The sequence below is a fragment of the Lytechinus variegatus genome, chromosome 3 (assembly GCF_018143015.1).
Source record: "Lytechinus variegatus isolate NC3 chromosome 3, Lvar_3.0, whole genome shotgun sequence".
In the NCBI taxonomy this organism is placed as follows: Eukaryota; Metazoa; Echinodermata; class Echinoidea; order Temnopleuroida; family Toxopneustidae; genus Lytechinus; species Lytechinus variegatus.
The window spans coordinates 57630752-57774930 of record NC_054742.1 but is presented as its reverse complement, the minus strand read 5'-3'; the positions used below and the strand labels follow the sequence as shown (position 1 = coordinate 57774930).

The 144179-nt window shown below is 36.9% G+C and overlaps 4 protein-coding genes across 6 annotated transcripts; 2 read left to right on the top strand and 2 right to left on the bottom strand.

Annotated features, from left to right (window-relative positions):
• Positions 1–42828: 42828 nt before the first annotated feature.
• On the bottom strand, positions 42829–68375 carry LOC121411465 (dymeclin-like). 3 transcript variants are annotated; one of them, XM_041604218.1, is made up of 16 exons: positions 68239–68375; positions 64134–64534; positions 63076–63169; positions 61635–61664; positions 60622–60867; positions 59006–59131; positions 56610–56743; positions 53769–53954; positions 52939–53123; positions 51900–52025; positions 48882–48995; positions 48120–48214; positions 46683–46800; positions 45897–46079; positions 44801–44923; positions 42829–43765 (listed from the first exon to the last, which is right to left on the bottom strand). In XM_041604218.1, the coding sequence occupies exons 2-16, from the start codon at positions 64324–64326 to the stop codon at positions 43619–43621; spliced, it is 2100 nt and encodes a 699-aa protein (XP_041460152.1). In that variant the 5' UTR covers positions 64327–64534; positions 68239–68375; the 3' UTR covers positions 42829–43618. The 3 variants fall into 3 exon arrangements, with proteins under 3 accessions (XP_041460152.1, XP_041460153.1, XP_041460154.1); XM_041604219.1 differs by having other exon boundaries at positions 68321–68335; XM_041604220.1 differs by lacking the exon at positions 61635–61664 and having other exon boundaries at positions 68239–68374.
• Positions 68376–70837: 2462 nt separating this feature from the next.
• On the top strand, positions 70838–105645 carry LOC121411464. The gene is made up of 7 exons (XM_041604217.1): positions 70838–71667; positions 98524–98627; positions 99288–99549; positions 100705–100772; positions 102284–102431; positions 103084–103148; positions 103591–105645. The coding sequence occupies exons 1-7, from the start codon at positions 71516–71518 to the stop codon at positions 104973–104975; spliced, it is 2184 nt and encodes a 727-aa protein (XP_041460151.1). The 5' UTR covers positions 70838–71515; the 3' UTR covers positions 104976–105645.
• Positions 105646–108045: 2400 nt separating this feature from the next.
• On the top strand, positions 108046–120808 carry LOC121412083 (aqualysin-1-like). The gene is made up of 9 exons (XM_041604991.1): positions 108046–108063; positions 109450–109581; positions 110466–110588; positions 111242–111371; positions 112080–112189; positions 118293–118431; positions 118673–118860; positions 119226–119397; positions 120584–120808. Exons 1-9 carry the CDS (start codon positions 108046–108048, stop codon positions 120694–120696), a joined length of 1125 nt encoding a protein of 374 aa, XP_041460925.1. The 3' UTR covers positions 120697–120808.
• Positions 120809–121330: 522 nt separating this feature from the next.
• Positions 121331–136657, bottom strand: LOC121411463 (zygotic DNA replication licensing factor mcm6-B-like). Its single transcript, XM_041604216.1, has 16 exons — positions 136316–136657; positions 134642–134785; positions 133862–133972; positions 133248–133410; positions 132570–132709; positions 131969–132081; positions 131464–131609; positions 130932–131082; positions 129231–129372; positions 128444–128585; positions 127570–127677; positions 126436–126591; positions 125557–125685; positions 124232–124685; positions 123392–123531; positions 121331–122581 (listed from the first exon to the last, which is right to left on the bottom strand). The coding sequence occupies exons 1-16, from the start codon at positions 136405–136407 to the stop codon at positions 122444–122446; spliced, it is 2469 nt and encodes an 822-aa protein (XP_041460150.1). The 5' UTR covers positions 136408–136657; the 3' UTR covers positions 121331–122443.
• Positions 136658–144179: the final 7522 nt, after the last annotated feature.

Below are 144179 nucleotides of genomic sequence, written 5' to 3'. Positions count from 1 at the left end.
ATCACACGTGATACACGAATAATGAAAAATATGGATATATCAAACATTTTTAAAACATCTGACATTTCTCAGCATTTCCGCAACGTAATCTAGTTTATTGGTCGTTGTTTGTTCGTGTTTTTTTCAGTTGAGAAAAGATTATTGATATCTTTACCTTGATAGATGCACACAATGTATCAACTTCATATAATGGATTATAAAAATAAAAATCTTAAATAAATATCTAAATCATAGATCACTCGAAGACAGGATAAAAATGAAGTCATTGATTGAAAATGAAATACATCAACAAAGTAGGTCTAATGGTTGAAACCTTGACACATCGAGAAAAGTCATAGCCTCACATAAAACACTTCAATGTATTTATGTTGCCTGAAACCCATCTCTCTACACGTCAAAGTATCAACATAATGCATACCACAGTTACACCGGCGAAGTTGACTCCTGGGGCCCGTTGCAGAAAGAGTTGCGTTCAAACGCAAGCCAAAAAATCAATCGCAAGTCCGAAATGCGCGCTGTTGATTGGTTGAAAATCAAGTTGCGCATGATTTTTAGAGATGCGATTGATTGCAACTCTTTCTGCAACGGGCCCCAGACCGATCAAAGCTATTACATCATTTCCAGTGACTTACCACTGGTCAGTTTGCAGTCAGTTTTGTGGGTGTGACTGCAGAGCATAGGAATTTACTGAGAATTACATTTTTTTTTAAGAAAAAAAGTCTTCAAAATAAAGGATAAAAACGGAAATTGTTATGAAAAAAGTAATATTTCTCTTGAATTCAAAAGACATTAATGTCTGTTTGAATTCATAATTTATTTAATCCCATCACTGTACGCTTATTAAAAAAAGAATTGTAAGACATATTTGAATTTCATAACTAACTCCTTAAAGATAAATTCCAGTAGTTGCAGTAAACACTGATTTCATGAGAAAGTCTGTAAAACCAGGCTTAATTGTCAGAATATCATCGAGGATCTAGATCTGGTACAGTTACATAAACTGAACTTTGTGAAATCTTGAAATCTACGCTGAAAAACGTTCACACTGAAGATTACCAACACAGATAGGCACACGTGGGACAGTGTATTATTATTGCTGGAATAAAGACCCGACGGAAGTGACCGAATCCGCGCTTATTTTGCTTATTTCTCAGCAATTACACAATTTCTTCCAGGATCCTTTGGCACATATTTTTTATTCATACAAACAGACACTTGGGTGGTCATTATATCACATTCTGTAAAAAGTCATTTTGAGATCGTTACCAAAACTGGAATTTATCTTTAAGTGCACTTAAAGAGGTGACTCGAAGGCAGTTTTAATGGTTGAAAATGCAATCCGTTTTTCACTTTGCTCTTGAAATTGCTGGTACGGTAAGCAATCTGTTATAAGGAAGATTGCCTGAACAAAACGAAGCAAAGGGAGAGTGGGTGGAAAAACGGGTACATATTTCTCTGATCAATTAATCATGTGGTAGTAAAACTCATGAATAGCCCATCGACTCCATATGAGACACCCGGTCGTAGACAGACGTTTATTACGACCACCATATTAACCCATTTTGGGGCGCTCTTTTACGCATCATTGGGTTTCGGCTGAAGACAGAAAGTTCACTTTCGTGTATAAATGGAGGCACAGGAGTGGCCTTCCTTCGAGTCTTGTTGCGCTAAAAGAAATATAAGTTTTCCCACTGAATGCTACTTTTGCACCTCTGTCAGTTTATCGGACGATTGAACATTATCACTTCTTTCGCATTTATTAAAAAAATACTAATCTCTGACATAATAAAAGACTTGACTTTGTTAATTAACCCTGCAGAAATTTGTATCACGTTGCTATGCATAATATTATATTAAAAATATTATATAAAAAGATATGTTTCATATTGTGCGACATTCCTTTCATGAATTCTGGCGAGTTTTGAGGGGTTTTCCCCCAAGAAAATGCAACACCTACGGTCAAACTCAGCGATAGACTCATATGTCTCAACGCTTACAATCTCGGCGTCAAAATAATGACACAGCGCTTCCGTCATGCCGGCAAGTAGAATTCCTACTTTTATCGTATTTGCAGAAATTTGAATTCAAATGGACGACACCGTCATCAAGAGAGACAAAGTATTTCAGTACTTTCTGAATAAAATATGCTAAATTAAACGGATAATTTGTAATTTAGTATACTCAATTTCAATCCAGCTGATAAAAATACACCGTTGTTTAACCAAAGCATCAGAATTATGCCTTCTAGAATCAAAGCCTCGAAGGGCGTCTATATCCTCCCCCTCGGTTCATGTCTTATCTGCACGGTGGAGCATGGCGTCCTACTATTTGCCATTCAGACGGCGTATTATACTAGAAAAAAATGATGGGTACCAGCCATCAACTGAGATAGTGTCCTCCTCTCAATACATGTCCAATTTAACCGACTTTCTTATCATGAAGTGACCACTCTAAATGATTTGGTGAGGATAGTGTACTGCAATGGGCTATATTGAGACGGCTTAACATGGCGTATAGGTCAAAAGAAAGTCGCGAGCGAAGCGAGCATGCAGAATTATGGCGCTTTATACATGTTGTGATCCCTTTTAACATAATTGTTAACAAATAGAATATTAATTTTCACCTTTCTTGTGGGAACTGTTGGAGTTCCCACAGTGCTTCCAAGCCTACCCCTATATCTATCCCCCAGCCTACCCACTGGATTACTGCTTTGTAATGCTCTTTCCTTTTTAACAAGTGGAACGCCTCTGGCAGTCTCACCTGCGTTACGCGATTTGTTAGCAGCAGTGCTGACTTTCAAAACAGCTATTGAATAATTATTCAGAAAAGAAAACACTAATATTATAATAAAATATGTCCATTGACCCAAAATGACATTTGACCATGATCATGTGACCTAGACGTGTGCAAAACAATCATTCATACTTGATTCATTAACCTTAAATGACCTTTGATCTTGGTCACGTGATCTGAAACTCGCGCATGATATTTAGGGATAGGCCTATACTTGGTTCCTCTTATATGCCCAAGTTTCATGAACTAGATCCATAAAGTTATGACAATTCCACGAATACCCACAAAATGGTCAAAGTTTATTGACCCTAAGTGACCTTTTACCTTGATCATGTGTCCTGTCACTCAGGCAGGATCTTTCCTTAGTGATACACCATTACCCTTATGTTTAAGTTTCATGAACTAGTCCATTTAATTTCTGAGTTATGACGACATTTCAAAAACTTAAGAAAATGGTCGAAACTCGGGCAGGATATTCAGTAATACTTGATTACCCTTAATATATCCAAGTTTCATGAACTAGGTCTATATACTTTTTAAGTTATGATGACATTTCAAAAACTTACCTTGCTTAAGATTCCATTGTTGACGACGCCGCCGCCGTCGACGGCGTCGGAAAGGCGGCGCCTATAGTCTCGCTCTGCTATGCAGGCGAGACAAAAATGGGCAAAATGTGTTCCTGAATTAAGTCTAATTAGGATTGCCTTGAAATTTTGAATTTGAGCTTCATCAGGATCATTTTCAGTATAAGTAATGCTGTCATAAAAAAAATAATCAATTTGATACATCTGTCACTTGTATTTTAATGTAAATCTAAATAATTCACTTCAAGAAATTTTAGCCAAAGTAATTTCATAAAATATAATAACACATTTGAACAAAGTATCGCTGTTATCAGAATATATATATATATTTATATATGTATACATGTATATATTCTTCATTACATAATGGCAAAAGGAGGGAGTCGGGATAAGCATCTTGGACGGACATCTTTTGCTGAAACATCAGTTATGGTTAGATAAAGAATGGCCTGGCGCTTGAAACAACGCGTGACGATAGTCTTGCTGATCATTGCTGGCCACCGAGGCACGAATTTCACGCCTCCCAGCAGACGGGCCGAACCCCCTCTCTTCACATCCTAAAAAATAACTTGCTGGTATCCACCAACATGGCGACTGATGTTGAACTTGACATTCTATTTGGGGAGATCGTCACCAAGATGGCTGTCGGAATCGTCACCATGACACCACTTTCATATCATCACGCCGCCTTTGTGATACTTAACCATTAACCCATAGCTTCTATAAAATAAATGCATGCATATTTTGTTCGTGTTCGTTCTGGCTATATAGCACATCTTGATATATGTCTTTATTTCTTTTTATAATTCCACAATCATCAGGATTCGTCTTAAGAAGCGAGAAACTTCTGTTCTAGATCTCTTTCCAATCAAACTTGCTCTCGAAAACGTGGTATTAATATCAAAAAGATGAAAAAATAATCAATTTGAAACAAAAAGTAAGGTCTATTTTATTATGGGATGTTGATTTAGAGAACAAAAAAAATAACGTAGTCATGAATATTCCATACACATAGCATTACAGTCAGCATTTAATAACGAGGTATATCCAAAAACTAGAGGAGTTCTTATTAAGGGGTTGGTTTTTGTTTCTAAATTTATTTGGATTGGATATAGAATAGAAAATACAAAGTTCGCAAATTAGGATTGAACATGTTGACAGATCGGGGGAGCGTTTCATGAAAGGATTTTATCCGACAAGTCTTGTTTTATCCGACAATTACCATAGCAACATATACCTGTCAGCCAATCAGAATCAGGGAAAGTTGTCAGATCAGACAACTTGTCAGACAAAAATGTTGATGAAACGCTCCCCGGAAAATAAGACCAAAGGTCTCCTGAAGATCTTAAATCTGAATTCTTACTATATCATTATTTTATTTGAAAAAAAAGTCCCGATAAACATGATGAACAACTAAACCTTAAATATATTACATACAAATGGTCCAACGTAACTCAAAGCCTTTAATCGCAATTAATGGGTCTCCCCATTAAATGGGCTTCCGCCACCTGCAATTGCATTTTATTGCCAGGTTATTCTTCTCGTAACCCCTTTTTACTTTATATGATTATCTCTCATGTTCATGTTGTTAATTTAGATTTCATTGGGGAAGAAAAATGCATGTATGCTAATGGAAAAACGTGACTTGCGCACCCTTCCCTGCACCATATTGCTCAAACTATTTTCATGTTCAAACACTTTTTTTTCTCTTTTTAACTATAAACCTTTACGGGCCCAAGAGGATTAAAAGAGAATAGATGCGCCACTTAATTTTCAGATGTGATGCGGGAGATCGCCGCGACGAATGGTCGGTAGAGGCTCGCGAACCAATCGAAAGGAAAGTGATTCTTTATGATCACCAAATCATTTCTAATATCACAGAATGGAAGTAGAACAGTTGAGTGTAATCGATTTCTTAACAAAAAGCTGGCTACAGCACATTTGATTTATGAAGGTGATTTGTATTGGAGGCCCTTGATAGCAATGATGAACCTACGCGGCATAGTCAGTGAGGGAATGAGAAGAATACTGAAAACATCATCGAAGTGTCGGTCCAGATTTTTCATATTGAACTCCTCTCAAAACTTTCCCTTATTTTTTTTGTTCTTGATTTATAAGGCTTATTACCTTTGTTGACATGGGGCAGTTGATATTTACGGAGCTTAATTTTCTTATCACAAGTTATTAGCCACGATGGAAACATAAAGCCTGTTTTAGTCATTAATAATATGAAATATAAAAATATTTCATTTTTCGATTTGAAAGACGTATGGTCCTCTTATATGATCATACGGAGTAAATAAGATCAACTTTTGCAGTAAACCAAGCAAGTTCCAAATGCTTTCTGAACAATAACCGTTTCACGAAAAGTTTATCGAATTGTATTTTCATCAATTACATAAAGGGATATTTCTATTTCTTTCTTGCGCTGAAATGCCTCTCAAGTTTCTCTTATACGAGACGAAGAGAATCAATGCTGAAGCACTAATTTATTTAAAGAAATGAAACAATTTTTAATAAATAGTTCAAATTTATTGGCTTATCTAAAGTAGATGTAGATGTATTATGGACAAACAATAACAACAAAGAAAAGGGAAATGTTTCGCACCCGTTAAGGAAACCTGCAGATTTACTCATTAAATCGACAACAATATTGCATATTTAAAATGGATATTTGTGAAACAGAAAAAAAGACTCCCATTATCACAAGATTAATATTTCTAAGCATTAGAATGCAACAACAAGATTCTGAGATAGTGGATTTTTCGACAGGACATGGGCCCGTATTCTGAAGTCAGGTTTAACTTAGACCATTTAGACGATGGTCTAACTCTGTGCTAAAATTATGGGAAGCCAAAACTCATTCTGCTTATATTGTAAATTTATTATATTTACTATTTTGTTTCCCTTTGCTTTCATAATGAAGAAAATATTTCAGTAATCATTCTGAAACAGTTATAAATGATTTGAGCGTTACAACTTTAAGCCAGGGTTTGATTAAAACCCGAGTTCAGAATACGGGCCATGAAGGTTAAGTGGTACAGTAACCTCCTCATGAACGGGAGGTCTTGGGGGTTCGATCCCCGTCCGAGTCACACCAAAAACAAAAAAATTGTACTTTCTGCCTTCTTGTCAAGCGCACGACGTACTAGAATGGAGGTTATAACATGATACCTTATGCAGGGACCGCTTAAAAATCCGCTCAGGTGACTTCCCTGTTTAAATAATAGTTATATATTTTTTTTAAAATAATTCTATATATCAGCTCATCTACAGTAGATGTAGATGTATTACGGACATCAACAAAAACAACTACAAAAACAATCGGGGAAGGTTCCTTATCCGCCAATAGGGAACCCACCGTTCTTGAGGCAGTGCCCCCCTCCCCCTGAATGTTTGAAGACCTTTTTTTTTGCTTGTAAGACATTTTTAGGAAGGTTGGTTTCGGAAACGATGTTGACCCTTGACCTATTTTTTTTTTGGGGGGGGTGGTGAAAGGAGTAGTTGAAATTTTCCATCAGGGAAATGCTACCGGAAATTACTCCGACCTTTTACCTCTTTTCCCAGTTGTCAGAAAGCGCCTCTCCTGACAATGATATTCCAGATACGACACTGTCACAAGGTTATGCGGGACTACTCACATAGCACCCCACCCCATCTCCCTTATTGTTCAAGCCATCCTTCATCATTAAACTCAACTACAACTACAAAGTATTTCTAATCGTCGCCTAGTGAAAAGGAAGGAATTAATGCTAAATGCACCCATCATTGTACCAGATTCTTAATCTTTATTTCCACCTCAAGTTTGCTTTACAACAATCAATCTGACTTATAAAATACGACTGAAGGATTCCAAGTCCTTTTAGCCATCCATTTTCTGGGTCACCACGGCGGTGTTATATTTCTAAGTGAACCGTATGGCATTCTGACCTCTGATCAATTTCGACGTTGCTTTGGACATCTCGATTCACCTCGGGGCCTCCTTACAATTTTGTCGTCTGGTCAGCGGACGAGTCGTAGTCAGATTTCTCCTCAATTAGACGAAATAGTGAGACAATCTATGAATAAGAGATGAGCAACAAATCATGCCCCTCAGGTTCTGATTATCTTCGAGTTATGGGTGACAAATTAGGAGGAGGCGAGTTTATAGGGCATGTTTGATCGAAGCCTTTAATATTCTGACGGTCATTTTCATGATAAATTGTTGTTGTTTTTGTTGTTGTTTTGCTGTGTTCCGCTTTCTTGACTTGTGTTGGTTGTAAATCTCTGATCATCTAAGCAATATTCATTGCCTATGTCACCATATTGTGTGTCTTATTTCAAAATCTGCCAGAGACCATTTTAAATTGTAGTTCTGATTTTTTTTCAAATGAAAAGTCAAGGATGTGTTCAAACTTCTCATAGCAATAGTAGTTTTCAAATAATAATCGCTGAAAACAAATAACTTGTCTTTACAATCGATATTGTCATTATCGTTTAAATTGACTCCTCATTTGCAATCGTCTTATAATAAATTTATCCTTATCTTAAGTACATAATCATTCAATGTCTTGATTATCCATTTACCATTTTCTGGTCGTAGTATTTTATGTATTTTTAAAAAATCATTTGATACAAACATTACAAAATGTCTCAGTTCATTGAATAAGTAATAATTGCAATGCATGTTTAGAAAATCATAAAAGTCCCTGCATGAAGTCCCAAGTGACAATGCTATGTTTTAACTTCATGAAACGACTTTTGATCGTTAATGCATGCACGTAGAAAGGTGAAAAAAAATGGAAAGTGAGAGACAGAGAAAGGAAAAGTGACACATGCCTATATACAAAAGAAGAAGGAGGAGGAGGAGAAGGAGAAAAGGAAGGAGGAGGAGAAGAAGAAGGAGAAGAAGAAAAAAGGAGGAGATGAAGAAGAAGAAGGAGGAGGAGAAAAGATAAGGGAAAGGGAGGAGATAATGATGATAAAAAGAGCTAAAGAAGAAAAATGGAGAATGAAAGAAGGAAAAAAATAGGGGAAGAGAAGAACAGCAAGAGAGGAAAAAGGCAGGAAAGAAAAGTATGAAGAAGAATAACATCACGAGGAAGAAGAAAAAGAACAAGAAAAGAAGCTTGATGTACCATCATGTCGCCATACCCGCCATTTCAAGTAAATAATGCAATCACATCGGATGTGCTTACTAATCAAAACAGAACTAAGAAAGGGAATAAGATTCATATTTTCTTTTTGAGATGCCGCCATGGATGTTTTACGATTTCTTTAAGATCTTCAACTGGAGTCTTGTCGGCGCGATGGCATCTATTATTCAGCTTGTAATTTTTTTTCTCTCTCTAATGCATGCACATTCGTTTCAAAAGCTGTCTCTTTCTCTCTCAAGTTCAACTTGTTTTCTCTTTATTTAACTTCTCTGTATAGTTTGCCCTTGTAACACTGCCAAAGTTAATTGATCCCTCGGAAGTAATAATCTAGTATTCAACCATTTTCAGGGTAAAGCAAGGTTTTTCAAAAGAAATGTTTTGTCACTTTCGATTTTTGTTGGTTTATTACTTTGATTTGAATGACTTTCTTCCAGTCAAGGAAGTCATGATAGTTGTGACTTCTACATGGTTTTACTGGTGACCTCCTATCCAGGAGTTGCCCTGCTGGTGGGGGTGGGGTGACCCCTCGCTATAGTTATTCAAGTACTTTTTTTAAAAAAGGAGGTGAAAGGGAGAAAAGAAGGAAGAAGAGTAAACATGAAAGGTCGGAGTCATTTAGCTCGATAATACACCAGTTATTTAACTGAGAAAAAAATATGACGCACTCGCCACCCCCACCCTCCGCCCCTTATATGAAAGCTTCATGGGGCCGCCATTGCATGTTTTACAGGTGGAAATAAAGATTTAGAGAATGAGAAGCCATGAAAATGTTGTGCATTATCAAACAATTATCTTCGGTGAGTCATTCAAATAATGAATTCTCAAGGGTCACCCTAAAAAGCATAATTCATAAGACTTTTTTTTTACTCTTGAAAATGTTATTCATGTGTTTGAGGAGGAAATATAAGAAAAGAAATAGAAGAATATTGTAAAAAGAAAATAATCGTGTCATCTATGCAATTCTGATTTTCTATTTCAATGATAAATCAAGCTCAGCTTCATGGCATCATGCCCACCACTAGCTCTCTCATCCCCTCCCCCAATCAAAGTGACCTGGGGCCCATAACACAAAGCTTAGCAATGATCGTAGAACATTTTTCTTCGATTGATTCCAGTGACTACAATGTACAATCAATCGTAAAAATCAAGCGCACGATCAATCGCTAACCTCTGTGTTACGGGAGCCTGGTGCTTCCCTTTTAGTGGCAATTAAAAGATGGACATTTCGAATGACAAACATCGGTATAGGTCAAATAGGATAAACAATACAAATCAAAGGTTAAAAAGTCCGTTAAATACTTTTATGAATGTCTATTAAATTGCAAGTGCTAGAAATGTACAGAAGAAAAGAGTTGGATTGTGTTTCAACTGTTCAAAATAGGTATAATGTATAATGCATTTACACGATGGATTGCGAATGGGGAGGGTGGTGATGGTCTAGCAATCTAATGAATGAATAAAAAAATGATAAAAAGACAAAACTGTATAGACACGGACAAGACAAGGTTAATCTTGCTGTCTGCCAGCCTAAATGAGACTTCATCTTTTTGGAACAACGCTAATATGATATGGATGAAGCATGCATTCTTTTCTCATTTCATCCTACATTTACAACAATTATTCATCATTTTACCATACATAGGAGTGGTGCGGTCTATGAGGGATGAAGTCACGGGCACCATGCAGTGAAAGCGTTGCATGTTGAGTATTATCTTGTTTTTATGAGTTGGTAATGTGATACGGTGCCTGGTGGCGCCGGTCCGATTCCTGGTATTATCCGGTGAGTGGTAGGAGATGTATGCTGATTGGACAAATATTGTAACTGCGACTTTTTCTTATTTTAAACCTTCATTTTCATTTCGATGACCAAGAACCTTCTCCTTTCCCCGATAGTTGCCTCCATGTCAGGCTATAGGTCGAGTCCCCTGTAATTTTATTACGTCAATATTCTCTGCAGACGTTTCGATCAAGGAAGTACTCAGTACTAATTTCCTTTTGTAATACTTATAGTCTGTATTGTAATTATGTTGGTTTTCTTTTCACCCAGATTTCAAATTTGACTTGAGAAGTATGGGATTAATTTCATCGTACGACGGAAAGGAGTGATTTAAGGATTGACATTAAAATCATATACAGAAGGGGGTGAGAGGGAGAGAACATGAGAAGGAAAAGGAGAAGAGGGGGTGAATCTATTTGACTCATCCAATGTTGCAATTAAAGGATGAAATACGTGCCATCGGTGCAGCTGCATTACTGATAAACCAATGGTCGGAATCAACGCTGTTAAGGTCCACTTCCTTTTACTCTCTAACTCTTTCCGCTCTCTCAGGTACATTTCATTCATATGGTGACAAAACTCTCGACAATAATTTACCCACTTACAGAGCAACTAACGGGAATGAAGCGCGGCTTGGAAAGGATACCGGCGATATAATTATGTAGAAAGTGACCCATGGCGCCGCGGTAAGGTAGGGGTAAGGAGAAGTGGCGCCTCGCTCTGGCGTCCCGCCATACTCCACCTACACTGCGCTGTCTGCTGGTATGCATGCAGTCAGGTGGGAGTCGAGCGGAATTTCAACCCCCAGTTTACACTTGAAGGTTAATCTAGTTTGAGAGGAGTAACTATATTATTTTTTAAATATTACAAACCTATACCAGAGCAACATTTTTGTTCATACACTGTATTGTCTCACTGACAGTTTTTCTATTTCGTTCTACCCTCCTCCCTCTTCTCTCCTTTTCTTCTTCTTTACGTTGTTAAACCCCTGCTTCTCCGTCTCCTCCCATTTCTCGTTCTACTTCTTATCCCCCTCCTCCTCCTCTTTCTTCTCCCCTCTTCTTTTTTTTATTCTTCTTCCGGCTACTTTTCTTTCTCCTATCTTCTTATTCTTTCTCTTCTTTTTCCTCTTCCGCGTGCTTCTTCTTCTTTCTTCTTTTCTTTACCTTCAGCTCTTTCTTCGTAAATAAAATTAATATTCTTCGTTTTTCTTTCTTCATTCTGTCGCTTTGCCTTCTTCGTCTTTTCTTCTTCTCATCCTCCTCATCTCTATCATGTCTATTTCGTATTCCTCATTTTTGGGGTCATATTTTTAGATTTTATTTCTTTGTCTTCCATTATATCAATACATTTATTACTCTCACATTCACCGATTGTCATCACAATATGTACCTATCCATTGTAACGTACTCATAGTAACATGTACTGCTGTTTATTTTGATAAAACCATATTCCACTCGCAAAATTGAAATTAATTAAATAAAAAAACAAATAGCTAATTCTACTGATGGCTACTTTTGATAATTCTGGTACATAAATCACTTTTACCAGGGGGCCGTTGACGACGGTACAACGTGAAAAGGATATCTTCGCACTGCTGGAAAACGTTTAACTTTTCAATGTAAACAGGGTATCCATCCGGCCAGTCACCCTATGGTAAGGAGCCGTTCGCTCGTTCAGGGATGGTTCATGAACAATAATTATACTTGTCAAATATTGACCCTGACTTTCTAGTTCAGCTATGCATTGATAGTGCTCTATATTGTTTACATAGTGCTTCCGAAGTATTCATATTCGGTCTGTCCGCTAGGAATGCAAGATTGTCAAAGCTAGGGAGTAAAAAGTGACTGAAATGCAGATCTTGAATGAAAATGGGAGGAGAAAATATGAAAAGAGCGATTTCATTTCCATTTTCATCTTCCTCGTCCACTTGTTTTACCTTTACTTTCGTTACATGTATTATGTTATTAATGAAACTCAACAGGTGAAAAGGGCTGAAGAGTGGCAGCATCTCGCGCACAGTTTCAGACTTCTGACTACAAAGAGTATAATTTTCAAGTTTCATGATGTTTCGTTGTTTTGTTTGTTAAAGTTTACGTTATTTTGTCTTTGTACTGAGAACATGGAGAAAGATAGGGCATCAAATACCGTGCGAAAAGAATAGGGGGAAATAGAAAAAGAAATTGTCGAAAGCAGCCTAGTCGACACAGAATCTATGGTGTGCAAATAATGGTGATGAGTGTCGATGGATGACGTCATAATCGTTTGACAACCGACAGTTCCTCCTCTGACTCGAGCAATAATCGCTCAAAGGAAAAATCATTATTTTGTGAACAGAAATAGTTTTACAGACCAATTAAATTAAACACAGTAAAGACATTTGAAATTTACTTCATTTTCTTATCATATTCTTCGCTCAATTATCGATAAAGCCTAATTGGACATGTTTTTTACGAGTCCTTGTCCTCTTCATATATTTTCTTATATAGGAAATTAACATCAGATGAAAAAGACAATTGTGAGAAATGTTACAATAGTTAAGATACATGAAATAATATTCTATATTGTTTTTTTTGGGGGGTACCCCTCCTGCTAAAAAAAACTACCTAGTTGTTATCAAGTGTGATGTATTTGGATAGCTGCCCACTTTTGCTTTGTATTTGGTTATAATCGTAATTACGGATCGAGACAATGGTGATGATGATGGTGATGACGATGATGATGATGATGATGGTGATGATGATAATGGTGATGATGATGATAATGATGATGGTGATGATTATAATAATAATAAAAACAATGATAATACTAATGAAAATAATAAGAAGAAGAACAAGAAGAAGGAGAGGACGAAGAACAAAATAATAATTTAAAAAATAGTTGGTATAAGAGCAAGTGTAGTGTAGACCAAGCAGTTATAGAATATCTAAGAAGACAAAATTCTTTTAGATCAAGCGAATATAAACATATCCGTGTTGTAGCTTTAAGATCTGCAGTATTCCACAGGTAAGTGACACCTGTACCATCCTGGGAGTTCTCTTATCTACCCAACGGGAGCAAAATTACATTATGAACTTATTTCCATTCCCCCATACGGCTTAGCCCCTTTTCCCCCTATATCTTCTCATTTTTGCACAGCATCCGCGGAACATATCCATTTACGAGTCGAGGAGTAGCTCACGATCTTCTCCCGATTTATATCGAGGTTTTATTTATAGAAAAGGGGAAATTCCTAGATTCTTTTTTGTTTGCTATCGATGGGGGATTGCTGCTCGTCTAGGGGTGAGTCACGATTGTGATGGGTTAGACAAGGCGCAGATGGTAGTGTCGTGAGTCCACCGTGCCCACGGTGGCGCAGACTTGGTGATAAGGGCTGAAGTGATTACGAAGGTGATGTTTTTTGTATTATTAGTGGTGATTTTTACCTTGGGTTAATAATAAATATGAATGCTTGTAAACAAGCACCATGAGGACTGAAAGCTAAAGGTCCTCTTCGGAGGACATGATGATTATGATAAATGCCATACCAAAGGGTGCAAGCCCACCAAGTGGGAATCGAACCCAGATCACCGGAATCCGAAACACTCGCTCTGCTGACTGATTAAACAAGCCCCCCCCCCCCCCTAAATGATGGTGATGATGGCTATATTAAAGACGGAAATCGACAAATTGGTGATTAAGTGCTATATGCATTCACACTATTACATGCATTTGAAATATGTTTTTTAATCATTTTATTTGCTAGTGCAGGCATTGACAAAACGCAACTAATAATACCGATATGGAATTATGATATCATGAACAACGTAAGTCATCATCTTTGACTTGGTAATTGGTTAGAACAGTATCAAGCAAATAATGAAATAAGAAAAACAATCATGTGTGGCTACGTGTAATTTGATTAAAGATTGTTAATGAGTACTGAAACAGACGAGTAGTCAAGAGTGATGGGAGAGGTTACATCCCCCCCAAAAAAGTGAAAGGTCCATAAATACCAGGTCCACATATACTCTTTTACTGTATGTGACACAGACATTGTTCTATCCTTACCTGAGGGCTAATATCCTTTTGAAAATTAATTTTCTTTCCTTTACACATATTCCTGCATGACCATGATAATAATAATAAATGATAATGATCATAATAATGATAGTAATAATAATAATGATGATAATAATAACGATAATAATGAAAATATTATAGTAGTAGTAGTAGTAGAAGTAGTAGTAGTAGCAGCAGCAGCAGTAGTAACAATAGTAGCAGTAGTAGTAATAGTAGTAGTAGTAGTAGTAGTAGTAGTAGTAGTAGTAATAGTAATAGTAGTAGTAGTAGTAGTAGTAGTAGTAGTAGTAGTAGTAGTAGTAGTAGTAGTAGTAGTAGTAGCAGCAGAATTAGTATTAATAGTAGTAGTATTCGTAGTAATAATAATGATAACGCTATATTTTCCCAGGGTAGCCACCATGTTGATCATCTCTCTCTCTCTCTCTCTTTATTTTTGTTTTATGATTGTGCTAAATATACATTTAACGACTCTTCTTATGCAATCCATTTTAACCACCCAAATCAGCATTAAAAGTTTGCAGCAAGACAGTACCATGAGGCATCTACCTAAAGTCAGATGAAAATTCAAACTTTCTGCGCTTCGCGCTGGATGAGAAATAGGTCTCTCCCCCATTCGCATTTATATTCTTCCAAATTCTGGTTGCCCATCATGGCAATAATCATAATGACGTCACACAATCACAAACAAGTCAACGATCCCATGCATCGAACCCCACACACTCACTTCCACAAAAAAAATTGTCTGATCTGTATTTCCACAAAAGTGATTTTAATAGAGAATGCGATTTTCTATTTGTATTATTCCCATTGAAATTTGAAATACGTAGACTTCAGTATAAACGCATTACCCGATATCATGATACTGAAGAATCCCCATAATTTATTTGATTACGACAGTCTTTTGTGTTCTAGCCGTTTCATACCACGGTAACACAAAAAGACCAAAGAAACCGAATCCACACCAATGACAGTTTTGATTAATCTGGGCTCCGTAACACAAAGATTAGCGATCAATCGCTAAATGAACTGGCCAATCAATATCAATGTTATACGCGCAGTTGGTTTAAAATACTGGCCGGGGACCAATCAGTGCGGTTCTTCCATATTTACAATTCATCGCAAACCTTTTTGTTACGGAGCCCAGGACTTGAATTCTTTGGGGGTGGCTGTAGCATTAGAGACCGAAAAATTGCCAGATACAAAAGAGTAGAAAAGTATACTGCATTTTTTTTTAATATTGATTAATACTTAAATATTTTGGTGAGAATGTTTGGATGGAACTCCGAAGGCATGGTAAGTAGTGAATTATTTGAGATTTTTAGTATACAAAAAATCACAACGGTCGCTGTCAGCCATTAGAAATTTTCCCCATATATTTTCGCAGGGTTTGCTGGTTTTCCCCAAAATACTGAAAAGGGCTTTTATTTGTAGCTCGCCCCCATGCCCACGCACACCTTCTCTAGCCCCCCCCCCCCTTTCTATCTCTACTTCTCTGTCTGTCTCTCTGTCTCTCCCCCGGATTCTTACTTAGTTATACCCAATCGAAGGACCACATTTCACGTTCTAGGACATAATAGACCATCCTTAATACATACTCTATCTAAATATAAACTTGGTAGGCAGGGTATTGTGTGGTATGACAAGCTAATGCATGATGATATATTGGAGGTAGGCGTCCAATGCCGCCAAAAGCTCTTGGCGAAAAGAATCTCGAAATGATAAAAAAAAAGCCACACGAAACCGCAAAATTGTCAATTAGTCATCTTTTCCCCTTTAATAAACTTGTCACACAGGCGCCTGTATGGCTTTTCATAAAAGTCTATCTTCAGATTTTAATGTTCCTAACCCTGAAAGGGGATTCATATTGTAATGAATATTGAGAATAAACCTTTATATGAAATATGTTGCTCGAACGACATTCGAGGGGTGAACGAGCCCGGGCTTTTATGGAAAGGATGCATTGCTCTCGCCTAAACAATTTTAATGACGATGGGAAAAAAATCCATTTTGATTATGGTAATTTTTGCATGCATGAAGAGGGGCATAATAAAATTCTAATCTTGTATGCATGTTTTATGGTGGGCATTGGGAGAGTGCAATGAGTGGAATATTAACGAGGCTTTCATAATTCATCCATAATAACAAAGAGGAAACATGATTAAAATGAATATCAGTGAAAAGCGGTGGCGTAATGAGCCAAAATTTTGAAGGCGCTAGATAAGGTGTATGTAGCAAAATAAAATTCTAAAAAAAAAGTTGCGAGCAAGCAAAATTGTGACCCTCTTAATACGAAAAACTTATTTTGTGATTTATGTTTTGACAATATACATGTAATTAAGAAAATAATATATTCCTTCTCCCTTTTGTCTTCTTTTTCTTTTCTCCCACTTCTTTTCTTTTTCTTCTTCTCCAATTTTTTTTCTTCTTCTTCTCCCTTTTCATCTGCTCCTTCATCTCTTTCTCCCTTTTTCTTCTTTTCCCTCCTCTTCTTGCCCTCCCCCTCCTTCCCTTTTCTCCTCCCTTGTCTCTCCTTCCTCCTTCCGATTCGTCTTCATTTCAACCCTTTCCATCATGTCCATAGCAGCATAAAAACGACAACCTTCCTCATTCCTATTTTAGCTTCCATTATTCTCAATCAATGTTTTCTTCTCTTTCCTCATAAACGTTCTTTTGTTTTTATTTCCCTATTTTTATTTACCTTATTCAAAAGTCCAGGGATCGTTTCATAAGGATGTTCGTATAAGTTAAGGGCGACTTTAAGAACGACTGGTGATCCTTTCTTACGCGCTAAATAATCACCAAGGAACATTTATATCATTTGCCATAAGAAATGATCACCAGTCGTTCTTAAAGTCACTTTTAACTTACGAACATCTTTATGAAACTGCCCCCTGGTTCCTGATTTCTATCCTCCTCACGAACCTCATACCGACTGATGGCGCTCTTATCGTGATTATGATGTAGAAATGCCACAGATAATGGTTCGAAATGCAACACTGGTCGGTATGCACGTCGAAACTCCATTTGCACTTCGTCAGCAACTATCTTCCTTATTACAAGCTTGGAAGGGTTCACTACAAAGTAGATTGATGTAAAGAGTTAGTAATTGAAGGTTTCTATCAGTCCTAATGGGGATTTGATAAATCAATACAATTGATGTTGTTAGAAACATACCGTAGTAAAAAAAACTGATCTTATGGGGCTGTTTACTTCATACCAACTCCTTAAAAATATCAAGAATATCTCTCGAGGCAACTTCTATACGAAAAAGTGCAAGGACTCTATATTTTTTTAGAAATTACTTATCAGCTATATCGCCTGCGATGGATTTCTTAATCACATTTATTTAATGCAAAACAATATTGCAAAACTAAAGATAATTGATGTTTCTGCACCCTCCACAAAAAATGATAAATAAATAAACAGACACACGCACACACAAAAAAAGGAATAAAAATTATCTGTAATGTATCATTTCATGATGGATAGAGTAACTGCGTGATAACAAGGGAGAAACTAAATATCTTGTAACAAAAAAAAACTATTTGGCGAATGACGTTACATGTAAGTACTTTTTAAAATGTTGTTTTATTACATTTCCTTTTTTCGAGTGAGAGGCTTATAAATTTCTATTCATGTAAATTTTAGGAAAAATTGTGACTTTTTGTCGAAAATTCATGGATAAATAAGTGTGACATATATTTCATTTAGATTTAGATTTTACTTTCATTTTAAATGCCAATAAACTATCAGGAACATAATTGATTATTTGGCAGACGAGAGCCAGAGAAAGTGAGAGAAAAAGATCTATATTTCATCAGCTCAACCTGTACAAAAACACGATAAAGATCCATGAATAAATATAGATTTTAATCATTTTATTGAGCTTGTTTCCGCTCACCACAATGATTTTTGTTTGGTGTCCAGAAAAATGAGATCCAAAGGGCATCATCCCCAAATGGAGGAATTTTGGGTTCTTACTCTTTCCTTTATCTCTCTCTCTCTCTTTTGGGGGGCAATTTGTAGACCCCCCCCCCCCCCCCTCCTCGGATTCGCGCACGTGGAACTACAAGAGCGAAGGCCGAGAAAAGAAGACGTTCTTTTTTTAATATTTATTAAAATTAATGAGAAATGTTCTTTTTTCTGTCATTCATTTTTCATCATTCCTATCAGGAATCACTACTCATGTCTACACAAACAAACACACAAAAACAAGGCATTCTATCAAAAGAGGTACTAGTATCACAATTATGATTAATCTCAAAATCTGAAACAAACAACAGCAAGCCCACAGACGACTCTACTTTGCAAAGTCTGCGCTCGATTGCTTGTTGGACTGCATTTCGCAAGCTAAAATGCGTCTTTCTTAACGTTTGCTTTTATATAATAAAACAACACTTATGCGACATGCGACAACAAATAGATCATTAAAGTAGTCTAATTCTATATATTGAGTGGTATTCAAACAACAGCGTTGTTTATTTATCAATTCACGGAGTTATTAGCTCTTGATTGATATGTATTAATGTGCCGAGATGGAGCCGCCAATTGGCTCTGTGCGTTCGACGTCTATGGTAGACGTACTTCATTTTGGGAACGTGCTGGCACGCTTTTCTTATCACCGGTTATCGGTTATGTTCGTCTATAGGTCCTTACGTAGATACAAGATGAGAGAAGAAAAAAAATGATTGTCGAGTATGTCATTTCTATTTACTCTAAACGGAAACGCAAAAGACAAACATGAGGAAAAACAAACTTCATAGCTGGTGCCTTCCAGCCTGGCTTCTCAGTCTACGTCTTACCAAAAAACACGCGGTATTGTCATTCATGGTCTAAAACCGAACCCTCTTTTAGACTCCTTTTAGCCTGGCGTGTTGACGTTACGGCACTCAATCTCATTGTCATGTCGAGAAGGGCACGTTCACACTAAAACTTTTAGAGGGTTATGGGACAGATCACACAGACGGCGCCTGAGGAAGGCAATGGCAAAGGGAAAATAACTTTAAACGTTCGGCAGCGAATTCAGGAAAAAAGTACAAATCTGAATTTTCAGACGATTTAAAAAAAAAAGAAGTACGACAATTTAATGTACCCTATGAAAAAACACTCTTTACTTTTACAGCCCAATTATACTTTGAAATATCATGTTCAAGTTGATCCAAATTTTACGGTAAAGAGTAACCAAGTCCCCCCCCCCCCCCTATCCCCCAAAAAATGATAATAATCAAGCGTTTGACGGTAAACTGTAAGATTCAACGAAGAGTCGCGCATCAAATTACTATTTTTTTTGACAGTGTAAGAAATTCCGTAACGGACTTAAATTATTAGATTCATTCCAGCACCATGCCCTTGAAAGCTGGGTAAAGTATGATGCACCATGCAATATTACAATGTCTCTTGCGAATGCTTCGTTTTTAATAATTTTCTTCACTTAAAGACTTGTCATCACAAATCAATTTCTACCATCAAAATGATTTTATTTTATCCAAATGATGCCCATAAGGATTTGAATGGGGTACCCCCCCCCCCCTCTCTCTAACTATAATATCCAGCAATACGACAACATTGCATATCATGTTATGTGTTATACTTTTTAAGTACACGTACTATTAAAAATAGAAGTGGTTTGAGAGTGATATTTCTGAAACTCTTCCAAACAAAACTTAATTAAAAAGGTGTACATACTTATCATGCTTATGTATACATAAGAATGTATACCATGAGCTATCACTTTCATAAATATTCATTTGTGTGAATGTAGCCTAAATTTACTTGCCGTTTTTTTTTTCTTTTCTTTAACGATCCCATTGTCTGCTTTCGATTGTCGTTTGAATGTTTCAATGTATTAGGCCTATCATTAAAACATTACTTGAAAAGTTCAATCCACTTTTTCCACATTTCGTCACAATATTAATAATACCTGCTTTTACTTGCTTGATAGCGCTCAACTCTTACTAATTAGGAGTCTCTAAGCGCTCTAGCTACATAAAATGCAGCATAATTGATATAAATGCTGCTGATGCGACAGCCATTACCAATAATACCATTTATAAAAAATGTCTATCATTCCTTGTGAAAAAAAGGAATTATATACTGCATTTGATAAACGTAGAATCAATTTATTTCGGTTTTATTTCAACAATGTTTACTGAACAAATCTAATTGTAAAAAGCAAGAGAATGCACTGGAAACATTTTTTGTACATTCCCTGAAAAAAAACTTTAATAATATAATAAACAAAGTGTTTATCGAATCATGGAACAAAAGGGTCCTTAATCGAATCGAGCGCCAAAAACTGTAAATATACATGCAGAAATTATTTTCATCTGGCATATGAGCGACTAGTTTAGCCACAGTCGATGCCACATTTGATTGTTTATAAGTTACTTTTAGTTTCTCAATCCCATGTATTAAATCTCAGTGATTACGTAAGAGACGCTGTGAAAGGATGCATATATATTAGGAAATCGGTTGATTTTGAGTTTTGCTATATGTAATAGAATTAATATGGCCTTAATAAATCAAGTCTGATTAATTTACAACGACAAGTTTTAAGAAGTCGTGTAGTTGTATAAATCTCGCCTTTTCTTTTATATATTAAAATACGTATTTTATAGCGTCCCTCTTACAAGGATGACGTCTTTAAATGGAGTCAAAAGTCCCAAACACTGAGCAACGAAATTATTATTTCAAGATGTGAACATCCCCCTTTTGTTGTATCCTTTTAGAAAGATTGGAACATAATTAGTCCAATGTTGCAAGCCTTTTGCTTGATTTCCTATCCATCTCCTTTCCATGCGCTGCCTTTGCGTTGCCGAATATCGCGTGCTCATTTTACTTATCTGCATGCAAGCGATATTAACCAGACGAAAATATAAAAAATAAGATAAAATAAAAAGAGCTAAATGTCTGGTAGACATGTGCAGACTTTGTGTCTCTGGTTCAAGTGGTCTCGTTTGGCTCTGGAGTCTTCTGGGTTTCATAGAATTTCCGCGCTCTTTATCTATCTGGCAGCTTCCCAAAGCGAGCACGAAAAGCATTTAAATCATCTTAATTTCGTTCCTTCAGCCCCCCCCCCCAAAAAAAAAAAACACGCACACACATTACGTGTTCTCACTCTCTTTCTCTCTCTCTTTGTCATATTTACCATGTTAAGGTCATTGTCTGTTAATCTAATGGAAATACCAGTTAGTTAGTTACCTCGGTGGCGCGGTACCAAACCCAGTATTATTTCCGTCTTTTCTTCCAGTTTTCACAAACTTCCAGTGTGCATGAGTATGGGCTTTTGTAGCAGAAGGAGGGGGGGGGGTGTCATGGAGGGGTTCAGTGCAATAACAAATACATACTTCCTCATGGGATAATGATTGTATTCATATATTTAACAACTAATTAAATTTCTAAAGTTTTACTTGATACGCAATGAAAAATCAGTCAACGGTAAGAAAAACGCAGTTATTTCAACTATCCAATTATTAGTAACCATATGAGTGAGATTTTTTTTGTGTGGGGGGTGAAAATCAGAATGATGTGCCAAGATTAGTCATGATTTGAATATAACCGCCCCGCCATCATAGTAATTAAGGCCCCTGCCCTCACTGAGGGAATCGTCTCATATCTGTAGAATTTCAAGACGGATATAGACCAGAGACGAGAGTTAATTAATCAGGTATAGACATAATAGAGGTCACAACATGGATAAATATCCAAACAGGATGAGATGGTCATGATGAGACAGTTAATGACTACTTTCCAGGTGGTGCTCTAATTTCTCGATGAACAAATCCACGCAACACGACTAAACATGAGTTCACAGACCTAATCATGGTTTACAAATGTCTATCTGAATGCTTATCCTGGCAAACTACTTCACAAATCACGCTATGTAAATTAGTTAAGTAAATAACATTTCAAGTATCATCAGATGATTCTGTCAAGGTCTTTGCCCCGAATTTTGAGTGTTTCGATTGGTCCGTTTTATCCAGAAGTAACCCCATCCTTTTACAAATTCAAACTTTGTTTTCAATTACAATAGGAGGACATTTTCAATTTCAACGATTTGTTTTCTCGTCAAATTGATATCTCTCTTCCATAATGATGAATTAGTAAATACAACTTTCACATTTCCCATAACTCAAACTTTTTTTGCATTTCGACTCTAAACATGTCATGAATAAGAAGCTGCATCCGATTCAGGACTATCTCATTAGAGAATAGTTCGATAGAGATTTGATAGAAATAATGCATTTCAATTATTTAATATGTTTCTTTTTTAAGATAAAACCGGGTGACGGTTCAGATTCCTATTGGAATACTTTTGGATAATGGTGAGATACTCAACCATTCATATCAATTTAAACTGCAAAGCATCTCATTATTATGTCGCATATTCCATAGTTGCGGTTGATATTCTGTAATTACATAATAATCAACTTGACACCAACTTAAAAGCCACCTCCAGCCCACCACCACCATATTTCGATAGCTCGTGTACATCGGTACGCTTTCCACATTCGCGGCAACATATCATTTGTCGCGAAATTAGTACTTAATGGGGAGGGGGCGAAACGTGGGCAAAATTGGAATTAAAATCCGGGGGAGGGGATCGGTATCAGGAATCATGGTGGGTATATTTGCTTCTGCCGATGTCATCAAAAGAAAAACTAAGTTTTGGAATGCTTCGCAAATATGGACATAGTTTATACAGGCAGACAAAGGGTCTAGGCAAATGGGGTCGTCACGGCAGAAGGAATAGCAAAATTATTACTGAGTAATAAAAGAAAAAAAACGCGTCAAGTCAAAAATGAAAAAGTGAACTTTAAAAAAGCATGTCCTTAGAAGCTAAGAAAGTCATCCACGGTAGATTAGGTATGAGGATGAAGCGACGCATCTCTATCTCTCTATAGAGATAACATATGGAGCGAGGCTTCGAGCCGGCGCCTAGACTAATGAGGAGTCATGCCCGCCAGACCATTACAACATAACAGTTTCCAAGAGTCTTCCAATCTCCCCTCCTCCACACACCAACTTTCAATTTTATCATCCAGCATGTGAAAGGTTCAGTGACATTGGGGTTTGTCGGGATTTTGCCGTGCGTAAGCCTTCCGCAATTTCGAACAGCATTCATCATGCGTCGTCTCTGCTCCACATGTTCTAACTATTTTAGAGCATCGAGTATGTTATCGCAACAATGTTTTTGCCATCGTCGCAACGAAGTCATTATTGCAATATTAAGGACAGTCTTTTGAGTTCTGAAGAGAGCTAGAAGGGTGTGGATATGAGCAAACAACCTATATGCTATCCTTATCTTTCTCGAGAACTAAAGATGCTCTCGATATGAACTGTATGCGAAATGCTTTTTACAGTATATATATATATGTACATATACAGAATAAGCGCGTAGAAAAGAACTAAGTTCAAAACAGTAACTCAACCTTTAATTAAAAAAAAAAAAAAAAAACTCTTTAACGAAACGAGCAAAACTCTTTGGCAGGAATGTTGCTACATTCATTGACTAACTGAAGATTTGATTTATCCATTGAGTCATTCGTGAATGAAACTACAGCAAACTAAACTAAGCAAACGCAAATGTTACTTTTCAAAAGTCACAAAAATAGCGATACAATGTGATTGTTCCCAATGCATTCACACAGCGAACCATGTTAACATGTGATTCAAACTGTCAAAAATAAAATCTTCAAATTGCGTTCCACACTGTAGACATAATGTGGAGAAGGAAACAATGATATATATATATATATATATATATATGCATCAACAAAACACCAACAACCACGATCATAATGCCAATATACTATCATGGTCTTCTAACAAAATTTCATTTCGAGCTCGGGATGTCACCAGTACTGAAAGTGGAAAAAGTCCTATAAAACTCGTTATACTCGTTATCGTCAATTAGCCACCGTCTAGACTTGATCACAATATCACATTTTCCAATTATCCGATGCCCAATTAACTCAATTCTTGGATTTAAAAGTACAGTGATTACTCCATGGGGAGGGTGCCTTTTTATCTTAAAAAAAAACTCATCATGTCAGAAATTAGGAAATTAATTAAGTGCGATACATCCCAATTAGCAATGTCTTCTATGGAAAAAAGGGAATTCATTAAAATCCAGTGATCATCATCAAAACATAACGAAGATTGAAAACTATTTGAGTAGCTTAACCTTTAGTAAATGAAATGAGTACTCTTTAGACAAATCAAAATTTATCATATTCTAGATACATGCCTCTTCCAAATACACTCACGACTGTTAGTTATTTATTTTAATGTGTAAAGTGATTATTTACATCACAGTCACACTGATCAACGAATCTCACTTCACACCGATCAATACTATAAAGTTATTTCCAGTGACATAACTCGGTCGGTTTCATTGGTGTGACTGCAAACTACATGTAGGTTCAAATGAATAAATACTGTACTTACCTCAGGAAATTCAAACATGTAGATTCTCTAAACAACTTCCTTCTTTTGGGGGCTATGATTTCAATCTTGGCAATGTTGCAGTGATCATGTTGATGTATCAACAAAGTTATTACGGAATCTTGTTGTTTGATATGTCCCTTCAAAGGCTGGTGTTATCTCCTGCGTGAAAATATATAAGATGAAGGTGAATAAACTTTTACTATATTTGATCTGGCCCTTTACTTTTACGCAAAGGTCTAATCCTGAAACAGGGTGATGACTGTATGGTAAAAGATTTTTTTTATCTAGATATATTTTGTAGATCTTTAGAAATAGTCCTAGACCCTACTAGAACTGCTGCTAGTCTAGATCTTCTAAAGCCGAGTGTTCAGTTATTCTGGAACATGTCTAGACCCTCTTGATGCAGCCAATTCTACAATAAATGGAACAGAATGAGAAGGAGAAAATTTATAATATTTGTCCGACATCTAAATTTAAAAAAGTATCAGTATGGAACCAAGAGAGAGAGAGGGGTAGGCAGGAAGAGGGAGAGGTAGGATTATATCTAGGTCTTGATCTATTTTGCTTTTTACATTGTAGCATTGTAGCAATTTAGAATCCCTTAATCTTGAGTTCTTTATCAAGTTACATTTGTATTGTTGTTTTTTCCTTATTATTGTTAACCTCTTTATTTTTTTTAATGTTTTTAATAGTAATTTCTATTTATTTTTATTTTATTCTAATTATTTCAATTTATATATTCTTATTTATTTATTTTATTGCATTTATTTACTTTTATAATCATTATTTTTTTTTTTTTTTTTTGGGGGGGGGCACTTTTTAACTCATGGAATTCTAGTCACCACTGACTGTACTGAATAGCCAAGACATAGACCTGGTAGCAAGATATCTGAGCAAAATTAATACTTTTTAAACCATACCTAGTTTTGTCTACATAAGCCTAATGTTACAGGTATTTGATATCACTAATCTGTACACTTCAGTGGTTGAGACCCTAGTACCAATGTTACTTGTGGCTTGTTAGGCTAATCTTTAACACTAAAAAGTAAGACTGTGTGTGATCTATTTCTAGGGCGGAATGAATGAAATAGTCTACTAATGATGATATCCTAATTTGTTTTGTCGTCTTGGGTTAAGTCGGCATATGTAGACTTGCTGTACTCCGCCAACTTTATTGAAGTGTGTTAGATCCCCAAGTAAGCAGGTCACTTACTAACTAGGTTTTTGAGTGATTTTGGATTTGAAAGAGTCAATTTAGTGGTCATTCAGATCTTTTACTAGTTTACACAGCTAAATCTTCAAAGTAACAGTATGATTCTAGAATACATCTTCATTAGACCTACATGTAGGTCTAGACTTATCTAGATCTACCTGGAATTAAAATATAGATCTACGACTAGGCACCTAACCTAAATGTAGTGGATCAGCAAGTCCCGGCTTTAGCCTGGACAAGGCCCAAACGTTTTTTTTTTCATCTTTTTCCTCTCACCTGACATGAGGAAGAATGAAAAAAATAGCCTCTATAAAATATCAGATGTTGTCCACATCAACCTAACGTTAGTCAAAGTCCAAGGCAAGTTCAAGCCAAGACCTAGACAGGAATAACCATCGTTTCTGGGGATTTATTTGACTAATTTTCTGACATTTCACAATTGGTGAGTGGAGCCAATTAACGCAGATCAGCGGAACAACCAACATACAGATTACAGGAATACAGAGACTGAAGCTTTTGGTCTAGCCAAGACCAAGCAAGATCAGCCCAGGCCCCAGGTCTAGCAACTGAGCAAGGCAGGCCCAAGCCAAGGCCAGGGCACGCCATCCCACGGGCAAGGTCAAAGCAAGGCCAAGGGCAGGCCTCCTAAGGCCAAGCCAATGGGCATGGCTCACGTCTAAAAAAAAATAGGCCAAGCCCGGGGTGGGGAGGGCAAGGCCCACGCGGGGGCCCACGCCAGTGCAGGGACAGGGAAGACCAGGCTTCAGTCCAGAGGCAGAAGTCAGAACTGTTATTTTATTTCACTATATCTACTGCAGATGTAGATCTACCGGTACATTATGATGGGGGTCAATCTTCCATGGCTTGCCCAAACATGGGCATGGCCATGACACCCCGGGATATGGCACCAAATCACAATTCAGCGACGAACTGTTAACTTAATACAATGCAATGGTTGGTACCGTACGGTAGATCTAGGACTACGTAAATTTACCCGTGTGGTGCTGGCCACACGTCAATTAACTGTGTTATTGTTAACTGACAACGTCAGAAGTTAGTTCATTTTTCTGACAAGGTAGTGCCATAAAAAAGTGGTAAATTGGACTTGAGCTCATAAAAATACGAATGACCACATCAAAAAAAATATACGATACTTACAAAAACGATGAAAATGCAGCTTAATAAGACTTTTGGCCGTCTAGCTAGCTAGTAGTAGTAGTACTAGTCTCAGGTCGATCTCTATCGAGGCCGACGCGCCGGCCCGCGGCCGCTGAGCCGCTTGAGCAAATTGATGATTTATTGGCAGTATACTCTGGCGCCAATAAATTTGATGTACTAATTCAGTTTAATATGCTGATGACGTCATTTTAATCACTAATTTTTCTAGCACTTCGTGAATATAGCGAGGTCTCATTTAGTAAGCTTACTGTAATAGGCCTAACGCTTCGAGAATAGGCCTACCGGCCGCCATGCACTCTCTTTCAAATGCACATTTTAACCCCATAATGATCTTTTTAAAAAGATAGCAGTAGGCCTATGTAATAAAATGTGTACTGTAGGCCTATGCTCACTTCTTGTGCACGCATCATTTTGAAAGTAAGCCTAATGAATACAATTTATTAATTTTGGTTTGAATTTCTGAGGGCATATATCACCTTCAAATGAGTTTTAGGAATCGAATAATTTCTGTAAGACGTATAGAGACATTTTGGAAAAAAAGGCTATCATTATATAAATCCAGATAGGCTGTGAAATGGGGCAGTCGAATATTAGATTTAGATTTATTTCAATTTTGTGGATTCAAGTAAAACGCCAAAGGATTTCAATTAAAATCTTTAGTTTAATTCGGATTTTTCCTATTCCACGCCGATTCAGATTGATTTGAAATCCTTGAAATTTACATTCAGCCATAACGATTTCGTATCTTTTTGCACAATAAAGAATGACTTTTGAAAATATATTACGATCAAGCATGACTTTTAATGACTTCATTTTATTTTGTCCCTGAACCATCACAAAATTTTAGCATTATCATACATGTGTGCACCAGTTAGGACCCGGTAGGGGATTGAAGAGGCTGGGATCACTGCCATATATACGATAACAACATAGGCGGATCCAGCTTTTGGTGAAAGGGGGGGGGGCGTACTATAACCGAGCGGCGCACATAATTATTTTTGCACTTCACCGGCGCCATAAACATGATAAAAGAAAATGTTGAAAAAGGGGTAAAGTCTGACCCTGTCAAATGCTCTTTTCAAAATGTAGGATTTCCAGTCATGCCATTTTGCATGACCACACGCAGATAATATTTCAGGGGGGGGGCAAGACTCCAACATATTTAAAAAAAAAAGATAGAGTAAACGGACCGAGCTGCTCAATGGGGCGATTATTTTTTTTACAAGTAATAAAAGTATTTGGTGCACATCACACATTTGCACAATTTTCATAGTTTTCATGAAATGTTTAGGAAAAAATGTGTTTTCACAACAGCTGATCGGGAATTTGCCCCCCCCCCCCTTCCCTCTTGCTGCGTACGACCATTCCTGAAGTCCACTCAGACATATCTCGTTATAACAGAAAATATACATCAATTTAAACATATAATCTTTCTAAAACATATAGAGAGAGAGATTGAAAAACTTATTAAAGAAAGAAACAAGCAAAATAGTAACACAAATTATGAATGTTATTTGCGATTTCAAAATCTCGTGTACTAACCCTTGCGATGAGGCCAATACTTTTGTATATTGATTGAGATACATTTTTTTACTATTATGTATATAATGATACTACATCATGAATCATTTGGGAATACATCACCAATCCAGGTTTATATTATATTATCATTCAATTTTCATGTACGTGATGTATATGCCTATATACAGAATTTGGTATTTATATATATATTGTGATGCTTTTCACTAAATCTAATGCAATTTGTAATGATGAGTAATTTTTATCTAATTACTTTGATGAAATTGGATGTAATGCTTATGACCTGAATTCAGAAAGAGATCCTTCAAGACAGAACTTTGGAAATAGTTCTCCAGTTTTACAGGAATCGTTATCTTTGTTTTTAAAAAAAATTCTTGACCGGCCCCGATTTAGATATAGGTAGCGCTGATTATCCTTAATCGGCGCCGGTTAAGAACTCAGGCAGCGCCGATTTTTCTTTACCGGCGCCTATTTATAACCAGATGGCGCCGATTATTCTTGTCCGGCCCCGATTTAGATTTAGGTGGTGCTGATTATCCTTGATCGGCGCCGGTTAAGACTCTGGCAGTGCCGATTTTTCTTGACTGGCGCTGATTTATAACAAAATGGCGCTGATTATTCTTGTCCGGCGCCGATTTAGATTTAGGTGGCGCTGATTATTCTTGATTGGCGCCATGCAGTTATAATATGCAGGCAGCGCACTGCTCATTATTTTTTACCAGCGAAGGTTGTTGGGGAAAAGGGTAGTTAAAAGAAAAGATAAGGAAGATGATATGATTGTGCTTTGCTGGGGGATAGTCTTTCCTTTACTGTTGCTAATATCATATCAGTGTATATTTTTTTAAGCGGCGCCTTTTCTTTTCTTTCCATTGTTTTTATTTTTTAAGCGGTGCCTTTCTTTCTTTTAGTTTTCTTCTATTTTTTGAGCGACGTCTTCGGCGCCGCTCAAATATTAGGGGGGTGCCCCCCTGTGCCCCCCCCCCTGAATCCGCCACTGAACAACTAAAAAGCAGATAATAATTATTGGGGCCTTCTATCTATAAACTACAAAGTTTTCGATTTACATCATTTTGATCCCCTTTCTCTATTTCTATGTCCCCCCCCCCCCCTCTCTCTCTCTCTCTCTTATTTACATCCAGATACCCACACACACATAAGACCGATCATTTATGTATTATAGCTCTTTCTGGAGTGAACTGGGCAACTTTCAAGACACTCTCACTTTGAAAAAAAATGTCACCCTCTCTCACATACTTTTTATGGACTTTCCACCAGTCTAATTCTTAACAATATCATTCTTCATAGAGTATCAGTAGCAAAACGTATCAAGCATTGGCGCCAGTCGGTATCTGCTGGTACCATCTTATTGGTCGACAAAATATATAAAGACAAACCAAAGAAAATATACCGCTGCATGTATATCTTTAGCAACTCGGAATCAATCTTTATAATTTCCTTTACACAATAAGTAAAATAAGACCTCAAAGATATTGTGTTCCGACGGGAAAATGAATCTGTACTACCATTCAAATACAAAGTGAACAATCCATACACCAACAATTTCTTTGTTTTATTCTTTTAATCCTGTTCGTTTAAATTAGGTGGGTGCGATTTAGACTGATAGATGTGTTCTAGTTTCGGACCATAATATGTCCATACTTCATGTTGGGTATATAGTTTTAAGTGAACCGGCAGACAATTGCTGTTTTCTGAGACTTATCATGTCAATATTGTTGTCGGCACGAGGCGGAAAGCCGCTTTGATGTTGTCGCTTTTAACGCAATTTCAAAAATGGGGTACATGCGTTTTGCTTAGCTGCAATCTGAAATGTCAATTCTGAAATCGAACATCCCGTATATAAAGTCTGGGTATTACATTTCAAAAGGGGAAATTTAAATTGGTAGATTTAGTTTGGAGTTATTCTTCATGTTTCATTCTGTTCTGATTTGTTATATATTCCAAAGAAATAACTTCACAAGATGCCGGCGCGACGCGGCGCCAGAAGAAAATTATCGATGTCCCCTTACGGATGGAGGATTCGAAGTTTTTAACTAAGTTAGATATCCTCAGAACTGCTTCAAGGAGTCAGGAGGTCAATCTTGTCCAAGATGGTCAAAGGCCATTGAAACGAGTAAGATGAGAGCATGTTACCAATGGCATCGGCAAGATCAAGTATAGCCCAAGTATAGGCCTGTATGATTAGTTTAATTTATAATGAAAAAAAGACAAATAATTCAGGTGATTAAAACAGATTAATATGCAGTTTTTCTATGCCAACTCCCGAAGGAATTCGGCAGGACAGTATTCTTCTGCATGACACCATAGGAAACATTCTACATCTGAGTTAATCAATCATGGTGGTTGACCTTATACATGCGCGTATTCTGGGGCCCTCGGGGCCCGCCCCCCCCCCCCCCCCCCGTGAAGGTGAAAAGGGGGGTGCCAAAAATAGGAAGAAAAGAGAGGGAAAGAAAAGGGGGAGAAAAAAGGAGGGGAAAAAAAGAAAGAGTAAAAAGGAAGGGGTGCCGAACTGATGTCCGATAGAGGGGCGGTGAATTGATTTTCGACATGGCGGGGAGGGGGGGCGAATTGATGTTTGACATAGGGGGCGCCGAAATTATGTCGGGCCTCCCGGGTGCAAAATCCTGGATACTCGCCTCTTATAGACGAAATAAATTTCCTCAAGATTATGAGCAAATACTCTAACCACACCACACGATCCTTAAATTATATTCATTAAGCATCACCATATAATATATTTTTCCAAAGTAAATTATGAGGAAATGTGCTCAGGTGACTTGCAATATTAGCATTCCAATGCTTGGCCATATCAGGGGCGGCGTCCAGGTATTTTGATGATAATCGTGATAATAGCTTGATAAATATTGCACTTTTTTGCTTTGCATACAAAGTGCGCTATTATTACCCCGGCTTTAGCTGCGCAACACGCCATGGCTGGGAGTCGAAGCCACATCCCTCACTTATTTAAGACGATAGTCATAGCCACTAGACCATGACGACCCCCATATTTTTTTTTTTGGGGGGGGCAAGAGACGAAGACATTACAGGGTTAATCAGAGGTACTGTACATGCCCTATGTATCATTTTTATGGGTTTCTTTCTTCTTCTCTTCCTTTCTTTTTTTCTTTTATCTCCCTTTTGTCCGATAGACATAGTCAAAATCAATTAATTAATTATTCGCAATATCGAATTCCGAAATATGTTGTTAAACCAAGATTACTGATCTCATTTTTAATGATTCTCCTAGACTGGTTTTGCATCATAAACCAGATTTACATTTCCCTTTCTGTATAAAGTTTTTTAATTCTTGATTCCTATTGAGCAACATAATAGTGCCAACAAGATATGTTTCAATAATTATGGCTAATCCTATATGTGATGAAACCGAAAATAATTTGTCCTTTGTTACTTCAATCTCATAGACAATCATATGCTTCAGTCACACCCACCAAACAAACTCCAGACCGATCAAAGTTATTACAATATTTCCAATGACATCATCGGTCGGATTGGAGTCAGTCTCGTTGGTGTGACTGAAGCGTGTCTGTGCGTGCACACATTTAACGAGGAAGACACCAGGAAGGCGGGCCACAAACAACTCTGAGTAATAACGCCATATTTTACGAGGGATTCCGCCAAAATATGAAGATAATTCGACATCAGACCAAATAGCAGACAGTTCATCTACGGAAGAGACAGCAGAGTCGTTAGGCTAATCCGCCTTTTCCAGTCATCTCTTTCGCATTTTCTTTTCATTATGATTTTGGAGGGGAACAAGAAAGGCAGACGCGTGCTTGTGGTTCTGGTAGAGATTTGTAATGTTCTTTTTAACTCGCACTAGCATGACTAGACCAACAAGAACCTTTTCTTTCTAAAAAAATATACAGCAAAAACTGTGGTGCTAACCATAGACAAATTAATGAGATCCTTCAGGGGGCAGGGGCGCACAGTGCCCCCACTTTTTGAAGCACTAAAAAGTGTCCTTTCTACCCAAGAAAACGCCCTTTACAAACGTGTTCTGTGCCCCTTTTCCCTTTAAATGTTTGAAGTCTTATCGAGTGCCCTTTGCCATTTCACAAGTGCCCTTTCTCAAATCAGATAAACTGCCCATTTTAAAACAACTCTTTTCATGCCAGATGAACGCCCGTTTTTTCTATTTAGCATTCAGTCTCCGTAAAGGCATCTTTCAATTTCAAAATCCATTTTAAATTGTGTTTTGACCCCTTTAGCAGTTTAGCTTCCTTTTTTTTTCATTTTAGAGTTGTCATGCCAGAATAGACCACAAAGCAAATGTCACAAACCGCCTGTTCGCTACGCTCACTCGCAGAATATACAGCTTACATGTATAATAATCGGAAATCAACGAAAGACACAGCAACTTCGGTCAGAAAATAAACATAATCGTGTCTTTTAGGCTTAACCCTTGCCCATGATCTCACATGCTACAAGTCATGAAATTTCAACACTGTCTTATGCGTTCTGTCATTTATAGTGGGGTATAGGTTAATATTTATGTTACATTTTGGGGTTTGCAATAGAGCCCTCTCCAAACATGCATGCCGAAAGAGGAAGTAGTTCTTTTCCCCTGTGCGCCCCCCCCCAAAAAAAAATTATAGTGTTAGTTCAACACCTATCGGAATTAGAACAACGCATTTGGGTGTTACTTCAATATTCTTTGATGTTTTATAATAATTGTTCAATCTCTAGGGTGTAAGCTTAACACCTCAGGGTATGGTCCTCTGAGAGATACAAACGGAGGTGTCAGGTTTACACCCTGCAGTTTTACAGTTTGTGAAAATAAAGAAGGAATGGATAAAATTTGAAAAGATAATTAAACTCTATTCGGCAACTTCGTTACTTAACAAATTGCAAAATGGGATAATATTTCATATGATTACATAAGTCATATTAAAATGATCCAAGTTTGAATATTCTTTGTTTCCATTTTTCACGTTCTCTTTAAAATTGGGAAAATGTTACAACTATCTGACTCTTAAAGCAATGAAACTGATTTTTTTTTGGCACCAATACACAAAACAGTACATATTCATAAAGTTCATAAAAAAAACTTTGGTAATTGAAGTGAACACAATAGCAAAATGCTAATAAAAATCGAGGTTGGCCCCAAGTAAACAATATCATTATATACTATTCAATTAAAGTAAATAATAATAATAGCCAATTTTTATAAAGCGCTTTTCCCAGAATGACCCAAAGCGCGTTACAGCCTATTATTACCCCGGTCATTGGATTCATTTCAATCAAGCACGAAAAGTGCACAATTTCCACTCCCTGGGGAGCATTCCTTGCATTCATCGCAACCACATTATGGCGCTGGCAAAATCAAACATACAAAATCTTTCACATCCTACCGGGTACCCATTTAGCACCTGGATCGAGAGTGGCAAAGTGTGGATTAATGGCTTGCCAAAGGACGCTAGACCGCGATTGGATTCGAACATACGACCCTCTGTTTACAAGGCGAGAGTCAGAACCACTACACCACGACTCTTCCACACAAACAATAACAAATAACAATATTTGTACATCAACATCAGTATCAGTTCTCCTTATTACTGATTCAAATAATTTCAGTTATCTATAACAACTTTTTTATAAATATTCAAAGAAAATACACCCTTATACTTCTATAATTGCTACTGGGGGCGTTTCTCATATAAAAATGACATTGATTATTTTTCCAAACTGGAGTTATATTTGTCAAAATTCACATTTATCATTTTTTTCCTTTTATTTTAATCGTAGCGATGGTCATAGGTGATGAATAATCAATAATTCTTAAATCGTATGTTTTCTCATGAAAGGCAGTATAAATTATTAAACATTAAGCATTCAAAATTCAATAAAAATCATTTTCAATTACACATGGTGTATGAAGATGTCAAGCCAGTGATAATGGGTGAAACCAATAACAAGAAACGAGGAAATCTTTTTAGAGAAACAAAAATATATAAGGTGACTTATTGAGATTAAATTAATTGATGAGAAATTGGAGAGATTGGGTGCATTAAAATAGAGTGAGAGATAGAATAAGAGGGGAGGGGAATTTGAGACGGGAAAGGGAGAAGGATGGGAAAAGAAAGAGAGAATGCGAGAAAGAGAGGGAGACCTAAGAGGAAGAGAGAGGGAGCGGAAGAGGGGGTGGGAGATGGAGAGAGAGAGAGAGGGGTGTGCGGGGGCTGCACTCTAAAAAAAATTTGCATTTATCACTTTTAAGATGTTAAATGGTTCGAACCAATGTTGGATTCAGCTTTAAGCAAGATTGGGCATACTTTGGAAAAGGTTGTTACTCCCCCATACTTTCAAATGTTTTGATAGTGTAAGTTCGCAAGGAGATAAGGCAAGCTGAATCACAATAACATAATATAGCCATGCAATTTATGAAAAAAAAGTGACATCAACCCACAAGTTTGTATAAAGGGTGGACGGATCTCTTAAAGTTTTGACACCACGTTTTCATGATTTCTGAAACAATAAAGAATTTAAGGGGACATCAAACGGAACTCATGCATGCTCTTGAAGTACTTTTTATATCTTCTTTCTGCTTTGTTTATCCCAACTCCAATCCACTACCAGCATCCCACCACAAAAACCTGGATACCATATACCTTTTTTTTTAATGAATTGGAAAGTATAATCTCCATTATAGTCGTCTGGGGCTGACGTCTGCCAGTTATCATGGTTATGTAAAAACAGGGTGAACGCTCTTTTTTGGCGCCCGAGCTTATTTTCGCGAGTGATCGTATCATCATTATTAATTCTCATTTGCAATTGAAATTTCCGCACCATTCTTTATGCATTGTGCGAGGAAGGAAGACCGTAGATGTCATTGATGGGATTCGTTTCTCATTATCCGTAACCGATATCTGGTAGCGTATATCATCCAAGGTTTCCTCTCTGTTTGTCGTTGGCATGACTATAACCGTCCGATTGATTTATCACAAATGATTTTAGCTTATAAATGGTAATGTTCGTTGAATTCTATGACAATGATACACCTTGTGCATGTACTTTCTTAACTATTCAATGATAATTTTGTTTCTTGAGCTGGCAAACGTAAGTGTCGCGGTCGATTTAAAGCTATGCATAATTTTTTTTTCTTTCTTTCGTTTTTGTTTTGTTAAAGTCACGTTTGCAACAAAACACCGGCACATACATAGATTCAATTTAATTCAAGTTGAATTTATTTCATTCTCGATTTAAACAAAGTTCATTATGATTCATAAACCATAAGAAACTATTCATGAAGCAAAGGTAAATTTAAAAGAAATTGGCATCTGCCTCTTAAAAGCCCCGTAATGCGATTCCCACAACATTCCTAGCATGCTTTTCGCATAAAATTATATATTTATATATTATATGATATATTTTATGATTAAATATCATTAAAAAAATATCACGTTATCAGCTTTATGACAGGAATAAGATTACAAACGCCAACAAAATAACAACAAAACAAGAATGATAACGTTCTGCTTTTATAGCGCTTTACCCTGGTCATCTGATCATTGCATGCCAGCACAAAAAGTATAAATATTCTCCAATCCCTGGGGAGCATTTCCCTATAGAGTTCCAACTTTCAAGACTTATTGCTAGCTAGGCATATTAGGTATTAGGACTCTAAATACCGGGATCCCATTGCATGACAGTTATAGTTTTATCTCCTTTGCCATATCCAATGGTAACTTATATGGATTTTTTTTGCTTTTGTTTAGCTGTGGAGAATTGTTTAGTGCCAAAACCATAACTTTGCAACGGGGACCAGACTTTGAATTTTCAAATTATAAATTGGGAGTAAGATTAGCGATGGGATTATTATGTTCAGATATGGAGATTTAAAATGCAATCGCACTTTTATCAATTATAAATAGAAAGACACTGTTTTGTCACTTTTTAGTAAGCTTGCTTTAATACTCTATTATTACAACCAGGATATGAATTTTGTAATCAATCTGATCACTCATCTATGTCTGTTCCGAGATAAATTTAATTTTGTAGGAGCAAACTTTGGGAAAGGAAAAAAAAGGGAGAGAAATCGGCAAAGCTTTTGGCCAATCAATCTCAGAGACGAGTGGTCTTGACTGGACAGTGCCAGTACCACCTTATGATCTGGTATACACAATGCTAATGTATTTGGCGTCATCATCATTAATCCAATGACCTATTGTAGTATATCAATTCGCATCTCGATCTTTGGATATTTTCATCAACGCATGTAGAGGGGAGAGATCTGATGTTGCCGCGTGTGTGCTCTGCATGGCTTCCGCAGTAGCGCCGATGACTCCTCTCGTCCTAATAGCGAGACAAATTTGGGTAATGAGCTTTTTAGATTAAAAGATACAACTTTGATGACTGACATGAATAGATTGAAGGGAGAGTGTATTATGAATTATCAAAGAGAGGATGACAAAGATCTTGCAGATAATAATCGGTGAAACCCTGCAGCGACGGAGGGGGGGGGGACACAGTGAAGGAAGTAGAAAAAAATTAGGGGCGTTGTTATGGAGGGGGTGGGGTTGGCAGACTATCTTTAAAGTACTGTAAATATGCGAAAATAGAAGAAAACGAGAAATAGGAAGGATTTATATTTTTTAAGGTGATGCCTTTATTCCTTCACTATTCTATTACACCCGTTGCTAAATTGAGAAAAAAAAATCATGACGTCAGTTTTAAGACTTTTTGCGCCCCCTCCCTCCCTCGCTTATCAAAATACCCTGGCGCTGCCCCCCCCCCCCCCGAGAGAAATGCATATGCATCATGATGTAAGCGAAATAGCATACAACTTATTTCATTAAAGAAAAACACGCATGGAGAACTGTTTAAAAACACACAGAGAAAGAAAAAGAGTAAAAAAAAAGATGTTACTCTTCAAGACCTGTATGTGAGAGAGAAATACAATGAACAATAGGGAGAGGGGGGGGGGGAGGAGGAGGGGAAGATGGATTGTCACATGGTTTAATTCGTATCAATTACCAAATATATCGTTGCGGTACTAGACGTCTGGAAATATACTAATCAAGTTGAAAGAAAATGTCTATTAATGTAATATCTCATTCATAGACGGAGCCGATGATATTGTAACGAGCAAGAAATGTTTTCATTTGAGATGATAATGAGTGCAATTTTGTAGCAGGCGGACAATGCGATATTATTATTTTTCGTTGTTGCGAACCGCTCTCATCAGTTTTATATATATTGCGAAGTTGATTGTGTGGCAAGACTATACAATATGAGGTTTATTTATTGTTATTAGGATGACATTTCCACTTATTTGTTCATTTCTATTCCTTTCCAAATGTTACTTCTGTGCGAAGGGGGATAAGCAGCGGAGTCGGTGCCATATCCGGGATTGGCGCCTGCACGCATTTAGGCCCAAGATCGAGACGGCCGATGAAACCAACAGAAATAGAAAATAACAATAACGAGCAGTGGTACGCCTGTCCTATACATGCACAAAAAAAATCTAAAGGGAGAGGAAAATGGGTTCGGTAAAATGCTGAACAGTTTATTGGAACATGATAGAATACACGACTTATTATCAGCGTAGAAATTTATGAGAGTAATTCGCAAGGACATGCCATCTCATTTGAGTGGAATTTTGCCGCCAAATCTTTTGAAGGCTTGCCGCCGTTTATATTGGCTCGCACTTCCCTTCCAAATAAAAGATTTATCATTTTTTCTCCTCTTCCAATTCTCTTCTTGCTCTCCATACAATCGTTTATTTGAGGGGTCGAACACGGAAGAAAACAATTTGGGATGATAAAATAATGAAGGAAACTGTAGTGCTATACATTGTAAAACGATCTCAAGGACGGAATGTACAGGCAACGTTCAAAATTATTTCCTCCTTCGTCAATTAGCTCCACTAACTACTGTCCCCTTTTTTCCGTTTTGGACTCCTAGGCATAATAGACCCCCGACACACTGTAATTACGTGTTACATATTTCATTTGGTTTTATATGGCATGCGATATACTACGATTGAATCAATATCCACTAAAAACATAATTATGCGAACAATAACAAATGTGACGAAATACAATTAAAATATACAAACATATTTAGATATATTACAGAAAATACACACAAGGTCAATTCTGAATATTCAATTCTATATCTTATCACTGCCTCTCCTATTCTCCCTCTCTCCTCCTCCCCCTTCTCCTCACTTTTCTCTTCTTTCTCTCTCCCTCTCCCTTTCTTTTTCTATTTCTATCAACCCCTCCCGAACATTTCATCTAGAAACTTTATCATACGTCTGCTACAACTCCACAATCCCTCATCATACTGTAATGATTCAAAAATCTTGTTAAAACCACATCAAAAACAGGAGTTTATAAAATATCATTTTAATTCTATTTCATAGCATTATGAACACATTTTGGATAGAATTTTATACACAACTTGCTTATTTACACAAAAGCATCAAAGAAATTTTACCCAAATAAATCACCTAAAACTTTTATATATGTTTTGTCAGACTCAAATATTCATCTGCAACTGTTGGGTAAATGAATACAGCACATCAGGGGGGCGTTTCATCAGTATTTTCGTCCGACAAGTTGTCAGATCTGACAACTTTCCTGGATTCTGATTGGTTGAGAAGCACTGTTTCTATAGTAACTGTCGGATAAAACAGGACTTTCATGAAACGCTCCCCAGAAGAGTGCTTAAACAATACTTGTCACGTGATAACTATCCTTAACTTTGATTGGCTGAGAAGCGCCGTTGGCCGGCTGTTACTATGTTAAGCAACTATGTCAAATAAAACATCCAACTAGTCCTTTCACAAAACACTCCTTACGATCCACATCTTACAAGAGTTTCAATTGATTCATTCCATCATTGTTTTTACCAATCACCATGCTCCTTTTAATTTAATAATAATAATTGGCATTTATATAGCGCTTTATCAATCTACGACTGTTCAAAGCGCTTCACAATTATTATTACCCGGTCACTGGATTCATAGCATTCCAAGCAGCCTGTTACATGCAAACCTGCTAGACCAACCACAATGACGGTTGTTTCCTACGGGTACCGGTAATTTACAAGTGATAATGTGTTAGCTTCGTTGATGAAGAAAAAAAATTGACTGTCATGGCTTTCCATATACATCACAACTTTTTGTATGAGAGAGGGCCCTGGGGCCTCTTTCATAAAAGACTTGCGACTGTTGTAACTATGCCATAATGGCAACTAACATGGTAACCAGGCTCAGCAGCCAATCAGAATCAAGGTTACCATGGTAGTTGCCATAATGGCAAGGTAACAACTGTTGCAAGTCATTTATAAAACAGGCCCAGTGTTCATGGACACAAAAACAATAAATGTGTTAAGAGTATATATTTATGACCAACATCATTTCACACAATCATATAATATGCTGTAATCTTCTATCACCAATCTTCTAATGAGAATAATAATAGAAATCTGAATAAACTGAAGTTAAACACAGGACTCCGTGACCAGGGGGGTGTTTCACAAAGATTTAAGTATGACTTAGGTCGCACTTAAATGTCGACGCGTACATGATATGCAACGCGCAATCTTATTGATCAATACGCAGTAGTGCGCGTCCTCATGGCATGATCTGACCAATGCTGTCATGCCTTTTATACTGCGTGCAACTAGACATTTAAGTGCGACTCTAAGTCATACTTAAATCTTTGTGAAACACCCCCCTGTATTCTGAACTTGGCTTTCATTTAAACTCTGGTCTATAGTTGTGGATAACTATGGATAGCCAATTGTAGCACAAATCTTTAACGATACAGGTTCAATTCAGCCGGCTCATTTGACAACTCAACTTATTTCTAAACATCTTGGAATTATAACTGAAATCTTATATTTAACCATTTAACTATGACAAAAAAAGGATGATAAACACAAGAAACATGAATGCTAGTAAAAATATTGACAATTTTGGCATCCCATAAGTTTAGAACAGAGTTAGACCATGGCCAAAGTTAAATCAGACTTCTATAGGAGATAATTATCGATTTGTCAAGCGTTGAAAATCATTATCTTGTGATCAGTGCAGCCCTAGTAAAATTTCCCTTCTTTTTTCATAAAATTTAAATGAAATATGACTCCAAATAACAGAAACTACACAGAATTGTGTGAAATCTACCCACTTGTTCACAATGATAGATCCTTAATTTTGGATTTGATATGACAAAAATATAACAAAAAGAGTTTAACCATCTATTTTTCACATATTCCAGATTAACTCTGTTTTTTCTCTCTTTCTCTTTGAATGCTGAATGATAATCATACATAATTATTTGTCACATTTCTCTGCAAATTCTAAGTAGATCCTTTATTGCATCTTCATTTAAACCTACGTAACTACAAACCAGATGTTGAAAATGGTTATATTTAAGTACGTTGCCAGATGGGTGTGAATATGAATGTTTAGTGATATTCATAGACTACATAATTAAGAATATAGACTCAAATTTCTGCAATGAGTAATAAATGCAGTGCATAAAAATCTCAGATAAATTGATGTCCAAGTTACAAAGAACATACATGGACAGTCAATCTATAACAATATGCCCCCAAAAATTTAATACCCCCAACCTTAACCTAAAATTTGTATAAAATCTGTAGCCAGCCATAACAGAGCAATCTCAATTCTTTTTTGACGAGCTTTAGATTGCTTTAATTAACTAATCAAGTTGGAATTCATCTTTCTTTAGAAATCCCAGAGATTTAAAAATTGGAAATGACGTTTCGGATGTGACATTAGAAAATGGTACGAGATAGTTATTACAGATATGAGAATGAATAAGATTTTTATAACAAACATAGAATTTAGGAAAAAACACAATTTTTATCTCCAGAAATATTACTATGAATTCTGCACAAGAATCATTACAGATTATATATAACATGGCATGAATAATAACCATATCAAAAGATTGCTTATTTTCAGCAAAGGTATCAAATTTGCTATTTATAAATTGTAATTTGAATCAGGAAGATCTTTTTTATACAAAATTTGCACGAATGTAGTAGAAAAGCACAAGACTGATACACATAACCAATATGCTTTAAAGTGAACTGCATTCAAATCTTGAACACATTATGGCTATAACGAAAAATTACACAATTGGCTCTGTGCACATTTCAGTCTAAAATAAAATAACTTAACATTTATTGCAAAAAAGAGGATAAAATATTGATATAAACATAAACTCTGAAACTAAATATTGCCAAATATACATATCCTGTATGTACACATGCAAAATTAAATGGTAATAAACATCAACCCATCCACATAAAAGAAGGGGGGAGGTGAGGAATCACCAATAATGACATTTTATTTGAGAGAAATCACGATTTATACCATTTTTGAAGATGGTAAAAGATTTCCTTCATTTTAGATTTCGTCGTTCAAAACAATGGGTACCCAGCATGATTTCATTGACTGCACTGGGTGCTTGAAACTGCAGCTAGAGCTAAAGCCATGGTGATATTAATAGTGCGCATTGGAATAGATGGTGCTTTATAAAAAAAAAATACCCATCATTATTACTACAGGATGTCTTTTTTTGAAAAAAGTGAGCAGGGGAAAAAAGTTGCACATGCAAATTTAAGCCTCACTGGAAATAACATAATCATTCAGAAATATGAACAAGAGTGTTACATCCTGTCTAAATACCCTGCATGTTTGTTACTTCTTGCATGTGTATTTCTTCTTTCTTTCCCATTTCTTCTTTCCTTACCTTTCCCTCTTTCTCCTGTTTTCCCTTTCTTCCCTCTATTTTCTTCATCCTCCCCCCTCTGTTTCTGCCTTTTCTTTTCTTTTTCCTCTTCTCCCTTTTTCCATTTTCTTCCCCTTCTTTCCTCTTTCATTTTTCTTATTTTCTTATTTTTTTCATTTCCTTGCAAAATCCTCTAGGTGGGCAGAACATTCCCACCCTCAGCTTTAACATCACTGATTAAAGTTATTTATAGGCTACGATGCTATTCCTTCAAGATGGAATCTGAACAGTCTAGATCACCATGCAACTAGACTTCCATCATTTGAGCCTTTTGATGTCTTCACCTGCACCTGCACTAAGTGGAGCCTAAAAAAATGCAGAGTGATGGACCAAGAACAAGTGCAAGCACTCTAGGACTAGCCATAATTTGGGACATGTCATGTAGCATTGATAGACAAGAATTCTACAAGGAATGGATCTTCAAGAACCAATGCCAACAGGTACAAGCATGATAGTTCTAGGACGAGCCTGGGATATTTTCATCTAGAATTGAAAGAGAAGAGTTCTACTAGGTGTGGATCCCAAAACATGCTTCAGGATTGATAGACTAGGACCAGCCTGGGATGATATGTAGCATTGATGCAGAAGAGTTCTACACAGACACAGGATTCTGATAAGTGTTTGAGGATAGACTAGGAACAGCCTGGGATATGTTGTGTAGCATTGATACAGATGGGTTCCACACACGCAGGATTCTGATACATGTTTGAAAAATGACAGACTAAGAGCTGCCTGTGATATGTCATGTGGCAATGATAGAGAATTCTACATGGTCTGGATCCCAGCACATGTTTTAGGAGTGATAGACAAAGACCAGCCTGGGATATGTCATGTAGCATTGATAGAGAAGAGTTCTACATGGTCTGGATCCCAAATTTCAGAGTCCTAGACTACAACAAGTCTGTGATATGTCATGTAGCATTGATAGAGAAGAGTTCTACAGTCTGGATCCCAAATTTCAGAGTCCTAGACTACAACAAGTCTGGGATATGTCATGTAGCATTGATAGAGAATAGTTCTACAGTCTGGATCCCAAATTTCGGAGTCCTGGACTAGGACAAGTCTGTGATATGTCATGTAGCATTGATAGAGAAGAGTTCTACACGGTCTGGATCCCAATACATGTTTGAGGAGTGATAGACTAGGGACCACACATATGGGATGAAGAACTCTTCAGGCTGATCCTCCTCTACATACCGGAACTTCAGCTCAGGAAATTTCTGGAATCAAACAGATAAAAGAATCAATCATAATTATATCATAATCAAAACATGAATGTATCTGGGAGATGATGAAGGAATTCTATCACATGGGGGTAAACTATTTCACAGAGTTGAAGTGTTCTTAAAGGTCAAGTCCACCTCAGAAAAATGTTGATTTGAATCAATAGAGAAAAATCAGACAAGCACAATGCTGAAAATTTCATCAAAATCGAATGTAAAATAAGAAAGTTATGACATTATGAAGTTTCGCTTATTTTTAACAAAATAGTTATATGAACGGGCCAGTTACATCCAAATGAGAGAGTCGATGTAACTCACTCACTATTTCTTTTGTTTTTTATTGTTTGAATTATACAATATTTCAATTTTTACGAATTTGATGGTTAGGCTGTCCTTGCCTTAAGCACAAAATGTTAAAATAATGGAATTCCATGTGTTCAGGGAGGAATGAAACTTCATTTCACATGACAATGATGAGAAAATCAAAATATTTCATATTTCATATAATAAAATACAAAAGAAATAGTGAGTGAATCATAAGTTCCCTCATTTGCATACCGACCGAGATGTGCATATAACTGTTTTGTGAAATGAAGCAAAACTTTAAATTATCATAACTTTCTTATTTTACATCCAATTTTGATGAAATTTTCGGTGTTATGCTTGTTTGAATTTTTCTCTTTTTTTTCAAATCAAGTTTTTGTTGGGGTGGACTTGTCCTTTAAGTGCACACAAACCGAACACATTATCTCACTGATGAATGCACAGTAGTGTGTGTCCCATGAATATGATCAATTTTAGTCACACTTTGTGAGACTATCTCGGGGAAGAGAGACCCAAACTTCTTTAGACTAGTCCATTTTGTAGTACATTCAGTCCTGCTTTAGCTACCACATGTATTAGAGGGCCACCTGTCTAATAAGACCACCACTTTGGTTTCCCTTGCAAAGCATTTCCCAATGAATTATGACTTTCTTGGAGAGTCATAAAGAACACTTTCTGTGGCCGCAAGACAGGTTTGACTATACTTACCCTCAATCTATCTCGAGGCCATTGCAGCATGCCTTGTTTGATGATATCTAAGACTTGATGAACAGATGGTGTATGATGCTCCTCTTGACTCTCTTCCAACCTCACTGAGAAGTATGTCAGAACCTACACCAAGGAAAGCAGAATAACTCAATCATTCTGGGCTCATTGGTCAATCGCTGAGTGGTCTACACCCATTTGTCTATTTTCCATTTGGTCCCATTCCACATGGTCTCATCCTACTCTGTCTGTAACCATTGTGACATCCCTCCCAATTTCCAGTTAGCCTAACCAACTGGACATTGTGGCGTGCACCTGTAATCCAAGCTTCAATGAGAAGTTACAAATTGATGTAGAGGTTTGAAGTTCTAGCCCTGGTCACATCTTTTGGTTGGTGATGTTAAATATTGGACCTGGACGTTAATAATCATATCTGATTGATACAACCGAGGATATAGCTTAACTACAGGCTTAGGTTGTACCCATTTTGTGTCAAGGCTTATTCCCACTGCACTTAAGGATGCAGTGAGGATGTAAAAGGGAAAATAATCTTGCCATCCATTGGAAAACATTATGTATCCGTTGTGAACTCTTTGCATACGTGTTTCATGGACTCTATATCCATCAAGCATCCCTCTGTGATTTCATTGTTAGCCCATTTTGTCCATTGTCTGGAGCGGATGAAAACAGATGGAGCCACCCTGAAAATTTGCTTGTCCGCTCTGTATCTCTTATGAATACATTTTGTGTCAGTCGGCCAGTGGGACCAGGCCTTAATATCCATTTTGTCTAATATACTGGGTCTAACATCCCCTAGTCTACTCCGTTGATAAATGAACGATTGAGTAAAAACTGAGGGACAATAAAAGAAAACATCTAGTACTGACGAAGGAGTTATGAACTACTAATACATTTTCAGAAGCAACCTTCAACTTTCCCCAAATCTGACCGAGTACTCTATCAATTGCAGACAAGACTGCCTTTGGTGTAAGAGCAGTACAATAACCTTTATTTCGTAGTGGCCAACAGCTGGTTACCTACATCTGTGAGTTTTGTGGTGTGACTCTCCAAAAAAATATTTTTAAAAAGATCTACTTACCGTGTCAATATTTTGTATGATATCCTGGAACTTTGGATGTGTTTTGAAGCTAGTGAACAGATCTTGCTTGTAGAGTAACGTGTAGACTAGATGAGGATTGTGTGGGAGCATGTTGATTAGACATGAATTGATGATTTCTAGCACCATACGAATGACTTCTTCTAAAACGCTCAGATCTGATAACTGCAACCATAACAATAGAAAGCATAGCTTAAATCAAAATCACTGCATAACTTCTTTCTCCTGTAAACATAGAATTACTAAACTTAACATATTTCTAGTGACTACAGATGTAAAATAGTTGAATGGAAATAATTACCTTAACCACTATTTACATTCAAATAGTGACAAAGCTTTAGTTCAGTTCAGGTCAAGTTTGGAATGCTATACCGCCAGAATAAAAAAGAATCGTAGAATCATGATTGCATTCAATCGACTCTTAACATCTATGGCTCTGCTGAATTGCCTTCCATAATGCATGTTTTTCAGCTTTTTATAGTTGTTACAGATAGATGTTTATTTTAATGCATGTTTTTCAGCTTTTCATAGTTGCTACAGATAGCCGTTTATTTAGAAAACTCATGAAAACTGACTAAACGCAGACATGGTTCCAACAAAAAATCTCTAAAATCAGTGACTCTAGGGAAAATGTATCATCAGAAAGAGACATTCATTTTCACAACAAATAAGCGATACAACCCAAAATTGATTTGAACAGAATATCTGTAAAAACAGCGACCCGAGGGGACTGCCAATTAAACGCAGCCTAAGATGGAGATGTCTTACCAGATCATCATGTTCAACAGCAGCATCCTGCGTGAGATCTCCATTGGCTTCAACCGCTGACGATGCTCTAAGCTGCTCCACAATTTTATCATGCTTCTTGATCAGTAACTCAAACAAACTACAGAAAATAAACAAACAGTAATCAATCATGACATGTGGGTAACAAAAGATATTTCTACAAAGGCCAGAGGCCCTCTTGATTTTTGCTATTTCAAGTGCACACACATGCTGTCTACAAGGCCTTTTTATTGAGATTTTTGCATATAACTATTAAGGCCAAACACTCACACCATTCACGATTAGCTTACCTTGACTATTCAATCTTCCGAATTACTTGTAATGTTCCATCCTCTGACCGCCGCATCCAATCCCATGACCACAAGTCACAGACAGTTCATCTATTTTTTTTTCACATTTCTTCATCTATGTTATCTACGATCTTTCATTGAGATGCCATCATTGAGACTGTTTCTAAGTAGGGTCAGTCACATTATTCCACTCGATTCCAGTGCCAGTGCACATGCAATACATTCATCACTACGATTCAGACAAAATAAAATCCACACCACTCACAGCCTTGCTGTCATCCAAACATGCGCACATACCCCATGAATGCTACATAAACCATGGTATGAACTCTGCACCAGAAATCATTGACATTAGATTCCCTCCATGAAACATATGATCAAATCGCCTAAAACTTCAAAATGACCACAAATAATGAAGCTACAACAATTTTCTTTATAAACATGATAGTTTATTACAATTCATAATCATGGCAAAATGAAGATCATCGTAAGTGGGAAAAAATAAAAATCCTATAAAAAAGTAATGAATATGATGCATGGATATTATAACCCTTCTTGGGCAATCTAAATCTCATAAAAAAATCATCATGAATCTAGGAACCCAAAATATAATATACCTAATACATTTTTAAGAAAGGAGTGAATTTTATACATTTAGCTGCGTTTGAACTGAAAATGGGGATATTTCAAGTGAGAATAATGACATAAAAGAGACAACTTTTTCCTTTGCAATGCACACTTTTCCCTCTGTATCGCTATGTTTCCTGTAGCATATGGAAGGGACATTTCAGAGGAGAGTATTGCCATATTGAAAACAAGTAAACAAAAACAAAGAAATCATTAATGACAACTTTTTCCTTCAATTCAAAAATACATTCTTTGTTTTTTAATGCTCATATGAGAGATGTAGTTATGTTGCAGCAAACAATGATTTATAAGAAGTCTTTGAAATCAAAGTCAATTGTCATTTTATCACCATAGATCTAGAGCCGGTTCACTTGCATACACCTAACTGTGAAATGTTGAAATCTAACCTGAAAGTGATCACATTAACGATTACCAACACAGATAAGCACATGTGGAACAATGTATGTTCATGATTCTTATATTCTAAGGAGATCCCACTCACCTTACTATCCTCTGCGTTACATAGGGATGCAGCGAATGGAACTGTGAAGACATATTGGCAAGAGCAGCTAAGCAGTTTGTATGGAGGTATTTATCCTGTGGATTACACAATGAAAGAAAAAGCATACAATAAATCAAAGATTATTTCGTCCTTGTAAGCTATAGCTCGGGACTAATATTTGATTAAAGAACTGTGAACAGGCACAAGTAAGCAGATCATATTTTTGTCTCTTCTTTCTTGAAAGCTTTTTTCTTAACATTAGGAGCAATCTTTCAAACTAACATTTCTTTACAATCATCTTCACGTTTATTCCATATAAGTTTATATAGGGGTGTTCATATTCTTAATGCGAATACATTACATAGGACATGAGAGTAAATGCACTATGATGCAGTAAGGACAAGACTCAAGAAGATACATGATAAGTGCAGCTCGTGTTGGAATGCCCTAAATGTACAAGTAGTTCAATTAAATGAGACTGGAAACAATCAAGATACAAAATCATGAAAACTTTACATATGAAATAAAAGAATATATGGCAACAATAATCAAATATGAAAAAAAATGCCTAATAACAGAAGAGAGACAGGAGATAGAAAGATGGAATGAGAAAGAAACAAAGAGAGAGACACAGTGAGGGTGAGATAGAAAGAGACATAGTGAGAGAGAGAGAAAGATACACTCAAACATAGACACACATAGACAGAGACAAATACAGAAACATAGACAGAGAGAGAAAGAGATAATGTAGCCTATATTCACCCTCATTCTTGTCATGTTGTACTGTATGGTCCTGATGACTACGAGAACAATTAGACCACCCAATGTGATCTCTGTTATGGTTCTATCTGTGTACCAGGTTACCTGCTTCACCATCTACAGAAAGAAAAAAGGAGAAAAGAATCATGTCTAAACACAACACAGTTTCTGAAAAGATATACCGGTAATGATAACTGAATAGAATGGTCTCCTGCTTTTATATAGTTTATAGGGTCTGATGCGGAAAGACAAAGCTCATGATCTTGATAGGGTCTGATGCAGAAAGACTACACTCAGATCTTGAAAGGCAAAAGCCGTTGGTCTTGGTAAACGCCTGCTACATGATAGTGTTTAGGTTCTGATGCAGGAAGATTCCTACACTCACAAGCTGCAATTCAGTGGCCCTGCTTTGTGGCCTTTTGGATCTGGTTTGAAATTCACTACCTATATGGCAGAAGCTACATACGAGCCATCTTTTATGACCGCTCTACTTACACATATCAGCAATAGATAATGCGGAGCGAGCAGGAGAGACCATCATTCTGATTGGTCAATTCTAGAAATTTCATGCACAAGTGATGAATATTCATATTCATGTCTTCAACCGGCGGATCAGATACAAAGGACTCACTTCACCTGTGTTTGATTATTGAGGTCTGGGAGTGACCTTTCGTGTCACCATCCGAAAGACATGACCAGGGCTTGAACCTTGAAACTCTACTTCCATTTGTAACTTGGTCAAACAGCTTGGATTTCAGGCGCACACAACAATGCCCAGTTAAAGCTTTTGAGTATGTAGTTAACCATTTAAAAAAATTGCTATGTAATGGTGAAAATACTTTGATATTGGAACCTTGACAAAAGCTTGAAGGGCGGGAGAAATGATGAGGAATTCAGCTTTTATCCTTATTCAAATGAATACATCAGCCTCGTAAAGATTATATTTAATGTATGAAGACATTTGCATATTTTTTTCATGTAACTCAGTTTTTATGGGACGGCATGTTCTATCATTTTTTATCATAATGAAAGAAATAAAATTGATTAATTGATCAATCATCAAACACAAAATGAATGTTGGAGAATCTCAGTTGACAAATTAGAACAAATCGCTCATCCAGGCAAGAGTTCACAAAGTTAAATAATGTAATAACAATTATAATGCAATGAAAACAATATTTGATACATTCTCTTTATCACTAAATCTAAAAAACAAGTTGGAAAACTGAAAAGCAGTTCATGAATGTAAATTTGTTTCACAAATTCAGGAGTCTCTACAGATGCCCATAAGTGGAGATTTCCTTAAGTTGGCTACAGTAGAAGGATCTGTTAACTTCCTTGCCCTGTTTTGCGATGACCTTTATAATGTAAACAGGATTTATACTGGAGACAATCCCATCTGAACTATTTCCTTCCTGAATCCTCTTACTGGGTAAGTGTAACCAGCCCATACCCCACTGTGACAGTGTTCAAGGATATAGGAGGGTCATGTAAAGGTCAGTATAAGATACCGAACCATACTGCTACATCTAAGTCATTCCAGTGCTCTGTTTTAACATTAAACACTGTAATACAGATACTGCTTACGTAGAGGTTGAGTTAACATTTCATTTCTCAAAAGGAGCTAAATTTTTCTCCAAGGGATAGTATTTTTTACCTGAAATTCACAGTGCTGAGATAAAATATTCTACCAAGGAGGAAATACAGCTCCAGAGGAGAGTTGAAATGTTCTTTGTTAAACAGACAGACCAGGCAATATTATAAAGTCTATGTAGATTTACCATCAGTCTGCACAGGCTATATGACAAGCTCACAATGCTTGCTGCAACTCTGATCTGTCCATGTCGTAATAGGATAAACACAGCTAGCGTGTGTTTTATGCAATCTTCGTGTATACACTAGGGCGTACACCAACCAAATTACCCAATTACGCAGTTTACAAGCAATGAGTGACATCACCTCAGTGTATATACTGCAGACATTTACAATACAATGCAGTTATATTCACTGAGGTGAAGTCAAATTCTTGAATACAACAAATGCGATCCTTGCAGCTATGATCAAGTGATGGTGTATTGACCTATCACTGATTCGAATCTACATAAGTCATGTGACTTCTCTTCCCTTAAAAGACAGGAATCAAATCCAAATGTGAGCTTACATTATCAATGGCAAAACACCTATGATATAGGTCGCAGGACCTGCTTCACTTCAAGTTTGGTGCTGTACTGATTTTACTTTGGCCCAACACCGGCACTAAAAATTCAACACTGAACTTGGGTAGGGTAATGAGGTACCATATAATTAAATTTTTTTATACCATTTTCATTAATTTTTATACCATTTTCATTAATTTTTTATACCATTTTCATTAATTAATGATACTGTAATATTATTTTGGGGAACCTGAATTACAAGCTCCGCTTTCCAAGGTTTCCCCCACAATATACAGCTAGCATTTAAGTTAACACTGAACTTTCTAAAATTCAATTATACATTATATCTGTGTACTGGACCTTTGTGAACTATTTCAATATTTCTAATTGTTAATTTATTCTATACTCACATTTCTGTTGTAAAATAATTATCTTTGCTGTTATTGTGGAAATAAACGAAATGAAAATGAAATGAAAATACGCGGACTCCCATATTTGTATATGTCACTTCATTAAATTAACTTTTGGACATCTGATCTCCATTATTTACCATTCTTACTCTACTTCACAAACTGCCCATGAAAATTTGGTAGTATTACAAATTTTCAGATGGACTAGAAAACAGAGACAAAATATTTCAGAAACATCACACATACCAAATAAGGTGTCTGACGAACTAATATGTAGCATTGCTCGGGTTTTTTACTAATGAACAATGAATGACCAATAAATTTTTTTCTATTGGAAAGTGTCTCATGAATATCTAGTGAATCAGTTTCACTGACGAATTTGATCTCAGCCAATCGGATGCAAACATTTCAGTAGCTTATAACACTTGCCAATGACTATTCGCTTGATAACTCACCAATTCATGAACACACTTATTGAAGGAGTCGTCTTCACTGAGGATGAGAAGGATGATAAGAGTCATGTAGATATGATGGGAATTCCTCTCCTGGGCATTGTACAGTATCTTCAGAAGGGGAATCACCTATTTTACAAAACATCAATGGATAACATGATCAACAACAACAAAAATCATCAACAGACATACAAATGTATAGTACACATCATCGTGGGCATTAGTAAGAATTGCATGCAAGAGTTGACTATGGAACAGTTCTAACATGCCAAAGGCATGGCTGAAGGTGTTTTGATGATTTTGAAGGTAACAGGCGTATGTAATTATTCTAATGCCCCAGCAAAATAAAAATAATTTGTATTGAATAACCGATAAGAAAGTGATGTGGATCCTCGTTATTTAAAAAAAAAATCATCATCTCAAAACCCTGGCAGGTTGATAAGCAAGTCATAAGCACAAGTCAGTAGAAAATTTTTCCTGCAAGCTATGATAAATGACTGGTCATGTGATAGATATCAGCCAATCACTTATCAATATCACAGCATTATTAATACCAGCAATCAGAGCTGTCATCAAGGATATTCACTGTTAAGGAAACCTCATCACCAGACAACTTGTCACAGGGGTTCAGAGGAGGAAAAAACTATACCTGATGTTCAGGACTTAAACATTGCAATCATCAACAGATTGTATCTATAAACTGGCCTGCTGGAGAATAATAAAAATAATCTTGTTATTCATAATCATAATGCTCTACGGACACAAATTTGACATATTTAAGTGCTTACAAATTTATTATTACCCAGGCCATCAGATTCAATAAGTCATTCCTGCACACAATGTGTGCACATCTTCCACTTCTTGGGGGAGTATTCTAGCTAGTCCCTAATGAGGCACACACAATGCTGGACAAGTCACCATGCAACATCAATGAGATGTCTGACTTATCTATGGCTGTTTTGTTTTTCTCTCCTAAAAATGACATTGCACTTATTAAACATTTTAAAATTTTGTCACCAAGGCTATGATGATATCAACATACCAGTGTGTCAATGTTTGTTCTTGACAGGACATAGTTCCTGAAGTTAATGTTCTGATGCAGGAGGAGGTATAGAAGGAGGGTACTTTGATCATCTTTGAGATGGTTACAGAATGCTTCATACAGGTTGGCAGAGTTCAGCTTGAATGGAGGGAGGCAACCTGATGGTCCAATCGGAATTCCACCGTCTGGAGGGGAAAAAGAAAATGACATTAAGTAATTCACAAGAACAAACAAGATTATTTAAAGTCTTTGAGGGCACGCCATTGGGTTGGGGGCACAAATTGCAAAATGTCCATGTATTATTAAACATAGGTATAAACTTTTTTTTACGATAAAGATCAGTGCGAGGGAGTCACACACACCGTTCTCATTATGCTTTCTAAAACTGGTTTACTAGAAACCAGTTTGGAAGATCGCTATGCTAGTGTTACCATCTGATCACCCAAACGTGGTTTTCAAAACCAATCCACGTAAAGCGGTCTTGTTGCTATGGGAACACTCTCAGTGGGGTGACATTTTTCACACGAAACTGCAGCATAAGCATTCCACAAACAGTGTGTGGAGTAGCGTGCTCGAAATGTGTGAAGATCGCTTCCCGGAGAACGGTTGTGTCCTCACTTACCCTAAAACCAGTTTAACGAGGCAAAACTTACATTCGAGCAAAATACTTTGCCAAAACAGACAATCGAACACCAAAGATGGATAAGCATATTATGCCTACTACTACTGGGTAAAATTCTGGCTAAATCATTCAAATTTATTACTACAGGCCAGAACCACCGAGCCAAATTGCACCGAAAAGCTAATATGTAGAGAAAACTTGTGCTGACCTTGTGAATTTGCAAAGGAGCAGAGCGCCCTCCTGTACGGATTGTGTATTCCCTTCTCATGCGTGTAGTGATTTGTCAGGACTTGCAAGAGGAGGAGACTCTGATTGGCTAAGAGTGCTCTGTCTTCTTGATCCTCTGTCTTTGATCGTCCTCCGTAACCCAGTGTGAGCACCGCCCATATACCGGCTGGAAGGAGAAGAGAATCAGTACCAAAATACATGATTGTTATTCAAAGGAATTAAATTTTTCATCATTTGACGTTTAGTCGCATGGTCATATTTTGCTTTAGCGCCTATATGGCGGCTCAGCTACAGCCGGGGTAATAATATGATACCAAGTATCAAGCGCAGTACAGTATATGCAATTATAGTAGCTGAACTAAATAAATATTGTTATCATTATATTTCTCAGTTTAATTTTACATACATTACATATAATTGGTCATTTTCATAGAGCACTTTGGAAGAAGGTCAATTTGTCTACAGGTAATTTGATATATATTATAAGTACTGCATAACCTGTAATTATCTTTCTTTTTTTTAAAGCTTTCTTGTTTGACAGGTGCTCTTTATCTTGTTAGGTGGCTATGCTTAAATGCATATTGATGACTGGTGACTGTAGGGATTGTTAGCTTTCTTTTCTATGATTCTATATTGAAGTGAAATATAAGACATCATATAAACAACAAATAAGTAATAGTATATAGTAATATACTATTTCTTTTACCAAAATGAGTTTGATAATACATTAAAAGTGTTCCTATACTTGTTTTATGTCAGTTGGGATCTTGATCAATATAAATTTTCATGTATAACCACAAAACACATTTCAATTTCATGTCATCCACATCATAAAAGCTGCAGGACATAACACATCATATACTGGAAGTGTGAACAATACTTTTGGGGGATTTACCATAATGTAACATGTTACCTGCAGGGAACTAAGTAACTTAGTCCCTGTACAAAGTCTATGGACATTATAAAATTCTGCCTTTAACCCATTAACAGATGCCTCAATCATCTATGCACAACTCAAATCTATAATGCTGAGAACATTTACGGATTCAATCATGTTTGGGGCTTCCAATAAACAATAAATATCTGTGCTGACAACTTGGCACAAATGGGACAGTTGTCGGATTTCACAAAAAGGTAACAGCACTCTTTACATCTTCAATGCAAAGACTGATTGAGCGGTTATACAGAAAGCTGCAATGGATGTGAATATCAGCTATCTTCACAAGGCATGAGTTTGATGATAAATGAAGCCAGTTTGTGTCTACTTGATCTACTAGTAGATGGTATAATTGCCAAACAGTCTCACACCAATCACTGATAAACTCACAAAACCTACTATAAACTTGATCTAATTATGTTAAGACCAACAATCACTTGGTATAATTCTCACTTGCCCTCATTTAGTCTTATGCCAAGACAGTCTAATTCCCATTTCATGTAGTCATTTCTTTGCACTTCATCAAATGAGCATTTGGTTTACTATTCAGAGATGCTAACTGATAGCTCAAAAAAATCCTGAAAACCCAGGCCGGGGGTCCAGGGGCCCGCCCATCAGGGCCCCTGGCGGGGTCAAGGGCGAAGCCCCCTGAAGCTGGAACGTTTTCTTATTCTTTAGAGGGCTGAAATCATTAATCTACAGTAGTACATAACAAATAATTAATGACATAATAAACTTCATATCATAGGCAAGAAAGGTGCTCAAAAAAAAAAAAATCATGTAACCCGTACTCATTACGGTACGGGTTAACCTGCTGCGGGTTAATATGCTGCGGCCAATGGGTGCGACTCGGGACGGGTGTATGTAGCAGCTGGGGTGCCCTTTTTCACTCACTGTACTCATCAACAAGACAATCCTATACTCTCCATAAATCACAATTTCTATCAAAATGATGGATAGTTCACACATATGAATTGATGAATACGCACCAGAGAACACATATTTCATGGTAGCAAATAGGTTTTCAGCTGAAATCCCGCGGCAGACAACCAATCACTCACGCAGCAGCAGGCAATTGCAGCCACACCGGGCCATGCTTCGAGCGGTTCTACCGGCCGATCGCCCGACTGGGATAGCGCTGACACCCGTATCCCTGCAGGGTATAGGGCGGCGTTTGCAACTGCTACAATGTATTGCTCGCGCGTACCGTGCAAGTACAGTACCAGCTAAACTTCATGCTGCGCACAACGCTAATAATTTTCCGTCTGCGCAAATTGGCCATCCAAAATTTAAATTGCGCTCTCCGTAGCGAACTCCGTGACAAGATTTGGAGGGGAAATTTTTACGGATTTCACTTTGACAATCGATTTTTTTTCCGGAATATTATTCAGCAAAGGAAAAAATCCGGAATTCCGGAAAAATCCGGAAAATTAGCAACTCTGACTATTAAACAGTTCATCTGGGGAGCGTTTCATCAATATTTTCATCCGACAAGTTGTCAGATCTGACATCTTTCCATGATTTTGATTGGCTGACAGGCATTGTTACTATGGTAACTGTCGGATAACATGGGACTTGTCGGATAAAACATCCAACAAGTCCTTTCATGAAACGCCCCCCAGATCATGTACATTATTTGATGTTAGACCAATGGATTAGATAAAATGTGTACGGTATAGCCTAACTGGAAATTAGGCTAATATGTAAATGGGCAAATTGGCAATTAGACCTAACGATTGGTAGACAAATTAGTTATAGAAAAGCAAGGATTTTACCATGTGGAAATGTTTGTTGATGAACTAGGATTAGACCAATTTGGCCAAGACCAAATGGAAAGTAGACGAAGTGGGTGTAGAACAAGTGGAACATTACTTTGAAGCCTACCTGCTATTGCTGCAGAAATGCCGTAAAGAAAGCTAGCTGGTTTGGGTGAATCTCTCAGAAGCTCTGCTGGACATTCTTCTCTCTTGATGAACTGATCTAGGAGAATCTTCACCAGAATATGGGCATCATTGGAACTGCAAAAAAAATAATTTATGTTAATGAGTGCAATGTATGATTTCATCTTTCACCTGAGGAAATATTCTGTCGATTGCACAAAAGATTCATATTATTGTTATTATTACGCAGGCAATGGACAAAATCGTATGAATAAACAAGTGGAATGCCTCTGGCCGTCTCACCTGCATCACGCAGTTCAATATACAATGTAGCAGCAGTGCTGACTTTGAAAACTACTCTAACTCGCACAGGATGTTCAGTGATACTTGATTACTCTTATGTCCAAGTTTCATGAATCAGATCCATAAACTTTCAAAGTTATGATGGTAATTCAACAGATACACCCAATTCGGCCAAAGTACATTGACCTTTGACCTTGGTCATGTGACCTGAAATGCGCACAGGATGTTCAGTGATGCTTGATTACTATTATGTCCAAGTTTCATGAATCAGATCCATAAACTTTCAAAGTTATGATGGGAATTCAACAGATACCCCCAATTCGGCCCAAGTTCATTGACCCTAAATGACCTTTGACCTTGGTCATGTGACATAAAACTCATGCAGGATGTTCAGTGATACTTGATTAACCTTATGTCCAAGTTTCATGAACTAGGTCCATATATTTTCTAAGTTATGATGACATTTCAAAAACTTAACCTCAGGTTAAGATTTTGATGTTGATTCCTCCAACATGGTCTAAGTTCATTGACCCTAAATGACCTTTGACCTTGGTCATGTGACATGAAACTCTAATAGGATGTTCAGTAATACTTGATTAACCTTATGGCCAAGTTTCATGAACTAGGTCCATATACTTTCTAAGTTATGATGTCATTTAAAAAACTTAACCTCAGGTTAAGATTTGATGTTGACGCCGCCGCCGCCATCGGAAAAGCGGCGCCTATAGTCTCACTCTGCTATGCAGGTGAGACAAAAACTGCACAATGAATATATCCAAATTTGCACGAATGATGACACCGGGCATGGTGGCTCAGTGGTAGAGCGTCCGCCTCATGAACGGGAGGTCGTGGGTTCGATCCTCGGCCGAGTCATACCAAAGACTTATAAAAATGGGACCTTCTGCCTTCTTGCTTGGCGCTCAGCATTTAGATTGGAGAAGGGTAATAATAACATGTTATGTTATGCAGGGCCCGCTGGTAGAGCAGTTTCCTAACTGAAGTGGCTACCCTGGGTAAATAAAACGTTATTATTATTATTATTGTAAAATTGGCTGAATGATAAATATCAAGTAACCAATCAAATGACAAGGATCTATGTAGGTGTTATATACTAGAAAATAGTGGATGTAGTATGGTATATGAACATCATCGGAAACTAATATTATGCAGAATATGAGCATCATACATGCAGTTGAATTCAAATGGCTTAACCCTAAATAGACTGGGCTATTTCGACGCCTAAGAAGACTGGGGGGGGCTGATTCAGCCGATTCAGCCCCCCCTTATGATCTCGGCCGTCGATCGCGCGATCGCGACGAAAATTGGCACACGCGTTACCCATGGCATTATCTACAAAACTATAGCATCAATTCTGCAAAATATCTCATGTCTCATTAATCATGCTAATTAATTTATGCGTAAAAATCATAAGTTTGCTCTAATTAATAAAATAATGCCCCTGAAATGCTAATTTTTGTTTCACATACTCTAGATAGACATCTGATCAAATTGATTTTTAAAAAATTTCAAAATCGCATTTATTTTCTTATGTATTCTATTGTTTTCTAAATTTCTTATGTATTTCTTTGTTTTTCGACTTTTTGTTTTTTATTGTTTTTTCAATGGAAATTGTCAGGGACTTTATTTTGACCATAAACAAGATGAAATTAATTGATTTTAAGCAGTAAAAGGAAAAATAATGATACATTTATGAATTTTGGCTAAGAACACTATTTGCATTGGATTTGTACACAAATTCACGTTTTTGAGTAATTTGGGGTCTGCATGCACTTACGAAATGTTGCGTAATTTTGGAACCGCGTACCCGGGGTCACAATTTTGGTCTCAAAAGTTGCGCGAGACTTGAAAGTAAAAAGTCAGCGAGCGACGCGGTCAAAAAATTTCTCGCGGCGGATTTATCGCAAAAAATGTCGAGGTCTTTTTAGGGTTAAGCATGTATTGCAGACATAAGAGTAGACATTCATTACTGATCAACGCCAAGAAAGGGTTTATCTTAACATTTCAATTATACTTTTCTTTTCTACCTATAGGACTCATCTCCATATCAATATCCTATATTCCAAATGACAAACTCACCATTTTCCATGCATGATATACTCTGTAATGAGACTCTTGTGTGATATCCTTGGTATGTACATCTGAACTGATAGAAGGACCAACAAGGTGTTGATCGTCTCTAGGTGAATTACATAGGTGAAATTCCTGCAATGCAAAGAATTATAAATATGCAACGGTTATCTATATAAACAGAAACAGAAACATGTATGAATGACAGACATTTACCCAAGGCTTTGTTTTGAAACTTTTATTGTGATCCCTGCCAGGGTAAGTGTAATAGGAAAGCCCCCCCCCCAAAAAAAAAAAATGCTTCAAATAATGGCTATAAAATCAGCCAAGTAATGCTGGTATCTCTGAGGAAGACTGGGTGCACATTATTGGGAAGAGAAAAGGCTGAAAGACAACATAGAAGCAAGGTGCAAGGAATTTCGAGGAAAAACAGAATTTACGAGAATATGGAAGAGAAGTGTAGATTCAGGTCATGCTACCCCCCCTCAAGTTGAAGGTTTTCTGAGACAAAATTGAACTAGAGTCGGTCACTCCAGGAGCAGTTTATTAAAAAATCTTTTAAAATGTTCATATTTCTAGGGGCATGAACAGTTCTGCTCAGGAAAAAACAAACAGTGAAATTATCTTTTATCATTGCAGTACTTACTGACAGATCATTTATTCACATATTCATAGAACTTAGGGATATATTGAAATCATCGTCTAAAAAGAGATTGACAATAAGGATTAAAAGAAAGAAAAAGAATCTGAATTCATAGTTACACTAACGATGGAATAAGCATAAAGTAAAATGTAAAAAAAAATAAACACTTCTTTTAACAGTTTTAATGGTCTTGATACTATGGACTAGAATAGACAAGTATTGAATCAATATGGACTACAATAGACAAGCATTGAATCATTATGGACTACAATAGACAAGTATTGGATCATTAAATCCTTCCACTTATCATTATTTACTTCTGATTTCACTTTCTATAAGTGCCCTAGAAACTATACGACATACATGCACACGTACTACATGTACAAAATAGACATAGACCTAATATGAGCTCTCCTACAATATCATTGTAAAAAGGAAAATCTGTGGAACACGTAGTTTCATACATGTACTGTATGCCAGCAACACCATTAGGGACTTGTTGACTTTCATGTTCATAAGTAGACTGCTACAGAGCACATGATCACAGCATAGAGTTGGTGGCATGAAGCTCTGGACAACCAGAACATGTGTAAGAACTCAACTGCCTGTCCTCTCTCTTGGTGAAAGATGTGATTTGGAGTTAGTCTCCTTCATTGACCTAACGGTAGATATGTCAGGCAATGTTATTAGTCGAGTTTTGGCGTGTGCCTTGTGTTGCTTCATTCCAAAGACTTTGTATGCCAGATCAGACTTTTATGGCTTACAAATAGTCAACTAGTAAACTTGCCTCCCCCACAAAAAAAAACCTAATATAAGATTTTGGTAAACTTCTTACGGTTTCCATGGCAATGAAGAAGAATAGTGTACAGGTTTCATGGTATACCATGTATTACTTTTGTGGGCCTGAAAAGGACCATCAAAATTCGATGTTTTGACAAGTGATTTGTTGCCGTTTTCAGGAGAAAGATTTGTCTTTACTTACAGCACAGGGACTTCGATAAGGAGTTGTATGAGGGTCTGGATAAACTTCTCCAGGAGCGTCTCATCTCCATCTGCTTCTCCGTTCTCCATCACATCTTCTACATTGAGCACCGTGGATGATGGTTTAGTTCTAACTACCACTGATAACTGCTGGAGGATACGCCCCTCGGATAGCATCTCCAGGAAGTATTTGAGGCTGCGCCGAATGATGAACAGGGCGTTGTAGGTCTGCCACGTGAAGACATGGCTGAAATATAAAATGCATGGAATAGTTGTGGTAATGGAAAATGAAAAGTTTGCCACTGAAAGGAGTAGCATATTTACCCATTGCATGCATAAAAATAATGTTATTTGTGTGAAAACCTCCCATAAATTCTGGGGAAAATTGAGTATTTTTGTCTGAGAGTATGCAATACTACTCTAAGCTCAGATGCCTCTACACTGGTCAGCTTGGATAAAGCAATTCTGTTATTTTAATGGAAAAAGGATGTCCTGTTTGTAATTACGTGTATGCTCTTATTTCAAATCAAATGGAACAATGCTGTCATCAAGAGAAACAAAGTTTTTTGTCAACTGCTATAACATTGGAAATGTAACCCCCAAAGCAGCTAAAATGTTCAATCCAATATCTCAATTTCATGTACTGTTACTGACATGTTCATGAGATAAAATTTAAAAACATCCCATTCAATGCAAGAACAAGAGGCCTTGACATGCATAGATATGAATAAACTCTCAATAAACTTTCAATACAGAAGCATTCTAGAAATGATGACCTCAAAGATGTAAAGACAAACTATGTAATTTCAAACTTATTCAATCTGATAAAGGATTATACGTACTTTCCTACTCTCTCTGTAAGACTTTTTCTTAAACATGACAAATAATTTTTTGTACATGCGATTGGATATATTTGTTATATTTGATATGTTTTTACTAATAAAATGTACATGCCAACACAAACACTTCATTCAAGAACATAAAATGCTGTTTGTTATGCAGGCAAAGATTTACCCGTCCTTTTGCAATTCAGCCATCCCGCTGCTGACATTGAAGAAAAAAAACAAAGTGCAATGTACATGTAAATAAAACATAGATACAGAACATAATATAACATTGAACACTTTAACAAATATTGACATTTTTTTTCTCTCAATGAGTCAAATATCATTCTTTATAGCAAAAGCAAAATAAGGAAAATATGGTTTCGGTAGATGTGCAAAACTTCTCTTTTAACTTTTCTTTCAATGTGCTAAATCTCACTTTTATAAGAGGACCAGGGTCCCATAACACAAAGGTTAGTGGTTAGCAATTGATTGTACGCTTGATTTTCATGACTGATTGTACATTCTAGTCAATGCAATCAATCAATCATGAAAAAATGTTCTACAATCATTGCTAAGCTTTGTGTTACAGGCCCCAGAAAATCTTTAGATGAAAGTATGTGAACCTTACTGGAATGCAGAAAAATATAATAGGGGGATGGGAAGAACAAGGCAAGAGCGATTTTGTGTCTTGCCCACTTGTGAAAATGACCAGAAATATAGTGATTTGCATGGGCACGCAACAGAATTGTATCGAAACTTCATTGTGAAATGACTGGGATGATATCACTTGTCATAAGAGCCTTGCATGTAAACTTTAATGTTGACCTGAAAATGACCTTTGACCTTGTCATGTGACCTCCGACTACAGCATAACATGCAGGTCCCCCAAGTCCATCTACCATCCAAGTTTGGTTGAAAAGCAACTTACGGTTGCAGAGTTAGGTGTCATAATAGAGTCTTGCATGCAAACTTTAACGTTGACCTGAAAATGACCTTTGACCTTACCATGTGACCTCCGACTGCAGCATAACATGCAGGTCCCCCAAGTCCATCTACCATCCAAGTTTGGTTGAAAAGAGACTTACGGTTGCGGAGTTAGGTGTCATAAGAGAGTCTTGCATGTAAACTTTAACGTTGACCTGAAAATGACCTTTGACCTTACCATGTGACCTCCGACTGCAGCATAACATGCAGGTCCCCCAAGTCCATCTACCATCCAAGTTTGGTTGAAAAGAGACTTACAGTTGCGGAGTTAGGTGTCATAAGAGAGTCTTGCATGTAAACTTTAACGTTGACCTGAAAATGACCTTTGACCTTACCATGTGACCTCTGAGTGCAGCATAACATGCAGGTCCCCCAAGTCCATCTACCATCCAAGTTTGGTTGAAAAGCGACTTACGGTTGTGGAGTTGTGTCATTAAGTTTGTGATTTGTGTTTGTGACAGACGACGGACAGACGCCGGACGGACGACATTTGGATCCCTAAGTCTCGCCTTCACCTCTGGTGGGCGCGACAAAAAAAGGGAGGTTTTTTTAGTCATTTGGTATGGTAAAAACAGTAATAAATATCAAGCTTCCCATAACCTGAAAAAAAAAACAGAAATGTATTTTTGTTTGACTGTACTCACTCTTCATTTTGTGCTGAGACTTTAAGCTGCATTGCTCTTTTGATGAACACACGGACTAATGCACAAAGATTACCAGAATGGAGGTTACTATGTGCTGTTTAAAAAAAGAGAATATCATTAAGGTCATAGTTTTTAGAGTAACACAAATTTGGACAAATTTTCAGACAAAACTTGAAATATCACTGAAGGTGAGTGAATTAGCACATTTGATAATTCTTACCTAAGATGATATTTGTGTACATGCATTGTCATTAGATCATACATTTAATATTGGAATGGGGTATCTGGTTCATACACACTTAAAATTACATAAATTGTAAGTTTAATAAAGTCATCATAAAGGTTCACAACCATGTTAACTATGCCATTACTATAACTACCATCATGGTGGAAACCTTGATTGTGATTGGCTGCTAAGACGTGCTACCATGGTAGTTGACATGGCAAATTTACATGTACCCTAGTTTTAACCCTACACGAAACAGACCCCTTGTGTTGCAATGTACCTCTATAAGCATACCCTTTACATATTGCATTGTCTTTACTAGTAATAATAATAATTATTATTACTAGTAATATATATATTACGCTTAATACTTACATGTACTTTGTCAGAAGTCTCTAAGCGCTCTACACTATATTCAGCATAATTCCCCTGGCTTTAGCAGTGCAGCTGTTACGCGCGCTGCGTTTCAAGGAATAAATTCCTGCCAGGTACCCATTTACCTCACCTGGGTTGAGTGCAGCACATTGTGGATCAATTTCTTGCTGAAGGAAATTGATAATATGTTAATATCAATCTAGGTGGGTGTTTTACAAAGCAGTTTATAACTAAACACATGACTTGCAACTATTTCTTGGGCACTAAATCAACATCAATGGAAATTTCTGGTGCCTCTAATAGGTTAAGTCTTGCATATCTAATGAACAGCTTCAAGATATGGCCCCCAGACCATGATGCAGCACAGATTAAAAACTGATCTTGTTATCCTGAACAAATACATGTATGTTTGAATATGAATACAAATTTTATAGAAAACTTCCTTTCAGCTCCTTACCCAGTGTCTTGCAGAGGTTCTGTGACGATTCTTCTATGAGCCTCGCATCGGCACTCGTGTGTGGGATGTTGAAGGAAAAGGACAAGAGCTGCTCCCAAAAGGGATCCGTGTCGTCAATGGAATCTTTTCCAACGAATCTCTGAAGGCATTCATTCTCTCCAAGCTCACTCAGGCTGCTTCCTGTGGCACCCATTGTCAAATATGCAGATTGTCAGGCAACCTGCTCCAATTAAAGTCTTTATTTGTTAAAAACCTCTGGTAATATCACTGAATCTGTTTGGCTGTCACATTAAAAGAAGTTTGAATGCATGATGGATGTTCTAACAGAAGACATGATGGTCAAGGGTGTACAGGAGTGTAAGTATATAAGTATGGCAAGTTGGTCGGATAATCCAAACAATCTGAAAAGAAAATAAAAGTTTAAAATTTTAACTGAAATACATGTAGACACAAATAAAAGCAGTAGAATAAAGACCAAGAACTGTTGGCACAAGTTAGCGTTGCAAATAAAAACTGATAATGGTAAATGTAGATTAAGCTTGGTATGATTAAGGATAGCTCCATCCCAGCAATAAGTGTATAAAGAACAACAACAAAAAACCCCCCTACCCAAATCTTGACATTTACGGCTGCGCCAAGACAGACAGTCAACAATTTCTTTTTCGAGGGGGACTTATTATGTTATGCCTATGGACTAGACCGAGCCTTGGCCTAGACAGTGGCCTTCCTTTCTTGGCTATCTAAAGTAAATGTTACGCGTTAGATCTCAGACTTGGTGTCAGCTCAGTACAGCCACTCAGTCTAATGTTACTGTAACCCAGGGACTTGTCCGTGTAATACTAGGCGGACATATGCTCTCCAAAATGGGGTAGAATGGGGTCGCAATAGCACTCCAAATAAAAGGGGAAAATATAAATTATGCACTTACCTCAATTATATGGATGAAGGTCTATTGTGAGACACAGAATCCTGACATCGAGGCACAAACTGGACCCTCAAAAAAAGGAAAGTTCTGTCTCGTTCATTCTCCTTCTGTCAAACTTGAAAACAAAATGGTCGATTGATACCGAGAACAAATGCGACAGAGGTCTAACTTTTCTTTCTTTTGAGGGTCCAGTTTGTGCCTCGATGTCAGGATTCTGTGTCTCACGATAGACATTCATCCATATAATCGAGGTAAGTGCATAATTAATTTCCCCTTTAATTTGGAGTGCTATTGCGACCCCATTCTACCCCATTTTGGAGAGCATATGTCCGCCAAGTATTACAAGGACGAGTAGCTCCCTGGCCTGGGTTAACGTTACTGAAGTACGTTACACTACTACTTTACTAGTGTATAGTCACGTATTGTATTACCGGACACTATCATGATTCCGACGCGCATATTACTTCGATCTCAACGTCGTTGATCTACAAGTAATCCGTAGACATCACTTCGCGGATCGCTTCGCTTGGATTCACCGTGCACCTTAGTGTTGATATGAACTGAAGTTAGCAACCAAATCATACGAACATAGGTTTGCATGCAGCATGCTGGCAGTTTGTTCGCCACATGTTCCAGACCTTCATTTTTGAGGAGCGCGATCGCGCCGGCGCTCCTACTGCGCTCTTTAAAAAAAATAAGGAGAGCAAAAAATCGCGCTCCTCAAAAAAAAAAAAAAAAATTGCTAAAATTTCACATCTTTAAATCCATGAAATAGCCTTCTTTTTTCCACAATTCCTTGAAATTAGTTTTAGTTGAAAACTATCAGAAAAATGAAGAATATTCATCTCTTTCCCGACTCTGATTTAATTTAATCTCGGTAAATATTGCAGTCCCATATGGAGATTTTCATGGCAACACCATGGAAGTCTACATGTGGGACTACAATATTTACCGAGGTAAGTTCAATTCAGAGTTGGGAAAGTGGTGAATATTCTTCATTTTTCTGATAGTTTTCAACTAAATCAAAGTAATTTCAAGGAATTATGGAAAAAAGAAGGCCATTTCATGGATTTAAAGATGTAAAATGTGAAATTTTAGCAATTTTTTTTTTCAGGAGCGCGTACGACATCTTGTAAATGTATTGACGTGACCCAGGCCTAGTTTCACCACAGATAATAGCTATTGCATATATACAATGTTAAGAAAAATCTACAATTCATCATACATGTATTGTAATGAATTGATTTGAGCTCCTCACGGAGAGCGATTCTAAGGAGCTCAGTGTATTTAACCATACTCACGGGACTAGCGTGATTTATGGTCTAAATATTTCTCCAAATGAATTGTGAAATGAGAAATTATGCACTTACCATGATTGTATGGATGAAGGACTAACGAGTGGCAGTTTTCCTGACATCTGGGCACAGACTGGAACCTCAAAAACGAAAAGTTCTCTCCTACCCCCGTCTCGATAGGCCATTTTTGTTATGACTTGTAACAAAATGGCCGAAACGGGGGTAGGAGAGAACTTTTCGTTTTTTGAGGTTCCAGTCTGTGCCCAGTTGTCAGGAAAACTGTCACTCGTTAGACTTTCATCAATACAGCCATTCCCGATCACGATATAGCCATGATATCTTGGCCTATTGAAAAGTGGTGGATATTGACATCGAAACGTGACTGAGAGACTTGTCATGACATTTGGGAACAAATATTGGTGATGAGGTATGCTGGTAATCGGCTGGTGCGAAACTGCATTAGCGCGAACACTGCCATACATTGTAAACCCACTTGTTGGGTGTCCAGACAGTCAATTTAATTAATTTATTTTAAACAGTCAATTCAATTGACAATTGTCAATTGAAAAAGTTCACAACTGAAATCTCTTCAATGTTTTAGCACAAAATGTTAGACAATATTAGTGAGAACAAATATTGGCGCTAATGCAGTTTCGCACCGGTCGATTACTAGCACACCTAATCACCAATACTTGTTCCTAAATGTCATGACAAGTCTCTCAGTCACATTTTGATGTCAATATATCGACCACTTTTCAAAATATTGTGATCGGGAATGGCTGTATTTCGGCTTCAATCTCAACGTCGTTGATCGACACGGCGTAGACATCGCTTCGCGGATCGCTTGGATTCACCATGCACCGTAATGTTGATATGAACTGAGGTAGGCAACCTAATCATGCGAAAATGTGGCGAACAAACTGCCAGCATGCCGCATGCGAATCTAGCTATGTTTGCATGATTTGGTTGCTAACTTCAGTTCATATCAACATTACGGTGCACGGTGAATCCAAGGCCAAGCGATCAGAACTACCAAGTCTCACGCATTGTGCGTGAGACTCACGCATTCAGGGTCCGTCTCACGATCTCACGCATGGCACCAATTTTCTCACGCATCGTGACCCGACAGAAAAAAAAAGAAGAAAAAGTAGCATTATTCGCCAGATTATACGACTGGCCAACCGCCTTCGTGTCTAGCCCGGCACGCGAGATCTCGAGATCGAGAGTGCAGTCAGCGCACAGTACAGCTAAGACGTGATATGATGAATCGCGTGCATGCATCGCATGGTTTTGAAGCCCATATCTCATGCGCGCGCGCAATTTTGCAAAGTACGAGTGTCAGTACTGGCCGCGCGCGCACAGAGACGTCGAGTCATGAAAATCTCACGCATAACATTTTTTTGAACTTGGCATCTCTGAGCGATCCGCGAAGCAATGTCTACGCCGTGTCGATCAACGACGTTGCGATCGAAGCTGAAATACAGCCATTCCCGATCACAATATTTTGAAAAGTGACTGGTGATATTGACATCGAAATGTGACCGAGTCTGCATCTGACTTGTCATGATATTGCCATTGCCATGGGCAGATGGGAACAAATAATGGTGATCGATGAGGTATGCTGGTAACCGGCCGGTGCGCAACTGCATTAGCGCCCAAATATTGATGATTAGCACTAATCAACGCACAGTTTTTGTTTAATCCAAAGAAAAAAAGGCTTCATTTTTGTTACGTGTCCGGTCACCCAACCCCCCATACACAGCCAGCACAGCCACAGCCCAGGCCACGGCACAGAGACGTTCATTCATGTTCTGTGCTTGAGCATGTTGAGTTGTGATGAATTTCAGGAACTTGTGCTAGCTGCCGTTGTTCTGTCATACATTACCGAATTAATGCCGAACGATTTGTCTTAACTGCACATCAAACTTTTAACCAGATATCGCAGAATACTTGTTATTCGCAGTCACCTAGATAGTATTAATTAGGGTAACACTAAATATCGACGTGTCGCCTATCGGTATCCATTTGTTTTCAACAAATTGCTAATAAACTGAAATAAGAGCTTGCAAATCAATGCCTGCGATCAAATCCAATCGAGTACCGTGTGCGCTGCGTTAGGTTCAGTCTCATAATAAATAAGTACTTATTCTAATTGAAATCAATTAGAAAAAAAGTCATAAACTAATTTTTTTTAATTTGTTTCCCTTTTTTTAATCTATGAACTATAAAATTTAACGAAATTCAATTTATAAATAATACTGCTTGATCGTTTCCACAGATCAGTGATCGTTTCACCCTGAACGGCAACTTGTTCATTTGTTGATGAGTAATTGGTTATTTCCACAGAGATAATTACGCACACGGGGGGGGGGGCTCATTTTCCCGATGAGGAGGGGTAGGCTGATCACTGAACTCTTTAGAGTTTAGAAGGAAATATGTGACACTACCAAGAAAAAAAAACAGTTGAGATCCGTTTGTGTATATGAAAATACAAATATATGATTTAAACTAAACCCGTATATTATAATTGGCAGGGCCATGCAGGGCGTCAATCCATATGTTTCGGATGGGGGAGGGAGATCGGGCAAACAAAAAAATGTCCTAAAATATAATACAGAATTTGCATGCTGAAAAAAATTAGGAAAAGAATGTATTTCTATTTGTATGTCTAGTTTAATATGGTTTTAACTAGACAGCTGACAGCCGTCTGTTTCGAGGAGTTTTTAACTTTTTTTTTATTTCTCCTCGTACACAGACGGCTCGCTATCGTGCACCCACCTTCAGGGGACTTGCAATGCAAAATCCCCCCGTCGGGGCTCTTCAATTTTTGTCTCTAATGAATGAAAATTTTGAAAATTAACGCGACCAAAGTGCAAATAAATATTCCCTCTTGGTATTAATAGCCCAAAAACGGAGAAAAATCAAGTTAAAAGGGACAAAAACAGTGACTTACCTCAGCTGTCGCGCAAATTCACTTCCCCGTTTTATCCGATCTTAAGTACATAAACATATGGCCATTGAGTCCCCTGTACAGATCGCGCTAGAACTTCGGTCTCTGTATTTGGTGAATGAACGGAGCCCGGGGGGGGGGGCCACTTACATTGACAGTGAATAACATGCGCGACCAAAAAAACACGTAAAAAGGATGTCTTTTTCACAGGGCCGTCGCCAGGGGGGGTGTGGAGGGTACGAACGCACCCCCCTTCAGAACCCCCCCCCCAAAAAAAAAAAAATAAAATAAAAATTAAAAATTAAAAAAACAAAAACAAAACAAAACCGGAGGGGGGGTAGGGATACTTGAGGGCTCTTTTGACTATATAACTGCATGAAATTGAGTTAATACGTTGTTTTTTGTGTTTTTGTGTTTTTTTTCATAAAAAGCACCCCCCCCCCTAGAAAAAAGCTGGTGACGGCCCTGTTTCACGATAGGGCACGTTACGTACGTAACGAGATAAGGGTGTCAAAAACACAAAAATAATAAAAAAGCTTTTAGGGTATCTATTTCGCTAGGAAAATTACGTGTTTAGGGTCGAATTTGCGGGGATGATAAAACAAAGAAAATGTTTTATAAAGGACATGTCTTTTTTGCCCGAACACTTCGTGTTTAGGGTCCGATTTGCGCGAGGTGTAGAGGGTGGGGTCGTACTAAACCAAATAAGGTAAAGCCGACGACCGAAGGACCCGTAACAATAAAACATTCCTTTACTTGTTTAGGGGTTCATTTCAGGAACATGCCAAGAGTATCGTTTTGTTTCCAATATTTGTTAAGGGTAGGGTTTCAAACGCCAATACTTGTTAAGGGTTGCATTTTCAGAAAATGGAAATTACGTGTTTAGGGTGCTTTTCGAGACCCCATGGTCGCGCATGGTATCCACTCGTGAATGGAAGTGCCCCCCCCCTCCAAGTTCTGCTGAACAACCAACATAACAGAGACCGAAGCTTTTGGTCTAGGTTTTAATGTGCTTTTCAATTGATTTAAAAATCTCCTATCAACTCATCGAGACATTGCATGGACTTAAAAGAGTGTGCGTCATTATTCGACTGTAATTTTTCTTAAGTGCAAATAAAATTTCTGACTTTATTTCCATTATTATTTTTAAGGCAGCACTGACAAAGTGATTAGGCTAGTAGTACAAATCAATAATGAAAGGGTGAGAATTACAATTAAGGACGTACTGAAATAGATGCTTCGTGTCCCACTCTCCGGCACTTTATTTATTTTGTATTATCTTGACTCTTAATTGTCTATACACGTAAAAATATTAAAAGGCTATCGTCCTTGGTATCATCCATGCACACAAGTTTGTATATCAATATTCCAAGAAAATCGTGAAATATTGTCATTATTATCCCCAGAAGTAATTCAGCTACCGAGACAAGGTACTGATAACAATGTGCTCAAAAGCCTTTAAGTGTATGACGCCCTCTACGCTTAACTGGGTGATTCCAAGTACGATGGTTCTTATGCATGTTATTGTCTGTGGATAGAACATATTCAAAACTGACGAGAGGGTTGTTGAGTCATACATGTTATCTCTAGGTGCTCCTGGTAATCGCAGCAATCTAGCCATCATTTTCTCATCATCATTCTTATGTTATCTTCATTGTTTCATACCACACGATAATCGGTCATTGGATCCACTTTTTACTCCTCTCCAAGATTATCACGTCATCGTCTGATCCGCAGCAGACGTCGTTGGTTCATTCCGTTCATGGTTCTGCTCTCCCTCGCTCGAACTGCTCGTTCTCTCCGTTTAGAATTGGTGAATGGATGTTTGTTTGATTGCATTTTGCCCAGTGGCTTTTGTGGTGTTTTGGCGTGCGACTCCAGGCAATTATGTACGTTGAATTCTCTTTGTTGTGCTTGCACATGCAGACGTGAATGGAACGAGAACATGCAACTTCTATTGGAAATGCACATCTTTATTTTTTATCATTAGTGATGACAATTTATGATTTAAAGTGATGGTGGATTGTATTCTGACGAAATGACAGTTGAGCTGGTTGGCAGTATCCCCATTAACCAAAGAGCAAGAATAACCAGAATAACCCGAGGCTAAGGAATTACTTGTTTATTGTTTTTTCCTCTATAAAAAAAATTGCTATAGCTTTTGCCAATTTTTGGAAACCCCAAGCCTTGGGCTTTGGTCTGAACTTGTGATATGACCAAATCTTCGTTTGATTTCCGTCGAATGAGCCTGGACAGGACGATAATGGCTAAACCGGTGATTTTCTTGGTCATTTTAGCTGGAATTTTGATGCCGTCTGTAGATGGTCAACTTCTCCAACCAAACAGGGATGACGTTTGCAATATGTAAGTGTTGTTTTTTGTGTCTTATATTGATAATACAACCAAAGATTACAAAAAATAAAATAATCAATGAAGTGAATAAAAGTACATGCTTTAACACTCGATGGTGGCAACGAACTTTAGGCCAAATATATAACACATTTTTCATTGTACTTGTACATGTACTTAGACATCGATATGTTGTTAACTTGTTATCATCATCATCATCCATATGTTTGTTGGTATTATCATTATTATTATTATTATTAATCATAATTATTACTATTATTTTTGTTGTTAGTTCGATTATCATCATGAGCACCAGTACATGCATCATTATCTAACTCCTTTAACAACGTTTTACCAATTCTTGAGAAAAGGTAGTAGTATGTTAAACAAAAAATTGCATGGAGTATTTTGGGACTTTTGACAAGGTGTATGATTCAATGTTGAAATAAAAAGAGATAAGCAAACTTTCAAAGAAGATGTTGTCTATCTTCTATTCGAAATTTCTTTTGGGTATAGTTGACGTGCTATATATTTTTATCGTAGTAAAATACATACTTTGAAATAATATTCCTTTGGAATATGTTGGATCTCAAGGCCCTATCGGTAATATAATATGAAGTTGTTTTCTATTGAAATAACTGCATTCCTCTTATACTTGTATTTTCAAAGTCTTTGAATAGTTATATCGAATATAATGCATAAATCGACCACACAATTTAGGCCTAGTGAAATGAAATCAGTTTACATTAAAGTAATGAGTCAAAAAGTTTAAAGGTCGAGTCCACCCCAGAAAAATGTTGATTTGAATTTTTAAAAAAGAGAGAAAATCAGACATAAATAACGCTGAAAATTTCATTCAAATCGGATAAGAAAGTGATGACGTGTTGAAGTTTCGCTTATTTTTCACAATACGGTTATATACACAACTCAGTGATATGCAAATGAGAGAGTCGGTGATGTCCTCATCATTTCTTTTGTTTTTTATTGTTTGTATAATACAATATTTCATTTTTGCAGATTTGACAATAACTTGACTGAACCATAAAATGTAAACCAATGTTAATTTCACATGTTCAGGGAGAAATAGAACTTTGTTAACACAGGACATGCAATGAGGATGAAATTCGAATATTTCATATTTCACGTTTCATATAATGAAATACAAAAGCAATAGTAAGTCATCAGTCCCCCATTTGCAGGATGTTCATATAACTGTTTTGTGAAAAACTTGAAAATGTAATTTACAACTTTTTTTCTATTTTCATCCGATTTGATGAAATTTTCAGTGTTATGCTTGTTGCATTTTTCTCTTTTTATTCAAATCAACTTTCTGCTAGGACTTGTCCTTTAAGGAGCAGTCAGCCGTATAAGGGAAAATTCCTTAATTGACCAATATTTTAAATTTCTAAGATAAAAATTAAGTTTTATGGCAGATGGGTAAAAAATATGATAAAAATACTTATCGAGCATGGATTGTGATGGACAGACAGTTATGTAGTAACTAATTTTGAAAGATAGTTGTTCAAAATGGTTTTATTAGAAATAATGAAATATTGACCAACAGAAAGTACTAATCAATTTAAGATTATATGAAAGCAACTACATATATTTTGTAAGATTTGAATATTCATTTTGAAAAATGAACATTTTGCCAAAGCAGGCATTAACGATAATTTTTGAAAATATAATCTAATCAGGATTATTGGACATTAATTTCAATGGGCATGCTGTCAAACGACGTGAAACCCGAGGAAATTTTGTCCGACTTATATAGTGCTGTATGTGACTTCTTGATGAACAGCTGAAATTGAACAACCTCTCGCTTGGATGACATTACCGTCCCTTGTCCGAGTTGTGATGCAGTTTACATCGCTGCATGAGTAGATGTTCTCACCAGACTTCATTTCATGTTTATTTTGAGTGTTCAGGGTCCTTGGGGAAGTTGGAGGCGTTTCCCTCAAGGATGCGTTATGGGTCCACTTATTTTCACGCTCTCTGTACATCGTGTGAAAATGGTGACCTAGTTATTACGTGAGATAAACAATTGACTCGAGCAGGATCTTCATAAGAGGATCTTCCGTGTGAGTTAACTCACTACATAGGCCTAATTGTTTATCCATTTCAAATATCTAGTGATGCTTTCAGAATTACTGGCTGTTATAGCATTTAGCCCCAATATTCATTTTACATGACTACATTCTAAAGTCAAAACCTGCTGTCTGTAATTCTGATGTGATTTGCAGGATGGGATGTGTGACATCATTTTTCCTGCAACAAGTCAGCATATCCATGAATGATACTTCGATTTTGAAATGACGCCACTAAGTGTATAATTGGTTGCGAAACCTCCCTTTTTAATGGGGAATAAGCCGACAAATAAAAATGTAGAACATGTATTTAGCTTTTTGCATTTTAATTATCTGAATAAATGGGTATATTACAGTATACAATGATCATGATTTTAAGATTGAACTGAGAAAAGATACAATTAAAGACATGTCTTTTAACATGATTAAAAAGACGTTTTGATAATCATCAAATAATGATGCAGACTCAGACAAGCGTTACCAGGGGATATTCTTGCCTTCTTAAAAACGTCTGCCTCACCTAAACTGAAGGTTTGTCTACATGTATGTCGTGTACAACATGTATATCTACACAGCACTGGACATAATACAAACATTGCCTAGCTTCTTTATGATCAATGTATGACCTTCCGTGCTCCCAAACCAACCCGTCTGCTATGCAGGAAATTAAATGGGTATTACGTAATCAGTCACGCACTCGAATGCGACATTGGTTTTGCATTGGAGGCGTTGTCGAATGCAAATGCAATAAGTTTGGTCACAAAGAAAAGCATATTTAGTTTGTTTTCCCGATGAAGCCCCAAATCACAATTATTTACTTTTATGGCAAGTAGGCTATGTTGATCTACTCTCTAAAACCAATACAATCAACTTTCAAAAAGCGAATCAATCACTGCACTATTATAAGGAAAGATGATATTTTCTCCCCGGTCATATAAAAGAGCTTAGTATAAATTATATTTACTCTGATCTTTAGATAGAATGTGATCTAGATTCTAAATTGATATAGAAAAAGGAATTCGAAAGTGTATTTGTTATGAAATAACATTTACACTTTCGAATTCCTTTTTCTATATCAATTTAGAATCTAGATCACATTCTATCTAAAGATCAGAGTAAATATAATTTATACTGAGCTCTTTTATATGACCGGGGAGAAAATATCATCTTCCCTTATAATACTGCAGTGATTGCTTCGCATTTGAAAGTTGATTGTAAATTGTAGTTTTTCATCCTTATATACATGTAAAATTCACAAGCGAATTGGCCACATGTGATTTCAAAATAAGACGAGATGTTTGTTGGCATGTATCATCTGCAAGCAGCGGCGCGAGAAGTCTCTGTTCTCAGAATCCTTTAGAAAGGTGTTTTAATCGTCTCAAAGAAGATGCGTCGTGTGGTGTGTACAAACATGTAATAATTATTCCAAACTCAATAGGGAACTGGAATATGTTATTGTAGTAGTGGCAGTTTAATAACATTGATCTTGATTTCTAAACTGCTGGATTACAAGTATAAAATACTTAAGTTAAGAAGAAACATAATTGATAGGGACCAACTAAATTTCTTTCATTAATAAATCATGTCAATCAAGTTGAACCTCTTGTGGAATCGATTCTATTTACATGTTGTGCAAACAAAATTTTCGCGCACTTGCGGTTAAGTTTTGTTTTGTATAAACATCGCAGTCCCCCATATTTTTTGTGCAATTCTTCATTCAAAAAACGTCAAGTGACACTTTGAGGCACTTGGTGTCAGAATCATTGTTTGTGTCGAAACCATATTTTTATTCTCCAAAACCAACAAATTGTGTAGTTATTGTACATACCGCAAAATGGGGAAATGTTTACCTGCAGCCTACACTGTATATCGGTTAGCCATGTTATACACTTATACATGAACAAAATATTTCCCGCGCAAATAAGGAGAAGCATATTCACTTGCTGCCTAGTATTACATGTATTTTAAAGGATACTATCATTGTGAATATTTTTAGTCATTATCGTTATTATCATTATTAGTGTTAGAATGACAATAATATCAATGATAGTGATGATAAGTATAATGATAATAATAATAATAATTATAATAATAATAATCATAATAATAATCATAATAATAATAATCATTATAATGATAATGATAATAATGATAAAAATGGTAATAATGATAAAAATAATAGCATTAATATAGTAATCATATTAGTCTTATCATTATTATTATTATCACCACTACTATACTACTACCTTTAGAAACAAGTGTAGAAGTAACAGTAGTAGTAGTAGTAGTAGTATACTACTACTCTGTTACTAGTAGTAGTAGAAGAAGTATAGTAGCAGCACTTAGAAGACACGTATCATGATAAAAATTAAAGAAAATATGTCATATTTTTTCGTTCTTTTTCATGAGCCTCTCGTATCCAGTAGTAAATACACTGGAACACAAAGATCTCTAAGCGCTTCTATATTATTACTGATCAGTAGCACGAAATAAATCAGCGATTGAATTTATCGTCGATATATTATACCACGCGTGACTGATTTTTAGAGTCAGTGGAGTCGGAAATCAAATAGAAATGGATGATAATGGCAATTCGAAATGAAATAGCCTATCTATCCAACATAAAATCAGAGAATCCCATTTAAGAGTAAATCTGACTGATTTGTCTTAAATAAGACCCACAAAACAGACATTTGAGTATGTTGTATTTTCTCATTGAGTCCAGTTTTACGCTATGCATGGATACACAGCTAAAACAAAGTAATGTTTTACTTCATAGAAACTGATATTACTCTACATATAAATGCTTTATGTATTCGTACTTGTAATAAGAAAACGTCAAACAGAATGCTGGTAGGCACTTACATGCATCAATACAATATATCTATCAAATGTTTTTATTTAATCCCGGGCGACTCATCATCATTAAATTGACCGAATATGTTTTTTCAACTGCACGTTCTTGCTCTATGAAGGACAGTCGACACAATGCTGGTAATTGTACTTTTTAATAAAAATATGTGATCTTCCAATTTTAAATATACCATAAGGATAGTTGGAAAGGTAAAACTCCCTGGGGAAAGTACATATAACTTTTAAAATTAATATCAGTTTTAACTTGTGGATTTTTTTTTTAATTTGTGTAAAATCTGAACCATAAAATGATAAAACAATGGTACATTTTGACATGTTTAGGGAGGAGGAAAACTTTGAATCACAGGAGAATGAGGACAAATTTAGAATATTTCATACAATAAAATGTCAAAGAAATAGTGAGTGATGTCATTAGTCCCCTCATTTGCATATACCGACAATTAAGGATGTACATATAACTGTTTTGTGAAATTAAGCAAAACTTCAAAATGTCATAACTTTTTTAACAATAGAGAATAAATAATGTATGTACATGTATATTTATATAGTTGTATATGAACATATTGTTCCCTATATTGAAATTTAAGTCTATCGCTTCAAGGTTTGGATTTTCGGAACTCATCATCTAAATGCATTGGTGGGCGAAGCTGAATGCTTGTCAGTCATCCATTGCGAAGATGAAGTTAGAAAGTGAAAGTTGCGATCCCTGATCTGATGACGGTGGTATACTAGTGTGCCCACGAATGTATTCTCTCTATATAATGTGTATGACCTCTGTGATGAGCAATACATCTCATTGTATGGTTCGGCGGACATTACCCACACGTAATCTATAATCGAAGAAGGTCATCCTATTGTCAGTTTCATACCGACTATGTCTTGACGCCAGAATAGCATCTATTGTTTGCTCATAACGTAAGATCTTGAAAACATAGGCATAGTCCTATGCATGGAATTTGATGGGAGTAGTACGACGGTAGCCGCACCTTCAAAGACCTCAGTGCACGTTCATATATTCCTCCACATACGAGAAGGTAGAAATATCTCCACAAGGTCTAACGGGTCGTATCATACTCATGACAACATAATCTCATTGAGAATCTATTCGTTTAGAGATCCACTTATGTTGAAAGAGGAAGGATAAGAAAATTACAGGGCCGGCATTTTCCCAAACGAGGCCTGTTTTATAATAAATTATAATTATAAACAGTGTCAGGTATAGGTACAGGCCTATATCTATCATACAATTGTCATTATTAGGCATTTAGTAATTGAAATCTTCACTTAAAAAATGTCGAGGTTCAATTTATATCACATTCCATATAGACATTCCCCGCAAATAGATGGCTTGAAATACGTAGGGTATGCTGATTGATATAGAAACACAGACTTTTATTATTCAAAAGTAAATGCCACTGATAATGAATATAAATTGCTATTTGCTATGACTGAGACCATTCTCGTTTGTACTTCCGATGTTCAACTTATCCAGTCTATTTATTTTAATGTCCTTATGATTATATTTTATCATTGAGTTTTCAAGCAGTACGATAAAACACAACAATATTCAACGATCGCGTAAAATGTCGAAACATGACAAATAATAGGCCTAACTTATGTTTTATGCTAACGATTAGCCATGATATACCGTTATTTTTTTTTACTTTAACAAGTGAGATTTGGACTCAGATTATTCAAATTTGTGTAGTCCTGCCTGTAAAGACCTTTTAGCGCAGACACTAACCTCATCTGTTTGAAGTGTTTATTTCGACCACAAGTCATCTCAGTAAAGGATTATACAAAATTATCTCCCATTACAGTCTATACAGATTTTAAATACTGGTAATAGTCATTACACTTATTAATACCACCCCTTTCTATTCATTTTCTATTTATACAAACATACTTGGACGCGCTTATTACTTTAGTACTCCACTTATTTTCGAGTGATCTCTTTCATAATTTAAGTGTGGATTTATTGTGACACCCACCAGGCATCGTGGATGGATAAGTGGAAAATGATAACCGGATTTGCAAAGTAGATACTTTATAATTATGACGGCATCGATTTTGTTTTGTTGCACCTTTCTTGGTGATTATCTGAATGGTAAAGTTGATTGAAGATTGAAGAGCTTATGGCGCCATTATTGACACGGGTAATCGTTGACTGTTTGGGGTTAATGTCTCGTGCTACTTGAAGTTACTTCCATTGAATGGAATTGAAGTTGGTTCCTGATAATTCCAATACCAGGAGTAAATATCAACTTAATTCTAAATCTAAACATGTTGTTTTATCATCAGAAACTGATTTTAAAAGTTGGAATGAATACAGGATACAAAGGAGAATGGTGATCTCAATCACACTTAATAGGAAAGAAAAAACCGAAACTTCTATCTTGTATAACATAATTCAAAGTCTGCAATATCATGTGTCTATGGTGTTTTTTTTCTCTCTTATTTCAGTGAGGTTGATGTAGAATCATTCTTGGCGATTGCACAATATATATATAATTCTATAATATATTTTGACATAAAACTGCAATTATGCTTAAGATAAACCAAAAAGAATTTATTATATGCTGTACTTTCATGTCGTCACAATAGACCCAATTCTGTATATCACATGAATTGAGGACGGGGAAGAGATTTTTCAGAGGAAATGGTTCTATCCATGGTTCTTTAAAGGGTTATAGGTATTTAGTACTATTTACACGTCACGAATATTCGTCGTCTCAGTTAAACCAAAGCAGTTATTGAACCTTTCTTTTTCTTTTCAAGTTCAGAACCATTTTGCTAGTGTACTCTCAAAAATATTGGGTAAAAATGCTGCATAATGAGGGTAATTATGCATTTGTACAACCAACGTTGGACATTTTGGGGGGCATTTATCCAGTATAATGAAATTTTGCCCATTCTAAAGTAATTGCTGCTTATTTTTCAACCTTACTTGTACCCTCGTACCAAATATTTTTTTACAGTGTGTTGGATCTTGAATTCCTCAGAAATCTACTAACTGGAAATTAAATACCATTATATAAATCGTTTGAACACGACTTTGAATCTAGGGATTGATTTTCATTTGTATTTATTTTCTCTTTTATTGTAAAAAAAAATCTCCTATTATACCCTGTAGGCAATATACTGCGGCTTATTTCGAAAGGTGGGTGCTGTCGCGTTAGGGTGCGTCAACGCGAACGCGAAGATTCGTCCAAAGCCCCCCCGGTTTGGCCGAAAGGGTGCGTTGGGAGCGCCACGTCGCGTCGCGTTCACTGGAACGCGCCCTTTCGTCCAAAGCCCCCCCGGTTTGGACGAAAGGGTGTGTTTAATAATAATGAATAAATAAATACAAATATTTATAAGAAAGCTGAACAAACAAAAAAGACGAGTGATATGTGAAATTTGCATAGGAACATAAATCATCATATGGCACAAACATTCTTTTTAAGGTAAAAAAAAACAAACACGGCATGCTGCTTGAGGATTTTTCGGTGGAAATGTTTTATGGTGTAATATTGATACATGTAAAAATTATGACTGATTTCAAGGTTCTTTCAAATAAAAAAAAGTAACTTACCTTCAATTTTATACTTTGCAGGTGTGTATTTATTACAAAGGAAAACATTCGTATACCTGGAGATATTTGGTGTCCCCCAAATTATAAAACTTACGGCAGATGTGTCCTGGAAGGGCAAGGCCAAAATTGATGTCGGGTCAGCATTCACAACGTTTAACTCTTCAGACCCTACATTACTATATTTTACACTTGAGACCCTGCCGCTATATATTTGTGAGATGTATCTGTTGTGTATGTGTGCGTGTTGTTTGTATAATAATAATAATAAAATAATAATACTTATAATAATAAAAATAATAACAATATTAATAATAATACTTATAATAATGATAATAATAATAATTTTCACCCCAAAGAGTGAATTTATGGAAATGAATTTGGAGTGAAAAATTGGCGCCAAGTGGCTTATTGCAAGGGTGGGTATCTGATTTTATTATTATTATTATCATTATTATTATCATTATTATTATTATTATTATCATTATTACTCTTAGTTGAACTTTTCTTTCTTTTCCTCAAATTGTCAATGCTTTAAATGATTGAAAATCCACTATTTTACGTGCAAATTGGCAATGTTTGACAAAATACCTTATATTCAGCTTTCTTATAAATATTTGTATTTATTTATTCATTATTATTAAACACACCCTTTCGTCCAAACCGGGGGGGGGGCTTTGGACGAAAGGGCGCGTTCCAGTGAACGCGACGCGACGTGGCGCTCCCAACGCACCCTTTCGGCCAAACCGGGGGGCTTTGGACGAATCTTCACGTTCGCGTTGACGCACCCTAACGCGACAGCACCCACCCTTTCGACATAAGCCGTATACTGCCAACCTAATTTGCCCTAACCACAAGCTCTGCCCTTGATATTGTGATGAAAGAAAGAAAAACTGCCCTTTGAACTTGAAAAAAGGGTAGACTTTATACTTGGCACATGGGTGAATGGGTACTGAATTAGTCACTGCAAAAACGAAAGAGCCAAAGAGGCAGTATATGCACAACCCCAAAATAACATTGCACAGGTTGTTGGTGTAATAAAACGTGCTGTGTTATTCTTCCTGGTGTTTTTTTTAGCTCTCGAGCAATTATTGAACGATGAACATGATACACTTATCATAATAATAATGGTGGTATATTAGACATGAACGCATTCTTGGCAGCCAATGGCTGAATTATACACGGTAAAAAGAGTCACATATAAATTTGACAGAACAGTAAACAAAATATACAAAATACAGAATATAATATATATCTATATAAATGAATATGTAAATTATAATAAATAATAATAATAGTAATAATAATGAATGATAAATAGCGCACATCACATAATTTTTTATATAAATAAATGAATAAATAATATCTTAAAGATAAATAGCTATACATGTAGCAACAAGAGATTACATCATTAAAGTATAAACCTGGGAAACCTTGAGAGGAGGGCCAACAATTTTCTGACAACAAAAAGCAAGAGGTACTGTAGTGCTTTATTTCCTGATACTAGGTTTTGAAAGGGGGGTGACCATGCCAAAAAAAACTCCAATAAGATATATTTACGTTTTTGTATAAGTTTATTGAAGATTATGGAGCTGAAGCCCCCCCCCCCTTCGTAATTTCGAGGCACCTGAATATGCTTTTCAGGTACATGTATAGACTCTATAAAGAAAATGATATTGGTATCCATCTTTTTTTTTTGGGGGGGGGGGGGGTTCGGGGAGAATATGACAATAATCATGATAACGTAGCAAAAGCTGCCCAAGTTCAAAGATTATTTTTTGTTGGCGTACCGTTTCATCACGATATTCCACTCATCATTTATTGTTTTCATCTAAAGACGAATCGCTAATTTCCTCAATAAAACTCACGTTATTGTTATCATTGTGAATAAAAGCGTTACCTGAATCCTCATTGTTTCAGGAAGAAAAACACAATTTGCGATTGTTGTCAGTGTTCATCACCACCGTCTTTTGTAAACTTTGATCAAGGCATTATCAGATTGGTATAATTACGACATTGAATTTTCTTCCCTCAAAATGTATAATGATGGCGAACACGGCGAATAATATTTTGTAAATATTCCAAATGCTTACTAAATATTTTCCAACCTTAAAGATAATCTCTCACACGTGCCACTGTGCAAATTGACAACAAATTAATAAACAAACAAATAACAATGAGTTGTAATATGACCGTGCAATCTCAGTCATTATCCACTTAATCAGACAGCGTATAACTTCCGCCGATTATCCATGATTATAATCAAGGAAGGAAGGGGATAGCTTCCTATTATTTGGACGAAATTGCATAAAGTTGGTGTTTCATTTGAAGAAAATCCCCTCAGAATAATTAAAAATGTATTGTGAGTGGAATTAGAATGAAATTTGATCGATTTTGGATCTCTTTATTCGTCAAAATAATTTTATCCACTATTTTCTTTAAAGTGTTTTTGAGTGATAAACCATACGGTAACGCAACATTTGCTCTTACGACAATAAAACCGCTAATAAGGAGGGGGGTGGGGGGTCGTGAGAGTTGTGATATACTATCATGTATGGTAGGTTTTTCTGTTAAATCATCCGATGATTGGTAAGGTTTGAAGCTCGGGTTTGTGTTCAATTTATACATGAACAGCATGCATACGAATACCGACAGTAATATAATTTCATAACGTACATGTATATGTATATGGTAGCATAATGAATGGTACCAAATTGTTATCGCGCCTTATGATGTGTAGATTAATTTTATTCAGAAATATATTAATATGAGCAAGTAAGAATAATTTGTCTTTTACCGAAATATCAAACAATTTTCAGGACTATTTGCATGGTGGTCATTGGCATGTTAGGTTCATGTTTTGACATTTGATGGAAAATGGAATGACACATTTTCCCGCTCTGTGATTTTGATTTAGCCAGGAATTGATCTTTCAGCACAATACTTTAATAATATTTGGTGATTTTTGTATTTGATTATCACCCATACAGTACCATATTGTAAAATCAATCAGATTTATCATCTTTCATAACATGAAACTTAGTTGATTATTTTGAATATATTTTCCAAACATTATTGCCATGGCAACGGTAATTTGTGGGTAGATCATGATCATCAACGATTTTCAAGGGTAAAAATTCGCAAGGGCGCCTGCTGCTTCCGTTGACAAGGCATGTCAATCATAATAATATTAACAAAATAGAAGATAGGATAAATTCGAATTTAGCTATAGATAATCAAGATTTAGATATCTGCATATTGTAAGCATGTGTGACAATGGGCATATTTTGGTTTTCCCTCGGGGGGGGGGCTCCTCCGTAGGAAACATGTGAATAATTAGAAATTATTGCACCCCCTCCGAATCCACACGGGGGGGGGCGTTTCATGAAAGGACTCGTCGGACGTTTTATCCGACAAGTCCCATTTCATCCGACAGTTACCATAGGAACAGTGCATCTCAGCCAATCAAAATCATGGAAAGATGTCAGATCTGACAACTTGTCGGATGCAAATATTGATGAAACGCTCCCCTGGAGTGAGCAGAAATGAGAAATGAGAAACGAACATATACTTTGGAATGACAGTAAGAAGAGAGACATAAGGAGCTGAATCTAAAGAAAAATAATACATCATTAATGAGAATAGTATATCCCACGTGATGACATAAAAGTGCGGTCATTAAATTCAGGAACCTGCGTATTGGTCGTCCTTAAACTTGGAATTCCGCTTTGATTTAACACAATCCCGATACAATCATCAGCCCTTGTCTCTAACATATATAAAACATACACATAAAATTTCTGATCATAATATATCATGAGTTGATAAGTCTCGAGTCAAACAACGGTTGCAAAGTAGTTTGATACGGACATATTTTTTGAAAATCGGCGGCATTCCTATATTTGGATAGTCATAATAGGTAAGAATAAAACCATTCAAAATTATTATGCTTGATGCATGTGATACATATTTTTTCCCATGCTTTCAATTATTATTTTATATTAGGAATATGTGGTCCTTTACGACCGTATTCTAAAAAAGTTTTGAATATTTTTTAGGGCTCTCTTTTAACATTTTGAATTTATTATATGTTTCTGGTGCAGATAATATTCACGATGTTAAAACGATTAATGGTTTCACGGTTCCTGATTTCTCTCATCTGCATTTTCTCTATTTCAGTCTTTTATAAAGATTTCGAAATTTTTCTACAGCCTCCCAAACGAAACCAAATCCAGGGCCCCGTCTTACAAAAGTTGCGATCATTCGAAGCTCAAATATATGGAAATCCAATAATGTCATATTTTTTAAAAAGGAAATTTGCACAATGTCCTTTTAAGGAAACGAAGAGAAGCATACTGAATTGTCAAGCAAAGAGTGAATGCATAAAAATACATCATACCTAGAAAATATTTTGACCAAATGGGTATACTAAATGTTGACGTTGCTGGCTTTCCATAGTTATATATGGTTGATTGGATCAGTCGTAACTGTTTGTAAGACAGGGCGTAGGCCCATCGAAGTTGTATGATAAAAGAATGCTAATGATTGGTTTGCAGACGGTTTCGATAGGACTACACAGCGTTGTGGAGCATTTTTTGTATAATCACTAATCACTTGTTAATTTATGTAATTATTCAATCCCCTGAGTTACTCAATATTGTAATTATTTCGTCTACTATTGAGCTATGGCTATTTTCTTACGGTCCATGCAACCATCTCCCTATGATTCTCTCATGGCACAAACCTTAATACTGCATTTGTGATTATTTTCTTTGACTTTGTAAATATACTTTGTATGTTTTATGGTTGAATACAATTGAATTGAATACTAGATATTTTTTTTAAATCTATACTTATGTGGTTTGGTAATTGAGGCTACAATTTTCCACTTTGACACCTTTACAACATAGTAATTTGTTAAAATTTTAGCATCTTTAACTTAATTTACTAATTTTTCAACGGGATTACATTTGCTGACATGCAGGAAAGGACTCAACTATTATGCATGCGGTTGTAGGATTACGTATATACTTTTAGTTGTTGAATTGTACTCTAAATATGACGTGAGCCTATGGTTTGACCACGTACTTTTAGTGGTCAGTGGCATCCAGACAGGATGGACGGATCTTTGAAAAAGGACAACCAATAGTTGTCACGCAAATTGCACTTTTGAAGAATAAGCTCTTGTACGATTAAGGAAGCTATCATTTTTCTTTAGGGTACAACTCGTCATCCTTAAGGGTGCATATAATGCAAAAATAACTGCGCCAGTAAATATAGCAGTACCTATTACGGTGCATGGTACCAAAGGTTGGTCATTATAATTAAGATAACATTCCACTTTAGTTTTTATGACAGAACACTATAGTTGATATCATTCAATGCTAAACGAACTTTTGACCCTTCATTCATTCATTCATTTCAACTTAATTCATTGTTTGGCCTGCTGTATTTTTTTAAGTTAGTGGTATTGTTATCAAAGTATAATTACAATAAGTAAACAATCACGTATAAACTGATAAATTTCCCACAAATTGACGGCAGGAAGTTCTTTTCCTTACGCAGCCTGTTCTCAACTTACTCATTATGACACGAGATATGTTCCCATCAAGTGGATCCGTCAAAAGTTCCTTCTTAGTTTGTAATCGCGTGCCTCAAAAAGCCAGGAAGAGAAACTTGCACTTTAATTTCGTAATAGAATTACTCAGTTACTTAAAAATACTCTGATTTATTATTCAATCAGGATAGGCCTTTATGTTGTTGTTTCTTTTAAGAGATATTAAGAAATTGATTTCTTCGAAACTCAAAATCACTTTTTATTAAAAAGTGATTCTGAGTAGTTTTTAGAAAATATAAATTGGTTCATGTTATTTGTATTGTAATTTTTACCTCGAGCAGACAGACATCTTTCATCGACCCCCCGCCGAAGGCTCATTGAATAAATTAAAAATGTATGAATAATCTTTTTTAGAAGTAAATATTATATCATATCGATCAGTTCGGAAAAATACAACTGGATAACTCACCGACTTCGCCCCTTTCCGTGGATATAAAATAGAACATAAAAGAAGCTGTGTGAAACCAGAAGTGAAATTGGAACTTTCTGCCTACTTTATGTTTATTTGTAGAATTGTGTAATATTCCTCCATGGTCATTTGGTTTATGATGAAGCCTCCCCTTGCCTTGATTCATTATCCCATATCAAAATGAACAATCCATCCCCATGAACAAAGTAACATATCCAGAGGCGGCGCCAGGAAGGGGGGGGGGTGGCGGGGGTGGCGCAAGACGACCTTTTTTTCCTCGGTCGAATTTATTTCATTTCATTTCATTTTGTTTATTTCCATTTTCAACAATTACAGTTTGTTTTGTACATTTTGACATATAAATAACAAAACATATTTCAAGTATCCCTGTACAAAAATTATATTCAAGATTATTACATATCAGGTTTGAAATTACAGGGGTAACATGACGTTACTTGATCTATGCTTGATCTATACTTCTCTTTTTCATGCTCCTCTTGCTTCGCTCCCACTTTCTTTCCACCCTTCCCCCTTTTCATCACTCAAAAAACACAATGGCGATCGCGCCTCACCCCCTCCTGTAGAACCATTCCTGAAGATAGTTTAGGGAAGTATTTAGCTTTCATTGACATGGAAACATCGTCCACGGTCACTACTTGATTACTGGCCATAACTCTTTCCTGGTTACATCGAAACGAATGGAAGGACGCCATGGAGATCCAATTATACGATTCTTCAAGATGGCTGCCCCCATGCTCATTATCTTGGTTTTCATCTCATTCTCTCACCTTGATAACATGATTGAACGTACGAGGTCTACCAAGACGTCAGACCTACACCTTCATTAAAAAGAAAACATTAAATGCTGTCACGTCTGTCAGTTTCGTGATGTAGGCCGAATGGTTATAATATGGACCTATAATTCTAGTGCATGAAGATGTTCAATGGTTACTCATGTTATGCATGATTATGTCAGGCATGGCCTTTTGAAGACCAAACTAGCATACCTCCAAATTGTCCCCCTTCTTAAGAAGAAACAATATCATGACTCTGTCTGTTAGTTCAGTATTAATTTAATGAAGATGAATAATCATTATCTTTTAATTTCACAATGTTGTATGCGTTGTATCTGCCAAAGGAGCAAACCAAGAACTACAATCGCAAGAGCGCCCAATCTGTAGAACCATGGAAGAACATTGCCATTTACAGGAGCGCCCTCCATTAATTCTGATCAGAGTCTGACAACCATAAACCCTTCCGTGTTATACAGCGCCAGGGTAGATATTACACCTTTCATAATTAAAAACATCTTTAAAAAGCTGTGTACCAGAATGCTGGATAGATATGAGTGTGTTCTATCATGCACTGTAGGCCCATATCATTATAAGCTCGCTTGTCCTTCGATGTGTCTGGCGAGAAAATTTAATTGCCAAAGACTAATGGAGGAGCATAATAAAGAAGCAAGGGCTAAGGAATTAGCTACATTCATTCCGTGGCTTATACTGTGCCTTGCATGAACATCACTTGATTTTATTTTGAAGTTTTGTTGACAGAGGTACCGTAGAACGTTTTTTTCTATATCTTAATGTATAAGACAACTTGGAAAAAAATATTTTAGTATTAAACAATGTTTTATTTTCCAACTCTTCATCATATAAATTGGGTATCATGGGTATCAGTTATCTTCTGTAGCTATCGAGACCAGGGTGGGGCTAGGGGGGGGGGGTCGGGTGGTCACCGCTATGATTCTTTTTAGATAGTGGAAAAAAGAAAGCCCTTGAAGTAACAGTCACAAAATAAAAGGCATGTGGGCTCTATAGTCATATTGCTCAAATTTAGAAGAAAAATGGCATTATCGCTACGTTTTAGGTCGTCCGCCCCCTCCGTCAAACAAAATGCCCCCTGGGCCGCCCATGTGTGTAGGCCTATTTCGTTGTGTCGTTCATAAATTTCTTGGCATTTTATTTCTACCTCTCCATGGTCTTGTCATTGCTTGTATGACTTCACATTCACAGATCAAGGAATTATCACACAGTTGATAATTCCTTGCTCTCTGTGCCCAAAACCAGTAATAGGTGTTCTGCCCTTGCTTTTCCGTAAGACCATTACATTTTGAGGACATGTCGAGTGATACCGATATTTCTTTATGCCTGTTTTATTGACATTTTGGGAATTCTCTTTTTCAAAAGGAAATACGAGTTTGGTCTTGTATTTGTATCCTCCGGAAAAGAATGTTTCATAAAGGCTTCTTTATGCGTATTTTCTAAAGAACTCCAAATGATAATCATCATTATACGCTAATTATTAAATATATGAACATGATTAACATTATTAGAAAGGAGATTTAAAAAAAATAACAGATAAAAGCTCATGACAGAATATTTGTACTTTAAAGAGACCATAAGAGTTCGTACAGCAGAATCTGATTTATATCGAAAGATAATCGGCATGATTTAGGTGGAAGATGTGACGTGAAAGTCATTTCCGTAAAGAAAATTGACATTTGTATGGCATATACGCCGAGTAATACTTTGGAAGAGTTGACCCAACAGGCCTATCGCAAAAAACAAACTGAAATTGACATTCAGGCACCCATCATGTCGCAGTCACATCACCTAAACCAAACACCCGAACCTACCGAAAGTATGGAATTGAAAATAACGTAATAATTTTGATCGGTCTGGAATCGGTATTGTCGGGTTTGACTGTGACATAAATCTCCCATCATTCCATAAACTTCCTGTCATTGGCACCCACTGCTTCCTTTAACAACGACCTAATATTTTTAACACTTATTTCCTTTTACATTTTGCCGTAGGATCCACATGTTTGGACCACGGAGCTACAATGTAGCATGTTTGGACGAAGCCCTTCATGTAAAACTGCGCAGCCGCCCCTCTGCTCTTAATTAGCGTGATGGCAATGTAACTAATTTGCATAACATATTATTATAAAATCCTTGTTAATTCTTAATATAATGTTATTGACATCAATTAAAACTATAATGGCTGTATTTACATGGCCCTTTTTTGCCCGAGGATACACAAAGCTATACAGTCCCCCCCGGCTTTAGCTCGAGCTTCGACTTTTTCAGCGCTCAGCACTCAGCAGCTAATATTCATCTGGAAGGATAAGAGTTAAGACGGTTGCGTTCCAATTTTCTTTTTCCATCATCCTTCATGAGCAGGTGGAGGTTGTCTGTCATGTATTCATGTATGTAAAACATGCAGCCTAATCACCCTAACGACCATCAACACCATTAGCATCATGGTCGACTTGAATTCCAGACAAGACAGACCCACTAAACGACAACGTGCTAAGTCCATATCTTGGTCAGATAGACACAAGGAATTGTTTATACTTATAGAGCCAATTGTGTGTTATTTACATCTCTGAATTCCACTCATAACTGCCCGAAATTATTAAAAACTGACCGACATCCTTAAAAATAGATTGTATTCGAAATGAACTATATTGGACTTTGGTCGTTTTGTATATAGCAAGAATTAAAAGTATTTATGAATTAAACATAACTTGTAAACCAGTTACGCAGATACGTATAGGTGAGCAGATTGATGCCTCATGTTTCAGCGTATACCATGTAGATTTATAAATCCTACAAGTAGTATCCGTGGTTTGAAGCTCTTCGGTTTAACTGAAATGTAAAACACAAGGTAACCACATTGAAGTTGTACATAGACGCAGTACTAAAAAATATTTTGTCCTTAATAAGTCTATTACATTTTTATGGAAGGACGTTTTGATAAGTGATAGAGGAATGTCACCTGCGGTGTATAACGGCCCGGCATGACCACTCATCAAGACATGTGATAGTCAAGAAAAAGGAAGAATTAACGCAAAGAAATATATTTCAATTGACAGTTATGATTAAAAGTGCACAGATGGTGCAATCGTTCACGAAAAATCTGCGGAAATTTTAAAAGGTGCAATATTTTGAGGTGAATTTTTGATGCGAAACTTTGCATCTTTTGATAGTCTCAAACGGATTCTGTCTTATGGAGGCTTTTGTATCTTATTACTGGACGTAGCTCTACCCCTGACCTTAAAGTTGTATCTTTCTTATTGCGAGAAGACAGCAGCACGGACTGGTCATTTCTTCGAATATATTTTAGTTAATATCACAGTTTTTTCAGGTCATGAAATAATGGTCCTCTTTGAGGGGAGCTCCATCGTCATGATGACAATGGCCGTAGTGAGCCAAGTCCAACCTATCTCTGGACATGGAAAGTATAGCATCATCAGCATGATCAGCGATTTGTAAAAATGTTTAGTATGGACATCTCGTGGTGTCTTATGAAACATGTAGGATGACGAATCCAGTTGTATTTACTTCTCTTGCTTTATCAGTCACCCGGATCAGTCATCCATTTCTATTTCTAATTTCTGACGTGAAGTCTGGTTTGAGCCAGACATTGCTCTGAGTATAGCCATTATTCCGCAATGCAGATGATGTACGGGAGGCCAATGACCTATGATGATGTTGTCACGACGCTCATGTGGTCATTTTGTTTCAGTCGTGAGGCAGCCTCTCTTGGTGCCACTTTCTTTCGGACTTAAAGAATAATCATGAAATGATGCCATGCCAGGGCTCTGTTCACAAAGGATTACAATGGATCCCTAAATGACAATGGCCAATCAGAATAACTGTAGTATGTGCTTTATGTCCAACACATCGACCAGGAACCAATCATAGTGGTGAATTCATATTTTGCAATCCATCGCAAACATTTTGTGTTACCGGGCCGAGAACAATGTCATAACCAATCATCTCAGAAGAATGATTAGTGTTTTATAATCTTTTATGAAGAAAACAATCTCGACGAAACAGAGTCTCGAGGAGAAGCGACCCCTCGAAGGGGCTCCACAGCGGTAGCCTCGTCTCCTGGAAACCACAGATGCTGCGTGGAAGACCTTGAACTTACATCATTCTCTAACGTTCATCCAGGTCGTTGACTTTGACCAACTATGATGATGACAAACGCAAAGAAAAACAGCGTATACGCAATGCAAGGAGACGAAATGGTTGGACTACCGCCAACGTATGTCTTCGTAGATTAATGATGAGTTGAAATCTCTAACAATCGGTGATTGTTTTAAAGTATTCGATAGCCACGCATTTTAATCATATTATTCGAAGCGAAAAGCAGATGGGTGAATGAAATAATTAATAAAATGCCGACAGTTTTGGTATAGTCTGGGTTTGTATGGGGATTCACTGATGCAGCTGAAATGACGAAAGACAACGAAATATGTCAGGAAAGCGACAATTATCGACTAAAAAAAAATCATGCAACAATACCCAATATGAAATCGATTCGATCATGACCATAAAGTTCTATGATACCTATGCATGGTAATGAACTGTAGCTGCTTATCATATTAGTCCACCGATGAGAAATGAAGATGACTCGACTTGACAGGTCGCAACCTGTATTCACCCATCTGTGAATACTACACGCTGGCATAAGCGGAAGAGAGGAAATATACCCACACTGAGTTTAGCTATGTCGCAAAGTGCATTATCATGGTCATGATGATAGTGATGATGAAATAGGTTAATCTAGGATGAAACATTCAAAATGTAAGAGAAGTGCGCTTATGTAGGTCTGGGATTAGTCAGCCGCTTAAATTTGCTCTCCTGTTTTGATTAGGACGCAAGTTGTCTCTTTTTAAAATCACAGCATGGCTGTCGTGTCTGAACAGTTAACCCGATGTATTTCTCTAATTCAATTTCGTTTTAATTCATAATGAAAGAGCTTTCATTGTGCAGATAAAATATTCATTATAATACTGATAAGGAAAGATGCGGCTTCAAATCAAATCAATGTGATATCAGAAAGTAGTATTTTTTTCAAATATATCAACTAATTTTGATTGATTATCGTGATGGGGGGCGGTTGTTACTGTCGAGGCTAGGGAGAAACATGAAAAGGCACGATTCATTTATAGCTCCTCGTATAATGACCTTTGCTTTATAATGAATAGACATTGTCACTGTGATATGAACTACATTTATGCACGACCAGATAATTATGATAACCATCTCATGACTTGGGTGTCCTTCTAGTCCCTGAACCTGATAATCACCATTTCCTCCAATCTCTCCCATGTTTCTGGGAGTGAGATTCGCAGAATTTCAATCATAGTTTAATATACACACATCCATATTGCTTTTTAAATTTTTCATGTGTTTCGAGAATCGGTATTGTTTGATCAACAAATGGAACGTGAACTCTGTGCAAGCAAGACATGAGAATTTCAGTGAAATGTTGCACTTCAAAATAATGGTGCCCTCTCCTTTCAAGAAAAATATGCTGGCGTTCTGTGGGAAAGGGAAGAGGAAATCACATGGTACATGCATCCACATAACAGCATTATCATAATACGATTTGTGTGAAACCGCGGTAAAGCGATTAAAATGTTCATGCCAGTCACACCAGCGGAACAGATTCCTCACCGGTCAAATGTGTTACGTTATTTTCAATGACGTATCATCGATCGGTGTAGAGTCTGTTTCGGCGATGTGACTGCAGCACCAAGGCGGAGCAGAAGATGGATGAACTTGGGACGAGAATGTCGACATTGCGGTTCCCGCCAGTTATTATTCACTCAGTTGGGCATCTGCTGGCTGCAGGTATCGTCGATACTTCCAAGAAATAGGGGTCGGGCTGATGGGATTCAGGCTTGCTCGCTTTCTCCAGATGACTATCATGACTACATGCAGGGTATACCCTTTCACAAGACTGTCGCACGAGTTCAAGTTCACCGGCATTGCATTGTATTTGGGTACATGAGAAACTGTTTCAGTCGGATGTCGCCGAATTGGCCATCGTGACGGTTTCGTGAAAAACTGCCATGGTCTCTAAAATTAGCAACACTTGTGTGTCGTAGGGCTTTAGGTACCTTCGTTCAGGAAAGTTGCGTCAGTGACGCATGTCATTCTCTAGAATGAAGCAGATCTTGGAAGGTCGAAAAGAAGTAATAGGAGGTGGTGGGGGTTATGACATTGTGATTGCTAGATTGATAGAGATGTATAGCTGTCATCTCGTCTTAGCCATATGAGCATTGGGGTAATTTCACTTTTTTTTATTTTTGAGGGGAAATGGGGTTGACAATAGTCACAAAACCACTTTTGATGAAAAAGGCCCACAATCTGTCAACGAAAATCATGATAAATCAGTGTAACACATTTTACCTAACCGTATAAACTTTATTAATAACCGGGTTATTATATCATTTTGGTTCTTCGGTTTTCCCACCACTTGTTGCCTTATCCATGTATATACGAAACAGCCAGGGACCAAAATTCGATTTTTCCTTCCTGCTACGAGGACCATATTGTACCTACAGGAAAAGCATGGTTCTGTCGATACAAGTGGCACTTCCATTATTTTGATTGCTGCCATATGGTTACACGTTCATTGGTGGAGCCATAGGAGTTACAAGAGGAAAATACACGTAAAACATGTAGTTGAATAAGAGAGGGGGTGGGGGCTAGAAAAAAATACTCAAGCCCTTGCAGTCCCGTTTGTTACCTACAGAAGTACAAAAGAATATTGGCCCATTTAATCCGGAAGTAACATGGGGCTTTTACTAAATGTAATTTTCTTTTCTGTACTGCATCTGAAAATTACGGAAAGATATTTGAAAGGGCATTCAACCATTCGGAATACAAAAAAGCCATGAATACCCCTTAAAAGATATGATATACGATAGTTTCCAGTTTACAAAGTGCAGAATGGATAAAAACAGAAAGTTGCAGTGTACTTATTATGTCTTTCAGAAATTAACGAAGTCCATTCTCATAATATCGTGATTGATGTCAATTGAAGTCAACTAGATAATGAATAGAAAAAGAAAGTTGGAGAGGGTTTTTTTTTTAATATATGCATTTCAGAAACTAACGACGTCTGTTCTCATAATCGTGATTGATGTCAAATGAAGTAAATTAAATTATAAATCTCTATGATTGAAATATCCCACAACTGATCCTGATAGAAGAATCCCAACCTACATCCGGCGTATGATTTCCTCGCAAACTCAAAATCAAAATAAAAACATCTTATGTATAGATGCACTTTTGTTGTCCGACTACCTTATTCACAGAACTCTTTGATTGCACATAGTTCAGACATGGACTTACTAGCTGATCACCTGTATCGTACATTGGGTACCAAATGAACCTTGTCATGAATTATTGATCGGTTCATGTATAATCTGCATACAAATTATAATGTTCCATGATGCATTCTGATGGGACTTGAATTCTTTTGTGTATTCCAAGAATACTTCTGGAGATTAGGCCATGTTAGGTTAACAGCCGCTGTACGACGAATGTCCCAATCAAATGTGTATAGAATTATGGGAAGAAAATAATTGTCGGATTTGTTTTAATCATGCCATTGTTGAACGGTTCATGGTATTGCGAGGTATTAAAACTTACTGTCGCACTAAGTTTATCTCGGATTCTCGCACGAAAACAAAAACTATTCCAAGTCTCTCAAATTCACTTATCAACATTTTGTCTCATACCGCTTTAAACATCCTGGCCCTCTTGCCGTACCCTTCCCGCTCTCCCAATATGTCCTTCTCTATCTCTAACTCGACCTCTTTCTTCATTCTCGTGTATTTTTATTTGCATGTTCCCCTCCAGCTATACCTCGCTGCTAAAGATGGCGCCATCATCACTTCATACATACACACACTCAAAATGTGGGTTGGTAATTGAAGCAATTCTAGCCAGCTGTAACCAGTCAGTGTGTAGCTAGTCGTATAATATTTAAGTTAACCGTTTTTTCAACCTTCCTCTAACCAACTATGTGCATGATGAAAGCTGATATTTGATTGGTTTATTGAATTGTCTAAATTTGGTGTGGGGTACAAAAGGAAGACAACGCCCGGAGGTAGTCAGGTACAAGCACTTGAGGATTTTTCCATTAGAAGGGTTGACCCCTTTAAAGTGACACAGAAAAATAGCAAATGTAGTTCAACCCTACGATGTGTGACCTATATAGAAACAAGAGATGAAGGTGTGTGTGGGGAGGGTGAGATGATTTGCATAGATGCCTGTAGGCATGACCTTACTGGTTAGTTGTGGGTCTGATGTAATCTGACTAGCGTGAAATTCCTGAAGGTTAATTCAACACCTTTTCTTTCCATCTCATTCCCTCTACTTCCATTTTCCTTTTCATTTTATCCTTCCCCTTCGTTGTGATTGCTTGGAAAAATTAATGATAACGACGAGTGGTCTCACCCATGAGACACCATGTCCGAATCCATGTGTTTTATTTGGGGATGATAATCACGCAATGTATGTATTTGGCTCATCGGAACGGACAATTGATGACGTTGATGAGTTCATCAAAATTCCCACAATGGTCCAATGTCACCACGTCTGAGACACATATCATCAATCTTCATCCCAATACGTGTAACCATGGCAACGGGATGCTGTCTTCTCATTCATACATGATTATGTGTCATCCAAATTCTCCAGGGTTGAATTTGAATACACTTTTCCCATTAGAGATTTAATGCTTATTAATCAATGTGATTGGAAGTCCACACCTTGCTTCCGTGGTATTCATTAGATTACTCAGTGTGTCTACATCAGGGGTAGATGGATAATGGCGCCGCGAAGTGGCATACATTCTAAGTCACTTAACCTCATTCACTTCGCTGGATAGAATATTAAGTGCACATTTCCCTTGATATATACTCTTTCATAGGGTATGCTGTTATAGCAACATGAATAGCGAGAGACGATTATATTAGATTAATTCAAGGCTATTGTATTCGATACTTGTTCAGCAGTGCAGTATTAATGGGCATGATGAAACCGCGTTGTTTAGTAAGTTGATGTGGGGGTATAAAATGCATCCAGGATCGGGGCACAGGGAACAGGGGGTGATTGCACCTATATTTTACAAGTATTTATAAAAGGGAATTAAGATAACCAGAACGAGGAGGGATATTTTATAAAATACAAAATCTCCACATTCTCTAGATTCATTAAACAATATGACGAATGTAATGAATAAATGAAAAAAAAATACAAATGAGTATTTCCCAGCCCTGAAACGAATTGCTGATGTGAAGGTTTTGAATAATCATGATGAGCAAAAATAGGCGCGGATTGTATGCGACGATGACGCCACATTGCATCCTGTATATCTTCCCTATCATCGAATCTGTGTCCGCATGACTTCTGCTTTTCGCGCCAATTATTGTTTGTCAGGTATGACTCATCATCACGCACATTAATCGTCTGTAACTAGGCACGCTCCATGGGAATTTTTCATCTTCAATACAGTGTCAAAACATGATTATTACTTCACGTCCTACATTTTGTTACTATTTCTGACAGGATTAATGAGATCTATTGCTAAAGTTTTAATTTCCAGCTTACACGATGATGGCTATAAATTGTTGTTTTATTGCGAATTTATTGTAAAGTTGGTCTAAAGCCAATGCGATTACCTCTCTACTCCTGTCTCCCTTATCATACGAGCTTGTTATGTAGATGGGCGGGAAAATCGATTTCAAGTTGAACGCACGATGAGAGTATAATCAAATTCAAATTATTCAAGACAGCGGGAGGAGCCTATTGTCAGAATTCCTGGAAACGTGGAGGACTCGTCGGGAAGCACAGGCAGCTCAGGTCTCGCATACACTTACCCATCTATAAAATCTCCCCACCCAACTCTCACCCCCCCCCCCCTCTCTCTCCCTATCTGTCCCTCTGTCTTTTTTTCTCTCTCTCTTTACATATTTCTCTCTCAAACTATATTCTTATCCATCTCTTTCAAAACATGCATCTTCCATTTTTTTTCTCTCTCTCTTCGCTTTCACCCATAGTTCCATCTATGTAACCCTTTCCTAAAAATGTACATAAAATATGCCTCTTCCATCATCTCTCTCCCTGTCTCTCTAAGTTTATATCAAAACAATATTATTTTTCCATTATCTGACCATCTGTCATGGTTGAATTTTGTTTTTACAGCCTTCTCGTTCGTTATTTTTTCTTCTTTCTCTTTTCGCCCCCCCCCCCCATCTCTCTCTCTCCCTCTCACCACGTTCCACCTCCCTCTTTCCATTCTCTCTCATTGTCGATATTGCTTTGGAACGTGTTCTATTTTCATCCATTATTTTGGTGCATTCACTCGCCTCTTTAATTCTCAGAATCGAGGGTCGTTGGCAGAGTATGTTCCTTATATTGCTCTATTATCATGATTTCCCTCCCCTGGAGATGGTGCTGATAATTCACAAAAGCGAATGAAACTACAATTAGTTATTTATATCTAGAATTCATTGCATATAGGGGATTTCTCTGAACGGTTCATGTTATGATGTTCATGTGAAGGTTTTCTTCTGGATAATGTTTCATTTCTAGTTGCTGGTAGTAATTTTCTGGCTATTAACATCATTCTTTTATATTCGATGTCAGAGTTTACAGGCAGTCATGAAACATATATAGTCTGTATTTGTGTGTGTCTCTCTCTCCACCCCGTCCTCTCCCTCTCCCTCTCTCATCCCTCTCTTCTCTCACACAATATATACAAACCCTCACGCGCACCCCCATACACATACGGACAGACAGAGAGACACACACACACAAACACCCACACACACCTATACCAAGCGATGAAGCGCAGTACATCATGGGTGAACGACCGTATGAGGTCATTGTCACCGAGTGTAACACCCATAATGACACAAGATGATAGAATCAATTAAAATGGCCAGCTGGGACTTTTGAATCAATACGATATTAATAGTGCCGATTACGGGAACAATCAATATCAAATCACCGATTGTTGTGTTGATTTATTTCTTATGCGTGTTGCTTGAGAAGTGCTTTATATCATGTCAGTGAGAGCGAGAGACGTGAGTCATTCAATTAGAGTTCACGAACATAGTGAGCATTAGGTTCAAATACAAAAAATTAATGGATTTTCACTTTGTCTATTATTCTTGTTACGAAAAAAAGCTTCTCTATCAGATACCTTATTATTATTGTTGATACATTTTATTACTATTATTATTATTATCAACAAAATAATCACCATAACCACCTCATCATCATCGGCAGCAGCAGTAGTAGTAGAAGTAGTATGACGGGCAATGCAGAGAAAAAAGTCCGCTCACTGAGTTTTTCTGGCTTCCTAAAAAAAAAATTCAGTATCTGATACATCAAAGATCAAGGAGCCGTGTCAGTTTAAATCTACATTTAAAACCACTTGATAATATTTCTCAAATGATATATGTTCATCTTCACATTGTCTTTTAACAGTGTATCCTGCGTTGGTTGGTGTGAGTGTACAGGGGCTCAAATCGACATTTCCGCTTTTGGAACATCGCTCTTCAACAACTTCTGTTCACTTAAGAAATTTCACGGTAAGTCGCAATACCTAATGAAGTATGTATATAGGTTTGAGTTTGATTAGGTCGTAGTGCAAATCATGTCAGTACTGCATCTTCTTTTATCCCCGTGGATGGTCAAATGATGGTATATTGTACAACGTGTGAAACTGTGAATAAAGACATTTCCCACAAATATATTATGTGAATAGACGTAGAGTTCTTTTTTCAAGGTGTGTTTTCACTGCATGGGAAGGGGTTGCAAAAATACAATATTTTGGGGGGCTTGTGCTCAGAGAGGATACTGGGTATATACGACCACATGATCAAAATGTTACTGTATCAAGGTCCAGTTCGAGTACTTCCGGTCTGGAGCTGATTACGTTTATGGTTGTTGTAGTATATACTATTTAAGGGGGGGCAAATTGACCCCCACTCTCGAAAGATTTCGTGACGACGCCGCCGCGCAAAAGGTTTTACCGCACCGTTTTCAACTAAAATTAGCAAGTTATTCAAGGCGAGTTTAAGGGGAAAAATATCATACTCTCATTTTCATAAGTTCTATTTAAATAGAAAATGGAGAATGACAATAGGTTGTTATACATCGACGCTCTCAATGCTCTATCGGAACAAGACTTGAGCTTTGACTTTTGATATTTTTTTACATTTTTTTCTTTTACATAATTGTTTATGCAGGCTTTGGAACGTGTCCCAACGACCCGGAAAGAGCAGTAATAGCTCTGGACCCCGGTATAAACCTGAGAAATTGCGAGCATTCGAGGATAAATCCCCTCATCTACTTCAAGAACGAGACGAACGGTACACACTACGCTCTCCGCGCTTGGGACTCTGCCCAACCTGACAGCTACGTGTTGCTGAGCGAGTTCTGCGCACCACAGTGCAACCCACAGTGTGGATTAACCTTACCGCCAACGCCTACGCCAGCTCCTCCAATGACGTAAGGATGCCTCCTTCTATGCATCTCCTTAAAGGACAAGTCCACCCCCCAAAAAACTTGATCTGAATAAAAAGAGAAAAATTCAACAAGCATAACACTGAAAATTTCATCAAAATCGGATGTAAAATAAGAAAGTCATGACATTTTAAAGTTTCGCTTCATTTAACAAAACAGTTATATGCACATCTCGGTCAGTATGCAAATGAGGAACTGATGACATCACTCACTCACTATTTCTTTTGTATTTTATTATATGAACTATGAAATATTTTATTTTCTCGTCATTGTCATGTGAAATGAAGTTTCATTCCTCCCTGAACACATGGAATTCCATTATTTTAACATTTTGTGTTCTAGGCAAGGAGGTCCTAATCGTCAAATTCGTAAAAATTGAAATATTGTATAATTCAAACAATAAAAAACAAAATAAATAGTGAGTGAGTGACATCATCGACTCTCTCATTTGGATGTAACTGGCTCGTCTTTTATTAATTTTTTTAAAAAAAAATAAGCGAAAGTTTGAAATGTCATAACTTTCTCATCCGATTTTGATGAAATTTTCAGCATTGTGCTTGTCTGATTTTTCTCAATTGATTCAAATCAACATTTTTCTGAGGTGGACTTGACCTTTAACGATCGCTTTTAATCATATTAGATTTAAAAAAAAGATCTTTCGTATTCCTTGTTGAAAAAAATAAAATACCACAAGAGTTCACAGAACACAAAGGGGAATCACTATTATACTTTTTTTTTCAATTTCATCATTAATCACGTTTCCATATTATAGTCCACTAAAACTCACACTGTGTCGAGGTGTCCAGTGTGAACTTTATTTCCATAGGTCAACACTTCAACAATGTGAATGACATTATCGCATAGTCCACACCCTGAACACAATGAATATTCTTTCTATCAGGGATAATATGCCATAAAATCGTCATCCTGTTTGCCACCTAGTCCTCGCAAGATGGTTCTACAACCAACAGACTGAAATCTTTTCATTTTCGTTTTCGTGTCTCTTCAAACCATGCAGTTGCCACATTTTCTTCCCACAAAGTCACATCTTAAAATATAATGAATAAATACCATTTACCCCTTTCCAATTCTATAATAACAGATACTATCTTCTTTCTATTCATTGTCAATTTTTCATAGGACTCCGATGACGACTGGTCGGTTGATTGATATTCCAATAGAGAGTCCGCAGCCAACGGAAAAGTCGGGTAAGCACAGGTCTTTGGAATTTGCTATCTCCTAGATCCACCGGATCTGGTTATTTAACCTCTTTTCATGATCATGTTCATAACAATGCGTTTATACCTTGCGAGTAATTTTGGGCATACTTAAGTTGTGCCCGTCATCTACGTTATCGTATTAGCTTGAGATGTGATAGCTTAGCCAGCATGATGTGCAATATTAAACATAAATACATTTGGAAGATGCTACCAGGGTCTAGGATGAACACTGATTTGTATTTTATATCCCGCTAGACCCCCCCCCCCCCCCTCTGAGAAAGAGGAACCAAGGGCTGACAACGAAAAAAATTATGACGCTTACTAAATGCGAAAACTAAAACGTGCTTAAGGCTCAGTCACACAGTGCTCTGCGTGCACCGTCCAAAATAACTTTCAAATTTCCAGCGGATTCGCGCGGATCTCCACGGATCCCTTGCCATCACCATATTTTTATAAAAAAATATCCATTTTTACACAGAAGAAAGAAAATTAAAAATATAATTTTACTCAAAATGATGCAGTTTCTTTTTTGGGGGGAAAATGGTGTATGGCTTTTCAAAAAGGTATTTTAAAACGTGCGTAAGAATAATAACTTAAGTACATTTCTTATTTCTTGTCGACACATTATTGATAAATCTTGAAAACAAAAACTAATTATATCATTTATGAAAACAATAATAACGAGGATTTAGTTTTCCCATCAATAACAACGTGATAAACACGGAAACTTCTTTAGAATTCCTTGGTGTTAAGATTGACATTAACCTACGGAAAGACAATGTAGGTGACACTTAACAAAGTTACAAGGAAACTTGTTTAACATTCCTTGGTGTTCAGGGTCATGTTAAACTTATCCGGAAAGACAATATAAATGACATTTATAAAAATATCAAGCATGAGTAGACTTGAAAATCATCTCGTCACCATATGATCTTGCCTTGTCTTAATTACACACTGTAATGTAATAGGGGGAAGCACATCATCTCCTTTATAACAAAAATCATTTATATTGCCAAAACGTACAAAGAGAATTATCACTAATTCAACACACATTTCCCATACAGAACATTGTTTCAGACGCTTACAATTTTTTAATATTTATGATTTACATCGCTATTTTCTTATTTTGTTTTTGTTTTCTTAATCCAAAGGCACCCTACTATACAGATACTTTTAACATTTAACCTCTTTCAATGGATGCGAAAAAATGAATTTGAAAATTTCCCCAAGAAGCAAGGTGGTAGGGCTAGGGGGAGGCAGAACGTATCCTATGTATGCTTTTACTGTTTAATCATAGTGTTTTACTTATGTTTATTATTGTATATTATGTATTTTTGATGTCTATGTTATAAACATTTTTGCATAGTTTTTCCGGGGAGCAACCCTGTACGGGTTATTTAACCTCATTCTCTCCCCGAGACATGCTATTTTATACTTGTCTAAATAAATTCAATTCAATTCAAAACCAAAGTTCCTCGTAATTCTTTATCTTTTTACAGATTCTGGTTTGACTGCCTCTGAAATGCGAACACTGGGTATTGCCGTGGGCGTCGCCTCCGTTATTCTTCTCATCTGCATCATCGCATTCTTTGTGTATTGTTTAAGGAGAAACAGGAACAAGGATCGTGGTCCAAAACTTCCCCCCAGGTAAGAAAAAAAAAACACATTTCAAATTAAGTCTGGATTACTGAATCAAGGTTATGATTATTTATGTCAGAAATGTGCTGGCAAAGGCAGGTAGTATGAAATTGATTCAAGCGTATGTAGTTTAAACAATTCCGTTAAGTCATCAATGAATATCCACGTAGATGAATTTGAAGAAAGTACGAAAAGTTCAAGAAGCAAATTTGATATCGTTCAAAGATATTAATCCTATCTTGTGCTCTGGTATGTTAGTACATGCCTTTATTTGACAAATCTATTTTACGTTTATAGCTCGCGCAGAGTAGTCAACTGTTTGGTAATAAATCTTAAGATTATGAAATTTTGACAGGCTACCAGTATTCTGGACGGCTCTTGACTTCTCGTCAAAGATGACGATCGGTTCTTTAAAGCATTAGCGTGATCCACTTCTAGCGTACCGAGGGGGGGGGCTTGATTGTCCAAGTCCCCGTGTTAGAGGAAAAAGCCCAACCTAGAGTGAGAGTCAAAGAAATTGTCAGAAAATTTTGTTCCTCTTGACGAAATTTTCCAGAGGCGCGATGGATTTTTGTGCACTCTCTTTACTGCTTAGTACTTTGGTCAACTTCCTTAAATGTTATCTTTTGAATACTGAATGGTCTTGAATTTCTTATTTCAGAGGTCACCTGCCATCCCTCCATACCCAAGAGTATGCAACGGTAGAAGAAATACAAATGACTTCAAGTAAGTTAATGACTTTTATTACAGATGAAGTTTGTATGTCAGTTATCAATTGCGGATTATAAAATGTTGAATTATGGAGGAGCATGTGAAATGATCGATATTCCTTTTTTTTAGAAAAGTAAAATTTTAGCAGCAGATAAAAAGAACAATAATTAATGCGTATTAATGATACTGTTAAGTCATAGTACTCATGATTCATCAATCATTTTTCAACATTGTTTTGTTCGTTTCACAGAATGAATCTTTATTGAAAATATTCCTTGGTTCGGTTGTCATAAAATTTTTTTGTCACTTATTGATGCCAAGGCAAATGCTAAAGCTATTTAGGATAGACTGATGACGATTTGAAAGCAAGGTATTTGGTAGGTTAAGACATGGGCCTACCTAGTAGTCCATGGTTAAGATAATTCAATTTTTCTCTATCGTTTAACCGTTTCCCTAGGTCCTGGCAGAGGTGGCGCGTATCCAAACGGGTTATATCGAAGCGAGAGCCTGTCTGCAATCAACTCACTTAATCCTGGCACTATGCATCGGTCAGTATCCGACATTGCACTTCTTGGTGACCCACCTAATCCACCAGTACGTCAGATGAGCCTTCTACCGGGGGTCAATCCAGCATTAGCTGATATGACCGATGGCCGTTCTGCTCCCCAGGATGCTTACGGATACACCAAGTACCTACCCGAGACTGAACCACAAGGGTTACCTTACATGCATCTCAAGGTAGCACCATCCATCTCAGATCCTGAAAATCAGCACAGAACTCCTCAAAAACCTCACCGGTATAGGAGCAACACGGGCGATACTCATGCAAACAGTGCCGATGTGGAACGGGTTCTCGATAGAATCAAGGCTCGTCAGGCCTTGAAAGATGGCAACAACAGGCGGTTTGTCCCGAACCAATCTGGGAGAGGTCGAAGTTCGACGCTTGGTGAGGATTACAATCGTTTAACCAGGGGCGGTGGACATAGGGGTGTGCCTCGCTCGAGAAAGCACGATTCAGCTGCGTTTACGCCTGTTCCTGTGTACGGACAGTATCAGTCGAGGCCAAGAAGATCACCAGAAAGCGTGCGCAGGTGGAGGTCCTTGCCGGATATGACCGATGGAGGACAGGCGCCGTCTACTCTGCAAGCTGATACCGATAGTGGCGATGAGAATGCACCAGTTTATCATCTGCTTGAGAGGAGTCCAGCCAGCTCGATTGGAGGTTATAGTAAAAGAGAAACCTACCAGCTACCCAATGAGGACGATGAGAGGGTTCTTCCTCAGTCAAAGACACGGGGCAGCCGAGGGAGCGGACGTGCAGCATCCGAGTCTGGTTCACATCGATCACCATCACATGGTAACACAATGGATGAACGATACGATCCTGTTTATGAATCTCGACTGAGTGGTCCGAAAGTCCCCCAGTCACCGTCGGAGTACCAACCACTTACATCCCTCCACCCAGAGTACCTAGATTTCGATGACCATCCAGCCACAGATGAGGCGTTAGATAGCGATTCATATCTTAGGCCAAAGGATTCCAAACGGTCTTCAAAGGAGAATGGAAGACTAAGCGGTGGCAGGAGTGGGATGCACTCACCAGACGCACCAAGTAACGGCCATGTGCACCATAACAGCCAAGATAAGGCATACATCTACGGAAGTGACAATAACAATCTCTCGGAGAAGAAACAACCATCAAGAACTGTCGGAGGAAACCAATACGCTGCTCTAAAACTAAGACGGAACGATGACAGTTATGACAATTTGAACGATGAAGATGATGAGATGGAGAATGGAGAATACATGTATCATCCGGCTGGTCCCGATATCATGGCTTAAAACTACCCGGATCATTCTCAATGATCTACCTTTAAGTATTTGTAAATAATTATTTATTATGTTAAGATATTATTCGTATGTCACATACCTTGGACGCCTTTTTTCACATATTACGATTGTCGAGACTGTTTTCGAAATAAGGATTGTGTTACTGCAGAAATTATTGATAAAAGTTGAGAAAGGGGTTGAAATATTGTTTAAAAAGGAGAATTTATTCACAAAATGTACACCGATATTTTTTTCCTTTCTTCTTCCTCGTATTGTTCACCTTTTTCGATTTTCATTCCTCCTCTTCCTTCCCATTCCTCTTCTCCTCCTCCTCCTTCTTCTTCTATTTATTTTCTTCTTCTCCTTCTTCCTCATCGTATTCTTCTTCTCTGTCTTTTCTATCTATCCTTCAGGTACTGTTATCATTTTATTTTGAAATAATTTTTGATGTAAAAAATTGTGAATCGATATGTGCCTATTCTGCATGATTGCTTGTGATATTTTCAGTTTTAAGATCGAAATGTGCGTAAACTCAATTAATGCACCCATGGTGTTCTTATCTTATAGCTGTATATAGCAAGCACACACTTACATATTTTAGAGGCGATTAAATGTTATATGCTGCGTTAACAGTTGGTACTTGACTTGTGAGTAAACTTGTCCGTTGTATAAAATATATGGTGCATACTAAGAAATAAAAAAAAGTTTGCATTTTAAAGGCAACTTTGCACCTTTTATGATGCAAAATATTTAGCATTCAAAGAGGTGAAATATTGTATCTTCGTTAACGGGTGCAACTTTCCACCCTTTAACAATAAAAAAAAAAAAATTCTTATTGCATTCGGTTAAAAATGTGCCATCGCATTGTTCGAATTAATATGCTAAGGATACGCGCAATAATAAATAAATAAATAATTTTAATCAATGGGATTGCACGCTAAATATCATGCGGGCGCTAGCACTTAAGCACGATTTAAGTCATACCTTAAGGGGTACTCCAGGCTGATAATAATATGATTTGAACAGATAAGAAAAATAAGACAAAGCACTGAAAATATGTTCAATTTCGGACAAAAAAAAGCAAAGTTACGACGGCATTTTAAAGATTTGTATTATTTTGATCAAACAGTTCTGTAAATGTCTTCATGAATATTCAATGAGCAAATCGATGATGTCATATCCCCACTTGTTCTTTTGTATTTTATTATACGAGATAATGTTTATTTAAATTTTCCCCCAAGAAATAAAAAAAGTTGGATTCACAACTGATTAAATTGCTGCAACTTATTTTATCATAAGGGAGATATATCATTAACACATGTAAAAAATGAAATAATTCTAATTTAATGTAAAAATATAAGAAAAGGGAAAGTGGGGATGTGACATAATCAGCCCACCTATTGAATATTCATGACGACCTGCATAAACTGTTTTCAGAAAATATGGCTAAACTTTAAACTTCAATAACTTTAATTGTTGTCAGATTTTGTTGAAATTTTCAGCAATTTAGTCAATTATACTCTGTTTATTTAGATATAAATATTTTCAGCCCGGAGTACCCATATAACTCGTTGTGAAAGGACCCCCCCCCCAATTTTCAGATTTATTGGAAATATTCAAATTGATTGAACAGATTACACAAACGGTACGACATTTTTTTTATTCAATATTCTCAACAGTCCTTCAGGTCCATTGGACTTTGTACAAGCTGCACAAAATTATTTATTCTTAACTAAGAACAAATGCAACTGAATTCGGAAATTTGTGTGTGTTGTATTCATTAGGTACTGAACACAATTCGGTATTAACAGATAAATAGCGATTTAGGCTCTTACTTGGACGTTGAAAATTGCAATTACTTGTTGCAGTCAATTTTTGTATATAATATCATCTACTTTTATATTGAGGATTGACTTAATTCAGATTTTTAAGTTGAGGGGTTAATTACGTTTAAATGAAATGTCTTAATAAAATGTCTCTCAAATTGTTTTTTTTTAGTTTCCGGTCAGTGAAGTTTTTTCCGGAGGAAAATAATTAAAAGGTTTTGTTGTCCGAGATGTCCGTTTTAGCGATAGCAATTTACAAAGTATTTAAAATATAATATTTAATGTTATATTTGAATATTATATCCATGTGCCATTTTATTTATTAGTCTGTGAACAAAATAGGTTTCTGTCACAACTCACAGGATTGCTTAACTCTTATTTCTCTCTCCGATTTGAGATTAAATAGTTTTTACGTATTACTTCGATAAAACCTTTTTTTACGTGACACTCAGTGTTTTAGCAATCATAACTCATTATAGGCCTATATACATTTTCATGGTATATCTTTACCCACGAATTGAACCACAATTGCACTTTTTTAATTTTGAAGTTGTGATTGGTTATACTCATTTGTAATTAATTTTTGATATAACACTAAATTATTATGAATGATTATGAAATATCAATTGCCCTATCTGCTGTAAATTAAAGGGGAAGTTCACCCTGGCGATAAAGTGATAAGAAAAACAGAAAAAAATAACGGATTCATCAATTTTTAAAGTCTGATTTTGTGACGTCACAGACGAGCAGTTCCTTTATATGAATATAAATCATATGAATTCCCAAAAATAACATTCTAATGAAAGTGATTTTAAATTTGCGCGGGTGGAAAAAAAGATAAAAAAAAAAACGATTCCATAACCTGCCTCTTATTAATGGATCCATATTAATGGATTTTCATCACATTTTCTCCAACATTTCTCGTCAGGATGAATTTCACTTTGTGTGTACATTTATTTTTTGCACGACAAAGCCAAAGTCGAATTTCTTTATAATCTACGTGAAAATTCATTAATTAAAAATGTTTCAAGTCTGTTAGTTCTGAAAGCGTTACAATGTCTTTTGTTGATAATCATGAAACACAAAAAAGGTACATTTTGGGGAAACTGTGTCTTTCAATGTTGTATGGTTCCTTTCATAAAATAAAAAAGGATCGCAAAAGAATGATAGAGAGGGGGGGGGGGGGGGGTGGGGGGTGGAGGGAGAGAGAGAGAAAGAGGGAGAGAGAGGGGGTGATGATGAAAACGGAATGGGAGATGGATGCATGGGGAAAGGTAACTGGAGGGGATAGCAAAGAGAATTAAGGAAAATCGACTTTAAGAGAGAGACAGAGAGAGTGGAGGAGGGGGAGAAAATGAGGGGCGCAACAAATAGGTCGGAATTAAACAGTTTTTTATATATCATTTTAGGCCAATAAGAATAAGAAAATGAAGCATAACACCGTAAAAACGCTGTCAAAAATGTTAAGCACGTTGTTCAAGCCGGTCACTCTAACTACTATTCTTTTAACTTTTTGAACAACTGTTTAAACTTTTTACACAACTGTTTAGAATTGTCAAACAAGTTGTTTAAAAAGTTCAAACAATTACACAAAAAGTTTAAACAAATAAACTTGTAAGAGTGACAGGCTTAAACAACGTGCTATTTTTTTAACTGTGTAAATTAGAAACATCATATCATCAGGAGGGGCAAAACAATATTTGAAAACTAAAAGGAAAAAATGGGTCAAAGGTGACCCCCATTTCCTGCAGCACTTCCCCTTAAAAAAATCTGACAAGCAAAAAAGGGGGAAGAAAGAAAAGGTCATCGAAATTCTCTCAGCCCCCCCCCCCCCCCATTTCAAGTCTGCTATAGTGCGCCGCATACTCGACAAGACAAGGGATTCAATCATGATATTGACAAGTAAAATATTAACCATATTTTTGGTAATCATACAACAGCTGTTGTATGATTATGATAAAGATATGATAAAGATATATGAACTATACATTAGGCTCTATCTTCTTCATTTCATCGTCTTCGCTAAAAGGGATCGAGTCACTGCAAAAGCTCTCGTCCTTCTAATTGATTCTAACTTGACGGTATGTAGACCTAAATTGAAAAAAAATGTATTTTCTTAGTTCATTTTATCATACACTGATTCGATGTGTGAATCATAAGAGTTAATGATTCGGATTTACTAAAGCATTTGGAATCGTTATTGATACTTCTATCCCCTCCTTGGCACATGCCAAGGGGGGGGGGTTAAAGCTTAGATATTTTTACTTTAAAAAATCCTTTAATTTCACTTTACAACTGGAAAAGCGCCTCAATGACATGCTCGGTCTCTTCGTTCCCTCGCTTTCGAGTTGTTGGGTTTTTTTACGTTTAGACGTCCTGCCCCTGCCAGCGAAAAAAATTCTGCGTACGGCCATTCCTTGACACATTTCACCCTGTTATATAATATGGTAATACTACAAATAAAAATATAATAGTCCTTTCCTTATAGAGAGATCTCCACCCCAGGGATACCGCGCCATATTGTTTGATTGTTTCGTCAAGGTGTAATATTTTAGAGGTGACTCTTTTGATGCTGCTTCCTTTGTTTCTTTTTACTCTCTCTTTCATGTCATGAAATAAGTCCTTAATGTCCTTAATATTTTATCTGTGGGCTTTCACAGTGGAGAATATTAATCAAGATGAATCAGATTTGTCTTGCTCTACTTCTACTTGTTTCGACAACCTTTGCCGAAGAAGCCGTATTGTTAAAAGCCGCCGAGCCGATTGCTGATAGCTACATAATAAAACTCAAGGTGAGTTGAAATGATTAATATAGGACCGTTTAATTACATTGAATGACCATGTGAATGGAAATAAACAAAATATATTTTTGTGGTGATGTAGGATCTGCGAAATACTATTTTTTTACAACACAGAGGGGATGCTTCAAGTGTTTCTGTTTTTCCGTATAAACATATGCAAAAACATGAAAATTACCATCAACATATTCAGTCTACCCCCCCCCACACATTTTCAAAATCTTTTCTTGGTCCCATTATAGAAGGAATTTCCTTCTTTTTTTTCTTTCTTTATTTTTTTTTAGAGGGGGGTACAAACATTGAACGGGCGAATCACAGGATTATCGACGCACCATTATACCTGAAGTAATACTGAACCCTCGAGAATGAAATCCTTTATAATATTGAATATCCCTAAAATACCTGCAAAGTGAGGATTTACATGATGGTATACCGTAAACCCTTCTATTCCTATTATTGGCCAGCTAACTGACCAATCATTCATTTATTTTCATGGATTTATTCATTCCGATTTTGGAAGTCTTCAGAAATGAGCAGTGTTGATAGTTTTCGTGATGAAATTAAGGATTGACGCTCAATCACCATCACTAATTCGTCAACCAACATTTAATCATTTTAGATTATCATGATCACAATCGCTATATTTCACAAAATATACTATGATTACAGTGAGCAACTTTCCGTTTTGAAGCCGTGTGGTAGACCATTTTATTTCCCTTTTTACAGCCGTTTTGAAGCTCTTCCGAAAAAAAAGTTACAAAATGGAGAATTTTGTCAATTTTGCTCATGCCTCTTTGCTGAATACCGATATAATGAATTTGATGTAATAAGTGAGAAATCTTGCTTCCATTTTAATTTTGTGGGTATTGCAATTACAGAGTCATGTCGACGTCGAATCTATTACATCTACCATCAGAGTTGCCGGTGGTCGTGTGGACCATAGTTATAAAAGACTCTTTAAAGGATTCTCTGCTCGTCTTTCTGATGATCTACTGAAGATGGTGAGTTTACTCTCCAACCTACATTTATCACTCATGGGCGCTTTTCCCCATAAGAATTGTGTCATTCGTACAAGACAGATTATTGACTCTTTTTTATTCATGAATTGATTAATCAACAATATACACGAGTTTGCATGATGAAACAAATCGCAAAAAAGTTAGAAATAAGTATCCCGATCTCGACTACCATATCCTACCCAAGCATTTATTTTTATAAGAAATAATGCGAGCGCGAAGCTCGAGTTGAATTATTTTTAAAGATATTAAAACTATTGATATTCTGACCTAAAAACGGGACACAAATGGCACTTTCAAATTTTTTTTTTTTTTTTGCAATAAAAATACAGGATGTATCTCTCACTAAACAATTTGAGCTCAAAGCGCGATCTGAATTTTTGTATTTAATAACCTGAAAAGTGACATTTTAAGGAATGTTGGCGGCAAATATTTTACAATTCTCACTGTACAAAGTGCAAGAGCGAAGTAGGATAATTATGTTGATATTCCAACCTGAAAACGGGTCATTTGCAGGACCATTCATAATAAAGAATAGGATGCATATCCCCAACCCAAAGTGGGCCATAATGGACACCCTACTTTCTTCCTTGGTGGATTCAGATAGATGTATGGTTAATGTAATTTCAATGTATTAGGTCCGTTTGATGCCTGGTATTGAGTACGTAGAAGAAGATGGGGTGGTTCGAGCCATGGATGTAGGCTGTTGGGGTTTGGATAGAGTAGATCAACGAAACTTGCCCCTCGACAATAGCTACGCCCCTTCGGGTAAGAATAACTTCTGCACCACTATTGACTATATACATCTTGTCTTTGCATAATCATTAAATCAATGAGGGTTGGCGATTTTTGATCAGAACTTTGACCACCCAAAAAGGAAAAATAAAAAAGTATTAACTCCCGAATGAAGGTGATATATGTCTTCCCAAATGGTGACGTCATAACTTTTCTCAATTGGATGAGACCGAGGGAATCTTTCTTCTTTCGTCCTTTTCTTCCCTCTCTCTAACCCCCCCCCCCCCCCCTGCAAAACCATATGTCGCCCCTGCCCTCCTGTGACTTCGCGCCTAATGCCCAATCGTCATCGTCATCAGCATTATCATTATCGTTTCCTTTAATTACATTTCGGATCTGTCTTTTACTGATTTGTCCTTTTCTTTGCCAGTGTTTGAGGAATTCAATATGGACCCTACGTATTACAATTTCTCATATTACTTTGTTTTCCTGCTGTAAAATATATATATATCCTGTGTGTCTTTCCTTATTCCAACGGATTCAAGTATTTATTTAACCGTTTTAAATTGCATACACACCATTAGTTATGTATCCAATAAGAATGTGTCTTTCTTTCCATACTTTCAATTTGAGCCGTTTTATAATTGCATGTATACATTTGTGTTCCTGTACAATTTTATAGTGTTTCAACGTTTCAACATTACTGTACTATTTCCTTTCCCCCCTTGTTTTGTTTTGCAGCCAGTGGGAATGGAGTTGTTGTGTACGTAATCGATACAGGGGTAAACCAGAACCACGATGACTTCGAAGGTCGTGCAGTCCATGCCTGGACATACCCAGGCGGCACAGCTGTAAGATCATCTAGTTTGCTATTTTATCCCTCCTCCATTTTATTGTTTGTTTGTTTTTATAACTAGACACCACTTTAAGATAAAAAACAATGCATGAAATTAAAATAATGTGCCTACACTCTTTGAACCAGGCGCGGATCCATGGGGGGGGCCGAGGGGGCCTTGGCCCCCCCCCCCCTTCGGCTAAAAAAAAAGAGAGAGGGAAAGAAAGAGAAAAAAGGGGGAAGAGGGGAAAGAAAAGAAGAAAAAGAAGAAAAAGAAGAAGGGAAGAAAAAAAGAGAGGAAAAGGGGGGAAAGAAAAAAGAAAAGAGAGAGAGGAGAGGGGGAAAAGAAGAGGGGAAAAGAGAGAGGAAGAGGGGGAAGGAAGAGGGGAAAAAGAGAGAGGAGAGGGGGAAAGAAAAGAAAAAAAAGGGAAGAGGGGAAGGAAGGGAAGGAAAAGAGAGAGGAAAAGGGGAAAGAAAGAGAAGGAAAAAGAGAGGGAAAGGAAAAGGAAAAAAAGAGAGAGAGGGAAGAGGAGAAAGGAAGAGAAGAAAAAAAGAGAGACGGAAAAAGAGAAAAAAAAGGAAGAGAAGAAAAGAAAGGGGGAGGGAGAGAGAGGAATAAAGAGAAGAAAAAGAGAGGGGAAAGAAAAGAAGAAGGGAAAGAAAAAAGAAAAAAAAAGAAGAAGGGAAAAAAGAGGAAAAAAAGAAGAGGGGGAAGGAAGAGAAGAGAAGAAAAAGGGAGGGGAGGGAAAGAAAAGAGGAAGAGGGGGGAAGAGAGAGGAAAAGGAGAAAAAAGGAAAAGAGGAAGAGGGGAAAGAAGAGGGAAAAAAATAGAGGGAAAGAAAAGAGGAAAAGAAGAGGAAAAGAAAGAGAAAAAAAGAGGAATGGGGGAAGGAAGAGAAGAAAAGGGAGGGGAGGGGGAGAAAAAAAAGAGGAAGAGGGTGAAAAGAGAGAGGAAGAGAAAAGGAGAGAGAAAAGAGGGAAGAAAGAAGAGAAGAAAAAAGAAAGAGAAAGGGGAAAGAAGAGAAGAAAGAAAAAGGTGAGAGGAAGAGGGAAGGACGAGAAAAAAAAAAGAGGAAGAGAGGAAAATTAATGATGTTTGAACCAAAAGGGCGCTGAAATGATGTTCGAAGGAATGTCAAAATGCTGTTCGAACTGGGGGCAGAATTGATGTTTGAACGGGGGGGGGGGGGCGAAGTGCTGTTCGACGTTGGGGCGCCAAAATTGATGTTGGAACTAGGGGCGCCAAATTGATACTCGAGCTAGGGGGGGGGGCAAATGGTATTCGAACTAGGGGCGCCAAATTGATGTTGGATCTACATGTAGGGGCGCCGAATTGATATTCGAACTAGGGGCGCCAAATTTATGTTAGACCTACATGTAGGGGCGCCGAATTGATATTCGAACTAGGAGGGCGCCGAAATGATGTTCGAAGGGATGTTAAAAAGATTTTAGAACTGGGGGCCGAAGTGATGATCGACCTACATGTAGGGGCGCCGAATTGATATTCGAACTAGGGGCGCCAAATTTATGTTAGACCTACATGTAGGGGCGCCGAATTGATATTCGAACTAGGAGGGCGCCGAAATGATGTTCGAAGGGATGTTAAAATGATGTTCGAACTGGGGGCGCCAAATTAATACTCGAACTGGGGAGGGGGCGCCACTTGATACTCAAACTAGGGGCGCCGAATTGATGTTCCCAACTAGGGGGGCGCAAAATTGATACTCGAGCTAGGGGGGAGGATGATATTCGAACTAGGGAAGGCAAATTGAGTTCGAAGGGATGCCAAAATGATGTTCGAACTGGGGGCCGAATTTATGTTCGAACGGGGGGGCCAATTGATGATCAACCTACATGTAGGGGCGCCAAATTGATGTTGAACCTACATGTAGGGGCGCCGAATTCATATTCGAACTAGGAGGGCGCCGAAATGATGTTCGAAGTGGGGGCGCCAAATTCATACTCGAACTAGGGAGGGGGCCGAATCGATGTTCGAGGTAGGGGGGCGCCAAATTGATACTCAAACTAGGGGGCGCCGAATTGATGTTCAAACTAGGGGGCGCAAAATTGATACTCGAGCTAGGGGGGCGAAATAATATTCGAACTAGGAAAGGCAAATTGAGTTCGAAGGAATGCCAAAATGATGTTCGAACTGGGGGCCGAATATTGTTCGAACGGGGGGGGGGGGGGCAAATTGATGATCGACCTACATGTAGGGGCGCCGAACTGATATTCGAACTAGGAGAGCGCCGAAATGATGTTCGAAGTGGGGGGCGCTACATTGATACTCGAACTATAGGGAGGGGGCCGAATCGATTTTCGGGGTAGGGGGCGCCAAATTGATACTCACACTAGGGGGCGCCGAATCGATGTTCAAACTTGGGGCGCGCAAAATTGATACTCGAGCTAGGGAGGCGAAATGATATTCGAACTAGGGAACTAGCTTCGCGCTCGCATAATTTGATTGTGAAATATGTAAATGTCTTCATTTTTTTTTCTTTTTAAAATAATTTTATTGATAAAAAATCACATGTAATAGTTACATAAAATGTAAACAATGTCATACAAAGCATGATATATTTTCTTCAACTATACTGTTTTCAAAATACACAAATGTTTACTTTTACAACGCTTCTCTATTTCTAAACGATTACAAATCAACCTTTTGAATAAACAAAGTATTCCAAAATCATGAATTCTACAATTCCGACTTTCTGTTCGAATAAAAATTGAATAAATAGCATACCTTGCATACATGATTAGAAGATTCAAGACTCTATGCTTTTTGTTTCGTAACTCATATCCTTTTATCAGAGTAGCAACATTAAAATAAAAATTAATGCCTACAACTTCATACACAATGCTACTAAATTTTTTCCAGAATAATTGTGTTTTTTACAAGTCACAAATAAATGTACGCTGTCTTGAATTTCATTGTCATGTGAACATAAAGGATTATCTATTAACTTCCATTTATACAAATTATATCTATGGGGTAAAATATTGTGTAATAACTTATAATTAAACTCTGTTATTCTATTTTCTTTGACAGTTTGTAAATTAAATAACCATACAGATTTCCAATCAATCTCTTCTTGTAAAATATTTTCCCATCTTTCTTCAGCTTTAGGTTTAATACTTATCTTATTCAAAATCATGGTGTAAAATAACTTTGAACCTCTTTTCCTATTTACATTCATCAAAACATTCTGTGTAATATCTTCACTCTTAGGTTGCAGAATCTCAAAATATAACTCAAACTTATTCCTTTTCCAAACATTTGGTATGGCATTCATTACAATGTTATACTCTTGAAAAAGACTTGCATGCTTTTTTCCAAATAAACCTTCCATTTCCTTTAATGATTTGAATTTGGAATCTAAAATAATGTCTTTTACCTTAAGAATTCCAATATCGAACCAACTTTTTAAAAACAATACATTTCCATTGTGATCTTTTATTTTCGAATTAAACCAAGAATGTCCTTATCGCTTTATAATAATATGGCATTTTTATTTTGTCTATATGTACTTTAATTTCTTTTTCTGTACAATTACTATGTAATACAAAATCAAATCCTCCATATTGAGAAAGATAACTATCAATAATTGTACTAAATTTCGATTCTTTGTTATTATAGTAATACAAAATCCACTTCAATAAAAAGCTTTGGAGTAACATATTCAAATCTACCATTTTGATAATAAAAATAATAATAATCAACATTTATAAAGCGCTTAATACGCGTTGTTTCTAAGCGCTGGATACATAGACAAAAATTGCAAGTAACAGAATACAGAATAATATACACTTAAAGACTACAAAAAATTAAGGAAAATGCATGAAAAATACATGGAATAACAAAACAGATTACTGATTAAAAAGGTATGTTTTCAAGCTAATCTTAAATGTGGAAATTGTTGGAGAGTCACGAACGTAGACCGGGAGAGCATTCCAAAGCCTAGGAGCACATACGGCGAAGGCACGATCACCGTAGCGGGTGCGGGTTCGAGGACCATGAGAAAGTTGAAGATGGATAGATGAGGATGAGCGAAGTCGGATAGAAGTAGGGGTTTTAGGTGAGATGAGTGCTTTGATGTACGCTGGAGAGAGTCCATGAAGAGCCTTGTAAGTGATGAGGGATGGAGAGCCAATGAAGAGAGCGAAGAATCGGTGTAATGTGTTCACGCTTTCTGGTGCATGTGATAAGATTTTGAGTCCACCTAGATCACATTGCTTTATACAAACAACCTTTCTCTTTACTTTATCAATGATAATGTAATGTCTTCATGGCTAAATGCAAGCAGTCCTTAAAAGGCACTTTTCGATCAGTTAAAACGTGTACAAACATTTTCTGCTCGCGCTTTGCGCTCGCATTATTAATGTAGGAAGATCCCCTCTTTTTCATGATTTAGGAAACATGAATAGAGTGTCCCGTTCTAGGTCTAAAACTAGAATTTTTCCGCTCGCACTTCGCGCTCGCATCAATCTATCTTGTTCATGATTACAAAAACTTGATTAAATTTTTCCATTCTTTATGTAGAAATGTCAAAAATTTTCAGCTCGCGCTTCGCGCTCGCATTATTTGATTGATGAAATATGTAATGTTTTCATGGCTAAATGCAAGCAGTCCTTAAAAGGCACTTTTCGATCAGTTAAAACGTATACAAACATTTTCTGTTCGCACTTTGCGCTCGCATTATTAATGTGGGAAGATCCCCTCTTTTTCATGATTTAGGAAACATGAATAGAGTGTCCCGTTCTACGTCTAAATCTAGAATTTTTTCCGCTTGCACTTTGCGCTCGCATAAATTTTTTTAGTTATACTGTATAGCTATCCTGTTCATGATTACAAAAACTGATTAAAGTTTTCCATTCTTTATGTAGAAATGTCAAAATTTTTCAGCTCGCGCTTCGCGCTCGCATTATTTGATTGTTGAAATATATAACGTCTTCATGGCTAACTGTATGCAATATTTAACAGGACTGTTAGGCCTAGCTTTCCGATCAGTTCAAAACGTTTATCAAAAATTTCTACTCGCGCTTCGCGTTCGCAGTAATTATTGCAGGCACATCTTTTTTTCAGAATGTTCAAATTTTTAAGAAAAAATAAATACAATTTCAAAAAAAAATTGCTCGCGCTTCGCGCAGGCATTGTAATATAAGGATTATGATAGTATACATTTATGTTGATTTAAAGAATAAAGCTAAGAAGTGACTTATATGTCTATCCCCTTCAAAGAAACAAACGAAAAAAAAAACATCTTCGAGCGCGGCCGATCGGGGAAAATATGGCTGAAAAAAATTCAGAAGGCTGGATCCGCCCCTGATTCATGTGCCTATGAAATAAGATAATTTAACATGCATTTTAGGCACTTGCCCGGGGGAGGGAGGGCCGCCATTTTTCCGAAAAGTACACAGGGGCGCCAAAATTAGGTCGAATTTGGGCCCCCCTCCCTACGAAATCCTGGATCCGCGCCTGCTTTGAACGCACATCCCAAACTTATGGTCTAGCTAATGGTTAAGTCGGCATATCTTCCTTATTGCAGTAAAATCAAATAGAAATGATGAAACAAAATGTGACAGTTCTTACAACGCATGTCACCTCCCTAGCTGATACCACATTATGAAAATAAGTTATCTATCCCGGTTTTAGCCTGGTAGGTACTTTACAGCGCAAAAACATTTCAATGGATTCCTGCCTGTGATCCATACACCTGCACTGCACCTGGGTTGAGTGCATCACAGTGTACATCAATTTACTTGCCGAATGAAATTACGTCATCAAATAATCCAGAGGACATGCATTATATGCGCCAACATAATTGTGCAGTCATTCTAACGAGCTTAGCACAATAAAGGGGAAAATGCGCAGCGAACATAAAATCTATACTCCAGAAACAATAAAACGTGATATATCCATCCTCTTCACGAAAATGATCAAAAATCTATACTTCAGAGTAAATTTTAGTCCCGAGTATTCAAATGTTAAAGTCAGGGATCAGGAACATTCATCTTATACGGAATATCATTTCAATTAACTTTCAACTCGAAACAGACAAATAAAACCTCTTCGATTTATTTTTAAGAATGTCTTCCATGAAAATTAATACTTGCAGGAGGATTGTCAAGGCCATGGCACCCATTGTGCTGGCATCGTCGGCTCCTCAACGTATGGCGTGGCAAAGAAGGTCACGATCAAAGGGGTCAAGGTACTCAATTGCTACGGGAGTGGCTCATACTCGGCTATGATTGCAGGTATGGGATTACAAAGATTTGATGAGATTATACTGCATTGAATTTGAAATTGAAATAAGGATCAATTTGCATAAATTAACCTTCACTCTTAGAAATCATACGGTATTGAATACTTAATGCAAGGGCAACTGTCCCCAATGATTCATAAAGGAGGAAGAACGAAAGAAGAGCGTAGAAAAGAAATTTAATGCCATATAACTATATTACCCTTTTTTTACCCTCCCACTTTTTATTTGGACAGGTATTGATTGGGTAGCTACAGATGCCATTGGAAGTGATGCGGTAGCCTCCATGTCTGTAGGAGGAGGGGCCTCTGCTACTCTTGATGATGCTATAAGAACACTGGTGGACAGTGGTGTACCCACAGTGGTAGCCGCAGGAAATAGCAACAGCGACGCCTGTAATTACTCACCCGGCAGAGAACCTTCGGTAAAAATCCGGGCCCAGATTCACAAAAGCTTAAAAAGTGGCATTTGTACCAGATGTTTTCAACATGAATTAATAAAGTAATGAATTATATAAAAGTTACAAGGAACTGAAGTAAGGAATCAATAAAAACCCGAGTTGCTATTTCATATTTAGTAAATTCAAAATGTGACATTCAGTAATTTTTTTTTTATTAGCCCTTGAAAAAATGATTACCTTTATTGATATGCATGGTATCAGATTGTGACATGTGACAACACTCCCCTATCTAAAAAGAATATACCATATTAAATCAAAATAAGATAACAAAAAAGGGAAATTAAGATGAAAATCATACATTAATTTGTATTTCTCCCAATATCTTCTAGGCTATTACAGTTGGTGCATCGACCCAAACAGACACAATTCGTAGTTCATCAAACTATGGATCATGTGTGGATATCTTCGCCCCTGGGAGTGAAATCAAATCAACTTGGTACACCAGCAACGATGCCACTGCTGTACTCAGTGGATCCTCAATGGCATGTCCCCATGTGGCAGGTAAACCAACCCAACATCATTTTCTGTTTGATCATTATTTCACTTAGTTTCTGCCAAGACAGCCTTTGCCTTTTCATAGATAGATGGGCTTACTTTGCAATGTATTTATTCCTTGAATTGATCTAGCATCTATACAGTAGGCCTACTTATCAAGTTAAGTATCAAGCGCAGTAGAGCATATAGTAACTGTGCTATATAAATTGACATTATTATTATAAACCATACACTTCTCAGCCTGGAGTACAATACATACCCTTTCAACGTTCATCAGGTGACAGCTTTCCCACAAGATTACAAAAATCTTGATTAAATATTGACGGAACCCATTTACCAATCCCCCTCCCTGTCAGTCATTTTACTATCCTATCACTTGTCAAGCAGTCCAAGGCATACTCTGTATCACACTATCAGAAGAAGACCATTTCATAGTTACAATGTAACTTTGCCATTATCGCAATTACCATGGTAACATGAATCAGAAGCCAATCACAGTTAAGGTTTAAAGTCTTGAAGGGGCTCTGGTGGTTGCTGTAATGGATTCACAACTGTGCACTGCTAAACTGTTTCTGCAATTGCCAGATCATTAATACATGTATATCATATATTTTAACATTGTCAAATAATGACTTGTGACATTTGACCTTAATCAAACATCATAACTAGTGAATTAGAGTAGAGTAATTAGAACTAGAGTACATGAACCAAGTTAGAAGTGTATTTTTGAAAAGGTTACTTGGTTATTGCAAAAGAACAAGATCTCAGGTATAGAATGGCCTCTGTAATCTTTGGCCTGTGTCCTTGACCCCAAAATGTATCACGATTGTTGTCATCCATATAGATCATCGTTCAGTCACTCCTATGTTTTTGAAACATATTTGAAGTTGATCCATCAAACAATTACATAGTTATCTTGATAACGATACAATAAATGAAGCTGTTTCTCCCGAAATAAAATGCCCCACACAACCCCCTACACTGAAAAAAGTCATATTTTTATCCCCTCGAGCACTTTCAAGTTTATGTTTACATCACTCCCCATTCCTCTCCCAAAGTTTCTGGACAAACTGGTCACAATCTTGCAATAAATCTAAAAATATGCTTTTCCACTGGCTCTATATCATGATCCTTTATTTACTTTGGCACGTTCATATTGTTCAAGGAGCTTTTCATATTTTTCCACATCCAGGTGCCCTAGCTCTAAACGGCCGAAGTCGAACCGACCTTCTGGAGTCCGCTACCAGCGGTGTACTCCTGGACGTCCCTTCGGGCACGCCCAACAAGCTCCTCTATGTCCAGTAACCGAGATATAATGGAAAGCTATCTCCACTTATGTCTGCTGGCTGCATTCTGAATGTTTAATTTTAACCGTGGACTATGAAGTTGTGGTCTAACTATGGATAGCCAACAGTGACACAAATCTCTATTATGTAAAGGTTCAATCTATCAGCTCAGTTGACACTTGAATAATTCGTGAACTCTTTGGATATCATAACTAAAGTTTTATTCATCATTGATGAGGAAAGAACACATTTTTGACATTTTGGCACCCCACAATTCTAGCATAGAGATTGAGCATGGCCTCACCACTCATAAACTTGTGAGAATTTACCATTAATGAGGTAGAATAACAAATCCTGTAAAAGAAAGCAATAGCATAAAAACAAACCTTTCGATTTTTTCAAAGTTGGCTTCATGGTAATTTGCCACTTTGTCTACCCCACCCATTCTACTCTTTGGTCTAAAACGACGCGGTCTAATTCTAGTTCCTCTCCAACTCACAATTCTGACACAAATTTCGAACTCTCATTCATATTTTACTCTGGAAGTGAAAGGATGGTCTTAAATCATTGCAAATGATATCTGGCATGAATTGTATATGATACAAGATATAGTTGAGAAGTTTATGGACACCTGAATGACAAAATACCTCAAATTCAAGATTATAGAAGATTTCTTTATTTCAATCAATCACACAAACTTGATAATTTGAACAAGTAGCTTTACAAATGTATAATTTTTCTAATTCAGTGCTTTTGAATGAAAAAATATTTTCAACATCTTTTGAATAATCTTACAAAGCAAGGTTTCCTCTGATACAAATGAATCTGCTGGAAACTTACAAAACTTTCACTAATGGAAAAAACTATGAGTGCATTACAGAGAGACTATTGCCAAAGATTATCTCTGATCCGAATACTTTTTGCAGAAGATGTGATGAATAAATGAGTGCTGAATGTGCAACTACATGAATCAGCATTCAATTATTTGTTTTGATAGAATTTACAAAGGTGGTGTATTTTTACCAAAATCCAGATGGTATGATGATGTTGCTAATCCCAAAGCCTTGTCAAAGTATCAAAATAAGTATAAAATACACTTGATTATTTATATGAATATTTCACCTGTGTTTTCATTACTTCAAATTACATTGTAAAGGTATAGAAGCAGTACAATCATGAATTCTATTGATGTATTTAACATTCTATTTACAAAATATACACATACTTACATACATAACCTGAATTACATTCAGAGAGCTCCACTTTTGAACATCGTGTCTATTGTGACAGAAGGATGAATCTAAAAAGTTTTAAATCAAACATTATTTCCCAATGTCTTAGAACTATAATTGTTACTGGAGTTTGATGTTATCAGTGCATCAACACTGCTACAACAGACTTTTCACCATCTCCCTCACTGACTGTAAGTCTAAACCCCACAATTATTACCATGAAAGATATAATTATTACAGGATTACAAGTTGTAAGTGCAAGAAGTCATAGTTACTAATTTTCTTTCAACAAATTTCAAAGGAGTACAACAGACTTTTCCCTTCTCCTTCACGAAAAGCATCGTCACCACAAGTGATCTTTAGCATCATTTCTTGGGGACCCAGTCTTCGATGAAGAAGCTTGAATGGATCTTTCACCATGATATCAGCGAATATGAATAATTTAGCATTATTTCCCGATGTCTTGGGAATCTCTCACCATGCTCTCAGTGGATATAAATAATTTGAAGAATATTTCCTGATTTCTTGGATGACCTAGTCTTCGATTGAGAAGTTCGGATGGACAACCATGAGAGGATCCTCTTCGGTGACCATCTCTTCGCCTTCCTCAACATGGGCACCCGGTCTTCTGGTCTTCAGACCAGTCTGGGCTAGCTCAATGATTACGTGATCCTGGATAGAGAGAGGAAATTTGAAGAAAATGATTCAAAATATATATCAATTTCACATTGCCCAAATAAGTTTCTCTAAAGGGTCACCGATAGGTTATTCTGAAAAATATGTACACCTTGTATTTGAGACTTTTCTGAAATTGTGTGTGTCCCTTTTTTTTTCTTTCATTCTCAACTTTGTAATGATCTCACACGATCATGACTTGGGCATTTTATAAAGTGGAGTAAGAATTGTGAAAAAAAAATGGGGGCTGGAGGTAAATAATCATTGATATTATAGGGAATTGCCCTTAAGTGAATTATACTAGAGCACCATCTAATATCTTGCAACAGTATAATGCAAAATCACAATCTAATCCAACACAGCCCATTTTTAAAATTTATATACTCCACATCATAACGAATGTAAATATTCATATAATCTAGTAAAGAATTGGAATGCAGACATTCAGTTTAGGGGAATTTACTGAAATTAGGCTTTAAATACGCTTTAATTCCAATATTTTGTTTGGATTGCTGTCTGATAACTATTTGTGAAACACCCACCCCCCCCCATATCAATATAGGAATATAACAAACCAGAGGGTGACAAGACATATACTCCTGCACCATTTACTCCTGTCTTAATATCTCAGAGGGAATGGGATTAGTGTTAGGATTGTAATAGAGTTTTGGTTCAAAACAGTGTGAAGATAAGGATTAGGGTTTATTTAATTTTGGAGGTTCGGTTTTATATCTGGCTTAACGTGACGATTTTCCATCAGAGCAATGGTCGCCAGAGCAAATGTCTTAGAACCACCCAGAGACCTACCCTATGAACGAGTCTGTCGATGACCTTCTCAACTTTGGTCTTCTTCTCAATGAGCTCTTCTTCAGTCTCGATCTCCTCCTGCATCTCCTCTAGATACCAGTTAACCACCTGGCTCTTCCTTACCCCTTCAAAACCCTCCTCTGAATCAAACAAAATAAAACAAATAAACAATATCATGAGTCATGGAATAAAAAAAAATAAAAAAAAATAAAAAAAACAGAATTTGCCTCTTGATTCTCGAAAAGATTCGGTTAAAAATCTGCCTCCATAATTGCCAGATCAAAGATACAGGAATACACTATACATCTTACTTCAGTTATAAGAAATATGAAAAGTATGACCAGTGACCTTGTGACTCCAAATCTAATCAAATCATCCTCGCTCGCACATGCATGCACGAGCCAAGTATGAATTTGATCTCTGGAGTTGTTCTCAGTTTATATTGCAAGAAACAAAATATTACAGTATATATAATGACCATGGTGACATTTGACCTTCGGAACATTTGACCATTTAGTTACAACACACTGTCACTCCCATATCCATACTTGAACCAAGTTTGAAGTTATTGAGAGATGGAGGGAGAAATGATCAGAAGTGGTTGGAAGTATAAAATTTTTACCCAACTACTATCCAGTTCCTTATAATCAATATTGTCATCAAGACCAAGCAATTTTTTCCCTTTTAACAGATGGCAATATAGTTATTCATGGTTTCATCATTAAAATTCCCCAGTTTTCCATATTCTACAATGGGAATTCTGTATGTTCTAAACATCGAAGTCTGTGTTCTTCCCGAATTCTATGAAAGTTGTAAATTTTCACTGTATCCTGAACCCACCTTCCTTTTCTTCCTGCTGCCTCATGTAGATGACGAGAAGATTTGACGTCATCTTGTATTCTTCAAATGACATGTGTAATCCCTTCTTCTTGGTTGGGCTGGGAGCAGCAGAGTCTTGCGTCTGCTCCTGGGTAGGGGGTGTGTCCGTTTCCATGGCTTCCACCGGAGTCGCCGTATCCTCGTCCAGTTGGGGTCCGTCGTCTTCCTCCTCTTCGAAGTTGATGACCGGTTGCTCGACCCTGATGATGGATTTGTTGAGTAGACGGAAAGCTTCCTTCACGTGCTTGGGTTGCACTTCGTCCTGGCAGTGTAGCCTTGCCATGCCCTCGGAGAGGCGGATCATACTCTCCAGCTGACGGACGGTGATACGCCACGATGACATGGAGGCACCGCTATCGCGCTGTCTCAGGCGACGGTATTCGTCCACCATGAAGTCCTGAGATTCCTTCGTGATCTGATGAAAAGGAAAGAAATGGATATAGCATTGATCAAAGACCCTGTATCATGGGGAAGGGTTTCCTTGATAATGCAATTAACATAATTTCCTCGACAATGCGCTGTTAATGCCTAAAATGTGATCAAGGCATCTTGTCAAAGACCATAGCCAAGGATCCTTACTGCAAGCAGCCGTTCATTAACAATCTTCACATACCACCAAAGATAACGGAGATATAGAAAGAGTAGGGAAGACCAAAGACAAATTTATAGACAAAAGTCATATTAGCCCAAACAAGTTTAGCCCAAGTGATATTAGACAATCTGGAGGTAGACTAAATGCTGTGTGACCAAGAGGATATAAACCAAGATTTATGGCGATTCGAGTCTGTCATGCATGTGATGGTGGAGCTTTTCCAAACACTGGGGCACATTTCATGACTGCAATTATTGTAACTACTGTGGAAACCATTGTGATTGGCTGTTGAGCCCCGTTACCATGATGACAAAGGTTATGAAACTGAGGCAGAGGTTAGTTGGAAGACACACAGAAAAACCAAGCATGATATTCCCCTCTGAAAAAAAAATCTGAAAAATAGACAAGGGTTGCTAAGTCACCGCCAAAGTCTGAGGCAACGCGGTCAGGGTTACAAGGTCTTGCATAGTAAAGAAATCGAAAGTGATTTTTCAAGGTGAGTCTGCATGATAGTGTTATCATTTGACTTTAAAAAAGCAGTAAAACCAGCATGAAAATGTTCTTGGGCAAAGGACTCCTGAAAAAAAATATTTAAAAAATCAGAATTCTGATTTTAGTAGGGAGAACATCATACCTGAAAAACTCTTCTGTGAACATCCAATCCAGATGTTATATGAAAGTTATTTAGACTCACCGTTGGCTTGAACTGTCTGGCAAACATGAGATATCTTTGCATGTCTTCTACTGAGTAGTGCCTCTCCACACACTCCTGTCTCCTTGCATGAAGGTCTACGATACGTCTGGCAATGGCATAGTCTGTCACCTACATAACAAAATAAAAATATATATATCATTAGCATATCATTTGACGTCTTTATGCAATTCCAAAAGGACTTTGATAATACTACCTTTGCAGAGAATAATTTTGCTTTACAAATTTGAATAGCATTTTTGGTCATAAGAGAAAAGCTCTCAACTAAGGAATGTACAATCCTATGTAAAAATATGCTATACGAAAGACTTTATGCATAGCAGACTTTAAAAAATGGAGCAAATTGCGATACGATACCAGGAAAATTATTCTCTGCTTTGGTTAAGCTCGGCAAGCCTTTTACAGCGCACAAAATTTTCAAGGCACAGATTATTGCCAGGTACCCATTTACCTCACCGGAGTCGAGAGCAGCACAATGAGGAACAATTTCATGATGAAGGAAATTATGTCACGGCTGGGAACTGAACCCACAACCCTCTGTTTCAAAGTCTGGAGACTTATAACTTATTACTGCTCCATGATCATGAATTTAAACAGAAAGCGAAAAAGAATGTGGACTCTGAAAATGCTGTATCATTTATTTCTGTCCCTTTAAGCATTAATTACGATAGGGCAGTATATTGGTCACCCATGGTTGAGTAGGAGGCACACTCAAAATGTCACAATGGAAAATGTTTAAATTTGAGTTCTCTCTACAAGGGACAACACAAGAATCGCTTTCTCTTCACTTGTAGGCCAACAATAGGTCTTTGTTTACATGCACATGGTATGAAGGGTAACATCTGATAATAATGCACTCACCTCGTTGCATTCATCCACAAGAATGAAGAAGAGGTCAAATCTGGACATGATCGGAGCCGTCATCTGAATGTTCTGCTTGAGTGGTTTGGTGCGGTCGTATCGCCCTCCGATGGGGTTCGCGGCGGCCAGGATGGAGGTACGAGCATTGAGAGTGGCCTGCAACGAACAAAAGTACACCACATAATTCTTCCTGAAATGCTTCACAACATTGTGCAAATACTTTCAATGACATACCCCCCATTACACACTATGAAAGCGAGTGATTATGCAAGAAATGAACCAAAGGACCAACTGCTTCACATCATCACTGAATGACTTGATAAAGTCTAAATATTCAGTAACAAATACAAAAAGCAACATAATATCTTATGGCTATAAGACTGCGCTCAGAGCCACGTCTCTAGTCATGCTCATTTCTTTGCCCCTTTATCTACCTTCCTTCTACCCACTCCAGCCTTGGTGATAATATAGTACATTGTTCCTAGTCCTTCCAAGTTCCCCTTCCACTCAGCTCATCCTTGCCTATATTAAAGCTACCATTTTCTGAGATATGGTATAAAAAAATCATACGTTTCAGGAAGAATATGAAATCCACAGAATTATAATCGTTATAAACACAATTTCCAATGCCAAAACAAGATTGAATTAGAAACACATATTGAAAATCATGAAAGTCACAGCTAAATCCCATCCTAAAATAAAACTAAAAGCAAAATCCCACCCTAAAACAAAACTGTTAATGAGCAAAAAATCTGCCCACCAAATCTGTTGGCAGAATTAACCATGAGTTTGCAATGCTCTATCTGAATGGAAACTTCATTTTTTTCTGAGATTCTCACCATTTCGAATTGCTTTATCATATAATTGTACAAGTTACTCAAGAACCTGCAATGTGATGTTTGGAACACCAAAGAACACAGAATTTGAATTTTTAGAAAGCAGATACATACCCTATACCAGCTTACAGCTGTTCGTAAGTTAAGAGCAACTTTAAGAATGACCGGTGATCCTTTCTTGTGGTAAATGATGTATTCATTGGCGATGGTACAAGTCGCTCTTAACTTACGAACAGCTGTAAGAAACGGCCCCCTGGTTCATTGCCCCCTCCCCCAATATCCTCCTTCCCATACTAACCTTGACTCCAGCCTTGGTGATGGAGATAGTCTGTTGTTCCATGGCTTCATGTATAGCAACCTGATCCTTGATATCCATCTTGTCAAACTCATCAATGCAACACACGCCCTGAGGAAAATGGAAAATTACCATCACATCATAACCTTACTACCCATTGTGCTGGACAAAATGATCGAGTACTCACCTAGAACCCCCCTCCAAGAAAACCTCAACTATAGTCTGAAATGGCTATGCCATGGAGGCACACAAAGTAAACCAAACACAAATGTTTAAGTATAATCCTTTCATGTTCGAAAAACATTTCAAATGTACATTTTAATTTTATTATAATGAAGATTAAACAGTGATCTTGAGAATATCTTCTACAAAGCAAATTCTTTTTCACTTGCTTCCCAGGCAACATAATGATCAAGTTTGATAAGGATGGTTTTTCAGAAACTGGGGTTATTACTGATGAAACAATGGTTGAATACTTCACTTTGGTCTACAAGCAGTTGGTCTAATTCTCAGAAACCACATGGGTTAAACCCATTTGGTCTGCTTGCCATTTGGTCCACACTACTTCGGTCTAGTACCCTTCAAGTCTAATTCTCATTTCTACTTAATCTACTTACTATTCTTTATTTAGTTAAATACAAATTTGGTTCAAAATCTGTTCATCTGTCAAACCACCTAAGAATAAACGGTGTTGGACCAAGTGGTTAATATTCAAAATGGGTGTATCCTGACTGCAAATTTGACAAATGTTGAATATTCATAATTTTGGTCGACAGATGAACTTGTTTGCAGATCGTGTGGGATGAGACCAGACGAAAAGTAGACAAAGTGCAAACCAATTGGCAATTGACTGCTAGAAACACCAGAGTCAACTTACATTATCAGCCAGCATCAATGCACCAGCCTCGATGACGAACTCTGCGGTTTCTTCATCCTTGACGACGGCCGCTGTGAGACCTGCAGCAGAGCTGGCCTTACCACTAGTGTATACCGCTCTTGGACTGAACTCCTCGACAGCTCTGTGGATATCAGAGAGGGAGACAAGACATGCATACAATGGTTATGATAGTAACAACTATCATTACTTTTACAACTGGGGGATCATTTGAACTTGTAGGATGTTTTATCCAATGAAGTCTGTTTTATCTGACAGTTGCACATCTTTGCTTCTCAGCCCATGAATCATTATCTAGAGAACTTTTCAGATGGAAATCATAGAAGTTGGTCCCATGAACAAATTTCATTCCTTATGTTGTGAGGCCATTTTCATTAGATGAAGGATTATGTTATGTTTGAATTGAATTGAATTGAATTTGAATTGTTATATTTGCAACAGTTAAAATTCAATAAAGAAAATTTTCTATTAAATTTCTAAAATATCAATATTTGCCATCTTAGTCACTGATTAAACATTTCGGCAGTTTTTGGAAACCTTAAACAATACAAATGTGCTAGCACGTATTGTCCGCAAAGACAGTATTTGAAAGTCTTCAGGGGTACTATTCTCAACCTACTGCCTAAATTTGAAACATTAGATAGCTTCAGCATTGTAGTGAATGGGGTTTTCAGGAGCTCTTCATCTCTAGAGCTCTTCTGGCATTTCAGGGGTAAAATCCCCCCCCCCCAGCTACCATGTAATATTTCCCTATTTATACATAACTTACTTAAGAAGTTGGCTTTTGGCTGTACTTGGGTCACCGACGATGCACACATTAACATCACCACGAAGACTGGTCCCTTCCATCGTCTTCTTGGGAACGCCTCCAAACAACATCAAAAGAATCCCTCTCTTTACTTCGTCATTACCTACAGAAGAAAAGTATTCAGTTTTTTAAATTAATAGGAAAGAAACCATCTAGTTCTCCAATAAATAAAACAAAAAAATATTCACTACCTTGATATTTCACCTGGTTTTGGTAAGCGTTCACTTTAACAGGCTGCAAAGACCCTCGTCATAACTTACATATTTGCTGATTCAGCATGACAAAGCGTTAAAATATGATTGCACATCATGGAGAGAGTGTATGGTACGAAGTATCTATACGGGGGGGGGGGTCTCTTCTGCATGAATGTGGAGAGCCTCCCTGATCTGTCTGTTAGGGTTGAAATTGTTTCAATTGATATTGTACAGTGCATATCAAAAAAAAGTTTACACTTTGAAAAAGCCCTGGGAATTAAAAGCTATACAACATGTGGGTAATTTTTTCACATATAATCTTGGGTTTGGGTCTCATCTATCTAATGAAAGTAAAAGTTTTGACAGAATGTTACACTTGAGTGAGCATTGTCCATTTTTGTAAAGCTCGCAGAAATCTGACTGCGCTGTGTCAAGGGGAAAGGGAGAAATCAAACTTACCCTGCAAAACATTTCTCTTGCACTTTTAGTCAATTGAAATAAAACGGATGCATTCAAGCATTTTGTAACAATTCTGCTACCCAAATTGAAATTTTAACACTTAGTGAATAGTGAGCACAACCTTTACCCTTTTTGTGCCAGCTGGATCATAACTGAATAACTAAATCTGAACAAAAGTTTATATCAGACATCTCCAGCATTTTTTCATTAAGTTTGTATCATTTAAAGTGGGTTTGTATTTCATTTTTCATGTAATATTTGTTTCTCCACACTTTTCCCAAAATGAAAATGAAGCCTAAGCCATTTCATGTAAATCATAGCTCAGTTTAAAGCAAATATCTTCACGATGGCCTCGGTGTGTGGGGGAGTGGGGTGGGGCGCAATGCTTGCTTCGAGGTGTTTTGGGCAAGGTAAAAGGTATCATCAAATCAATTTTACTAGTAAAATTCCATGTGTTCTTCGTGATTAAGGTCTAATTTTATTTGCATAACTATTTCAAAGTTCTGCGCAAATTATTTTTCACTAACTTTTCAAAAGTGGTGCTCACTCAAGCGGAAATATTTTTTGACAGTTATATCGTCATTTGCTTAAATGGATCTGTACCAATGTTAAAATGTGGATAAATCTTCAGGATATTACAAATAAATAATTTTACAGGATTTTTTCGAAGTGTAAACTTTTTTTTGATACGCACTGTATACTGTAATTTTGATTCAACAAGATATTACTAGTTGACATCAACAATCACTTGTTTTATTTTTTATACATATATATTTTTTTTCACCATGAAATATTGGAAAGTCTTGAGATGAGATTGTGGTTAAGGTTTTTATTTTGACTTATAGCTCTCAGCCCTCACATTTATTATTTATTTCTCACCATAAATTGTTGGAAAGAGACTGGTAAAAAATGGGGTTGTGATAGCAGTTTTTGTCTTGACCAATCTAAAAAACTCTCGTACATCGATTTTTGGTCTCACTCCTTTTTAAATTTATTTTGTATTTCTCACCATGAATTGTTGGGAAGAGACTGGTGATGAGGTTGTGGTAGAGATTCTTATCTTGACTCATCTCATAAACCTTCTGCCATTCTTGATCAGTCATCTGTTTCTTGATGGCTTCAGCAGTCATCTCCTCACCTCGCATGTCCCGTCCACCAAACTGCACAGACAGACAAATAAGAAATCACGGGCATCAAATAGAAAGTGCACAAACAGCTAATGTGACTTGTAACTTTCTGATTATTATATACAAATTAATATATATAGCCTGGACCATCCCTTTAAGAGTCAACCATGCTTGTTTCCAACAGTCAGACTTGTTATAGTGAATACATCTACCCCCCCCTCCAAATAATATGACAACGAATCTCACTCAACAAATTTGAGGTTACATACCAGGCTGTTAACTTACATGAAATATCCATAATAAAAGTGGTTTTCAAATTTCTTTATTTACTGTAATCTAATAGCAAACAAATCTCCATGAGAACAAAAATTGGCCCTCTGGATGTTGACTTGACTACATATATTCTCAACTTACCCTTGGATTTGATGCTGTGACATTGTTAGCAAGGAATGCCAATCGGTAGGAGAGATCTCTGACACCCAAAGCTTTGAGTCCTTTCACACCTTCTTGATCAAACCCTGAGGCACCCTTACCACGAGACGATGTCTCTGCTCGAGCACCTAGAAGAAAGGAATATGGTATCATAAGTGGCATTGTAAGCTAGGAAAACTAATTGGTAGGAGCCAGAGCTATGAGTTCTTTACCTCTCTTTCGATCAAAGCGTGATGACCCTTATCCTTATCCGCACTGAAATCTTTGTGTCCCCCAGTTGCAACACTTATAGTAAAAGCATTAAAAGTTGGATGGTATTTCCAGACAATTTAGTTTTCATCTCTCATCTTTTACCTTTAGACATTACCATTTAATGATTTTCGGGTGCAATTTCTTCAGGGCTTCATCATCACAGACACAAATGAGACCTTGCAGCTGAGATAAAATCAATTTAATAGAACTTTGACCATACCTACAACAGACTTACCAGGCATAGAGAGTGTTGAAACATCGGGTACTACGATGAGAGTTCCAGTGAAATCACATTTATCACCAGCCTGAGGTAGCTCAACTGCTTCGGCACGCAAGACAACCTCAACACTGCAATTTGATCAAAATATCAAGACAATGATAGTAGCTAGAGGGGGACTGGATCTCTGGATTTATTGCATGACACACAGGCCTTCAACATTCACAGATTTTAGGACGATCATAGAATTAATGAAAAACACATTATTAAATTTAAAACCAAAAGATGTCATAAAATAGCACAAGCCATCACAGTTGTATCTTATATTGTCAAACCCAAATTGTTCATGTAAATCTGTTCAAATAAATTAGTTCAAACATACAACATCTACCTGTGTATGGAGGTTCTATACTCGCTGGGGTAAATCCTCGCACCATACCCGTTATTCAGGGGGAGAATGGAACAATAGATCACCCCCCCCCTGAATAAAAGGTTTGAGGCAAGGATTTACATCAGCATCTATACTACATATTCCATCAAAAAGAGAGACAATTTTGAGTGGGCACTAAAACCGGTTTAATTTCACATGAATTTGGATTTTTTGAGTCATGGTAAATACCTGCGTGGTATGCTTCCCCTGGGAAGCTCTGCTTGCGTCTCTTGAATCCTAACCTTCTGGAAGTCTACAAAGCGAGACTTGTTGGTGTCTAGCATGAAGCGGGTCCTGTTGGCACATACTGGATTCCTGCAAATGGTCGGCTGGAAAAATGAACATGAAATAATTGGGTTAATCTATGTCATTCATGAAAAACATGTTTAATTAGGGAAAACACTTGATAAAAGAGGTTGAAAATTGTTTAGAATGGGTGAATTTATACACAAAATAATGTGCTTTCTATGGCTCAAAAGTGGCAACTCTGTATAAGAGCCATTTGGAGAAACATCTTTCTTTAACATGGGAAATATGCACGTGATTTTAAATTATCATGGAATGCCATGTTATGATTTGGAGATAATTTGGCACAATTTCTCTGATTCAATGATTTTCATTATTTGTTATAAGCTACTGAAGTCCTTGCATCCGATTGGCTAAGAGTATTGTCAGTGAAAAATCACTTATTAGCTTCAAGTCAAACATAAAGAAAGAATAATAATTTTCAACCACATTGCTAAAGGTAAATGCTGCTTGAGCTACTATTCCCACTTTTCTCTCCATTTCTCATTGTATTTGCAACCCTTATCTGAAGTAATTTCTTTAAGAATAAAAAAAAACTGAAATCAAAGTGGGCATTTTTACCTGTGTGAATTTAAACTGCTGTTCTACATCTTTGATTTGTGTTTGACAATCAAGACAGACAAACGTTCCACTGACCAGTTCTGGATGGACTGGATGAGTTCGGACCACTTGACCACTGATTCGGATTAGGGTACCGATCTTAGCTGTGGTCATCTCACGAACCCTGAGACAGAGAATTGATGGGATACAGAAACAATAATCGATTGCAAAACAAGTGAATACTGGCCAAAATTTAAATCGACTTGAAAAGATACCAACATGAAATAATGTCTCCTTACTGAAAATAATTGTCCCAAATTTCCAAAGTTATCATTTGATATAATAAATCAATGTTGGCATACTTCAACTTAAGATAAAGGTGTTGTGACCTGGTGGATGTGTCTTTAGAAATGAGGTTTGGGGTTCAAGTACTGCAATGGCATTGATTCAGGTGAATTAGATGGGTATCTCTGGGTAACAATTGTGGAGTGCCAGGTGTATCCTACATGACAAATATGAATGCTAGTGTGCACAAACCCATCGCTGTTATTATCAACAAAGTTCCATCTCCACTTTCAAAAATTGGCATGCAAGTTTAACCAACACTTAGTACAAACAGATGTACTGAAACATACTTATGTCTGGTTGGTAAGTCTTCAAACGCGATGTAGAACTCCTTGTTTGGTGGGACTTGAGTGTGATCGCGAGCAAAGTTTCGCACTGCTCGGCAAAGATGAGAATACACTCTGAAATAAACAAGAACATTTACCTTTATTCAGATAGAATTTTGAACAAAATATCAATAACTACATACAATCCATAGATATTGATAACCATTCCTACAATTTATTTTTAAAAAAAGAAAATGGATATGAGGATTTTATGACCTTGCTTCATTTTAAGACAATAACTTGAAAGTCATGCAGTAATCAATCAACATCAATCAAGAACATTTATGATACCTTTCATCTAGCTCCTTTATCCTGGAATGTTAAGGTCAATGTTTAGATCTACTTTTGTTTCACAAATTGACAACAAATTTTGGCTGTAACAAGACTCAAAATTGATAGAAAACACAATTGTAATGAAAAGTCACCAATTTGCATTTTAAATATATATTGTTATTTTCATTGCATGGCCAATTTAGATCATGGTGTAGTGATTACCTCACGTATGTTAATGCTACCAACTGGCTAGATAAATGGAAATTAGTATTGTTCACAAATGATTTTGAAAAACATGGGAGACAACAGATATATTCAGTAATGCCAGAGCACTGCAATTTGACATCTTTTTCCAGTATAGGTTTTTTCAATATTTCTATTTGCGATTGCCAGTGTAATGAAAAACTAGGAGGAAAAATGTCTCCTAAACTACAGCTGAACATCGATAATCTTTTTAGAAAGTGGATTAACCTGTAGTACTCCTCCTGGATGGTGGTAGCAAGTTGTTGGTTGTATTCCTGGATATCTTCATAGCTCACTGCCAGGGTATTCCTCTCGGGTCGGATCAAATCCTGCACATCTCTCAGATATTTCACATCGTCATCAACTGTAAATCTGGAATATGAAAAGAAACATTCAATTTATATTCATAACATGAAAATGAGAAATTTTTTTAGTTCACATGATTTCTGTAAAGAAAGGGTCGAACATTCTGCTCAACATTAGAAAAAGGCACCAAGAAAATAGACTGAAAAATCTGCTGTTTCTGAGTTTTTTTCAAACATTTTCTGATTTTGGCCAGTCAATCACCTTCGTATTACCATAGCCTACACCTAGATAATATATGGCATGATGCCTACCACTGCAGTGCGTACAGCCAGGATACTTTGGTCTATGGAGGGAGATGATTATTGTTCTTTTCAATTTCATCTCACTTTTTTCATGTCTGTTTTTCACAAGAATCTGACATTGGGAGGCGCGATAGCTTAGTCGGTAGAGCGGGGCTTTCGGTGACCCAGGCCAGGTTCGCTTCCCAAATGGTGCGCTAGTGCCCCTTGCCTTGGTAAGGCATTTATCCTCATTACCGGGTCCCTCGGAGAGGACTATAAGTTGTTGGTCCCATGGTTGCTTGCTCACAGGCATTTGTGCTTTCTTAGCAGTCAGGTAAAATAGCCTCGGTACTTTCCCCTCGAGAGACTAATGTTCGACTCTAGTTAACAAAATTAGAGTCTAGACTATAGATCTAGGCCTAGGGCCTACTGTTAAAGGGGAAGTTCACCCTGACAAAAAGTTTATTGTAAAAATAGCACAGAAAATAATAAAAAATATTGCTGAAGTTTTGAGAAAAATTCATCAAATAATTAAAAAGTTATTAGAATTTCAATTATTTGATTTGTGACGTCATATGCGAGCAGCATTCCTACAAAGCGAATGGTAAAAAATCAATGAAATGTCATTTTCTCAAAAATTGAAAATGGTTTTCACTGTACCCTATGTAGGCCTATATCAATAGACAAATCATTTCACACCCGATCATGAATAGAAAACAAAATTAAGTCATCAGGAACCATACAAAATTTGAAATTCATGTATTTTATATTACATGGGACAGCTGCTCATTTATGACGTCACAAATCCAAAACTTTGAACTCTAATAACTTTCTTACTCTTTAATGGATTTTCCTCAAACCTTCACCAATATTTTTTACTATTTTTTCTGCTATTTTTACAGCAAAGTTTTCTTCAGGGTGAACTTCCCCTTAAAACAGAACTTTAGAACAAAGAAAAAATTGATGTTCATGTGTCATTTTGACAAAAAAAACCATCATTACTTCCTCTTTTCATTTTTTTATAAACATGACACACATAACTATAAGGACTTAACCTGCAACCAAAGTTAAAAGCGACTTGCAAGATGATATCGCCTTATCGGAGTATTCAATGGCATGATGAGGCCTAATAAACTAGGCCTATACTATGTGAACCATGTTATTGTTAGAACGAGGCATCACACACACGAGACTATCCCGCGACATTGGATTCTAAACATAAAGGTTTATCAATTATCATTCATGCCTTCTGAATCATGGCCATGGGAAAAAAAATTATTTAGGGCCTAGGCCCTACAATACAAAAAAAACTCACTCTTCTAAAAAATCTTGAAATAGCTTCTGGCATTTCTCTGCAACATCATCCTTAACTTGAGTGATACCAGTTCTTTGATCAGCAACATCCATTGTAGATTTGAGAAAAATAAACTTTTCTCGTCAACAAAAACAATTGAAGTGAGCTTCCTCGAAGATATTGACGTGCAGTGCATAGACAGATATGACTAGCTCAGCTAACTGTATGTAAATGCGGTATACGGTGACTGGTCTGGCGCGTCGCCCGGTCTGGCCGCTGGGTATGGGATGTTGATGGACTCTCTGCTCAGCGGTACTGCGCGAGATTCAATTCATCGCACACTTCTTTCGCGCCACGGCAGCCATGTGATTTGTTTTGTGCAATTCCATCTATGACAAATACTCCCTCAAGATTAATGTTTTTGATTGATTTGTCATACAAATAATCAAGTAATTTTTCTATAAAATAAATGATTCGCCAAACAAAATCATTTTTTTTTTACTACTGAATGCACAATTATTCTGATTTACTCCACTGATTTTCAAAATCAATAAAAAAAATATTAAATTGATAAAAATTAGGGGGAGTAAAAAATTCAATTATGACAGCATCGAGCGGGTAATTTTCCTCTCTAAAACGTAGATGGCGCATATTTAAAGGGCCAAATGTGAATAAATTATTACCAGCATCTGACTCTGAGGTCGTATCTCTCTGATCTAATCGTGTCGGCGCAAGAGCAAGAAGGGAGAAGAACAAAAAGAAGATCAAATAAAGAAAGAAAGAAAAGGAGAGAATAGGAGAAAGTGAGAAGTAGAAGAAAATTAAATGAGATTGAGAAGGAAGAATGTTCCGTTTTTAGATCTAGATTCTCTTTCAAAATGTCTTAAGCCTAAATCCAATTTTTAGTTTCACCTTTTCCCTTCCTCTCTCCCTCCCCCTTTCTTTCTTTCCTCCTTTTGTTTTTTCCCCTCATTTTGAAATTTCCCTTTTATTCCGAGTTCCCTTTTTTTTCTTATGTCCCCTTTAATATTACCTTCTATCTTTACTTAACAAATATAACATTTGCGAGCTGAAGTAACTAACTGGCTTGAAACCCGTGAAAAGGGAGCATTTTTTAGGACTGGAATTCCATATTACGGCGCTATCGTGAATACATCCGTTCATTGGGTTTTCACCCCAAAATGAGGCGAATTCGTCCACATGTAAACTTTGACAAGTAAAGTGTCTTCAGCTGTGTAGGCCTATAATTAAAACATATGCTGTGACTTTCAAAAGGGGGTGGGACACACTTGTAAGAACGTCATATTTACATTAAAATTTTTGCCTGGCTTTAAAAAGGGGGGGGGGACAGGTCGGATGTGCCGCCCCCCCCCCGGATCCGCCACTGTATGTGAGAGATTTGTTTTGTGCTAGTTTTAAGGAGGGAGTGGGGAAATTGGTGGCACAATGAGCCTAATTTTTGAGGGGGTCATACATGGCGTATGGGTCAAGATTTGTTTTTTGGAAGAAAAAAAAGGCTGAGCGAGTGCGCGAAATTCTTATTTTATACCTTTTTGATACAAAAATGTAATTTTGTGTTTTGTGATATATTACTTTGATAACTGAAAAAAATAATATATTTAACCCCTTCTCCTTTCCTTTTTATTTTTCATATTTTTTTCTTTGGTTCCATAACTCCTAAACTTTTGGAGTCCATAGCCCTTAAGCCCTCTAGCTGCCCCTTTATGGCAGTTGAGGGTAGGGTAGTCCTCAAGTTTTAAAGGAGAATGAAACCTTTGGAACAAGATAGCTTGTTTCAAAACAGAAAAATCAAAGAAACAGATCAACGAAAGTTAGAGAAAATCGGACAAATAATGAGAAAGTTATGAGCATTTGAATGTTGCGATTACTAATTCTATGGAGATCCTCAAATTGGCAATTAGACAAAGATGTGTGATGTCACTGATGAACAACTCCCCCCATTACTTTAGTACATATTTCACTTAAATTGCCTCTTTTATCACATCTATCAGTAGATCATGTGTTCTTTCTATAGGAGGGCATGTAATACAGATTTTTAAAGAATACATCATGGATAAAGAGTTTGTATCACCACAAGATAAAGCAGAAAGAGACATTTTGAGGGTATTTTATAGTCCATCAAAGGGAAAGTTGTTCACATGTGACATCACACATCCTTGTCGTATTGCCAATGGGAGGATCTCCATAGCATTAGTGATTGCAATATTCAAATGCTCATAACTTTCTTGTTATTTGTCCGATTTTTCTCAAACTTTCTTTGTTCTTATTCTTTGATTTTTCTGTTTCGACACACGCCAACTTATTCTAAAGGTTTCATTCTCCTTTAAGTACTTGTTAACATGACTTTTACAAGGCTAGGTACTATAGGACAATATATCAATACATCGCGAAACGCGAGCTGAAATTTTGATAATAGGCTTATACTGACCTAAAGATGGGCCATTTTAAGTACTCTTGTTCATTTCCATGATCCTTTCCCTTTTATACACTCCTTAAATTTCAATTCTCATTCATCTTGTATCTTTTCCACTTTATTTTACATCATAGGCCGGAATTAAAAACACTAGCGAAAACTGATATATAACAGGGTGATAATACAAGGTACCGGTATGCATCTCACTTCCTGTTTTCCACCTTGACTTGTTATCAACTCTCCTAGATCTCCCCTTACTGTTTAACTCCTTTTGAAGAGTCTGAAATTATTTTCACTGAGAAACAATTCTCATTGAAAAAAAATAAGCAAGAAAGACAACAACAAAAATTAAATTAAAAAAAAAACTTTCTCAATTTCCATGAAAATTTAAGTAGGTTACAAAGTTGAGATTTTCAGAATATATTTAAAAACTCAAATAAAATTGTTTCATATGGAAATGCTTTTCTCATGTTATTTGCAAGTTTGTAGGTAATGATGTAAGGAACTCGCACGTCAAAATGGATCACAGCAGTTACCGAGGATGAAGAGGCTGACATCATTTTGTTTAGTTATCCAACAGAACATATGGAAAAACAAATTAAGACCATGAAACACAATATAAAATCAATTTACTTATAATATACAACTTTAATATTATACAAATTATACAAGTTTATACAAATTAACATCGGCAGAGATTAACAGCAGTTTCCCCCCACCAATAAATAAATGAATAATAAATTTTTAAAATGAGTAAATAAAATGTACAAAAGAAATAAACAAATAATAAGATAAATAATACAAATAATGCTGAAAATATAGAAAATTGAATAATATGCGAAAAAACAAAACTTGAAAATAAAAACATACAGTACAATTCTAAAATATATAAACAAAATTAATTTCTCCAAGCCCCTCCTAATACTTCTGAGCTTGATCCACACACAAATAATTTGGAATGACAAGAAAAATAGCACCTATACAAAAATATTTCTGTTATGTACATCACAAACAACCACCACATCCTACTGATTTATATACCATGAAGTGGCATACACATAATCTCTGATATTCAAAATGGAGAGAATGATAAACAGATAGAATTCATGTACTTTTCTCTTTTCTTTCTTTCACTGTGCCTTGGGCACTCTGCCGAGTAGATTTGGCACATTACAAATCACATATATTATTATTATTATAGAAAAAAAAATTGACATGGTCATCAACAATTGTGCAACTTCATCAAAAGGAAAAGAAACTCTTCTTGGATTTTGAAAGAATGTTTTTTGTTCAGGGACATTCACTCATAGGCGGCGGAAGCGGGGGGGGGGGGGGGACAGGGGGGACGTGCCCCCCCTAAATTTGAGGAGGGGGGGACGGTCCCCCCCCTAAATTTGTTGTTGATGACTTTTTGCATTTTGCATGTTAGAACTGATATGACTAATAATATTTTAGAAATAAGTACATGTACCTTGCCTTTAAATTTGATCCTTGGGAAATATTTTTCACCTATAAACAACTTTCTACCCCCACACTGAAATTAATTGTGACCTTTGAAAAAAACGATGTCAAATGGCTCAACTTGCCCCATATGTGGGGTAACTTGTGCCACCTTCTAGGGTAAGTTGAGCCACAAAAACTATGTACCAAATGTATGCAGGAAAAAGCAGCATGTCAACTTTTTATTTCAAGTCTTTTCACTTGGTAATTCTCTATAAATACTAACATCCTCTAAGAGTAAAAAAAATGTCATGTGAACTTACACCTTTCTGCCTGAATATCAATGGCTTCTCAAGTTTTTTTTTAACTTTTCATTCTTATTACCATAGGAATTACCATGGCTCAACTTGCCCCATGTTGGCTGGCTCAAAGTACCCCAGTTCGCACTTAATGCGATATTTTTAAATCCACACATTTCTTATGCATCCATCATTTAAAAGACTATGACAAGAATGAAGATCCATACCTGGGGTCCGTTGCAGAAAGAGTTGCAATCAATCGCAACTCTAAAAATCATGCGCAAGTCCCGAATGCGCGTTGTTGATTGGTCAAAAATCAAAATGCGCGTGATTTTCAGAGTTGCGATTGATTGCAACTCTTTCTGCAACGGGCCCCAGGACTAACAATATTGTTCTTATTTCTTTACTATATTTAAAGACGTGTGTGGGTAAAAAGCGCTCCTTTATTTCATACCCTTTTTTACTTTTTTGGCAGAAATGTGTATTTTTCCGTCTAAAAAAGTACCTTTTGTTTCAAAGTCGAAAACAATATGGTTGGGTAAAGGGTTGTTGGGTCATCAATTACATGACACCACCACAATGTCTGACTCATTCATTATTGGCCTGGGGGTGGTGGCTCAACTTGCCCCTATGCTCAACTTACCCCGCCTTTCCCTACTGTTTTTATGTACGGTCTTTATGTAGGCTACGTTTTTTTTAGCTGCACTTAGTATTTTTTAAGAATATTTTAAAATGGCACTTTACATACTCCACACCAGACCTGCCAAATATAGTACGACAATACACCAGTCGGTGGACTGTACTTTATCAGAAGAAGAAATATGCTTATTACAATGTATGGTCATAATTCTCTTGATTTACTTGTAATTTTGTGTTGATTATGGTGTTATATTCTTAACAAATACATGATTAAAAAACAACAACAGACAATTGTGCAACTTTCATACCTCCAGGGACTGTTCCTAAAGCTGTTCAGAAGTTATGCATGACTTTACAGAGGATTTGTGACCGTTTCTTGTGCTTATATATCCCTATGAAGCTGACTCCAATCTAAGAACATATGCCATGCATTCATTCGTAAAGTCATTCATAACCTCACAAACAGCTTTATGAAAGACCCACCAGGTTTTAAAGGCTGAATAAACACTTGAAATCAGATGAATTCATGAATAAAAAAGAGAAAAATCGAAGATACCGATCGATGATAGATCAGCAAAAAAGAATGACAAATAGAATGAATAATAAGAATGTTATACGCATTTGTATATTGAGATCAGTAATGTTATGTAGATCCTTCCATTGGCAATGCGACCAACATCTGGGATGTCACACGCATACAACTTACCAGGTTTCACAACTCATGGATGAGTTTTGGGGTTTGTTTTAAGTTTCCAAACAAGAGAGTTGTACATCTACGAGATCACAGACCTTGTTCGCATTGCCAATTGGAGGATCTCAGTAGTATAAGTGTTCTTGACATTTCAAATGCTCACAAATTTCCTGTTTGTCCAATTTTACCCAAACTTCCGTTGATCTTATTCTTTCATTTTTCTCCTTTCACACAAGCTAACTCATTCCATATGGGTTTCATTCTCGTTTTATAAAAACAGACAAAGGGGCTTTCTAATTTCAATACCATCTTAATGTCTACATAATATTTTATTGATTTTGACCATGTCAACAGCACTGGCAAATGTTATACATGTATTTAGTCCTAAGCCTTTCCTACCATATACCCATATACATCATACATGTATAAAATGGAGTCAGTGTAATTCGAAACCTTCAATATTTCAGCCAATCAACAGCTAGAGGCACTCATTCAATGAACAAATTTATGATATAACCTTTTTCTCTGTTAAGACTCCGTGTGGGGGAAATAAGGTTGGCAATGTTTGGCTTATTTTCTCTTGTTCTTGGGACAAATATACATATTTTTTACACCGTCAGTTTTCAGTACAACTATTTAGCATATAACTTGGCTCTGAAGTATATTGAATTCATTTTTTTTAAATTAAAAATAGAGATTGTTAAATGACAGTTTTCTTGCAATTTTACTTACCATCAAGAGGACCTACACAAAAAAATAATAAAAATTACAGTTTTCGAGTGTTCTTGTGAATATAAACAAATTATCCCAAGTTACAAATTAAATATAAATTACAACTATATGTATCATTTAATTTTTATGTCATTTGATTTTCATACATATTTTACCTTGTTTTACTGGGAGCTACAACTCACAAGTTCTTATGAACTTTTCAGTAGTTTTCCTTTTTTCTCTTTTACAAGTAATTTTTATTCTTGTACATATTGTATATTGTTTTTATATTGGTGAGAAAATAAATAAATTGAACTTAGAAATACATCCGTTTTTGGTTACAAAAGTGATATATTTAATTTTCATACGTGTTTTGTGTCCTACATAAATCTACATGCAGGGTGGTGTAGTGAACATGGCTAGAGGCCGCGACTGATTCTAACAGAGGGGGTGAGGGCTTTACACACACAAAAATAATGCTCATTTTCAGATATTTGTCTACATTTACTGATAAAATAATGCTTTAACACTAACTCCCCCCCCCATTTCACGGTTCCCAATTCTAGCAAAAGTAAAAGATAATGCAAAAAGAAATTGGTATCCCCACCTCCCTATCAATCTAGCTTCCAATCAAAATAACTGCATAAACATGATAAAAAATAGATATCAACAAGGCTGTCAACTATTTTTGGTCAAAATTCAGGATTTTCTCATTGCCACAACAAAAATATATCTTCATGAAAATTATTAAAAAAAACTAATTTTAACAAATAAGAACTTGTAGGGATTCTTTGCTTATTAAAATGTAGCCATAAATGGTTCAAACCAATTACTATGGTAAATACGAAGGATGACTTCCCAATATGTCAAAACAAAGGAGACTTTTTTTTGAGCACATAAAGGTCATAAAAATTGTCTCTGCCAATAGTGAGCTTAAAGCCAGTCTGAAGCTTTATTGAAAGGTCAGTAATGTGAATTTTACTTGATTATCATTGAATATTATAACATTACAAAAGCGTCATTGAATGCATTTTTTCTTATTATGAATTAAACAGGACATCTATCCGGCCGTTAAGCTTTAATTTAAAATCTAGCGCCCTCTCTCAGTAATGCTTTATTGTATTTAAAACAGTAATTAATTTACAGATTTAGTCAGAGGATATTAGAAAACCACTGAAAAGAGTATTATCCTGAAACTTTCAGCCTATTTCAGATGTGAGAACATGTTTATGTTAACAAGACAAAAAAATATACAGATTTTTGTATATTGATTGGGCGGCCAATCAAGATATCAGAAATTTCCACAATGATATTTCTTACTACAGTGCATCTCAAAAAAATATACACTTTTAAAATGGCTGCCAAACAAAAAATATGTCACTTTTGGGGAAAATTCTAATATATGTGGAAAGCCAATGAAGTCAAATTTCAGATGCCACCAAAATGTTGGAGAACTATTCATGCTTGAGTGAGCACTACCCACTTGAACAAAGGGTGTGAAAATTAGGGTAGGCAGGAATCAGCCTTCCAATTTCTTTCAGTTTTTGAGAGGCGAGTCCCTTGGAACTTGCAAAGTTGAGGGTGTTGTGATAAATTAATGATCAATCATGATCGATTTGCTAGAGCAAATTTCTTGAATTATCAAATTGAAATTTCATGCAAGAGTGAACG

Coding starts and splice junctions, on each gene's coding strand:
- LOC121411463 (XM_041604216.1), bottom strand. CDS start 136,407: ATGGATGTTGCTGATCAAAGAACTGGTATCACTCAAGTTAAGGATGAT. Junction 133,973..134,641: donor ATCCAGGAGGAGTACTACAG/GTTAATCCACTT, acceptor TGTTTATTTCAG/AGTGTATTCTCATCTTTGCC. Junction 131,610..131,968: donor TTCAACACTCTCTATGCCTG/GTAAGTCTGTTG, acceptor CCTTTCTTCTAG/GTGCTCGAGCAGAGACATCG.
- LOC121412083 (XM_041604991.1), top strand. Junction 118,861..119,225: donor CACCCGGCAGAGAACCTTCG/GTAAAAATCCGG, acceptor AATATCTTCTAG/GCTATTACAGTTGGTGCATC. Junction 119,398..120,583: donor GGCATGTCCCCATGTGGCAG/GTAAACCAACCC, acceptor TTCCACATCCAG/GTGCCCTAGCTCTAAACGGC.
- LOC121411464 (XM_041604217.1), top strand. CDS start 71,516: ATGACCAAATCTTCGTTTGATTTCCGTCGAATGAGCCTGGACAGGACG. Junction 98,628..99,287: donor TTCACTTAAGAAATTTCACG/GTAAGTCGCAAT, acceptor TTGTTTATGCAG/GCTTTGGAACGTGTCCCAAC. Junction 103,149..103,590: donor AGAAATACAAATGACTTCAA/GTAAGTTAATGA, acceptor CCGTTTCCCTAG/GTCCTGGCAGAGGTGGCGCG.
- LOC121411465 (XM_041604218.1), bottom strand. CDS start 64,326: ATGGGTGCCACAGGAAGCAGCCTGAGTGAGCTTGGAGAGAATGAATGC. Junction 44,924..45,896: donor TCATACAAAATATTGACACG/GTAAGTAGATCT, acceptor TCCTTGGTGTAG/GTTCTGACATACTTCTCAGT. Junction 43,766..44,800: donor GGCCTCGAGATAGATTGAGG/GTAAGTATAGTC, acceptor GTTTGATTCCAG/AAATTTCCTGAGCTGAAGTT.